Raw genomic sequence first — 144,179 nt, 5'->3', positions numbered from 1 at the left:
AGCTGGGGAGTGCAGGGCTGCTATTGGACTCCCTGCACTAGTCATAGGACTTCAAATAGAATCTCTTCCAAGGCAAGGAGTGCATGTCATTCCCATTGTACCCATTGTCCTGCCCCACCTCAGAGCCTAGCATGGAGTCTGATTCACAGTTTGCTGAATGAAATGAATAGAAACATTAGCTGTTGTTGTTTCGACCACTGGAATACGGCATCATATTGCATCATACTCCCTGGAATATGCCAGGGAGTATGTGTTTGGTCCAGATCCACAAGAAGCAAATCTCTATCCAAAGCATCTGTATTTGGCACCAGTTATTTTCAACAAGTAGAGCCTCAGTGGAGGATGTACAACTAATCCTCAGAGTCAGCTGGGGATGCTGAAATACATCACTGGGGAGGGAAGGGGACACCAGGACAACACAGATACTTAGAAGAAGAAAACCAGAAATAAGACTTAAAATCTGATCTCAATCAGATTCATCGAGGTGGATAGGCTTGATATGCTATTTCTTCTCTAGAGGCATGTGATGGAAGAAATTTGCCATCAGAGCTGAGCTCTCTGGAGTCCATCAGCATGAAGACACGGTACCAAAATCTGGCTTGAGGTTTAACTGAATCCATCACTTTTACTAGAAAGTGTTCAAGTACCACAACATAGAATATTCATAAGGAGTGCTTAAATGGGTTTTAATTGATCCTAAGACAGAACATTCAATTTGTTCTCTGGAAGATGTACTCTTAACAGATGAGGATGTAGTGTGTGTGTGTGTGTGTGTGTGTGTGTTACTTTTTCTTCCTTCATTCTCCTACCAAATTCCATAAATTGTCAGCAAAGAGCCTCAAAAATCGAGAGATACATCCAAGCTCACACTACATGTGGCTGGGTGGGTGGTGTCTCTTCTGTCTGAACTTGGTTTAAATGACTTGCTATGTTCCGAGGGATAACTGTTCTAAAAAACCTGACAGTTGAAGATGAAGGTCAGCTCCCAGCAGCTATCTGTGCTGCATGAGATAACATCAGAACATGCGAGAAGTGCTGAGGGAAAATGTGAGAACCCACTTGCAACAGAGACCAAACGTGAAGCCTCCTCACAGTGGCAGAGATATCTGGCCAGACTAGGGTTGAGTACCTACTATGCGCAGATACCATAAACTAATGAAATCCTGTTAGCAATACGAATGTGATTCTTTTACAGTTAAATGATCTGAGGATCAGAGAAAACAAGTGACTAGCCTCGGGTCAAAACAAACACTACTCATGTTGAAGCCATATTTGTCCTTCGGGGAGCCTCTCCATTTCATTTCACTTCACCAAAACACTAGGTGCTCCCTGACCTTGAGTGACCTCACTCTCCTGTGATGCATTGACTTCAAGGTATTTGCTGAAAAGTCTCTGATGAGAGGAGCGCCCTGTGCATGATGGGGCGCCCGGGCCAAGCTCACACCCTTGCTGTGGACAAACTTGCCTTTCCCCAAAATAACTATCAGTCAGCGTGACAGACTTATATAACTAAAAGTGATCTCTCTTCCCCTGTGATACCTCTTCTACCATCTATGTTTGTGAAAATCCTACCTGTAGGTTGCACTGAGCTCAAGTGACTTCATTAAGGTTTATCTTCAGTTTAGGCTGGACATCATCCTATCTTTGAATGCTTCATAGTACATTGATGGCTCTTTGCAAAGCACTTATAATTTTCATGCTACTAAAAGTATTTATTTACACTCACTTCTTTGTAAGTGGCTTTTAATTTGGTTTACACAACTTGTCTGTACTTTCATCAGGCCAAGTGTTGGGACTTAAATAGGATAAAGGCTATATACATTTTGTGTAAAAATATTTTTTAAACCTTTTGAATGATTGCATATTCTGCTTTTAGCTTAATAACCACATTTCAAAGAATCCAATGCACCCGATATTTATTTTCTGGTGATTCAACAATGGTATATAGCTTTTTATCATAGAAAATTTATATTTTATATTTATTGGAAAAGTTACTTCAGACATTTGAGGTACTGCTTTTAATCTTATGCCATTTATGCAAACTTGAAAAAGAAAATATAAGTAAAGTTAATTGATTAAGGGATACTAAAATTATTTCCTACTCAGAATCACTAATCTGAAATAATCTTCAACTACTTACTGATGTCTTTTTTTTTTTTTTCTCACACAAACAATATCATCCTCTGTGCTAACAGGAACTTTTTGCTATTATTTCAAGACTTATATCCAAGCCACTTACATGAATTCTGCAACTTCTAATCCTGGTAGATATTTGGTATTACCAAAAAGTGTCAAGAAGAATTATTCAGACAATCACCAGGAATCACATTCATTCTTCAAATAGTCTTTAAATGGCTGTTGGCTGAAACATCAAAGAGTTGCCATTGTCCTGTCATGTTATCAGAATATTAACCAACTTTTGCCAGTGCGAATATAACGATATGGGTCTGGGCAACTGCAGTTCTAAGATGCTTCGAAACTTTATTGGTGTCAGGATGGATGGATATATAACCAAAAGTGCATCTCAGAATTAATAGGAAATAGATACTGCAAGATATCATTTCAAATGTTAGTGTTTAGGCTCTTTCTAGTAAGACAACAACAAAATAATCTAAATTCACATTTTGTTTTTAAACAATTGATGAGGAAGAAGAGTGGAGAATGGCTATCCAGAAGTTATGGCACAATGTGATAAAGGTCAGAAGGTACTGATGGCGAATTGCTTTGTCTTTAGGTGCTATTTCTAGGGTCAGAGCTAAATCAGAAGAAAAGCTGTAAGAGAGGAATCCAAAGGGTCAGGAAAGCCTCTGGTGAGTGTCAGTCAGTGTCCAATGATTTCAAGAAACGTACCAAATGTGGCACATTAACAGGTGTTTAACTAAATCTGCATTGCAGCTAAAATATATTTTTCATTTTTTAACAAAAAAGTGTTAGTTTGCTTCTAACTAAACTGAAAATATTTTTAAAAACACAGAGAGGTTATACTTTATTGACTTGATATTTAATTCTTTGTCTTCCAGATTATATTTATAGAATCCCCTTGCACTTGATGTTGAAATTGAAAGTGATTATGAATTTGATTTCACAAATTTGGAGAAGCACATTGTTTTTTGAAAAATATTTCATCTCTCGAGATATGGTTTTTATTAAATGGAAGTTAACACGTGTAAAACACTGATTTCCTCAGACAGGAAATGTTAACACTATTCTCTTTACCCATTAACTGCATTTATATAATAAGTATTTTGTCAGAAAATGGTGCCTCAAAATAAGAAATCCTGTTTATGACTTGGTCATTTTCCAATAAGATACTATATTTCAAACTATTTGAGGGTCCTTATTTATAATTATATACACACATATATACACATATATGTATATATATAATATTCATATATGTTATATGAATTCATATATTAATTAAATATATATTATATGAATATATATATGTATATGAATTCATTTGTTTATTTGAGAGAAAGAAAGAAAGAGTGGGAGGAGGGGCAGAAGGAGAGGGAGAAGCAGACTCCTCACTCAGCAGAGTATCAGATTCGAGGTTCCATCCCAAGACCTTGGGATCATTACCTAGGCCAAAGGCAGATGCTTAATCCACTGAGTCACTCAGGTTCTCCACATGTGGCACATATATTGATTGCATGAACTTCTAATTTATTTTAAGATTTATTTATTTATTTGAGAAAGAGAGTTGAGAGAAGGAAAGAGAGAGAGAGAGAGTACGTGCATGTAAGTGGGGGAAGGGGCAAAGAGAGTATCTCAAGCAGACTCCACACCTAGCACAGAGCTCGATGAGGATTCAATCTCATGACCCTATGATCATGACCTGAGCCAAGATCAAGAGTTGGATGCTCAACCAGCTAAATGACCTAGGCACCCCATCAACTACTTTTTAAATGATTTTTCCATAATTCCACTATAACTTTTTATTTACCACATTCTCAGTATTTTTTCTTTTACCTTTCAGGGAATTTCAGAATTGTATCTAATTTTTAAATTATTAACTTAAGATGGCTAGTATTTCCTATAAATCTTCCAGAGATCTCTATCATGTTGATAAAGTATTAGGAGGTGCAGGAACAGTGGAAATCAGAGAAAGGACTAACGAGGCTGTCAGGAATTGTACATTTTATTTTTTTATTTTATTTTTTTTTCAGGAATTGTACATTTTAAATACAGCCCTGCAGAAGCGTCCCATGTCTCTGAGCTGGTGGACCACCCAAATCTCTCTCTGAAACTCCTCCAACTTGGATGATATGCCTTTCAGTACAGCAGCTCTTACATGGATCTATCAGGTGGCTCAGTCTCTCAGATCTACAAAGAAATTGGCCTCTGTTCTCATAGCTGAGCCCCAGACAAAGAAGGAAGACACAGTCTGAAATTCACGTTAGCATAATAAACATTAAAACTTACTCAATTAGAGAATATTGGAGAGGAGATTGAATCAACATGCTGAACTAAGTACACATACCACTTGTCCTTTTGTCCCAGATCCCTAAGAAGGACAGGAAAAAAAAATAAAAATAAATAAAATCATAGCTGTACTAGAAATCAAAGAGTGCCATGAGCTAAACAAAAATCCTTGAAATACAAGTCTCTGTGGTCAGACAGGGATTCTCAAACAAGATAAATGGAGAAATAAGAATAAACTAACATTTTAGGAAAGTAAATAAAAGATGCCAAACTCGAAATGAGGAAGTCACAGCCCCAAAATGAGAATTCACATAGGAAAAGAAAGAGGATAGTAAAAATTAATAGTTTCAAATAAACAGGAGTCAAAAAAAAAATCAGCCTTTTAAGAAAAAGATTCATTTGGGGCACCTAGCTGACCCAGCTGAAGAGCAGGCTACTCTTGGAGTTGTGAATTTGAGCTCCTCATTGGGTGTAGAGATTACTCAAATACATAAAAAATTTTAAAAAGATTCCTTTGTGGTCTTGGACATAAAAGTGTAATCTTGAAACAAAAATTGGTAGGTCTTCATAGCAGACAGCAGACTCCTTATGAGAAAATTAGCACCAGAGTGCAGCCCAAAGGGACTAAAAAGACATGAAATAGTTTTAAAAAGTTTAGAAACATAAAGGATGCACCCAGGAAATCCATCATCCTTCTAACAGGCATTCTAAGCACATCAAACATCATAGAAAGAACAAGCAAGAGATAAAGAATTTTCCCAGAGACTCCAGAATTAAAGAAACAAGGGAAAATGCCATATAAGATGAAAGGGCATGGACACACTTGCAAGTAATCCCACGTGGTGTGACTTCAGTAGAGATGCAAGAGCTAGAGAGAAAATCCAGGTTACTAACAAATGATGGTGGGTTTCACAGAAAGATTATCCCCGCCATCCAGGTTGAGGAAAAGTGATGGACACTGATGTTTCCCATTCTGAGAATATCAGTGATGCATTTAGAATTTTATTCCCAATAAGTCCACCCAGCATTCCCACATAAATGCAAAATAAAGGTGCTCTCTACAGCTAAGGCTTCAGACCATGTAGCACACACAGGTGGTTTCTGGAAGTTTCATTCAAATTTGGACTCTAGAAAAATAAAAATGTAATCCAAGAAGGGATACTCTGCAGTGATGGGACAAACCAAAGTTCAAGAAAAATGAGGCCATCCCGTACAAACATAAGGCTGCAGGAGCTGGGGAGGGGCTCGTGCCAGCTGTGAGTAGGAGCCCCCATGCCCTGCTGATAGAGAGGAAGACCGATGGAGCCATCCTAGAAAACAGCCTGGCAGGACCATCAAATCCTACATGGCATCCCTTACACCCCTCCCTCTCGGAGGCAGAAATTCTCACACACAGGTCTGTATTGGGACAGGTTCTGCACAAGACTCATCACAGGATTGTGGCGGTGTCAGGGGCTTGAGGAAAATCTGTGTGTGTACATGTGGGAGGTGGTTAGGTAAAATCTGCAGGGGTCCACTATGGATACACAGAACTGGGGGCTGGGGGATACACAGAAACATGGGTGGATACGTGAACTGAACATCATACTTAGTAAAAGAACAGAGGACACAATGATCAGTATTTGAAAAAAATGCCACCTCCGTACATGGAGATACGAGAGCACAAAACAACAATAGACGTTTTAGAAAACACAAGTAAACAAAAGGATGCCAATCAAACTGTGAGAATAATAGTAGCTGGTGGAAGGAGCATGAGTTTGGGAATGGGGATAAAAGGGAGAAATTGCATAAAATAAGATAAGATAAAATAAGATAAAATGCCTTGTGCTGACCTGTAACAGTGGGGGCTGTGAATTGGATTAACTCAAACCTCTTCTGTCGACAAAAAATAAATACTAAGGAGAACACATGCTTAAATGCATAGATCAAATAAAAAGCCATGTTGGGAGTTTGGACACAAAGATCTATCAATGTGTACCGCACCACCTGTCAAAAATCTATTAGATACAGAGAGAGTTAGTGTGTTGGGGAAATGTAGTAACCTCAAATGAGTGCACTAATAACGCAGAAAAAAGAGGGAAAGAATGAACCATTAAAAAGCTATGTTACCAAAAAGCTAGAAAAATAATGACACTTAATCCAAATCGTGTATAAGAATGGAGAAACTAAGTATTTAAATAGAAAGTCATCCTCAACTGCTGAAAGATACAGGAGTGAGGATTCATAATGGCAAATTTGGTTCTCTGAGGAGATCAAGAGGAGAAAAGTTTATAAGGAGTATAGTTAAATAAATGAAAGATGAGGCACAAATAAACAGCATCCGGCATGAAAAGAGTCACATTGCCACAGACAGAAGATAAACAATGCAAATAAAATAAACGATAAATACATTATTTTCAAATGATTTTGACAACACAGTGTTTCAGAAAACAATTAACCAACCACAACTTACACAAAAAGGAAAACAGAGTTTTAGAAATTTGCTAAAGAAATTAAAGAAAGCAAAAGAAAGATGTTTTTAAATAGTAAAGGCCTCAGAATATGTAGTAATCACAATTTCACACAGTTTTATATGGATTTTGAGTCCAGAAAAACACAAATCAAATCCAAGATATATATATATAATTGTCATAAATGTCATAGTTGTAATTTATATTTATGGAGTTCATTCTGACATCAGGATTAGTTCCATGAAACATCATTTCCAATATTATCCAAATTGATCTATAGAATAGAAAAATAAAGAATCACTCACTGTGTTAGTGTGGCTGTAATCCTATCAGAATAATCAGAGAAATATTGCATAACAAAGGAAAATCTCACTCTTTAAATAAAAGCAAAAACATGGAGTGAGTCATCATAACAAGTAATTTGATTAAAGTCATAGATATGTATAAAATGAAATGTTTTTTTTTCAGCCATTAAAAATAAGTTAGATCTATATGTTTTGAGAGTTAGCTCTTCATAAAAAGATAAGTGAAAAAAGCAAGAGGAGGAGAGATGTTTATAACATAATTCCAATTTGGTGAGAGCCACAATGAAAGTAACAACAAAATAAATCCCAATAAAAGCATAAATAAATATGTGGACACACTTGTATTTAAACAGACACACTCACAGGCTTGTTTGTCTATGATTATATGAGCATGGAGGATAAACACCTAGTTTCTAACACTGCTTGGTGCAAAGATGAGGATAAATGGGGAAGAAAGGAGAAAAAGCAATATTTTGAAGCAGTATATATATAATCTTTAATATAAAATAATAGATGTGCTGTATGGGAGTGCTGAGAGAAAAAAACATGTATCCACCAAAGTATTATGATAGTTATCAGAGGAAGGTAGGATTTTAGCTGTTTTACTTTTTTCTCTATATAATTTATTTGTTTTTGGTTATTAGGGACATAAAATTATCATGGATTAGATTTTTAACTTGCCAGGGGAAAATAAAAAACATACACCAGATGCATTAGTTAACCAGGGCTGCTGTAATAAGGTCCCAAGACCCAGGAGGCAGGGGAGGGGTCTGTAGGTTGGTGGGTGGAGGTGGAGGGCAGGACTTGGGGATGGCTCTTAAGCAACAGAAATTAACTCTTAAAGTTCTGGAGGCTGGAAGTTGAGATCCAGGTGTCAGCAGGTTTGTTTCCCCACTAAGGTCTCTCTCCCTGGCTTGGTGATGGCCACCTCTTCCCTGTCTCCATGAGGTTCTTCCTTCTTTGTGAGTCTGTGTCTTAATCTCCTTATTCTATGAGGACATGAGTCAGTGGATTAGGCCCCACTCATGCAACCTCATTTTACATTAACTGTCTCTTTAAAGACCTTATCACTGGATATAGGCCATTTTGAGATACTGGAGCTTGGGACTACAACGTTTGTATTTGTGGGTCAACATAATTCATAGGGGTAGATAAGTAGGTAATAATATTGATTTGAAACAAAACAGAATGCAGAAGGAAAAAAGAAACTCTTTAAAACCCACTGGGCATTTACATATAGGCTCTTTTCTCAGTTCATTTCCAGATAATTAACCAAAAAAAAAGGTGAGGAGAGACATCACCAGTGCCATGAGCATTGAGGGTCTAAAGGGATGTGTGTGAGAGCCAAAGACAGGGAACCAAGGAAGAGGCTGAGGTTGAGAAGAATGCATGATTGAGGGTGTCTGGAAGGTTCTGATCAGATCTTGGCCAGGAGAAGGATCATGGACATTGAATTCATTAGGACACTAAAAACTCAGGTTGTGACCCAAATCCAGCCTTCTGTTTTTGAAGAATTATGTCCCCTGTCTGCACTGCCTGACATCATAGCACTCACTCTGAGCAGGCCATCTTTCCTGTGAAAGGGAATATTTCTAGAAGAACCATTTGATGTTACTTTTCCCACTTTGGGTCTAGGAGTTGAACATCCATAACACACATCTTGACAAGATTCTCCCTCTGTGTTTCTACTGGGTATTCACAGACTAACTGAAATTGCCAAAGAGCAGATGTTAACTGAATCCAATGTCTCACCATCTAATCTAGCTTGCCTAGGAAAAAAATAACAATAAAAACGTGAACACATGGATCCATTCATGAAACACTTACTGATTATTTTCTGTGAGGCAGACACCATGCTGGGTTTGGGAATACATAGATAAGATAATGGACTGGATTCCCAAAGCCCACAGTTCTGTCCTTATCTCTTACCATCACAGCAATTTGTGTTTTTCTCCTTGAGTAGTAGAACCAGCTTGTCAATTTCTAGAAAAATCCTGACTAGATTTTTATCAAGACTGTGCAGAGGATACAGCCTACCTTGGTTTAATATACTTTGTAATATTGAGTCTTCCAGTAGATGGACATGGTATATTGTTCCATTCATTTAAATCTTCCTTACCAAAAAAATAAATAAATAAATAAAAAATAAAAATAAAAAAATAAATCTTCCTCACCTTCTCTTGGCAACGTTTTGTCATTTTCAGGGTATAAGAATTACATATCTTTTACCAGATTTGTCCCCAAAATTCCATATTTTTGATGGTATTATAAACCCATCACACATTTTGAGTGATTCAAAAATGAAACTTGGCTTTAGTACAGATGATTTACTGAGGTATAAAGTCCTAAAGGCATAGATAACACAGACAAAATTATTCCAGATAAAGATACACCTTTTTCTATCATGACTATGAGGTGTTCTTTTAGTTTTGCTTTTCAAGTAATTTTCTTGCAGTTAGACCATCTGCACATTTATAAATTCTCTGCAGGACCTACTGAGCAAGTGACACAGAACAGGCACTCCATGGACTTGTTGAATGAACATTACAGAAAACAGAAAAACCTTCCTTCCTTCCCATTCCAAAATATTTGGCATATTAAAATGCTATAGGGAGACAAGCTCCAATTTCCCTCAGTGTCTCATTTGCAGAAAAAGGGATGGTAACAACCCAGTATGGTTTTTGTAAGGTTTAAGTGGCAAATGTATGAATCAGTTGTATATAGGACTTCATTTTTTATAAAGATTCTATTTATTTGTTTGTTTGTTTATTTATTTATTTATTCAGAAAAAAAGGCAAGGGGAGAAGCAGAGGAGAGGGAGAGAGAGAATCTCAAACAGATTCCAAGGGGCTCCATCTCATGATCCCAAGACCATGACCTGAGCTGTAAAGGGTCAGTGACTCAACTGACTGAGCTACCCAGGTGCCCCTTGTATGTAGCATCATCGTTTCAGATGATGAGTTACGGAGAATTTTGTTTCTTTGCTTAGACGCTATGGAATCTTCTTTTAATGACATTGCAGTGCATGTGGGGGTGGTGGTGGTGGTGGTGGTGGTGGTGGTAGTAAACGTCCAATGCCCTGTATAGGTTCGCTGTCTACACAGAGGAAGTTGGGCAATATTAAGTCAATATCAAGAACTAACAGGAATAGGGAGCTTATATTCTTGCTTTTGTCCTATGAAGTCTAACATGTCAGTGAATCTATTGATAGGCCGTTCTTGACATAAAGTTTAGATTTGCCTCTAAAGCTTGGCCCTTTCTCCATCAAATCAGCAGAGTAGTCTTAAGAAAACAAACAAAAAACAAAAAACCAGTTCATTCATTAAAACCACAGAGGTTTAGAGCAGAAAAGGAACCTAGAAAACATCTGATCACACACTTCCACTGTGAATTTCACCCACGGTTTCCTTGTCTGGATTACCAAGCATCTCCCGTTGATCTGGTGATAAGGGATTTATAGGACAGATCATTTCATCTTGGATTACTGAGTCATCATCCCAGTAAGCTGAACTCTCCCTGTTTGAATCGCCTGCCTAGTGAAGCTCACCCAGAGTGAGTCAACAGTTGTTCTCCCTTGACAGCTTCCTCACACATGCAAGCAGAAGTCAGGTCTCTGCTGAGTTTTCTTTCTTCAGCTAAATACTTCTTTATCTCTCAAGGTTTTTATCTCATTAAATGTGGTTTTGTGGCCTCACAATACTTCATATACGAGTTGCTCTTCTCTGGACAAACTTCTATTTGTCAATCTTGCTTTTATACTTCTTTGCTCAGGGCCGGGTAGGATGTACTTGGTATAGGTCATGGAGCATACTAAGGCAGGAAGCAGCTGAGTTCACCTCCAGTGACTGTGTCACATGGTCTCACTCTGTATGCTGTAATCACTCCTGGCATGAGGTCAAGAAGGCCAAGATCAGCTCCAGGGCTTTTCCGTGGGGTAAAGAACAACGGTGTTATTGCAGCTGACACTCTCTCTCCTTCCCTCTGTCTCCCCTCCTTCCCCCTACCCCTCCCTGCTTCTTTTTTTTCCCTGCTTCTCCTTCTTCTCTCCTTCCCTCCCATTCTCCCGTCTTCCCTTTCCTGTTCTTCTTCCTTTTCTTAAAAAAATTTTATTTATGTACTGAAGAGAGAGAGAGAGAGCACACAAGCAGGGGAGGGACAGAGGGAGAAGGAGAAGCAGACTGCCTGCTGAGCAGGACTCCATCCCAGGACTCTGGGACCATGACCTGAGCCAAAGGCAGCCTCTTAACAGACTGAGCCACCCAGACAACCCCTCTTCCTCTTCTTCATCTTTGTCTTCATCTTATCTCTTTCTCTTTTAGACCTCTTTGTCTTCAGTTATATTTTGTATATAATTGGCTTTGCTGGAAGTTGGCCCTCTGAATAATAGAAGTCATTAAATATGAATTCTAAATAATATATTATACATATACTTGGAAAGAGCTTTCCTAAAAGTAGACTTACCATTAAAATTCCTTGGTTCTAACCATGCTCATTGATGATACGTTTGATCCCCTGCATCATACTGTGTCTAGTGGAGGTTAGACTATTAATGTAACGCTGTATGTAATCATGAGAAGAAGTATTTTACAACTGAGTCAAGCTGTGTACCTCCAGTCCGCAAGTAAGCTTTTATAAAGAAACTCTACTCGAACATTCATCAGTGTGTGCCTGGGATGTGCCTGTCACTCTATATCTTCAGGTCCAAGGAGAAAGCTGGTTTTATTTCCAGCTCCTAATGAAGTTTTAATTTAGAGAGGGTGTGTTCTTCCTCAAGGTGAGTACCTGCAATATTTGCCTTCCAGGGAAATGTTCAGCTAATTAAGAGAAGATGAAGAGAATTTACTATTTCCTGTGCTTCTTAACTCCATGTGTGTTTCCAACCCCATATGTCATGAGGCCATGCGGAGACTCTGGCATCACCTATGATGACATAGTAGGAGGGCTCTGAGGAGAACAAATATCCCTGCCAGGAATTAAATGGCAGCACAAGGAAAGCAGCTTTGGTTTTGCAAAGCCATCTTCCTTCATTACACGGGACCTCTTTTAGGAAAGACTTCCAAAAGCTTAGAATACATAAACAACACCTAAACAAAGGCCCACTGATCCCTGAGCTTGATTCACCCTCAAGATAACTGTTCACAGCCAAGTCCTTGCTTTGACAGAGAGGAGGGTCAGTATGACTATGGACCAACCAAATTGGTCTCTGACTGCACTTTCTGACAGGAAAAAAAAAAAAAAAATCCACCTTGGAACTTACTCTGAAGATTTCCTAGTCTCCCTGAAATGAGGAAAGAATCCACCCCACAGGCTCAAGCTACATGCTTGGCTCAGCTTCCCACAAAACCAACGGCTGCTTGCCTTAGAGGCTTTCCTTTCATTGGAATAGCTTAAGGATATGTCATCATTGACTCATATCTCATAAACATGATTTACAAAAAAAGACTTGGTGTCAGCTGGGTTTTATTAAACTGTAAATTTAAAAAGACCTGCATCCAGAATATCCACAGCTCAACACCCGCAAATTCACTGGCTCCCCTCTTCATGCCTCTTTTGGTGGCTGATAACCCTAAGAGAAGGTGCACCTCCTCAACTCTCATCAACTGCGGTCTGCACTGGTGGAGAAAGCTTCACATTCACAGAATTCCTCAGCACAGATACTCGTGTGAGCGTGTGTGTGCATGCACACCACCAGCACGAGCAAAAAATGAGGATTTATATAGGGATTCCAAAGAAAATAAACTGCTACATTTATACATGACAAATGAGAGAGAAAGTCATGTGTCAAGCTAGAAATACACATTTTAAAAGCCAGACTTGTTACTTAAAAAAAGAAAAATGCTTCAGTTGAACTTGCCAGGGAGAAGCAGTGAAACACAAAAGAAAATAGGATGCCTGGTCAGTACAATAATCAAATTAAAAGGCATTGTCCTGACTCCGGCAAGCATTCATCTGCTTGCAAATATTATATAAAAGTCTGTTCTCATTGGTTTCTTGGGTTCATGGAAATCTTCATGTCATTTTATTGGATTGTCTTGCATTTTAAATGATTATTATATAGGGCTCCCGGGAAGATGGAGAGGCATTGAAAACTCTAGAGACCTCTTCTCTTTACTTTATATAATAATGCTTATGAAATCATTCAGAAGAAAACAAAAGGTGCGGGTTCCTCAGCAGAACCTGAAATAAGTGACCAAAATTATGCTCTTCAGATTCTGAAAGGTATTTACAACGGCCTTCCACCAAAAGGCTGGATTTGAACAAAGATGATAACAAATGACTTAGAATTCATGAAGAGACTCGTTTAAGTTACTGTGTTGACGGTGTAGTTTGTTAGAGTAGCGCTACATGTCACAAACAAGTGAAAAAAATGCATGAGTAGCAACGTGATGGAAATCTATTTTTTTGCTCACATACATCCCAAAATTTATGTCCTCATTAGTAGCATAGACTTTCTGGGACCTGATATGTTTCCATGCTGTGGCACTGCTATCTTCAATACGTGCTTTCCAAAACAATGAGCAGATCCATCTGTATGAAGCTGGAAAAAAAAAAAAAAGGAAAGAGCACAGGAAAGCATATGCAGTAGTCCTCCATGGACCAGGATGGAAGTGGCCCTTAGCACCTCTGCACATAACCCGCTGGCTGGAATTCAGTCACATAGCCTTACCTAACTTCAAGGAAAGTTGGAAAAGTCTCCTTGCTGTGTGTTCAGGGAAAATAAGAAATGGGTTTGGTACATAGCCAGCCAGTCTCTGCTACCCCAAAGGAAAGAAGATAATCCTTAATTTTGATGTCTCTCCTCTTCCAATCAAAAAGCATGGCAAGCACCATAGTTCATACACATTCAGCTTGCATTGCATTTAGGTTAAATTTTCAGCAATGATCCCAGGAACTGAACTATCAGACCCTCATCAGGGAGTCCCTTATCTAGAGACTAGTGAATATCAAAAATGGGACTTTCATCCAGAGTACCATGGGCTGGGCGAGGGTTCAGGTATTATGAATAATAATGATTGGCCTTTGGCTAAAATAGCATTGGAAGTCAACTTTATCTGAGTTGCCCCACCAGGCAATGTCTTTCTATGATTTTTTTTTTTTTTTTTACTTTCAAATCTTTGTGTATCCCACCATGTAGAAATTCACTCATTTATCTTTCTACTTCTTTCATGAAGTAAGTTGAAGCAGCCTATAAGCTACACAAAATCCAGTAAGAGAATAACAAAGCCAGGAACTTGAAAAGGTAACACTCTTGATAGCAAAATTAAAGGGAGCTAGAAGTGCAGGTACTGTATTTAATATACACATGTGTGTCTCTAAAAAGGTGAAGTGGAGGGGTCTACGTGGGCTCATATAATGGTGGCCAAACTAAGGAAGGGAGCCTCCAACATTGTGCACAGTCACCTAATGGTTGTACATAATCCTTTAGTCCTGGTGCTGCCGAGGGCTGCCCGGGACCGCTGCTCTCTGACTGTGTGTATTTTATTTTTTAATCTAAAGAACAATATTGGGCAGGAGGAAGAAGTTTGGGATCTGGGTGTTGGGGTTTTTCCCCACCCATGGCATTCTCTTGCTAGCTTTGCAGCCTGTGGCCTGGGTGGGGTGCTGGGGACACGTGCCCTGATGAGATAAGCAAAAGGGCTCCAGTTCCCACCCCCACCAGAACCCGTGTAGTGTCCCAGTGTTGGGTCATACAGGGGAGGGCTGGAGGGAGGGGGAGTGAGAGAAAGCAGGCTTTGCTCTGGGAAGGTAAGGCCGTAGGTTCCCGGGGGCCCCAGGCCCAGAGTCTGCTGGAGACCGCCCTCCTCCTCCCCTGCTAACACAGAGAGGCCTGACTATTTTGCTTAACTTCTATGTTTAGGGTGAAGGAAACTGCCAAACTTCCTATAAGTGAAAACTTCTTTTCCAACTGCCCAGAAAGGGGGGTAGGGACAAGGCCAGAGCTCCACCTGCCTCCTCCCCCCTTACGGAGCATTCTGGTCTGATGTTCTGTTTCCTGACAGAGGCTCCCAAGTGTCTTCAAACTCATTAATAACAAGGTTTGAATAGAAGGGACACTCCTGAAGAGAATACTTATGTGAGGGATTAAATCAAGTACTGAATTTAAAGAGAAAGGGATGAGCTGGGAAATTATTACGGCAAGGAGAGAAAAAAGCATACTGAGGGAGAGAGACGGAAACCTCTGGCAACCTAGCTCATTTCCTTGTTGGAAAAAAAACAAAACACAAGCAGCAAGTTGGGTTTGGTTTCTTTTTTTTTAAGGAGACTGTCAGACCCCCCAGACTAAACCAGGGCAGAATGAGAAAGGAGAAGGTGAAGGAAGACAGCCAACGTGCACAAAACTCCATAAAAGGGGAGACCGGTGCTGGTGTGCTTGAGTAGATGGATATAAATAGAAGATCACAGTATTTGGAATGTTCGTGGAATGTCTTAAGATAACCATGAGCATCCTATTAAAAGTGGGGTTCTTACCTTCCAAAAGCTATCCAACTATAAGAGAAAATAAACAAGAGCCAAAGGACCGAAAGGCATAGTAAAAATGGAATGAATTATTATGTGTATTGACATGAATGTTTTATCACAGAATGGGGATTTAACTAAGAAAACAACAGAAATGGTTCAATAATTTATGGCACATTCCCTGAATAAAATATTATGTAGCTATTAAAACGAACATTGTGGAAACACCATAGCAACAAGTAAAATTGTTTATTATGCAGTAATAATGAAAAAAAGCCAGGGTCAAATGATATATCACCATAGTACATATATTACGATTACAACTGTGTGAAAAACAATTGTAAGAAAAGGGTGGAGGGAAATAGGGCAAAAAAAAATATGTTGTATATTCAGGGTGATGGGAGCACAGAGTTTTTCATTTAGTTTAACTGTTACATTATCATTGCAGTAAGAATGGATAGAGACAGAGGAGCAAAATTAAAAACTCTCCCTGACTTTTCTCAATGTTTGACTTAAAAAAAAAAAAAAGTCTCCTGCAGGTGTTGCAAGGAGTGCTTTCTGGAGTATCATGGTGGATAAGCACTCCGGGTGGCCTGAACTGGGATGAGCACCCACAGAGCTGGCCAGGGCCAGGCCTGCTTGCATGCCAGCTGGTGCCCTGACCCAGCCACCTCCAGCTGCACACAGCTGATGTGGGGTCCTCTCAGCAGAGCCAGGAGCACCAGGTGCCCTGTGCTCAGCCTTGGCTCCTGTGGTCATTCCTTGGGCGTCTGCCTCAGATCTTCTCATGCCGGTATGGGTGAGAGAGGAAACTATGACCTCTGGGCCTCAGTTTTCTCCCAGGTCGACCTCATAGGCTCAGGGTGAGGATTCAGTGGAGCACAGATAGATACAAATAGGGGTTGATACTGATACTTGTGCCAACACTTTTAAGATGCCTTAAAAAGGCCTCCACTTTCTCATATTTTCATGCCCCTTCTTCTCCCCTTCCTCCCTGTTATCTCTCTTTGTCAGTCTCTGTCTCTCTCAATCTCTGTCTCAGTCTCTCTCCATCTTTGTTTTTTTTGTGTGTGTGTGTGTGGGGGGGGGTGTGGGGAGGAACGCAGGGCAAGGGGGAGAGAGAGAGAGAATCCCAAGCAGACTCCCCGCTTAGTGCAGAGCCTGACGTGGGGCTCAGTCCCATGACCCTGAGATCATGACCTGAGCTGAAACCAAGAGTTGGACACTCAACCGACTGAGCCCTCAGGCACCTCTCACTCCATCTCTGTTCTTTTCTTTCTTTCCCCCTCCCACCTCTCCCACAGCCCTCTGTCTACCGCTGTCTTCTATCAGTCACGTGTGTCCACACACATACACGCACACGCAGAGGCATTGAAACACACTCACACATGCTTTCTGCCCTAGATATGCTCACCTCTGCCGGTGATGAATACGCCTTGCTCTCTTGCCTAAAGAGGCACCTGCTCTTCCTCTGCTTGCCTACCTCATCTTTCCAGTCTCCTTGGCTTCCACTGAACACTTTCTTTGTTTGCTCATCTAATGGACACCTGGAATGAATGTTTCTTGTCATCAATGATAGGACAGTAACATTACACTGTGGTAGGATTCTGAGTCCTGTGTCTCAGATATCCCAATATAGGAAATCCTGGCACCAAGGCGCCGACATTAGTATAAACTATGTGAAACACTCTCAGGGTTTCAAGGCACTTCACTGATATTTATTTTATTCTTCAGATCTAAAAAATTTAGTTCTTATTTATTATTAACAACATCACAACTCAAGGAGTCAAATAGAGCAGATCGTATCACTGCCACCGTTTTACGAATGAGCAATGTGAGATGTTACCAAGGTAATGTCACTAAGGTAAGTCTCTAATCAAAGTTACTAAGAAATGTTACTGAGGTAAGTATCTAATCAGTGGAAAAACTGGGGATGGAATCTATGGTTGCCTGGACCCCACTCCTGAACTCCCCAATCCTGAACTCCTGAAGGACTCTTATCTCACACTGACAACTATGGTCCCACAGAGTAGGGAGGCAGTATTTGCACCCGGAGTTGTGCAATCATTACAGGGTTGGGTCCCACCCCAGGATTTCTGTTGAGTTTCTGACTCAGCAGATTGGTGGCAGGGCCCAGAAACTTTCATTTCCAACAGATTTTCCAGGCAGTGCTGCTGCCCTGACCTGGAGACTACATCGTGAGAGCCACTCATCTCCCCAAGTGCTCTGAGATTCTCAGTGTAAACCACTGACCGATCATCTATCAGATCACCAGTTCCTTGGGCACAAATGACATTTCGGAAATCACCTTCATGCAGAATTGTAATGCTGCTGTGCTTATCCTGGGCAGGTTTTCTACGTTATGAAATACCTTCGGAAATTGTGCTTAATGGAGTGCGTGGTGGGGAAGGAGTTGCCAAAAGCACGGGGCTTTGGCCCTCATTTATATTTAGAGCTTCCTGAACCTTGGGGAAAGCAGGGCTCAACGGCCAGGCAGCCGGACGTGCCCAAACAAACAGACCTATTCAGGCAGCCAGGAACCAGCTAACATGCATGTTAAATGTTAACTCCCCTTAAAAATAAAAATAGCGCAAAAAGGCAATCTTCACTGAGGAAATAGATCACTCTAGATTAGGCAAAAGTTGTTGTTTCAGGTGGCTAACCTTATTGCTCCCAACCTGAGCTGGGAGTTAAAAAACAAAACCACAAACCAGAGGGCCAGTCCACTGTGCAGTAGTCTGAAGGCCGCACTTTAATGGTGACTTCATACCATGGATTGGGGGAGTTTGCTCTGTGGCCCGTTTTGCTGCTCAGGAGGATGATTTAAAATCAAAGAGAGCTGCCCAGTGAGCACGAGCAGTTCACTTGTCTTCCATCAGGGGTCTGGGAGGAGGTATTACTTCACAGGTTGTGTCCTGGAGGAGTCTTTCCTGGGACAGGACTACAACTGTGTCGGGGTGCACATGGATGGAGGAAAGGGAAAAGGCCCCAGCACAGAAGTTTGGACAATTGCATTTGGCAACAGTTGTGCATAATTCAATCCTTTTGGAATTTGGCTTCACTAATATAACCTCAATCACGTGAAATATTAACCCAGGGTGGACAGTGGACTTCGACGACAGAGCTTCTCTGTGCTGTTGGGCTGGTGACATGAACGCTGTCACAGTTGATGTGTTGCTGTGCTGAGAAAGTCATGGCCACCATACCAAGTGAGACCAAGGACCTCAGCTCTGAGAAACCCAACCAAGTCCTCAGTGATGTGAACAGGGAATAGTCCCCGGGGGAGAGGAGAGAGGTGCATCCCAGTGATGTAGTTTGGTGGTCTAAATGAGAAACATATGACAAAACCTGGTCATAACTGCTGCTCTCCCAGGCTTAACCAGCCAGCCATCTACACTGGTTGTCTCCAGAGGACTTTAACCCCAGAAACCTTCAGTAGAATGCCAAACCATGCATCTGTCATCATGTTCCTTGTGTTCTATGAATAAGCCACGCACGCATCTGCCCATTGAATAGACCCGACATTTATGGAGTAAGTTTTGTGTACCAGGCACAGTAAACTGGTAAAATTTCATAGTATCATTTCATCTATATCAAGACCTTTTTGGTAGACGTTATAGAATCAGCTCACAAATAAGAAAAGTAGATAATGAGTCAATAATACTCTCAAGGTGAAATAGAGAGTAAGAAGTGAGAAACTAGAACCAAAACTGGTTCTGATTCCAACTAAAACACCTTGGTTGATATTTTAGGTATTGTTCTCTCTGCCTATAATTTTTTGTCCTATTCCTTTCTGCCCAAGCAACCTTCTCTCATTTTTCACCATCCTGGTCCAATGCATCTCCTCTGTATGGCTTTCCTGAAACCTGTCCTTTGACCAGCCAGAGCCATTTATACTTCTTTCCTCTGTGTGGTCATAGCCTTTTGTTGCACATAGAGTATTTGTCACATGCTGTTATAAAATTTTTTACATTTATCTTCTTAATCACATATATATTGTTCTTTTGAGGACAGAAACCCGGACTTATTTATTTTTATGCAGGCAGTGTCTGGTGCTCAGTGAATATTTGTTGAATCAAACTAAATCATTCCTGTAATTTAACACAAATCAGATGGTTGGCTTCTAATGATATCTAATAAAGTAGTCTTTCGGTTAAGGCTTAAGTCTAATTGTGAACTAGGGAATAAGGCACACCCCAAGGTGGTATCACATAGAAGTCCCCTTTAAGGCACTGAATTTCACTGAATATGGCCCAAATGGAAAGCAGGAATCTAGAAGTTAGGGACAAGCTGAGTGATGATTGCTTACGGACACACTGGTTGAGAGTTGCCATCATCCTAACAATACCCGGCCTAGGCAATGCACATAGTGTTTCCAAGTATTCTTGTAGTGTCCTGTGTGATCCTCATCACAGCATCAGGATGCTGATTATAATACTTCTCTTTTACAAATGGGAAACTGAAGTTCAGTGATGATAAATAAAACGCCCAATGTCGCCCAGCAAATATATAGCAAGACCATGACTTTAATCCAGGTTTCTACAAACCATAACCCTTTCAGACAGTGTTGTCTTGAATAAAGTGTGAGGCAAAGACAACAGGATCCAATGCTTTTTTATGTTTTTTTTTTTTTTCCTTTAGAAAAAAAGAAGCAAAAAACATAGCAGGATCTAATCAAGAGCACTAGAAAGTCCAGACAGCTGGCTTCTCATCTGGTCTCTCTTAGGTATTAGCAGTGCAGCACTTCCCCAAACAGTGGAAGCCTGGAAATCTCCATTTTCTTTTGAAAAGTCTATTAAACAGAAATAATCATAGGGGCCCCTCTTCCTTTAGAGGAATATGTGAAACTAATGCATATGAAACCTCCCAGGGAACTGTCAAACACTCTATTGGTACGAGAAGCCAATAGAGGTGTTCTTACCTTTGAGGGAATGGTGAGATTGATTGGGGCAGGTAATCATTGAATTACAAATAAAAAAATAACTTACAGAAATCTCTTCAAGGGAAATACTTCAACTTCTTTGCAGAGTTTCTTCTGTATCAAGTATACAAAATGAATAATCAGTCTTTATATGTCTTTGCTAAATTTGAGTGAGGAGAAAGTTCTGGATATTTTGTATGAAATTAGGACTACATACATTCTAGAAGAAGGAGGAGCAATGTGTTGGCAAAATGTGTGCTATGATAGAACGTGATAGGAGTGACTCAGTGATTCTGAGCACTGTTTTTCCTCAAGTGGTCCTTGTGGAAAGGACCTGTGGTCCTTGTGTGGTCCTTTGTGGTCCTGACCAGCCATTGCTCCTTGTTCCCTTGCACGATGGCTCTCTGCCTCTATGCTTTCTGGACTAACTAGACCCAAGTAAACAGGCTAGGCATCTCAGCCCAAGGTCAGAAAGCCACACCCACCTTATTCACTGGGTTTCCTTCACAATGGCTCTTGAGTTATCACTTTGTTTTTTTTTCTTTTTTTTAATTTTTTTTTTAATTTTTATTTTATTTATTTATGATAGGCACACAGTGAGAGAGAGAGAGAGAGGCAGAGACACAGGCAGAGGGAGAAGCAGGCTCTATGCACCGGGAGCCCGACGTGGGATTCGATCCCGGGTCTCCAGGATCGCGCCCTGGGCCAAAGGCAGGCGCCAAACCGCTGCGCCACCCAGGGATCCCCGAGTTATCACTTTGGTCTCTTCAGACCGTAGGCCCCAGAGACCCATCACAATTTGTGGTTTGTTTATTGCTTAACCTGGGAAGTCGTTAGCTAGAAATTTCTTTTGAAAAGTTATCCCAAAAATTGTGTGCAGGGTATCTTGAACAAAAAAAACCCTGAGGAGAAAATGATTTTGTGATGCATTACATTTTTGAAAAGAGAGGGAGAAATTCATGATGACTCCAAATGTGTAGTGTGGAAGAGTTAGTGACCCAACCAGGATATGGAGAAGGAGGGTTAGGTTATGGGAGGTCCTGAGAGGATTTTTAGTTACATTGAGTTTGAGGACCTGTGGTATCTACAATATAAATGTCCATCAGACAGTTAGATACATGCAGGTATAGGGTTCAGGCAAAAGGCTATATAGGTGGTTAAGACACACACACACACACACACACACACACACACTTGACTCACACATACACTCACACATACACCTGAAAGCAATCCACACACTAGGAAAGCATGAAAATAAAGCCTGAAACACAATGGATATCACAAAGAGAACAAGAGTATTACATTGGCTCTCCTGGGTCTAATAATAGTCTTAAATGATTATATATTGTTTTGCTAATGTTAATCATGTTTGCTAAACAAAATGTAAACTTTTCACAAACTGATTATCATTGAGACAGAGCCAAATGTTCAAACTTCATGTCCAAGTTGGTAAAGACCACAACTCATTATTTCCTAAACTAGGTAGGAGGTTTGTAAGTATTTATTTCATTATGATCATTTAACAAGTATCATCCCTTAAATCGTACAGAAACATTACATATACTCTTTTATATATGTTAAATTTAAAAATAATAAAAATCCCATAAACGTAGTATCAGAACTGAGAAGAAGTTTATCCAAATCTAATATTAGGGACACCTGGGTGGCTCATTTGGTTAAATGTCTGCCTTTGGCTCAGGTCATGATCCTGGGGTCCTGGGGTCCTTCTCCCTCTCCTTCTCTCTGCCTGCCTTTCTGCCTACTTGTGCTCTCTCTCTCTCTCTGTATGTGTCAAATAAATAAATAAAATATTTAATTTTAAAAAACTTCATTTTATTAGGCAGGTCAAGAGGTGATGATCCATGATTCTAACCATGAATTTCATGAGGATTGGCAAACTCTAGATGTCAGATCTGTTACAATTGTGATACTGAGAATTTGAGTAAGTTGGATAAAACTGTTACACATTTGGATTGTACAACAGAAATACACATGCAGGTAATAACTTCTCAATTGCAGTCATTCATCCACTAATTTATTCAATTAATACTTTCTGAGCGACTGCTCTTTTCCAGGTACTATACTGGCTCCCCGGGGCTCAGAAATTCGTAATACAGAGCAATTCCCTCACAGAGTTGGAGTCTAGGAGTGTACTATTAGCTAAAATTCCACCTGATAGATGCTTATACAAGACATCAGAGAGCACAGGAGCAGGATATGTGCCATATAATGAATGTTTCTTTGAGATAATATTTGAGCTGAGTATTGCAGATAAGAAATTAATGGGGTAGGTATGGATAGGAACAGCATTTTAGGAAGAGGGACCTGAGTATGCAAAAAAATAAAATTTTTGAAGCATCTATGTTAGGATTGGCACTCAGCCCTAAATAAAAATATCAGCATAAGAAAATACTCTACTACAAAAATCAGTTCTTAGCCCAGAAACACAATGATCATTGTCTCTCTGAGTGTGGGGACCATCCCCAAGGAGGGCCCGCCCCCATTGTTCTGCTTCCCTCTGGTCCTCTGCCTCTTCTCAAGCTCTTCCAACAACCTATGTGATTCTCATTAAACGTCATGTTGAAGAAACTCACGTGCAATAACTCATTATCCAGGTGACTGAAATAAGTGTGTTGGGAGTTTACCTAGAAAGGGAAAAAGAAAGCAGGAATGCATCCCTTCCCCAGGGGCCTTCTCAAAGCCCTGATGAAGTGCCGCTTTTTCTGGTTTGCAAATTCAGAACCTCTGACAATCCATAGATGATTCCATGAGAACGCCTCAGTGCATGGTTTGCTGAATCTGTGTTTAGTATGTGGCAACACATGGCTCGGAATTTTAAAATATTTCAGTGCTGCTGTGATTGAGCAACCCAAAGTGGTTCCACATGGCTGGTGAAAGTCTCATCCGGCAAAGAGATCTGGACTATTTCTCCTACTCTAGATTCTTATAATCTGCAGACTGTTTTTTGTATTATGGAATGTAACTAGCAGCTTGGAGGTGTATCCTCAAAGGGAAGGAACACAGTATCTGATTTCACTCCAATCCTAGTCTAGTGACGTGGTTTTTAGGCCAAGAGAGGGACAGCTAACTCCAACCTTAACCCCCCCTCCTAACTGTTTTTCTGAAAAAGACATCAGGAATTTTATCTGCTTTTGGCAGGTCAGAGTTCTCAAGAGATCTGGAAATTATATTCAGATTCCATTTTAATTTAAGAAAAGGAATAGAAACAATTGTGAAAGTTGCTCCCTCTTATTCTGTGCAGGCTGCTATAATAAAGTATCATAAACCGGATGGCTTGTTAACAGCATAAATTTATTTCTCCCAGTTGTAGAGGCTGGAGGTCTGAGATCAGGCTGTTCAGGGTTCTGGGGAGGCAGGTTCTCTACCCTGTTTCAGCTGCTGACTTCTCTTTATGTCCTCATATGGCACGAGGAGGGTGAAAAAGCTCTCTGATGTTCCTTTTATAAGGGCACTCACCTCATTCATAAGTACTCCAACCCAACCTCATGACCTAATAACCCCCTGAAGGCCCCACCTCCAAATGCCCTGACACCGAGGGTTAGAATTTCGACATATACATTTTGAGGGGACACAGACATTTAGTCCCTCACATGTTATTATTTTAAGTTTGAATTTACAGAGCATGTTCTATTAAATAAGCCCAACATATTTTTTTTTACAAGGAGATAATAAATGAATGGAAAAGAAATGCACAAACCTAGGCATAGTAATGGGCTACAGAAGATCACTCTGCTCCTTGTGAGGGCTTCTTTCCCATCAGAATCTGCTACAGATTGTATTTACAAGAGTAAGAAGCTCCGTGATATAACACAGGTCCTTGGTTGTGAAGAGAAATAAAGAGGCAACCCTGGATTACTCATAGACCAAATCTGAGATTACCCACAGAATGAAAAAAGCTGGAGGAGAGCCCAGAGTCCTGGTGGGCCTCTACACATCCTGCCTAATGGTACCAAGAAAAGAACATGGTATTGAAAGGCTCACATGAAGTAAATCCCAGCAGAGATTTTCTTCTAACACATCTGGGCGAGGTATCCTGGTCCACCAAGAAACACGAATGGAGAGATGGCACAGAGTCAGTGCTCATCCAGAGGTCTTAGATGGGGGTAGAAATGACACGGGGTTTGTAGTCAGGCAACACTCAATGGAACACTCAGCTCTCCCACTAATTAGCCCTTTAACTCTGGCAAGTTCTTCCCTTAAGTCCTTGAAGTATCTTCTCACCGTTTGGGACTTGCAGAACTTTTATAAGCATTAAATGAGCAGATGTATGGAATTAGTACCGTGATGGGCTCATGGCTGGCACTTCAGAGTTGGAGAAGTCAACAGTTGTCTCTTCAAAAAAGTTCTGAATCAATGGAGAGACAGTCACAGGAGCTGGGGAGGTGACAATTCAGATATATTGAGAAAGGCCACATTGGAGAATATGACTTAGGTTTGGGCAACCGTGGGCTTCTGTCCTAGAACTGGACAGACTTACTCACCCAATCACTGCCAGTGAACGGTAGCTTCGTGCGAGGACACAGCTGACTCCTACGAGCCCATCCTGTGTGCAGGTAGGCAGATCTGAAAAGAAAGGAGAGAGGAGGAGGCCATTCTCAGCTCCTGCTAAAATGACCAGCAGAGAAGCTGCTTGTGCTGGGGGCTGTATGGAGACTGCAGGGCCAGTGGAGGAAGAAACAGTGGGACTTCTTCCCTACTTGGACAGTTCACAGCCTGGAGGGATAAGACTGCTGCTAGACTTGAGTGAATAATTATCCTGAAAAAAATGTTAACGCATCTATTTTATTTTATTATTTTATTTTTAAGATTTATTTATTTGTTAGAGACAGAGCACAAATGAAGGGAAGGGGCAGAAGGAGAGGGAGAGAGAGAATCTCAAACGGACTCCCCGCTGAGCACAGAGCCCAAGACTTGGGGCTCGATCCCATGACCCTGAGATCATGACTAAGCCCAAATCAAGAGTTGGTGGTTTAACCAACTCAGCCACCCAGGTGTCCGTCCCTAAAGATGCTGATGACATTTTAATGCACTTACAAATGCTTCATGAGATATAAAGGACACTGATCAAATATCAATAAATTTAGTATGGAAAGAAAGCCTCCAGCTCACCTTCCTCAGAGCCCAGGCCCAGGGCAGGGGGAAGGTGTTTCTGTAAGTGTATACCTGACCTTCTGCATAGCAGCCTTTTCCTTTTCTGCAACATGCATTTTATCCGATGTCTGCTGTTTCTGCAGAACACATTTCAGACTTTTGCATTTCAAAGGTGTGAATTAGAGATAAAAAATGGCATCAGGTCTGAAAGGGGGAATTTTGAATTTTGGCATTGGATTCAAGGTGTCCTAATCCACTTTGACAAGGACACTTTCTTCTTCCACCATGTGCATGTAAAAGAACTCATCAACTTCCTTCTCAACGTTCAAAGGGTTTATAGCTACATTCTCACATCTCCTAGGTTGCAAGCAATTTTAATACCTTGAAATAAATGTGATATAAAGTACCTTAAAGGACAGTTGACATTGGTTCCACTAGGGTGATGGAAGTAGCAGTAGGTGGCAATAGGCAGCAAGGTTGATATTTTTGTCGCCGGATCCTAATACACATAACCAAAGGACGGCCTTGCTTCCCCTGTCTCTTAAGTGTTGGTCTTTCCAATAAGGGGGGGGGGGGAGAAACAAAAAAAAAAAAAAAAAAGAAGGAAATATTGCTCCTGTTTTAGGCATTGCCCTCAAACTATGCGGTTGTAGCAGCAAAGTGAAAAAACACAGATCAGAGATAGAGTAGGTCAAAGATACGGTTAATTTTAGCTGAGTGCGTGGACATTGAAGACAGTGGAATGATGCAATCTATTTTCCCTTCCAGAATGTTAGGTCAACATGTCCACTCGGTAGGACAACTATATGGGCTGCCATGTTGCATCGCTCAATGCCATCTTTAAAATGCTTGTGAAGTAGATTCACTTTGAAACTGCTGCTCTGACAGACTCTGTAGCAAGGATGGGAATTCTTGAGTGATTGTTCATAGCTCCATCCTCTCATTTCTGGAGACTCACTGTTACGCTGTAATTGAGCATGTGAGAGTATTTTGGTTTGGAGCACAGCAAGGAAAGAAATAACTTTAAACAAAACTAAAATAGTATGATATTTTCAACATTCATATTTTAAAAGATCTTGGGGTTCATCAGCTTCACCATGAGCATAAGTGTGAGACATGCACTACACGGGCCCCTGTGACATGAGACCATCTTAGAACGGTGACAAGGTCTCAGACCTTAACTCCAGTGCACCTGGGCTTGGTTCCTTCTCCAACAATGACAGGTGTGACTTGGGCAAGTTACTTAACTTCTGTGATCTTCACTCTTCGACTGTAAAATGGGTTCAGCATGACCAAAATGAAAACATGAACCACCCACACAGGGCTGAACTCATGTTTGGAAGTGCTGGAAATAGCATTTATCAGCAACAGAATATTCAACAAATCTCCATCCGTCAGTTATCAGGTTGAAAAAAATGCACACTTCCATGTGTATTTGTGTTTGTGTATATGTGTGTGTGTGTGTGAGAGAGAGAGAGCATCCTGGTGAAGAATACATGGAAACTTTTCTAATTGAAAGACCAAATAGCAGCTGAATGGCATTGTCCCAAGTCTCTGATTCGTCATCTAGCTGTGAGCATTGTTTTTCTCAAGAAATAAAGGCAAATCTGGAATATGATTAATACTTAGTAGAAAAACACAGAAGAAGAAGGGGAGAAGGAGAAAGGAAAAGGAAGGAGATGGAGAAGGAGGATGGGGGAGAGGAGGAACAGGAAGAGGAGGAAGAAAGAGAAGAGTGCTCTAAGCCACTAAGTTTACTTCATTCCAAAAAAAAAAAAAAAGCAGTGAAAAGCCTATAAAATACATGGTGTAACCAATCCCTCTTGAAAATACATGATTGAAAAGACAGATACTTCACTCCTCAGCTTCATAGAGGCCTGTATCTAAAGTAATGAAAACAAGCACTTTTTTAGGGGGAAAAAAAAAAAGCCCTGAGTATTGTAGGTGTATGTCTCATTCCTTAAAACCTGCCAGTACTTTGTCACTGAAGAAATTAAAAATGCCAGCACTGGCAATGGGAAGTGTGCTGATATAAAAGTGAGTTGCTTGGCAACAGATTAACTTATTTAAAACTTTTACCGCTGCTTTGACAAACAGGCTGAAAAAAGAAATATGAAGGCAACAGTAAAATCCTCCGGATCAGAACTCCCAGGTGACCCTCCGAAGTAGAAGACTCACTGGCCTACATGCTGAAGCTGTGAGTTTGCAAACTGCATTTGCCAAGCACCCTGGCCAGTGGGTTTCCTATTAGATTCAGACAGTGAGAGGTGCTGGCTGCAGACTGCCCGGCAGGGGAGAGAAACAGGAGGTCTGTGCCTCTGACAGTGGTGAAGCTGCTGGATAGAGCTGGGCATATCATCAGGGGATTGCAGATTCCAGGGGCTGGAGTAGAAGCAGACTCTTTTGTAGCTTCAGCCATGGCCCACACGGTGCCCTGGGGAGAGACTCAGGATTGGCTGCTAGAAGTGTCTCTAAAAGCTCAGTAACAGAGGTAGACCTGAGGACTTCAGTTCCATGGTGTCAGTGTGTCCTGCTCTCCAGGTAAAATCATCCTTCCTTTCCCCCCTCCACATCCTGTGTTTTCTCTTCTGTTCTCCCTGCCCTTGTAATACCCCCTTCCCTGCTTTAAACTCTTTCTCTTGAAACACCTGAAGTGGTTTCTTACTGGACACTGACTAACAGAATCTTAAAGGAGTTTAAAGCCTCTCTCAGTAGACCCAAACTGTAGAGCAATAGGATATGGGCAAAAGTAGAAATAAGCATTATAAACCAAACTGGGAAGGGTATGGTGATGGGTAATTTAAATGTCTCAAAAGATAGAAATCGCTATAGGCAGAGATACAAATTATAGAAATGATGCAGGTGGGAATAGTCTATTGGCTCTGTTTCCCTGGAGAACCCTGACTCCTGCAGGTGCCATGACTAGCACGTGAGGTGATGCTGTTTGTTGGTGGCTGAGGCTAGACTGTGAAGGGCTCTGATATCAGCTGAAGGCTTTGGGACTCTATTCAAACGTTCATCAGAAGCTTGGCTTTTAAGGGAGAGGAGTGAAATGGTCCTATTTTATTTTCTTGAAAACCACCCTGGTTGTAGGACTGTGGAGCATGAATCTCCAAGGAACCTAGATTTAGGAGAGTGTGACCCTCAAGGGAACAACTCCTCGGAGCATTCAGCTAAACCTCCACATATCTGGGAGTCACGTGTTCTACCTTCCAACCATCAGACCCTCTTATTCGTCAGAGCCCAACTCAGTCCTCCCTACTGACATCTGATGATCTTATAGTCAGTTTGGGCCCCTGTGGGGGCCATGGTTTTTCCAAGTCTCTCTGCTTTTGATCAGACCACAGTGTTCAGGAACTGTAGGTGAGGGCAGATGGATTGGTGGTGTGAAACTCTTATTCTTGACCCAGAACCATTTGAATGAGTAAAGCTGTAAGTAGACAGTATGGATGCCAAAAAGCACATGGACTCAAAGATGACATCTATGTCCAGACCTTCTAGGCTTCATGGTCACAAGAGATCTTCATAGAAAGATCTAGATATCCAGTAATGGTTTGGGGCTTAGTATGTGGTCCTGTTATCCCTTTCAGGGCTTTCCAGAGGGAAGTAAATCAGACTGTTATTCTACAAAGTCTCCAAACATGGACCCAAGGGTGTGTTTTCTGCACATTTAGTGAAACTTAAGCCCTAGAGCCCTGATGTGGATGGGCCCCTCCCAAAATCCAGGGCCCTCAGAGGGGCCATTACAGTGTTGTTTAGAGTCATATGGTTTTATAAAATTTGTAAAAGTGAGATACTTTAATCACAATCAACTAAAACTGCTGTCTTTCCCTTCTATCTTCTCTGCCAAACTTACCCTTGTGTTGGGTGGTGTTACAGTGGCCATGGGCATTCTGAGGATCTCACTGGGAAGAATGTGAGTTGGGGTTAGTTTGGGTTTATTGAAATGAATGCATATGTCTCAGTCACTTCCAGAGCAGTTGAGTTCTTGTAATCATTCGGGTGTGGAAATGAATTCTAGAAATATTCCCGCCACCCACTGTGTTGACTCACTCAGTGCCTGACACAAAAGTGCAGGACCAGAGGCTGGTCCACAACATAAACTTACTCCACAGCCACAGAAGTGTGCAAGGCACAGTGGAGAAACAGGTCTCAAGATGAACATAGCCAGAAGCTAATCTGTGGAAATCCTTTCAATCATCAAACATGTAAAATTATAAGCAGATAATTTGAAACAGAAGTTCTATCCTTCCCAAGAATATATTTGATAGCACAGCATATACAATCAAAGTACCCTATATTTTTTCTTTTTAGAAGAGAATAGAATGAACCAGAATTATTAAAATAACTTTAAATTCTTGTCAATGTGACTAAAAATACCAACACCATCAAAAATAACAAACTCACAATACACCTTTGTGACCAAAGCAGCATGACCAGCTGGTTAATGAATGTTGTCTCTGAATTCAAAGTTTTTAAAAGAAACTTGAAAAACTTGAAAAGACCTGAAATCTTAGAGCTTTTAGATAAAGGAAATGTGATGGTGGTTTTGCCAAATTTGACCACAGTAACTATTTCCATGGCATTGCTGATAAAAAGTCATGATGCTGAAAGTTTGTCTGAACTATTAATAACTAAAAGAAATCAATTAACTTTGCAAGAAAAGAGGCTGAATTATTTTTCTCTGCTTTGGAGAAAAGATGACAAAGTTATCAAAGATTATACCATTTGCCATACTATTTTGTAAACAAAGGCTCATTGATTCATAGCTATGGAATGTAAACTCTTTCCTTAAAGATGTAAACTGATCTGAGAGCCTAGAGGATATTGAAGCTCAGGGAATATGTGAATTTAATACCTAGAAAATACATTTATTTTCATATATTAAAATTAATAAATTTTGTATATAGTATATACTTTTCTCTATATTAATTTAACGCATACAATAAATGAATTTAATATCTAGAGATATGTATAATCAGGAAAATACTGTTATTCTTTCGTATGAATACTAGCCAACATTTACTGAGTGATAACTGTATGCAAGGTATTGGTCTAAGCACCTTATGCATATTATTTTTCAAAACACATACATGCATTTACCACATAAGGTGATTCAATTAACTCACTCAGGGACGACAGAGTCACTAATTCCAAATTAGAACTGTTTTGTCATAGGTAATTTAGGTAGTTGTTGGACAGTTTCCGAAGTTCAGAAAAATAAGTTCTCACAGTATGTTGAATTGCTTTTATTTTGTTCTAAAAGTTCAGCATTTGATGGAAGGAGCAGGGTTGAGGAAAATAGCTTTGGACCCACAAAGATCTGAGACTCAATGCACGTTCTGTTATTTACCAGATGATCTTACAAAGCTGCATACCTCTCCTCATTCTGCCTCGACTGGATAGTGAAAATGTCAGTGAGGACACATCCGTAGGAACCAAAGTTTAATTTCTTTATTTCAGGGGGCCATTTCCTCAAACCTGAAGTTCAGAAGAGGGAAGGCTGTGTTTTACCCGGGACTTCCTTGGCCACTGCTGGTGGAAAAAAACATTATGCCTCCCATCCAAGTACTAACCAGGTCTGACCCTGCTTAGATTCTGAGATTAGACAAGATAGGGAGAGTTCAGGGTGGTTTGGCCATAGACTGTTAACCCTAGGAAACAAACTGAAGGTCTCTGTAGGGGAGGTGGGCGGGACGGGGTAACTGGGTGACTGATGGGCATTAAAGAGGGCACTTGATGGAATGAGCGGTGGGTGTTGTATGCAACTGATGAATCACCGACCTCTGTCTTTGAAAATAATGATACACTCACTATATGTGAATTAGTTGAATTTAAATTAAATTAGAAAAAAACATTCTGCCTTTCATTTGTCATGGCTTAAAGACTTTCTCAGAAAGAATGTGGGTTCAGAGAGCCCAGGAACTGGCCCAGCTCTTCTGGGGGCAGCTGGCTGCCTGTGCCAGGAGATCCACTGACCACATCCTACCTGATGCCACCTGCATGGCCCTCCCTCTCATCACCTAGAAGCAGGGGCTGTAAACACACCAGCACCTGCCTTTCCTCAGACACACCTCGCTTCCCACATCTCCTCAGGCCACACATACCACTCATCTCGCTGGGACTCTCTGCCTTCCCTGGTCCATCTGTGAGCTCCTGGCTCCCCTTCAAGATCTGGCTCACATGGCCTCTGCTCAAAGCATTCACATTCCTGGTTCCTCTTCTTATAAGGACATGGGCCCTATCGGATCAGAACTCCATCCTTGTGACTTCTCTTAGCCTTCATTACTTCCTTAAAGGTCCCTTCTCTAAATACAATCATACGAATTTGTAGGGTGACACAATTCAGTCCCTAACAGGAGGGAAACAGCTCAACTATATGTTGAAGGAAGAGGGCTGGAAGCCATCCAGCCACTGAACCACAGCAACTCTGCCAGAAATGCTTGTCCTGGGGCTTCCGGGGAGCTCCCAGGTGGTGGCACTGACATGTTGCCTGATAGAGGGTGACGCAGATGAGCCACCCAGGGGATGAAAAGCCATGTCCATAGCTCTCTGAAGCTGCCTCGGTCACCTGCTTTGGCCACAGCACAGGCTCCAGGAGAAGGCGAGGGTGAGGCTGGGGAGTCAGGGAATAAATAGCAGGGGAGGGTGGCATTGAGTAGGGAGTCTGTCCCCCTAAGGCCAGGATGGCCCAGAGGCATGGTTGTCACTTTTGAATCTTTGCTTCCTAGTTGAGATCAGGACACAGAGTCAGTGTTCAGTCATTAGTCAGTGAATTCCAGGTGGTTGTGTGCATGAGTGTGTGGTGAGCTCCCCGTAACTGCAGACCCTTCCTGCAGAGGCTGCATCCATCCCAGAAGCTGTGGAAGGTGGTGATGTTTTGGATAACACCTTCACAGTTCCTGTCCTGGACTAGTATTATGACTCCTTGTTCACCTAATAAAGTGAACCAGAGAAACAAAAAACAAACAAAAAGCAAAAAGCAACCTTCCCATCTCTTTTCATGCCCAAGTACATTTTTAGTTTACACCATAATCCTAAGAACCATACTATTATTTTACTTCTGAGTTTGCTTCATTTTTCAGAGACATTTTAAGAGGAAGACAGCTTGCAAGCTTCCTTCATTAGGCACGTCGTACATCAAAAAAAGGTTCATGGCTCTTTGCCATTTTGTCGTACATATATAAGAAGCATTAATAATATCTCATTAAAGCCTCTCCCTTCTTTCAACAGAGGCCATAGGTTGAACTTGCCCTATGATCCAAGCTCCATGCTGGTTTGTAGTTGCCCTGCCTGCTGAGGTATAGGGCCAAGTCCTGACCACAGGCTCTAGCTCTTTCTAAGAGGCGTGCAGATGTACACTGTTCACCTCAAGAATTAGACTAGACAAAGTGGGCCCAAACATAATAAGATAGCCCATTAGAAACATTTTCTGTGCTTACATCTTACTGACTTTTATCATAAATTAGAGATTTTGAAGAGAATGAGTCATAGAAAAAGGAAAAATAATAACGTGGTTCAGCAATCAGCATATGATATCTCCTCGATGACTCATAACATCAGACTCAAGTCAGGACAAACAGAGTTCCTGTCAGAAAGGAGTGCAGTTAAAAATAAAAGCAAAATAGGAAGGTGGGGGGAGCACTATAACTGTACCTAGAACTCTTTCCACCCTGGATTCCCTAATAAGAGGTTCGAGGGACAAATGAGCTGAAAAGCTTGTGTCACAAGTCAGGAGGAAGCAGCCCCAAGGAGCCAAGACAAATGGATTTCTGAAAAAACAGTCCTCCAGGAAAAGAGGATGTGAGCTCTGAAGGATGCATTACCCTCCATGTGGGTCAGGGAGGCTAAAGGGAGGAGGGGTCTTCCCAGCAGAATCACGGTAGGATGGAAGGAGCTCAGGTTTTGGAGGCAAGCAAACTTGCATCTTAATTCAGCCTCCACCAGAATTTGCTGTGCAGCCACAGAAGCCTGGGAGTTACTTACCTTCTCTGGTCCTTAATTTTCACACCTGTTCACAAGGACAACAGGAGGCATCCCTGAGCCATTGTGAGGATGAACTGATGTTGAATGTGTGAAGCCCTTAGCTTGGGGTATCAATTTATCTATGAATCATTAAATCATTCTTTGCCTTAAAACAATGGATGAAAACAAATCTTGACAGAGGTTTCTAAACCTCTCTAGTTTACAAACTCGAAGGAGTGTCTGCAGGCATGATGCACAGTCTGAGCCCCCATGAGGATGGTGTAAAGCTCTGTTCACTATTGCTATGATCCCCTTCACATTTATTACAGTGCAAGGATTCCAGGGATCTCAGCTGGCCCAGTAGTCTCTGGGCAACCAGAGACCTTCTTCCTCAATCTCTTCCCAACCAGTATAGCCCATCTCTCAATTCACATTTGGAGATCTCTGAATTGCTTTAGATCAGAATCACTTTGGCATAAGTCTTGACTCTTCCATTTGCTATTTATGTGATGTTGGCAAGATGATTAACCTTTTGAGACAGCTTCCCTGCCTATGAAATGTATAGATAGCTACTACCTTAAATCGATGCTGTGAAATTTTATTTTTTATTTTTTATTTTATTTTATTTTATTTTATTTTATTATTTTATTTTATTTTATTTTATTTTATTTTATTTTATTTTATTTTATTTAAGGAGATGCTGTGAAATGTTAAGTAAGGAACTCGAAGCACCTAGCACAGGTAAGGGGCACTAAAGTAAGTGGTAAACTATTTTTATTGCTCTTTAGTGACTAATCTGCATCTTTCTGAGTGTAAATCAGCTAACCAACAGCAGAAAGTACCTCCCCACCCTCCCAACCGCCATCCCCCCACCCCCCCCACCCCCATCCCCACCCCCATTTAAAAGAGCATGGTTGGATAGGAGTTAGCTGGATCCACCGGTCACCAGGTTATCATTGTTGCTTGACTATCCTAGCCACCCACCATCCTGCATGGTGATTCTTTGCTGCAGGACCCAAGATTTTGCTCTTTGCACTTCCTTTGAGAGCAGACACCTCTCATGATTTCCTTCCAGAAAGGAACAGTTTCCTTCCATCTCTAGGAACAGTTGCAGCATGAATCTGTCTACAACTAACAATACAACTAACACTCTTCCTCATTAATCCTAAAGTCAAGTCCCAGGGTGATGGCAATACACAAGGTGAGTGGCAAAGTTTTAGCAACTTGCAAAGTCTTTACAGCTATAATTCCTGCCCTGGAGTTCCTAACTCCCTTCTGAGAGGGTCCTGAGCTCATCTTTGCGTTTGAGGGATAAGGCTCAGCATACCACCAACATTCTCACTTTCAATCTGCTTATGCCACAGTGTTCTTCTTCTAGAAATGTTGAATAATAGGTTGGACTCGGTGTGGCAGATTATACTCTCTAAAAAATGGTCACACCAATTCTTCTGTCTCTCTAGAACCTTGTCAGGAGGCAGAGCATATGTATGCTCACCTCAAGTCTTGGTAAGCTTGATGGCTGGCCCAGTAAGGGCAAGGTGTCAAGAGGGATGAATGTGACTTCTGAAGCTTGATGTGCAAAGGTGGTATAGACTCTTCCTTTCTCTGTCTCTGTGTCTCCCAGAAAACTCACTTTGGAGCCCTGATCCATCACATAAGAAATGCAGCTGTTCTGAAGCCTCCATGCCTCTCCCCAACACCATAGATGGGAAATTCTCCAAAGAAGGAAAAACTGTGAGTCCTTAGCAATTCACCCCGTACACTTCAGAGAAGGGTAGAGTAGAAACAGATCACAACTAATTGTTTCCACTAAACAGCAACAACAAAACAAGATAAAAACTTGATGGGATTTGGTCATCTCCTGAGACGGGGAATAATCTAGAAGGAAATAGAAAAAGAAACTTTCTATGGTCTTTTTTTCTGTAATGCTTGTTTAAACAATGAATTCCACTCATTGCCCCTCCTCTGGCTGGGGAGGGAGAGAAACAACAGTAAAGGAGAGCCCAAGGGAATGGTGGCATCAAACTGTTGTGTTTGTCAGGCCATCCATATTGGGAGAGCAATCCAACACAAACACACTTTCTCTGCCTACATAAGAAGGTTACACCCTGGACTAGTCAGCATAAAATCTTTTATAATAACACAACTATATAAAATTGTAAGAAAACATTCACCAATCAAAACAGTCATGACTGCATGTGAAGCTCCTTAAGAAAACAGAAGCATCCGCCAAGGGACACCAGGAGTCACCAGTCCACAAAGTGAAGCTCAAGGGAAAAATAAAAAAAACTTCCACGAAGACAGGCAGGTAATCAAGAATTTGTATATGCTATACTGGGGCAAAGACAAGTATCTAGTAATGTTGCCAGTATTAAAGATCAGTAAAGTAAAAAATAAATAAATAAATAGTAATAAATAAATAAATAAATATCCTGCTACTTTCAAAAATCACAGAAGAGAAAAATAAGTACAAAGAAGAAAGATAGTGTATGAAATTTTAAAAATTTCTTCTAGAAAAAGGGCATACACTAAGTCATAGAATAAATATTCTTATAAAATATTTTCTCAAAAGAACTTATTAAAAAGCCCTTCAGAATTTGGATGAACAGGGTGATGTAAATAAAAATTAAAACCTAAAACATAAGACACCACTATCTGAAAGATTGAATTTGAAAAAAGAAAACCACACACTCAAGGGAACAAAAAAATCTATCAAGACCAAGTGACGGTGAGGAAGTGAACAACTCTTGTTGGTAGTAAGGTGAATGTACACAATCAATTTAGAAAAGTTTTTGGTAATATCACCTAAAGCTAAGCATTTGCATATAGCCCATGATCCAACCATTTCAACATTAGAGATGTGCCCCACAGAAATACACACACAATACATACAAAGATAGGCACAGAAACATTCCTAGAAACATATTTCATAAAAGCTCCAAGATGGAAACAATACAATTATCAATTGGTCAATTGTTCCAAATGTACACAATCCACAGTTATGCTGCCATGGCCAACTTTTAACTATTGCCACAAGAAACATCAGGATTGACTAGAACAGACATAATATTGAGTGCAAGAATATGAATACAAATCAGCACAAAAAGTATGATTTAATTTCATCAAGCTCCACAAACAAGCAAAACCTACCTAATGATTGAAGTAAGAATAGAGGTTAGTTGTTAGTTTGGGGGAGCGAGCATAATAACTGGAATAGAACAAGAGGATGGCCACTGGGGTCCTGGCAAGGTCCCATGTCCTAATTTCCGTGGTCCACACGGACTTGTCTCCTTAGTAAAATTCACCAAGCAACATCCCTGTGAATTTTATACCTTTACTGTATTTGTTATGCTTCAACGAATATGTACAATGTGTACAAATCCCTATTTTGCCTAAGCTGTTGTGTGGCTACCGTAGTCGTAGGTGACCCAAAGATTTCAAATAACGTGTGTGAGGCTCAAGGCCAGATATGGATCTTCTGACTCGAAGTTGTGTGTTCCTCTCACTACCCTCTTGTTGCTTAAAGCTTCACAGTTTTGCAGATGCCTGGGTTTTGATAGGAGGCTGTCGTGATCTGCAACCATGGGACTCGAGATGATAGTTGTACACACTTGGGATCCTCGGATGGCACAGCCATTCCCTCAAGCCACAGGCTGGCAAGAAAGTATCAGTGCTAGAAGAGTTAAAGTGTAAGACGGCTTGAGATGTGGTAGTTCAAAGCCCTTGCCAATAACTCTTTGTTATGGGCAGCATTTTCAAAGCAAAATTACAACATGTTAGAAAGTGAATGAGGCAAATTACTGATGATGTCATCAAAGTAATAACTGCTAATGAGCATTTTACTCCTGGGGATTGCTTGATGCCACGCTGACAGGAACAACTGATTTGCTTTCTGCGAATCTATTTGGATTATTTACAAGGCATCCTGAACGTTGTAAAAGCATAATGTAAGAAAAATGATAGATCAAAGTTTGAATACAATGCTGGGATGACAGAAGGGAAAATGTACTCTCTCTTGTGTAATGGGTATTTTGACAAGGGTTTGAAGGACTTTCCTAAGGGGTGACAATGAGCACATATTTAAATGATTAGATTTCCACCAAAATTAAAAAGAAGCATAAATAAAATTTAAAACATGTTTTTATTTCCCCAAAGGGCTTTGGAAGAGAATGGTCATTACCCAGGAACTTCATTTTGATGTGACATCCTCTGTTCTGGATACAGGCACACGATGGGCACTGGTCCTTCGGCAGTTTATTATTTGACAACTGGTGATAATCCAAGACTCAGACTTCTGCTGGTGCTCTCCCCCACTGCCCATCTGTCTGCATTCCAATGTCCATTACCATCATCCCCAGAGGGTGAGAAGCACACAAAGAAAGAAATTGAGATTCTCGTTAGTCATGTGGATATTTGTAAGAATTGGCATAGTAGGAAAGAGAGAGGAAAGAGTTGCATTAGTGGCTGGGAAGGAAGAGAAGAAAGTCAATAAATTAAAGAATTTCTAAATGTTGCTGGGCTCTTGTGCATGCATTAACAGTGAGCTATAAAGTTCCATTTGTGAGTCCTCTGCCCATGCATATCCTGGTCAGGTGATGGTCCTGGGGGACTGTCTGAAATCCTTGAATGACTACCCAAAAAAGCTGGATAAAATGTAATCAACATGTTGCTGCAGAACATGACCAAGGAAGATCTAGAAATGCATCATATATGTAACTTCAGGTCAGAGACACAAATAGGAAGGAAAGCAAGTCATGGTGGACCTTGAAAGTCCAGATAGAGCCCCTAAGGCCCATATTTGAAAGGACCCAGGCTTTGTTTAATGCTTTCCTGGACTTGCCATTTTGAAATTCTGAAAAAAATTGATTTTTGTACCTATGCTCCCTAAGTGAAATCATATGCAATGATGGAGCGTGTTTGAGAGCAGATTTGCACAATGTGTGTCCACCTTTCCCCATGACTTCATTTGCAAATATGTTTGGGACGCCCCATAGGCACAGAGTTCCAATGGACCCGCCCTGCACGGGAGCTCAATGAGTCCCCAAGTACCTACAAGAGATCCTGTTATGTCTACTGCTGAGTGAGCAGCAGTGAAAAGCCACACTTTCAAACCAGGACATGCATCGAATGCAGAAAAAAGGCAGTGGTGGTCTAAGAAATTATGTCTTCTCATGGCCACATTACTTCCCTGTATTAGCCAATCACATATGAGGCCTAATGATGACAAGGAAAGAAAGGGTGAGGTAAGGCAACCCCCTGCTGCCCCCCACCCCTGCCCCGTCCTTCCAGTCTGCCCTTCTCATCAGTAAGTCAAAGGGGGAAGGACACCAGGCCCGCTGAGTCAGTGGAGCATGTAACTGTTGATTTCTGGGTTGTGAGTTCAAGTCCTGTGTTGCATGGAGATTACTTAAAAAAATAAAAACAATAATAATTTTTTAAAAAGGTGGAGCAGGATAGAATGTGCATATATCAAGAAGTGGGATTTAAAAAATTGAGTTTATTTCATGCCATCTTTCCACTGTTCCATAAAAATGAAATAGACATGCATGTGGGAGCCAGCGATTGTACATAGATGCTGAATGTGTCTCACGTGTTACCTAATGCTATACTGCATAGTGCAAATTCAAGTTTTCCTTACTTAGAATGGCATCAAATGACAAATAAAGAACACCCTCACAAGTACAGAAACCACAGAAGAAAGAAAAAGAATACACGTTTATTTGTAATTGTAATGATACTCTTATTCCTGCTTTTTAAACCAGAGGTCCCATATTTTTTTTTTTTTTTTTTTTTTTTGCAGTCAGCCCAGAAAATTGTGCAACCAGCCTTGGTGAGGAACAAAGTCGGGGTGGCTAAGATGAGTCCTTCCAAAGGCAGTTGATGGCCTACGAGGAGCTTTGTCAGCATCCACAGAGGCATTGACCCAAAGTAGACATAATGATTTCTCCAAAATGCACACATTGTGGGTGCCAATGAGCCAGTGTTATTCTTACTTCTCTTTTGATGGAAATATTAATCAAAGATTTAACAAATGTTAAATAAAATTTCACAAAGGGAAAGCATAGTACTCTATTTTAACATGACAATTTCTTTTATTCCAAGGCAGACTTGGCTTCAATCACTCTTTAACCTCTGGCTTCTATGCTTTCCCTGCTACAGCTCAGGATGTGACTCTCAGCATGATCCCTGCCATCAACCCACTGCACCTCCCCACGCATAACAGGACTGTTCTGTTGCTCGCTCAATAGCTCAGTAACAGTTGTGTGCTAGAAGGTTCCCTCTCCAACCCCTGGGCCTGGGTAAGCAGTGCTAAATCATTCTTTCTGAGTGTCCAGGGACAGCTTTGTGAGGCCAGCTTTCTGCGGGTCCCAGCCTTGTGGGGGTCTCAGCCTTGTGAAGGTCTCAGTTTTCTGAGGGTCCCAGTCCATAAATGCCCCTTTTTACACTCACAGCACCTAGAAAGCCACAAGCATAAGGGCCTTCTTTTTTTTTTTTTAATGTCAATTTTCTCAAATTACTTTCTATTGAAAGCATCCCATATGTGATGTTCTTGTCGAAGTGGAAAGGAATGAGTGGAATGAATGGAAAGTAGATTTGTAAATCACTTAATAGATGTTGATTTTTATGCAATAAATCATATTCAGTTTGGCTTCTCAGCAGAGGAGAGTAGAAGGGTTCAGATGATATTGAAACTCACAGGCTGTGGAGGGAGGCTCCAAATACGATGAAAGAATGCAACAGGGAACTTCTCATCTCTCCAGAGTGCAAGGTTCTGAAAAGTGGCAATTCAAAATTAATCAACATTTTAAAGCTCCCTGATGAGACTCACCCCATCTGAAATTCATGAAAGAGGAAGAAATTTTTGCCCGTCATCCCACCACGCTTTGAGGGGGGAAGAGTACACGTGTGGATTATCGGGCTTTGGCCAATTTTCCGGGCCCTGATTTTCCCCATCTGTTAAGTAAGCATATAAACACAGATTCTAATTTCTTCACCAGGACTTTGAACTATTAAAGACAGATGTCTATAAAATCACCTGGTGAATTCTAAAATCCATATAGAGTGAAGAAAAAGGAGACTCCTTGACTATCTAATTGTTGAGCCCCTTCTATGTGCCAGGCTCTAGGGTTGGCACCTTAAATACATGATTTCTCTTAATTTTCATCATGATTGTGAGGAGTTCAGATTGTTATTTCTTGTTGGGGAAGAGAAGTAGGTTCACAAGGAAGGCAAATCAGGTAATGTTACACATCAAACAACACCAGGTCCCTTACACATAGAAGCAAACCGGAAGAGGACCCAGGCCCTGCAGAAACTGCCTCTTGCCCATTTGTGTTCAACACACCTACTCTCCTCCTCTGAGAATGTCCTGCTGTCTCTCACAGTCTCCTTGTGCCCTCCAAGATGTAGAGCGATTGGGGTTGAGACATGCTGTGGCCTAGCTTAGGTGGCTCGTTTGGGGAGAGCAAGGCTCTCACCCTACACAGGAGAGACCAGAAGAGACATATAAAGGAATTTGGGGAGCTAGACAATAGAGGTGCTGGAATTCACAGGCAAATCCATCTGCCTGCAAAACAAGGATTTCCTTATTTCCCAGAAGCAGATCTCTTCCTCCAACAGTCAGATCTGCTGGGGGCTGGTTGCCAACAGCAGGTGATGAAGAACACTTTTCGGTGAATTGCAAGGACTGGGGCATGAGGGCACTGGTGGGTTTACAGCAGAAGGCATACGCTGAGCTAATCTTCGGTAATTCCTTAAAATAAGAGTGATAATAATAAAATCCTTCTAGGCTTACACCAGGGGACGATTTTACACTGGGCAACAGCTCAGGGGGCTCCGCTGAGAATTTTTGCAAATTTCTGTCCAAGTTATCAGACTATTACAGAGAAGGCTTTCGCAGCTGTGCACAGGAAGCCCCATGACAAACGCAGCTACCCTCTTCCTGCTAAAAAACTCTTTCCATAGCTTAGAGATAGTCAAGGAGCAGGTAACTGAAACCAGATCTGGTTCCAGGTGATAGCAGTATCTGGAAAAGATGTTCCCAGGGGGTGGGAAGAGGGCAACAGAACCAGTGACCTTGCTTACCAGCGGGAGCTAATTTGGGCTCAGAGAGCAGCAAATCAATAAGTTAGTGTATTTTGACACAGTGCCGAAATGCACCACCATGCGCTGCCTTGTTCCATATGCATGTCCTTGTCGTTACCTCCTGTGGAGTCCTCAGAACACTGTACTGTCAGAGGCTCTGGGACAGCTCAGACCTAATAGTTGGTCATGACAAATTGCCTCACAGTCCAGCGAGTGTCTTCACTTCCTAAATATCTTATAATATTACCAAAAAAGGGAAGAGACAAAAATATAGTTACTGCTGCCTAGTTATTATGACAGAAATAAGTGTAGCCAGTTGAAGTAGTGTCACCTTGATCACATGCATGATGTAGCAGGGAAACCAGCTGAGTTTGGAAGACAGCCAGGACTGAGTTCAAATCCTACCTCTGCTTGTCATCCAAGGTTCTCACGATCAGTGTTCTCATCTATATGTGGTGGGAAACCATGATACTGATTCACTTGGTTGTGGAGATGGACATACATTCTTGCCTTAACCATTCCATTCATCTCACCTCTACAGGGGGACCTACTGCAAACCACTAATAGGTGGCTCACCTACCAGCTCAAATATCTTCAAGGAGCCCATGCCCTCTGTTACTCTCCATAGACTGTTGTCAATACTCCTTACAAAACAATGGGAGGCAGTATGATAGCACCTTTTATTTCTAACCTCGCCTAATAAATTCTCATAATGGACTACACATGGATTTCTACATGGGGGAAATCATTTGAAGACCTTCAAAGTTGGCTTGGAATTCTCTTATCCACTCAACTTCTGTATCATCCACAGAATTTATTCAACAAGCATCCAGTGAGTGGGTCTCAGCTCAGAGGGCCTTTTCTTCTTGAAGCTTTCCTTGGGTGCTTTTTTGCTGAGCTCTCACTCTAATTGAGATATTATTTAATTATAGCACATATTGAACAATATTAATGCCAAGTGTGTTTTTGTCTGTCTCCCCTACTGGATTTGATGCATGTATCTTGGAATCACTGCCACCTGGCATAGTATTTAACAGTTCGGAGACAACCAGTTTCCATCGAGTGGATCATTTTGAAACTATTCTGTCATGTTCTGAAAAACTAAGGGATGCCTGGGTGGCTCAGCAGTTGAGTGTCTGTCTTTGGCTCAGGGCATGATCCTTGGGTCCCAGGATCAAATCCCGCATCAGGCTCCCTGCATGGAACCCGTTTCTCCCTCTGCCTGTGTTTCTGCCTCTCTCTGTGTCTCTCATGAATAAATAAATAAATCTTAAAAAAATAAATAGATTAAAAACTAAAAAATATATAATAGCTTCCATATTCCCTACTTATATCTAAGGATAATCATTTTCAGTAATTATTCTTGGATTTATTAGGACTTTTTAATAGCAGGGTAAAGCTGGTCCTTCAGGAGATGGAAGGAATCCTAATTTCCTCCCCACATCTTCCTTAGGCAGAGTCAAGGCATGGTAGCCAAAGAGATGTGGTACTCGTATCCCTCCTGAGCTAAAGGAGTCAGTCCTCCAGCTCTTGGTAGAGCTGTTGGAAGATTACCCTCAGCCATTATTTTGTTCAAGGACTGCCTCAGCCACAGACAGCCACCTTACCCAAGGTCATGCTCTTCCAAGAATGACTTACATCCAATGACTTAATCCATGCCAATCAAAGGGAGGGGCATAAAGACCCAACCATTTCAGTCCAATTCAGGGCAATTCTGATGGACCATTTTAGTTCCTGAGTTCTGCTGGAACTAAACTAAAGTTCTGATGGAACTGGCTGAGACTGCACCTGCATGCTAGCTCAACTTTCCATTTTCTCCAATCCTACTTTTTATGCTTCCCTTCCATGGAGATTGATTACCAGCTTACTCTAATAAACTTGCTGAACATTAAACTTTATTTTGGTGTCTGTACCCTGGTGAATCCAAAGAGTTGATTAACGTAGGCAGGACTAAGTTGGGATTTGGTAGCTGTATTACTCACCACCCAGGTGATAATTAGGATGCAGTCATTTGTTGTTGGTGATGCACATATAGTCCCGGCACCAGATAGTAGCCACTTGTTGAAACATTCCCTGGAGGTGAGATGGGATGCATACCAACAGAAGGGACTGTATTAGCTGGCATAGTTCATCAGGCACCTGAAAGGGATGGAGAAAATAAAGTATATAAGGGCAGTGATACTATATTGCTATCATTAGATGCTGTTTAAGATCTGGAAAAACATAATAATGAAATTAAGATTGATTAAGAAGCCAAGTGTGAAAGCCACAGTGTCTGTGGTAGTAAATAAAAGGGCTCTAATCTCTTGCAGCAGAACAGCAGAGAAAGCTGGAGAGCCACCCATAAATGAATCATCATGGTAGCTGAGCTACAAAGAAGGTCAAACTCATAACCAAGGACTGTTTATGCCTAGGTGAAGGGTCTGATTGGGGAAAAACGGGACTTAGATACATGGAGTCAGAAACATGTGGGTTGAAGTCCCTGAAAATTTAAATATTTTAAAATATCAGAGTCCCTAAATCTCTGAGCCTCCAGAAATGGCCTTTCCCTCTCTCTTAACCCACTCAGAAGTCTCTCCCCTGCAAGACAGCAGGTGCCCCCTCAGGATCTGGCCCTATCTTCCTTCCTGGCCATTAAGCCAATAACTAATGTAAATGGCAGCTTAATCCAGCCAGGAATACGCTGAACCTTGTAAGGAAAGAAAAAGAGTATATCCCAAAGAAGTTTTAAGACCTGCTAACATGGACCAGCTGAGGCCAGGTGACTAGTGGGGAATTGGATTATGAAGGTGCTTGATCGAGGAGGCTGAAGTACAACAGTGGATAACGTTGGCTTTAGTTGTTTGGGACCACTCTCCCAACTTGCAGCATATAACACTTAGCAAAACCTGGTGACAGAAAAACTGGTTCTGGAAATCATGCAGACCAATTCTTAGAAGCATGGAAAAAAATCATACCTAGGAAGTGAGGTCTAAATACCAGAATTTTGGGACGCCTGGGTGGCTCAGCGGTTAAGCGTCTGCCTTTGGCTCAGGGCGTGATCCTGGAGACCCGGGATCGAGTCCCACATCAGGCTCCCAACATAGAGCCTGCTTCTCCCTCTGCCTGTGTCTCTGCCTCTCTCTCTCTCTCTATGTCTATCATGAATAAATAAATCTTCTAAATACCAGAATTTCTATGTCTAATGGGATTAAAAGTCTCAAGAAGAGGACATGCTGAAGGAGATCTACAATGTATGAAAAACTCACAGTACAGTTATATTCCACAATAAATTCCAGAAGAAATAAGGAATGTGCTGATGATGGGCCAACATCAGCAAGAAATTAAATGGTGGCTCCCTTTTGTAGGCAGGGTTGACAGTGGGAGAGGACATCACAGAAATAGACTCACTCATGGCAATGAGGATGATAGGATCCCCAATGAGTCCAGGTTGTAGCACTTCATTGTTAAAATACAGATAAAACACAACTATTATAACAAGTGCCAAGATTGTGGTAACAAGCAAGAAGGCCTTACCCACAGAGAGTTATAATGATAATCAAGAAAACAGGGTCCTTAGAGTCAAAACAGATGGAAAGCCAATAAGTAGAATACTCAGCTTGTCTCATCAGAAGAAATCAAGGATGAATTACCTGGAGCCTGAAAACAGTTGGCTCCACATATGCATGTGTGTGTGTATGTGTGTGTGCATGTGTATGTATGTGTATGTATATATGGGTGTGTGTATAGACACACACACACACACACACACACACACACACACACACACACCCTGCATAGCTTCTGGACCTGAGCCAGTTTTAGAACTAAGAACTCCTTTACTTTTTTACAAAAACCCAAATTAACATTGATATTAGAGACCCAAAAAGTCATCATAGCCCCCATGTTGGAATGGGTCCAAATAAATAAGCCAAATCCTGACCAATGTCCAATAAATGTCCAATCAATGTGGGTGTACAAAATCTCCCTTTTCCAGACCCTTCTGAAACTGATCCTCCCGCCAACTGCAGATAGTAAATAAAAAGCAGTATCACAGTCCAGGTGTCTAGCAAAAATTAGTTTCATTCTCAAGTCACTAAATGATGCTTAGGGAGTAGTCCTCATCAAATCCTCAATTAATTCATCAGTCTTTCGCAGAAACCAGCTGAATCTTGGATAAAGATAACGTACCACCATAAAATCTCAGATTCCCCAAATCTCTGAGCCTCCAGAAATGGCCTTTCCATATTCACCATATTCATCCCAACTGAAATTGCAGTTTTTGTTGCAGATTAAATATCTTTGATACCATGGGTGAACATGGTCTTAATGTAGGATTTGTGGCCATTGATTATGGTTATTCTTTTCTATCCTCATCAGAAAAGAAGACCAAACATAGTTCGTATTACACTGAATAGGTACAACTATAGGTTCATACTTGTCCCCCCAAGGTGATGTGTTAACTCCTTCATTCCTCCATCTTGTCAATACTGTAGTCTGTAGGGATCCTAGGCCACCTGACATCCCATAGATCATCACATTGAATCACAACATTGATAAAACATGCTTATCAAACCAGATGAGCAAAAATGACTGCCTTGTTTAAGCCTTAATAAAATGCATCTACGTTTGAGGGGAGAGATAAACTCTACAAAGACTGATGGGATACCGTATGAGTAAAATATTCTGGTTTGGGGACAAATGAGGATTCCATATGTATTGGTATTGTGTGGCTGCTATAGTGAATTACCATAAAACGAATAATTTAAAACAGCAGAAATTTATTTTCTCAGTTCAAGTCCAAGTCCAAATTTATAGGGTTGATATGGCCATACTTCTTCCAAAGGTTTTAAGGGAAATTTCATTTCTTACCTGTTCCTGCTTCTGGCCCCAGGCATTGTTTGAGTTGTGACTGCATTACTCCAATCTCTGCCTCCATGATCCGATTGCCTCCATCTCCTGTGTCTGCAAAATCCCCCATGCGTCTCTTGTAAGAACACTTGTCATTGGATATGGGGCATACCAAGACAATCCAGGGTGATCTCTTTATCTCTAGGTCCTAAACTTAATTACATCTGCAAGGATCCTTTTTCAAAAAAGATAACCTTCATAAATTATGAGGATTAAGAAATAGATGTATCTTTCGGAGAGCCATCATTCAACCTACTACCCTATCCAAATTAAAAGACAAATTATTCCATAATATTCTTCTTAGTACACAAAAAAAGAAGCATGCCATCTAGTAGGCCTCTTCACATTCTCGAGGCAGCATAATTGCCACCTAAGAATACTACTGTGGTCTATGTAATGGATAACATGAGATGCCATCAGCTTTGAGTGAGGTTCAGAACAGGAAAGTTCTCTGTAACAAGTAGATTATAGTTGTGGAAGGGAAGAGCCCTTCCACCTGGGCCACATGACAAGCAGACCCTAAGATATTAAATACACCAGTTCTGGGAAAAGATGCCTTGAAAAGCCAAAGACAAGACCAAGTAAAAGAATCACAGAGCAAGCTTTGAGATTCTGGAGCAAAAAACCCAGTGGACATAAGCAGCATACATGCAGTGGAGAAATAAACACCTTTTGAAAAATGATTTCTGGCTTGTTCTTCACCCTGGTAGGATAATAGAACACTTGTCCATGGGATTGCTTGTTACTCTAGGCACTGAACTGTCTGCAATGAGCTGGATTCTGTCAAAACACTCCATGTCATAAAATTGTACATGACCAACTACAATACACTGTAAGAAGGAAGTGGTATGTGAGAAAGCACAATAAGCTTCATGAGCACGTACCGCTGATAACCATGTCATCCACCACTGATGCATCAGTGGGTGCACACATTGACACCATGGCCATGTGGGGAGATCCCTATTCCAGCTGACGAAGCAGGAAAAATCCTTCATAGAAGAGTTCTTTCACAGAATGAGTCTGAATATGAGTCCAAGTCAGAAATAATAGTCTCATTTAGAGGCAGCCTTGAAAGACAATAGTGAAGAAAAATCCACCCTTCTCATTGGGTACTGCTTTGGGAAGAGCAGTAGTGATGTTTTCGTTGTGCCAAGAAAAGTGCCCTACAGTTAGAATGTACAGATTCCTATACCGGCAGGAGTGAATAGTCTGACCAATCTTAAAGAACTAATTTTGGAAGAAGATGGGACAAGGAGGTATGGGGTAGAGGTATATGGATGGATATTTGGAAGTGGTAATGATGTATGAAGATTTGGGTATCACATGTTGATACTTGTTAGAGAACATGTACTACAGAAAAGGCACAAAAGAACCAAGTAGACACATGACTGAGACCATCCATGTCAGCCATTGTCATAGACCAGCTGAGTGTGGGCCTTTGTCATAGACCAGCTCACTTTGGCCAACCAAAGTGGCCATGGTGACTGAGATGGGGAGCCTGCAGATGGATCCAACAGCAGGATCTCCCACTTACCAAGGCTAAACTAACTAGCCTTACCATTGAATCTCCATGTCAAAAATAGAGACCAACCCTGATTCTCTGATGCAGCATCTGTCGTTCCTTCAGCAGACCCAGCAGGTCACTGAGTGGCAGTTGACCAACTGAGCCTTTCCCATACTGCAAGGGCTAGCAATTTCTTCTAAGAGGAATTTATGGATATTTCAGGTATGGATTATGTTTTCTGGCCTACAGGGTCCTGGGCAGCACCACTTGTGGAGTGTGGCATCCACTGGCATGGGATCTTACATAAAAGTGCAAAAACCCACTGGTGACCAGGGCTGGTGGGAGCATGGACCGATGACCATAGAACTGTTCATAACAAATATACATGGCCCAGAGACTGCTGGCTTGAAAGAGCTTTGGAACAGCAAGAACTACAGCTAAAGCACCAGCTCAGAGACTGGTGAAAGATAGAGCACCAACTCCAGGAAGCAGTACATGTAGGGAAGCAGCGTCTCTATATGATGCTGTGTTCCCAGTATGAAGGAAACATGGGGTCAGAAACATGAGGTAGAAACAGAAATGGCATCTCCTTGAAAATTCTGAGAAAATAATTTCTAACCAGTATTCTATACCTTCCTTACGATCAATGATGCATGATTATAACATAATCATTTGACATTTACAGCCTCACAAAAATTATCTTCAAATACTCTTTTCTAGATAGCTACTCGAGGACACATTTTACCAATAAAGGAGAAGATACCAATTCATTAAATTAGGAATTCTATACCAGAGAGCCAAGCGGGATCTCTGGGGTGAGAAGGGCAGGAGATCCCAGGATGCTGTAAAACAGGCTCGGCAAGATGCCAGTCTGGACAGGGCCTCTGGGAGAAATGTCTTCAAGCAGATGAGGTTTTTGTATTACTCTATTAACAAGTGGATTTTATTTCTGGGGAAGATTTGGGGCTTGAATCAGTAATAATTAACAGACAAAAAAGGAGTAAGGCAATGTTAGGGAAAACAAAAAGGTGCAAGGAAGTTCATTAGAGTGTAGTGTGTCTCTTGATTGTGAATAAGTTTTTACAGTCATAAGGTAAACACTAAATTTTATCCAAATAAAATTATAATAAAGATAGGTTGGAGGGTGGTGGGCCGGGAAGCGTGCCTGAATAGGGCAGGGAAGGGATATGAAAGAGAGGTAAATTCTCACCTTCAAGGACCTAATTTTTATTAAAGTGTGATTTGGCAGAAAGTTATCAGCCCACCTGCTGGAACCTTATCAGAAAGGCCTCCACCGTATTTGCTTTAGAGAAACGTTTGAAGATTAATTTCCTCTTATGCTCACGTCAGCTTTATGAACAACTGTAGGTAAATTCCCCTCTGGTCATTTTACCAAGAAATGTTCTATTTCCCTTGAGAAAAACCTTTTTTGTTGTTGTTGTTTTTACATTTTCCTGGCAAACACAATGAATCTTACACTAATCAGTTCTCAGTCTTTCACTCGGTATGCTAATAAATGCAGAGGTTGCTCCGCACTCCATTTTTATCATGTGCACAGAATATGATGACACTCATCTTGCATGCTAACTGTGCTGCTTGTTGTATTTTGTGAACTTCCTTTTGCTTTTCTCCATAATGTCTTCATTTGCAGATTCTTACAATGGCTGTATTTCTTCAAATTGCCTTAAATTATTTTGTTTTGGAAGGAGGCAAGGTTAAAAACAAGTAAACATATAAATAAACAGAACTCGGGGCACGTTAATAAATTTTGGATGCGCTTTTCGTAATCACTCTGCTTGTTTATACTGTGCTGTCACATGTCTTCCCACTGGAGCATAAATTTACAAACATCATGCAAATGCATTATTTGTAATAAAACTGACTAATGAGCATTAAAAGCCAATTATTTCTATACATCTGCTGGCTATGGCTGGCAATAATCGTGCATCATTCAGATTTGTGGCTATGTGTTTGCCTTAGTAAGATTTTAATCACTCATTAATTTATGGATTACAATATGCATCATGGGCGCCAGCACTCCCCAAACTGCCTCAGACTTATAAATCAAATAGCGAGAAAACTTGGAATCGTGACAAGATAGGGTTCTCTTCTGAGTTGCATCTTCATGACGATGTTGACGGAAGAGTCATAGATGAGATAAGACAACCTCCCCCCCCCCCATAAAACACCCAGAGTGCAACTGATCTGCTAGTCCATTGAGGAAATATGTCTCCTTTTTTGCAATATCATACTATGTATTTCTGTGTTATTTTTTGTCAGTGGATAAGTTCTTGATAGTCTAACCCCTGGAGGTAAGATATATGGTACAAGGAGTGTGTTTTCAGTAGGTAGAAGCGGGCTTCAATCTTGTTTCCATTCCTTAGGCACGTCACTTAGCATTCCCAGATCCATTCCTCTAAACACATTTTTAGTAGAAAAAGATGCACTGTAGTTAGATATGAAGATTTTGATGAATGGCACACCAGTCTTGGAAGGGATTTTTCTCAACCTCCGCTGGAATACACTTAACTGGGGAAGGGGGTCATTGAGTGACTCCGACCTTGACCTGTGAACCAAAAAGAGGAGAGGCTGGAGGATACAGCCATTTCCATGATCTATCCCTCCCTCACAAAGAACTTATGGGCCCACCGCAAGTGATCCTCCCCTACCAGGTGAGACCAGGCGTGTTTCCTTCCCTCCTACCCCACCCCACTTCCCATGTATGCTCATCACCTCTGACCTCAGTGAGTCCAGCTATGGAGAGTGCATCACAATGAAGAACATTGTCCACAGCAAATCCATGAAGGGAAGCAGAGAATTAGAAGTACTATATTTTCATATAGTCCCATATTTTCACATGCCCCCCACTTACAAAATCAACAAAAAATGCAGATTCTTTCAAATATGCAAGAGGTAGGCTGGGAGGATAGTCGGAAAGCCATATTGAAGGGATCAGGGCAAAGAATCCCACCTTACAGCAAAGCAACCCATGCTAACGGCCTACCAGATACTAAACACGTGGCGAGGGACCGTGCTTATAGCACAGTTTAAGAAGTTCAGGGAATATCAAGACGGCACCCAGGTGGACAATAAAAAAAGATCAAAGTTGATACATACTCATGTCTGTTGGCAAACTGCAGACACACACAGATCTCACCTCATAGAGGAAAAACTACAGACAGCAACAGAAAAACATCGTGGGCCATACAAAAAGATTCTAACACATAAGAAGGTAAGACACAGCTATAAAGATTCAGAGTAAAAGCATAGTTACAAAGATAATTCAATACAAATGGCAGAAAAAAATCAGGATGTGTCTGCTTTGTGTTCTCAGCATATAAGAAAATATTAGTGCATGAAGTTAGATGGAAAATATGATCTTCTGGTGGCAGATGAAGTTGTCAAGACCCAGGAGGGGAAAATATGGTTAAACCAAAAATGCAATGTCGAAAATTAAACTATATGTTGGAGGTATTTCAAAGCTGAATCAACACTTGTAGAACCAATGATCTAATAATACAGGGGTCAGCAAATAATGGGCTAAATTTGACCCATCCCTTGGTTTGTATTGTCCTTGAGCTAAGAATGATTTCTATACTTTTAAACAGTTAAGGAAAAAATATCCAAGAAGAATAAAATTTTGTGGTGTATGAAACACTGGAATTTCTAATTTTGATGTAATGTATAAAGTTTTATTGGCACACTGGCATCCTTCCCCATCATTTACATATGATCTGTGGCTGCGTTCCTGATACGGAGGCAGAGTATTTGTGCAGAGATCCTGTAGTGCGCAAAGCCTAAAATATTTACTTTCTGTCCCTTTACAGAGAAGATTTGCCAACATCTGACAGAGAGGACTATTAATGAGAGAAACCTGCATCTTCAGAGGAAAAGAAAAAATCATTAAAATTACAGGAAAGAGGAGAATAGCTATTACAGGTAGAATGCAAAAATTGGGACACTTTTGACAATCTTTTCACACAGTGGTGATGCAAATGTTGTCATTGGAGAGTAATAGGAGAAGATTTGCCCTCCTCAAATACAAATAAATAAATAAACTGTGAGTACAGAACAAGAGTACACCATGTCCCAGGAAAGCATGAATGAAAAGAGAACTATTCCTTTGTGCGAGTTGAAACATAAAAGAAAAGAAAAAAGAAGAGAAAATTCTTTGGGCACTGAGGCAAGAGAAGGTTGGAGGGGAAGGTTACTTGTAAAGAAACACAATCAGACTAATCTCAGGATTGCTTTTTACATCATTAACTCCAAAAGAGAAGAGATTGTCTACATAATTTGTAAGCTGCCAAATAATCACTTGCAAAGGCAAAGACTTTCTCAGATGCTTAAGGACCCATTATTGCCTCTCACGTTCGTCTCCAGAAGAACTTCGCTGTCTTCAGGGTGACCAAGACATCGAATAGAAAGTAAACAATCAAAAATGCAGAAGTCAGAAAACTAAACACTAGATGATTTCACATTATATCCATTAAATGTGGAAAGTTACAGAGAAACAAGTGCTGTCGAAACAGATATAAAATCAAACTCAAGAAATAAAAGAGATTAAAGAAAAATAGAATAAAACACACAGTGGCAGTTAGAATCATACTAATCTCTGATCATGGATTAAAAAAAATCCAAAAATTGAGAAATATACGAACAAGTGAAAATGTTAAATATCCCATTTGATTATTCTTTCCCTGATACTCTAATTAATTTAATTATTTTGAACACGTGAGATATTAACATAGTCCTAAATGCCAGAACTGTATAAGAAGTATACTCCAGAGAATGTCACTTTTCTTTTATTTTCCCTATCTACTCCCATATCTCCATCCCTCCCACGCTTTTCGGAAGGTGGAGAAAGGGGCCTCATTTATAGCCAGAGTTGCCATTTTGAATTTGATGGCCAGGGGTGTCCAAGTGGTGCAATCAGTTGGGCGTCTGACTCTTGGTTTCAGCTGGAGTTATGATCTCAAGGTCATGAGATCAAGCCCCATACTGGGCTCTGGGCTCAGTCAGGAGTCTGCTTGAGATTCTCTCTCCCTCTGCCCCTCCTCCTGCTCACACTGTCCCTATCTATCAAATAAATACATCTTTAAAAAAATAAAATAAATTTGACTATTAGAGAGAACCTTGGGAGAGGAAATTTGAGTGATGATGTATAGTTGGTAAGAGAATGATTGATGTGAATATCTTGGGAGGAAGATTCCAAGCAGAGGGAACAGCAAAGGCTCTACAGCATGAGCATCCCTAGTGTGTCTGACAGTAGCAAGGAAGCTGTAACTCCTGGAGATGAGCAGGGGAAGAGGATAGTAGCAGGAGAGAGGAACAGAGAACTAACAGGAGCCAACGCATGTAGAAAACCTTTTAAGAAACTGAAATGACTCTGAGTGAAGTGGAAGACTGAGCAGTGGGTGGTGGGATGGGGCTACCCTGCTGAGAATCGTCTGTAGGATGAAAGCATGTGGGCATAGAGACCAGTTGGAAACTCTTGCAATATTGCAATAACCTGTGTGAGAGATGATGTTAGCTTGAGCAGGGTTGGTGTGGGGGTGGAGGTGATAGTTTGAATATATTTTGAAGTTATAGCACAGTGGTTTCACGACAAGGAAGAGTCTGAGAAAAGCTGAGCAAGATTTTTAACCTGAACAATTGAAATAGGAATTATTCTCTACTGAGCAACCAGCCTTTGGATCTTAACTCTTTCCCAGCTAGAATTTAGATCAATGCTTCTTAGCCCTCAGCTGTACACTAGCACCACATAGGAGGCTTTAAAAACATAGCCTAATAAAAAAGAAGAAGAAGTCTGTTGCTTGGGATCCACCACCAGATATCCTGACTTAATTGGTTAGGGGAACGGGCCTGAGTATTGCCTTGAAGCTCCATACGTGATCATGGGAACAACCACGTAGGACAGCTGCTGTGGTCTCCTATAGGGAAGTTGCAGGGAAATCTAATTAGCGCTACTGGTGGAGAGGAGAGACAGAAGCAGAAATATACTAAGAATGCAGTTGAGAGTTTTCTAGAAGGATTAGATTAGCACACTGACTGATACATACTTGGTGTTCAGCTCATGTTACTGAATGGACAACAAATACCAGGGTAGACTGTGATTTAGGAGATGGTTTTTCACGAATGCACAGCCTTCTCTCACAATGGTCAGAGGAGGATGAGGGCAGGTACTGCAGAGACTATGACCCCCTTTTTTTAAGATTTACTATTTTTGAGGTGAGGGAGGGGCAGAGGGAGAGGGACAATCTTGAGCAGACTCCCCACTGAGTGCAGAGCCTGACCCAGGGCTCGACTGTGACCTGGGTCGAAATCAAGAGTCTGATGCTTATTCAACTGAGCTACCCAGGTGCCCCGAGAGGGTGACCTTTTAATATTCACAGCACCCATTTAGTTTCTTACATGTGTTTAGTGCTCAGTAATGGATATGACTGCATTCTGCTCTCCTAGAAGCACAGACGGTCTGAAGTCCTCTTCCAAGCTCAGTGGCTGGTGTCAGAATTCAGTTCCTGTGGTTGAGGGACTGAGACACCTGGCTCTTAGAGGTCACCCACCATTCCCTGCTATGTCACTCCTTCCACCACAAGGTAGTTTGCTTCTTCAAGACTGATAGGAGAGTGAAGAGAAAGCTTGCTGCTGCTTCTAGACAGTTTTAAAGGGCTCACCTGATTAGGCCAGGCCCACCAAGGATAATTCTTCTCTAGGTCACCTCAAAGACAATGGGGACCTAATTACATCTTCAGACTCTTCACCTTTACCATAAATGTGATCTAATTACAGGTTTGACACCCTTCACACACACAGGTCTTTTCCACACTCAGGAGATAGAGGTTATACAGAGAATGGTCGTTGGGAGTCATCTTAGAATTCTGACTACCGCATGGGTGGACGTAGGGATTGCACTGTGTGTGACCATTCCAGGACAGGAGCCCATCTGGTCAGCTTTGTGACCTCAAGCAAATCGCGTCATGTACATTTGTTTCTCCTATTGGGAGATAATTCTCCACTGAGTTCTCACATTTCAGTATGTGTTGCAAGCAGAAGCACTAACAGTTTTGTTCGGAACTGTCTTTTCGACAGCCTTGGAGATAGTATCACCCTGTGGAGCAGAGAACAGGTTTGCTTACTATTGAGTAAAATAAAGATACTATCACCCTCCAGAGTCAAAGTTGTGAAATTTGCTTGGGGCCCAATAGAAAACATGCTCTTTTCTTGAACTTGGGGCTCTGCATCTGTGATGCAAACCTACTGTGGATGCAGTCCCCCCCCCCCCCCCCCCCGGGGCCATCTGTACTCCCCCATGAGAATAAGGGCAGAGGGGAAGCTGCAGAACTGGGAGCTTCCTGTCGCTTCCTGTGTGTCGTAAGTAACAAAACCCTTTGTCTCCAGCCTGGGAGTCACGTTTCTTCTGCCAGCATCCATGAAACTGGGGCAGCTACCTTGTTAGCTTGCAAAGAGGATAAAGTCTCAGACTCTTCATGGTTCTTAACATTTCCCCACAGTGCCATATGCTGTTTCTGCCTTTGTAGTGAGTGATTCTCCCCACTGAATTTCCTTAGCAGCTCAACCTCTGGCTTTTCCAAATCTCTCTGGGGCATTACTTCTTTTCCTTGGAAGATTTCTTAACACATCTACTCTCTTCCCTAGAAAAAGTCAATCACGCTTTTCCTCCACACATCACCTTTTAATTTATGCTCATTGACCACAAAGGCCAGACTAAAAGGCAAAATATCTTCCAAAACAACATTCTTTTGCAAACAGGGAGTTGTGCTATATCCAATTCCATACAAAGTCTGTTATAGGGGATTCCCCCCAATATTTTATTTTTCAAATAAAATATTTTTTATTTTATTTGGAGAAGAGACATTAGCACAAAGCAATCTCAATAAATGTTGGTATCGGCTCCCCATAGAAGTCACCTAAATGGAATTATTAACAAAGGGGGCAAAGAAATTTTAATTTAGGTGTAATTCCTCCAGACTGGGGATAGGCTCTGACCTCTGAAGTCCATTTCTGCCATGTTGTCGCAAACAAGGCTTTAAAAGGTCACCTTAAGAAAAGCAAGAGGGTCACCTGGGTGGCTTAGTTGGTTAAGCGTCTGACAAATGACTTCAGCTCAGGGCATGATCTCAGGCTTGTGAGACTGAGCACTGAGTCAGGCTCCCCACTCAGCCTGGAATCTGCTTGAGATTCTTTCCCCCAGTCCCTCTGCCCCTCCCCCCGCTCACCTACATGTTTGTGCGCGAGCTCTCTCTCAAATAAGTAAGATCTTAAGGGACAAATAAAAAATAAATAAAAAATTTTAAAAAGCAAGAAAGAGATTTATGTTGGGCAGGTCATGAATACTGAATGGTAGCTGTGGCTTGAGATAGCTTCCAGTGACAAAATCTTATAAAGATTCAAGGAGAGCTGTCCAACAGATGGACGTGAAGGTGTCACATGTTCACTGAACATGTGCTCATGATGAGGGGATGTTGACACCAAGGGGCCACGGGAAGAGTCTGAATAAACTTGCATCATGGAATGAGAGCAGAAAGACTTAACATAGTTTATAAACTATGCAAATGTAAATGTGCATACCTAATTTGAAATTTATATACTTTATGGAGTATTTGGCCCACTTAGCTGCTCGTACACAGAATGTGCATGTGTGTGTGTGGGGAGTCACACACGTGTGCAACCCTAATTTGGGCTTTCTAATTGGGAACCTAGGGCTCTCATTACATCCCTAGCTATTTTGCCTTCAGCCCTCTGCTGCGAACATTCCCAGGACCATGCACCTGACTGGTAGGGTCCGGAACTAGCGGAAGTTAGGGATCATTGCATCCTCAACATCTTGCATAGTGTCTGACACATGGTGGATATAAAAATTCATGCTGCAAACTAAAATCCTCACCTGAGGGGTCTGCCTCCTTCTCCTTGAGACCAGGTGATCTGATCCCCATCCCCATCGCCACTGGTCCTCTGGGCTCGCACATTGCAAGAGCCTGTCACCAGCAGCTGCCAGGGTCGCATGCATGTAGGAACTGCCTATACATTCCAGGGGAAGACTCAGTTCAAGTCTCCCCTCAAAGGCCTAACCAGGAAGCTTTGCCCGTGTTGAATGGCGCCTTTGTGACCACCCCCTCCCCCTTGCGGTGGGGCCAGGCTCTGTGAGAAGAGGGGAAGCACTGGCTTTATGGCATGTTTTGCTAATGTGAGAATCAAAGGCTTTCCAGGTGTTAATGGTGGCAGCGGTGCAGAAAGCCCAGAGTGACCTAACCTGGTCCTGGTCTGGGTTGGTGTGATTGCCTCTCTTGGCTCAGCTAACTCTTCGTTTCCTTTCACCTCCTGGTTGGAATGAACCTGGTGAGCTGAGGTAAAGTTTCCCAGGGCTTAGGACGTGAACCTGATCTTCCTGCACCCCAGATCCCAAGGCTGGGAGTCAGCTGGCTGAGGAAGGGGAGGGAGGGAGCTGGGGCCTGTTCACTCCGTGGGAGCCTCAGCTCTCTGCATTTTCTAGAGATGCCAGACAAGAAAACAAGCTTCAGAGAGGCCCCTTCATTAAGAACCAGAGCCCATCCTTCCTTTTCCCCATTAATTAACACTGTTGCCTCCTTCTGCACGTGCAGAAGTTAAACGTCTTACTCTGCCTTGTTCGTGAAATTCTGAATTTGGAGAGCTCAACCTGGCGGCCCACGGTGCCTGGCGGCATGGGGACAGCCCTTCCCAATTATCACCTCCAGAATAAACCTAGTCAGCTCTCTGCAAAAACAGATTACATCACCAACAATAACCTTGCAATCGCGTGCCATTTACTTCTTTCTGAGCATTTCTGCCTGCAACGGGGTCCCTCTAATTCCAAAGAGTCCATGGAGGCGAGCCACCAAGGCATTGCTGTTCACCCTGGCCCACTGGGAACAATGAAACCCCACAGAGATGAAGCAGCTTCCTCTGGATGACCAAGGTCCTGGCTCTCAGACTGGGGAGAAAGAGGACCTTAAGACAACCACCTCCTGCAGGGTCACCCCAAAACAGAGCTTTCTCCCAAGGCTGTGGGGCTGATGTGTGAAAAAGAGCAAGGTATTTAGGGTGGGTTAACACTGGGTTCAGACCGTCGTTCCATAGTTTCCTCCCGATGTGACTTAACATCTCTAGAACTCAGTTAATTTATTTATAAAAGGATAATGATGACGCTCTTCTCATGGGACTTCCGAAAGATACAAATGCTAACATGCCAGTAAAATATTTCCATGTAAGCCACATTCCCAACAAACATGAATTTCTTTCTCCTTTTCTTTAAGAGATAGATCCCCTCACGGTTGGGAAGGTGACTTGCAGACTGCCCGAATGGCAGGGCTATACACAGAGAGCTGAGAAAAAGAAGAGATTAAAATCTGAGGCCAAGCATCATGCCAGGGTTTCATGGTCGAGAGCATTCAAAAATTTGGAATTTTCAGCCCCACCTCCCCACAGTTGGGTGACCCCTGTGTGGGGCTCCCCTTTGGCTGCCGGTCCTATTGTTGGCTCTTGTAAGTCTGACTCATCTGAGAACAGGACCACAGACACAAGTCAGCTCACCAGCGATTGTTTTCGAGCTCTTGAAACAGAATGGTGCACCAGAGAACCGCAGCACATTTCTGTTCTTATATGTACCCAGAAAGCCAGAGCTCTGACTCCCAGAAACTTCCTCTGCGCTAAGGGGCCCTCCTGTCCCCACCGCCAGACTTGTCATTCCCTCAGTCTCTGAGCAGAATACCTGCCCTGGTTAATAATGCTCCCTGGGCTCATATAGTTACAAAGCGACAGTGTTGAAGGCCTGGTTTATTTTGAAGCAAACCTATCCAGCTGAGGTTCAAGAAGCTTACTCCCTCCATAGATGAAAAGAACTCGGGGAAGGCGTTCAGAATCTAAGACTGGAGACATGGGGGAGGAACAGCGCAACTTCTCTGTAGCAAAGGTGTTGTTTTTTTTAAGTATTTGCTGGTCAACTGAACTTCAAACGTATTTACACAGATCTCGCTTTCATCTCCTTTTTTTTTTTTTCACACGTGTTTCTGACTCAGTCACACTTAGTTCATCAACATGTTTTGTCTAAATAATTTAATACTGAAAACACCCTCCAGTATCATGGGTCTTTTTTTGAAGGAGAAAGAGACACAGGACCAACTACGTATTTTGCAAGGCCCAGTGCCAATGAGCAGCCTTTATTCAGAAACTGTTAAGAATTTCAAGAGGGTGACAAAAGACCATTATATCATACATGGGGGCCATTCTAAGGGAAGGATCTTATGTGATGACACAGGACACAGGCCCATGAAACCCCCCTCAAGAGACATTTCAAATGTCATTGTTAAAGACCTTCAGGACTGGGCATCTTCCCCAGATTCTTTAAAATATGCATTTAAAACTGATGAAACAGAGATCTCTAAATGCAGCAGAGTCAGCAGCTGGGGGAAGGCTCTCACACGTTCATCCATTCACACCTCACACCATCCAGTGAGGCCCTACTGGGTACCACACCCACTGCACGATGCCAGGAATGCACAGATCTGCCAAGATACGTATTTGCTTCTCATTTCTATCTCCCCAGCAAGGCAGAGAGTCTTCTATGTCATAGACATTTTGTAGAAGGTCATTTAACTAAATCTGTGGCCTGGTTGAGGAACTTCCAGGGATAGACAGACAGTAGATGGTACATAGTCCAGGGTGGCAGCTGCTCTGGTCTAGGCATCTGTGGAAGAAAAGTTATCCTTGTTTGATTATATGATGATGGCTATACGGTTGCGTCAGCTGTTCCCGTGACTTTCATTGCCCTCCAGCTGTTCATTTCACAGGCCCAGGACTTCCCAGACTCTGACTTCAACACCTACACGGTGATATAAAGATGGCATAAGCAATGACGCCCCAAGAGTCCAGTGGAAGGAGGAGGCTCACAGCCACTGATGTGCACAGTGCTCAACTCACAGCAGGCAGAACCATCGCCATCCTGAGGAGACAGAGGTCACCATAAGCCAATTCTTTGCTAGATATATCCCAATCCTTTATCCCAACAAGTAAGATCCCATATATTGTAGCCTAAGCCAGGGGTGGTGGAAGAGGGGTTGACTGATTTACAATTAACAATATAGTGCATGGAAAAGGAGCGAACGAGACTGGCTTCCAAACCAGCTCCTGGTGTGGACTGGTGACAATCCCCATGTGAGTTGGGCACGTTTCTGAGCATCTTCTATGTGCAAGCAGCGATGCTAGCATGGTACTTTGGTTCTGTGAGGTCAATACCTCTCTGGTGAATTTACTAATGAAGAAACTGAAGCCAAGAGAAATCAAATACCCTTCCCAAGTGCTTCCCAAGTGGGCACTCGGCCTGAAATACCCACGCTCCAACTCTCCTCCTGCATGTGGCCGGGGTCTCTGCATCTGTCTGTAAAGTGAAAAGCAAACTCTCTGCTAATACTGTCAAAGGTTGTCGAAGGTCACATATGGAGGTAGATTTAAAACCACCTCAAAGCTGTGAAACACTGCAATGAATATGTAGATGACATTATTATTTTTCAGCAAATGGAAATACACATTTTATACAAAAAAGCATTGATAAGAAAATGATATATGTATTGTTTTATATTCTTCACCAAGTCTTAGGGCAATCATCATTTTGTTTTTTACTATTTGATCATATGATCTAATTATAAGAAATCATATTTGATTTTTATGGAAAATACAGATAATACAAATAAAAAATAAGCAAACATATACCTATAGTCCTAAACCCTAATGGTAAATATCTTATATCCTGTGTTTTCTATGTCTGGGGGTTTGTAAAACATATTGTTGAGAGAAGATGATAGAATGCATGCATACACATACTATTCACATCCTGCTCTTGAAACTTAACATGCATTCGCTCATTCGATGTGGCTGGGTTTCTACGCTTTCAGGCACATGCTAGGTCCTGGGAGAATAAAAATGAGCAATGCAAGAGGTGAAACCTACCTAGCAAGGCAGGAAGATACAGACAAAGCAATTACAAAAATGAAACTAATCAAATCTCGGGCACTGGAAGGAAGAATGCATGAAAAGAAACTAGAGGGAAAATAGGAGTTATTAGGATATAGGGCAGATGGGTCTGGAGGGGAGCAGCCTATGTGTAGGGACAAGAAAGGGCATAGAGCACAGTATGTATAGGAGCAAATCAAGCTCATTATGGCCAGGACTAAAACACAAATAATACACAAGTGATAGGAGGTGTAGTAACTGGAATTTCCCAAGTCATTTAAACTTCATGGAGATCATCATTTTGAATATCTGTTGCAGGTCTTAGTGGCAATATGAGGGTGCAGGTGGTAGACCGTATTACCTCTAGGCTTGTAAGCTGGGAAGCTTTCTCTCCTTGTAGAGAGATTTGGAGCAAGCTCCTAAGGACCTTTGTTGTTGTCATCAGCCTTCTGTCCCAGAGAAATCAGAAAATGTTGCCTGAAACTATTGTCTGAATATATCAATGGTTACATTATATTCTGTGACACATCTGCGTGTATCTCTGGCTCTTTCACATCTTTTCTCCAGACTCCTTCAAATCTCGTTCTCTAAGATCCGTCTTTCCACAGGATGTGGAGCTTTGGATCCACGCAGCCTGTAAATCCAGGACTGGCCTGAGAGGAAGACCACAACTCACCACCTCCTCTATCTAGAAGATTCTTTTAAAGGAAGACAAGATGGCATTCAGTACACAAGGGTTTAAGAACTTCCCCGACACTTAGTAAGCGGTTGGGGCATCACTTAATCTCTGAGTCTCAGTTTTTCGTGGATAGAAGAGGATGAGTGGAGGTGGGGGGATTAATATTAGATGGGTGAGGAAGTGTGTATGCCTGGCGCTGGGAAGGTGTCCAATAAAAGGGAGTTGTTCTAACTAACCCCCAGACTTGCAGTCTGCAGTGAAAGGTCTCAGGGGAGGAAATGGCAGGGCCCACTCTGTAGATGGGCATTTCCTGACAGAACTGGGTCTAACAAATGCTGGATTGATAGGCAGTCTCTTTTTTTCACATCTGTCTAGTAAGTTATGTTTGGATCCGGTTATCAAGATAATAGGTGTTTTCATGCTGTGTATTCACCTTAACACGATTCCCCATCTTATAGGCATGTTTCCAATAAATGATAATTAAAAACTCCATAATATGTGACTTTTAAAAATCCATTTATTATTCAACAAGGAAAGCCAAGACGTTCATGCTTTGTAGATCACGGCACATTTAGAATCAATTCATATATTTTATCAATTCTTGAAGCAGCCCTTTTCTTCACCAACCCACAGCATGCCTAAACTTTGGTGGGTACTGAGGATAAGGCAAAGGGGTGAGGGAAGGAACCACCTCTGGGGAGCGCTTACTAAATGGCAAATGCTATTTCATTAACATTCTCCTCACCACCATTTAAGACAGGTGCTATTGCCTCCAACTTATAGAAAATGAAATTGGAGATCAGATTTCTAGATGTATCCACAAGATACATGACCAGGAAATATTGGTGCTGGGACTTAAAGCCAGGTACATTTGGTTCCAAAATCTCTGCTCTCTTAACTCACTCCTATGCTCTCTCCAAAGCTGAGTGAACTGTCCTTGTCCTTGATGGCATCACTTACGCTACATGTAAGAGGATTTAATCTGAGGGGAGGCTATAGCCACTCCAAGCTCTCTTTTTGGTTCTTGTGCTCAAAGACAGATGTGGATGGCATGGGCTTGGTAGACTCCTGGATGGTTCCACTCTTTTCACAGCAAACCAGTATGAGCAAAAGGAACATGGGTGCCCAGGAGAGTCTGCATCGCTTCTCTCTAAAACAGATGTTGATATGGAGACGTGGGCAGATTCCAAAAGTTCAGTCAACCCAACTCCCCTCAACAAGGTACTTACAATGGGTTAACAGATCCAAAGTCCAATTCTAAGTCTTTTTTTTTTTTTTAGATTTTATTTATTTATTCATGAGAGACACACAGAGAGAGGCAGAGACACAGGCAGAGGGAGAAGCAGGGAGCCCGACGTGGGACTTGATCCCAGAACCCCAGGATCATGCCCTGGGCCCAAGGCGGCGCTAAACCGCTGAGCCACCCAGGCTTCCCCAATTCTAAGTTTTGAAGATGAATTTCAACTATTCATTTAGAGAAATGTCTATTCAATCTTTTGTCCATTTTCAGATCAAGTTCTTCTCCTCCTCCTCCTCCTCCTCCTCCTCCTCCTCCTTCTTCTTCTTCTTCTTCTTTTCTTCTTTTCTCCTTCTCCTTCTCCTTCTTCTTCTTCTTTCTTCTTGCTACTGAGTTGTAGAAGTTCTTTATATATTTTGCATTTTAACTCCTTATTCTATCTATGATTTGCAAATGTAGTGTTCCATTCCGTAGGTTGCTTGTTCACTCAGGCAATTGTTTTTCTTTACTGTGCAGAAGATTTTAGTTTATTATAGACTCACTCATCTTTTCATTTGTTGCTTATGTGTTTGGTGTCATTACAGAGACTAATGTCATGAAACTGTTCCCCAATTTTCTTCTAGGAGCATTTTCAGATTTTATGTTTAAATCTTTAATCTATTTTTGTGGGTGGTGTAAAATAACAGTCAAATTTCAGAAGACACTCAAAAGACTATGAAAATGTATATGAAAACATGCTCAACATCCCTAATCATCAGAGAAATGCAAATCAAAACCACAATGAGAGTCACATCTGTTAGGATAGCTATTATTCTTGGTGGCAAGAATGTGGAGAAATTGTTCATTGTTGGTGAGAATATAAAATGATACAACCTTAAAAGAAAACAGTACAAAAGTTCTGAAAAAAATTTAAAAATAGGGGATCCCTGGGTGGCTCAGCGGTTTGGCGCCTGCCTTTGGCCCAGGGCGTGATCCTGGAGTCACGGGATCGAGTCCCGCATCAGGCTCCTGGCCTGGAGCCTGCTTCTCCCTCTGCTTGTATCTCTGCCCCTCTCTTATATATATCTATTATGAATAAATAAATAAAATCTGAAAAAAAATAAAAATAGAACTATCATATGATCCAGCTATTTCACTTCTGGATATATATCCTAAAGAATTGAAATCAGGGCCTCAAAAAGATATCTGTACCCTCATGTTCTCTGCAGCACTATTCATAATAGTCAAGAGATGGGAACAAGTTATTGAATGAATGGATAAAGAAAATGTGGTTTATACACACAGTGGAATATTATTCATCCTTAAAAAGGAAGGAAATACTGCCATATGTCACAACATACATCAACCTGGAGGTCATAAGACAAAATTAAAGAATCAGTCCTCAAAAAACAAATACTGCATGATTCCACTATATGAGGTATCTAATACAGTCAAACATATTGAAGTAGAGTCTAGAATGGTGGTTGCCAGCTGCTGGGGTGGAGAGAATGGGGAGCTGCTGTTCAATGAGCATAAAGTTTCCGTTGTGCAAGATGCGTAAAAGCAGAGATCTGCTGTGCAATATTGTGTTTACAGTAAACAGTAATGTACTGTGCTCTTACAAATATAAGGGACCAGGCAGCCTGGGTGGCTCAGGGGTTTAGCGCCGCCTTCAGCCCAGGGCCTGATCCTAGGGACCCGGGATTGAGTCTCATGTTGAACTTCCTGCATGGAGCCTGCTTATCCCTCTGCCTGTGTCTCTGCCTCTCTCTCTCTCTCTCTCTTTCTCTCTCTCTGTCTCTCATGGATAAATAAATTAAAATTTTAAAAAAGTAAAAAAAATATAAGGTACCTATCTCATGTAAACTCTTCTGACTACAATGAACTATAAATGATCCTCAACTCCTACAAAGAGGTAGGCGAGTCCACCATCATCATTAAATTGAAGCTGCCATCAGTGGTGCTCTCCTTGGCCTGACTTGGAGAAATTTAAACAAATACTGATGCTTGCATTTCACCCCAAAGGGTCTGTTTCATGGCCTGGGATGTATCTTAGGCATTATAATTTTCTTTTTAATCTCTACAAATCAATTTAACTGGCAGGCAAGTTTGAAAATCAATGATTTAGAAAATTCTCTTATCTTCCATGGAACTCATTTGCCTAGGCATGATTTAAAAGACGAATTACAGAAAAAAATAAAATAATAAATATAACTTAAAAAGTCAAGGATGAATTACATGTTGTGATCTTTCTCTTTATCTCTCTCAATTTTAGTGACCTCTCCTACTTACCACTCGGTGTACCTTCACTCAACCTCTCATCCCTTGCTAATGGAGATACTAATTCAATCCAGGGCACTAACTCCTTGGATTTTTCTACTCAAAGATCATTTCTATTTAAAAGGGGGACATCAATGCCTTAAAAGCAACAACTGCAACAAAAATCACAAGAGATATGAGGAACATTTTGAAGGCTTCTAAAGGAGCCTGCTTGGGAAACTCCATGCCTCTGCTGTGTATCTGACCACCCTACCTAGGATACCAACATTCCTTAGAAAATAGTCACCTGATTCTAAGGTAAAGCCCATTCCTGAGCCCCTGAATTAGTTTATCTTTGGATTTAAGAAAGGATTTATTTCTCTTTAATGGAAGACAACTTCATAAATCCTAGTGGACCACAACATTCCCAAAGTTGCAAAGGGACTCTCCAGCAGGTGAGCCAGTTAATCCTGGACTCCTGGGATTATGTTGTGTAGCTCAGCACACATGACCAAACATCTGTCCTGTGCCACCCTGTGGGCCCCTACCCTCAGAGAGCTGCCTTCCAGGTTGGAGGGAATACAGGACCACAGTTCCAGGACAGGGAGACTAGTGCTTGAGAAACAGAGGATGGATCCATCACCAATCACAACAGGTTTGTGGATCAGGGAAGTCTTCTCGAGAGGATAAAGGCTGAACTGAGGTATTAGGGCACATCACAGTCCCAGGGGAAAGGCATTGCTGGAAGAATGACCAGGAGAGATAAACAGAGGACTTGGCTTTGCTGGGAGGATCACTGAACTGGACCCACGAGCCTTGGATAATTCTCACCCTAACATAGTTCGAAGTTCTCTGTGCGCATTATGTAGATGGAGCCTCCTTCTCTGAGCCCCGCTCTCCAGCTATAAAATAAAGCAGGAATGGATCCTCTCTCTCCACAGTTTCCCATGATTCTAAGTTAAGGAAGACTTCCCAGCTACTGTCCTACACAAAGCAAATAGTTATATCTGCTCAGTGATTTTCAATCCTCCTTTTGGTGATGTGCCAAATGAAAGTGCTCTTTTTACCCACCACTGCACCAGGCAGCAAAAGAGGCCAAAGGAAATGAAAGTAAGTCTTGTATAACAAACCAAGGAGCACAAGTGCTGCCGCTCATGGTGTGGCGTGGCGCCTCCATCTGGCCTCGAGGGCTATCCTGGGACACACGCTTGACTGCATTGGTACAAGCAAGTGACAGCCAAACAACAGCCACTGCCTCCTGTCAAGGCAGAGGCACCGAGGCCTGGGCAGGGGGTAGAGACTAGACATCCACTCAGCTGTGGTTAGCAGGCTTTGGCTTAAGGTTCCCCAAGAGTGGGCGGAAGGGTCTTCAGAAATATTTTGCTTTGATTTCCTGACTCTTCATTCTTCTGGAAAAAAAAAGTTAAACAAAATTTGCTCAGAATCCGAAGACAACAGTGTCTGTGGCTGGTATAACGCAGGTCTCCCTCCCCAGGCAGCCCTGTAATTCATTGCATGACTCTATTATATATATATATATATATATATATATATATATATATATATATATAGCCAATGGTAGGCTCTAGAAGGCCTTGGCCACTACTCTACCCTAGGCCACCATTTTGTCACTACTTTGTGCCCAGCCACCTGGCTTGGAGAGGAAAGGCAGGAGGCTTACTGAGTGCCTACTGGCACCAGTCTTTTCAGATGAAGCAAACATTCTCATCCATCATGTGATAAAAGCATTATTACTACTATTCTCATATCCTCATTCTCATTTACAGATGGAACCCACAGCTCCACCTTCACTGTTGGCTTAAACTGCCTTACTTCAGGGCTTGTCGGAGATGGAAATGGTGTCCTGAACATCTGTGTGCCTGAATGGTCCTGCAGTCAAGGGGAGGATCTTTGAAACAAGGGTAGACCCAGCCTCACACTCAGCAACAAGAACAACCAGGAAAATGAAATAGCATCCAGTGTCTTTGCGTATTTCAAAGGTCTTTCTTCTTTACTTTTTTAGATAAACGTCTACCAGACTACAGAGAAAGCAAATGAAACAACCCTCTGTCCATAGTAGACAGAGGTCTAAATCATTGAGGCAGTAACCTCCCTCTGGTGTCACAGGCGCCACCAAAGTCCTCTTGCCCTGTAAGAACCAGGGCAAATGCTTCTCTCCCTGGAGCCTTCTCTGGCTCCCTGGTTATGGATTGGATCATGTTTCCCAACTTGCTGGGCCCTAACCCAGAATGTGAGTGTATTTGGAGACAGGGCCTTTAAAGAGATAATTAAGATAAACTGAGAGTATATGAGTAGGCCCTAATCCAGCATGACAGCTGTCCCTATAAGAGGATATTAGAACATGCAGAGACATACAGAAGAAAGACCATGTGAAGACAGGAAGGAAGCCATCTACAAGCCCAGAAAGAGAGGCCTCAGGACAACCTCACCCTGCTGACACACTGATCTGAGATTTCTAGCCTCCAGATCTGTGAGGAAAGAAATCTCCATGTTTCAGCTGCCCAGTCTGTGGTAGGGCAACCTGAGCAGACTACCACCCCCAAGCCAGACCCTCCCCATCCCAAGTAAAGGCAATTTTCACTCCAAATATGCTCACATTATCACACTCACAACTCTTTCTCTTGTCTTTTCCTACAAGGAAAATATTGCAATATACACAGACCCAAGTGAGGGTGAGGGTAAGGGCTTTCAGATACGTAAAATTTTATGCCTCACTTCAACAGACCCAAAAATATCTTTTCCCTTTTGTTTTCATTTTTGTTTGTTTCTTTATGAGGTTTTCTCTAGCTAAGTGAACTTCACTGAAGTTTTCTCATTTGGAATTGGAGATGATTACCAGTCATTAAGACCTGTCATAAGTCTTAAAATGTGATAGAGTATACAAAGCCCCTCACAGAGCACTAGGTGCTCACATAGAGGCTCAGTTAATGCTGACTTATTTCCCATTTTTATTGTCTTCTCTGAGAGTCTCTGAGCAAAGGGAGTCTTACACACCATCAAACGTATTATAAAAGTTTTTAGGGTTGCTCTAGCAAAGCACCAGCAACTGGGGGGACTTAAAGTACAAAAATGCATTGTCTCACACTTCTGAAGGCTGGAAGTCCAAGATCAAGGTGTCAGCAGAGTTGGTTTCTCTGAGGGCAAAGAGGAAGAAGCTGTTCCTTGCATGTGATGGTTAATTTTGTGTCAACTTCACTGGGCTATGAGGTGCTCAGATTAAACATCATTTCTGGGTGTGTGTGTGTGTGTGTGTGTGTGTGTGTGAGGGTGTTTAGGTCAGGGTCACATTGAACCTAGTGGTCTCAATAAAGCAGGTTCCCCTCACTGGTGTGGGTGGGCCTGAATAGAAGAAAAGGTGGAACAAGGAGAAATTCACCCTCCTCTTTTTTGTTTTGCCTCACTGTTGAGCTGGGACATCTCATTTCACTTCTTTTCTCATCTTCAGACTGGGATTTATATCCTTGGCTCCCTTGAGTCTCAGACCTTCAGACTCAGACTGAATTATACCACTGGCTTTTCCTGACTCTCCAGCCTGTAGGTGACAGATTGTGGGACTTTTCAGCCTCCACGGTAGCATGATCCAATTGCTTATAATAAATCTCCTTTTATATACACACATATGTACCTGCTTGTGTATGTACACGTGTATATGCATGGGATATATATCCCATATATATATCTCCTGTACAGATATCTTATTGATTGTATTTCTCTGCTGAACCCTGACTAACAGAATGCCTTCCTCCTGGTTTCTGGTGGTTTGGTGGCAATCTTTGGCTTGTAGAGGCATCTCCCCAATCTCTGTCTTCATCTTTACATAGTGTTCTTCCCTTGTGCATGCCTCTTTGTCCAAATTTCCCCTTTTCCATAAAGACACCAGGCATACTGGATTAGAGCTCACTCTAATGACCCCATCTTACCTAATTATATCTACCAAAAACCTGTCTTCAAATAAAATCATATTCTGAAGTGCTCGTGGTTAGGATTTCAGTTCATGAATGGGCAGGGTTACAATTCAATCTGTAACACTTATTTTCCAGTTGTTGCTAGAATTCCATTTATAATCTCTCTGTGCCTATGTTTGGTTTAAGTGATGAAACTTGACTACTTTCCCAGGCAATCTTTCTGTCTATGGATGCCTTGAAACATCATTATTTTTTTCCTATAATTCTAGCTCTCATGGACAAAGAACATATCATTTTTTTTCCCTTCTGATTCACTGAAAGAATTTGAAGAAAAATGTTCTTTGCTGCAAAGCCTAGGCTCCTTGGAGTCCTATATCACTGACATGTTCCACCTTGGCTGGCCGTGAGAATCACCTGGACAGCTTTAAATAAAACCTAGTACCCAGGACCCATTCAAACCAATCACATCAGAATTCCCAAGGGAGGAGCCAAAGCCTCAGTTTGACATTCAAAGCTTTCTAGGTGATTCCAACTATAGCCAAGGCTCAGATGACTGATCTGTTAAGATCCTGGAGGTTTATCTCATCTCTGCAGATAAGAAAACTGAGTGCTAGAGGCATATTTTGGGGTCTTTGGAGTCTACTAAATACAACACACTGGCACTTATAACCATTAAAAGATTGGGAAAGGGAGGTGGGCGGGGTTTGGGGTGACTGGGTGATGGGCACTGAGGGGGGCACTTGACGGGATGAGCACTGGGTGATATGCTATATGTTGGCAAATTGAACTCCAATAAAATATAAAAATAACAATAATAACAATAGTAATAATAATAATAAAAAGATTGGGAAATTCAGCATGAGCTTGTGTCAACTATCTCTTCCTGATTTCAAGCACGTATATTTAAGAGGCAACACGAATCATCTGTTTGTAATTCAGTGACACTTAAGTCCTCACTGGAATACTATTTTCTAAAAAGCTTGCTGATGCCTCAGGACTCCATTTGAAAAGACCTGGTTGCTCAATCTGAAAACTGAGTGGCCTGCGTTGGGCAGGCAGACAGAATTGAAAGCCTTAAAGACCTAGCCAGTGTTCCAACATGTACTCCATGAGTAGAAAAGCCCAGAATAGCTAATTTCTTTATTTTTAGGACTGGGGATAATTTAGATGGTTGTACGTTTGAAGGATATGGGGGGAACTGTGAATCTCAAGTGTCCCTTTGTCTTTGTCGCATTAGTATCTCCTGGAAGTTTTGGGATCATGTCCTCCATCATTCCCTCTCTCTCTCTCCTCTCCTCTCCTCTTCTCTTTCTCTCTCATCATAAAGTCTTTAATCCATTTATCAAAACTAAACTGATTTGTGCCAGGCTCAATCTTACAGAAAGCAGACAAAAATGACTAGTTATGATAAAATCTGAGCTGGACACAGCTCAGTTACAGAACAAAATAAATGCTTCAAGGTAAGAAAGAAGTTCTGGGAACACAAATAGCTCTGAGGGAAACACACAATGATGGAGATCATCATAATATTTTGTAACTCGTATGTGAGAGAACATCTAATCCAGTTCTTTCACTTTATAGATGAGCGACGGTGGCCAAGAGAATGAGACATAACAACTTACTCAAGATCACACAGAACGTTGTTTACACATCCAGGACAGAAGCGAGGTCTCCTGCCTCCCAGACTAGGGTTTTCCAAAATATCCTGCTGGGAGATGCCCAGATAGAAATCAAAATTAAATAGGAGTGTGATTTGTTCTCTTTTGCTCCAGTAGCCTTGGCCTGTAGCACCACTAGCATTTGGTATGAAAAAGGGTAGTTTTGCTGGTAATCAGGAGAGGCAGGGGAGAGCAGAGGCTGATCAAGGCAGAAGCCAGGAAATGTTGGAACGGCCAAGGGTGAGGACCCTGGGTGGCATCTGCTTCAAGGTCAGGCTGGAGTGCAGGAGAGCTGCTCTGTACCCAGCCCCAGCTATGCATCACAATGACCCAGCAAGTTGTTTCAACAACACTGGTCCCCAGACTCTGTCCTTCCCTCAATAATTCTAGCTGATCAAAAATGAGGCCCCCAAATTGCCATAATTTTACAGCTTCCGTGGTGAGTGGGTATGCACTAATTGTGAGGGCGAGAAGCGGGAGGGGGGTACAGGCATGGTGACAGTGGGGACATGCAGCACAAGAGGCTGTAGGCAGAGACAAGCAAGGGAAGCCAGAGGAACTGTGTGATTAGCTGGATAGGGGTGAGGGAAGGGGAGCTTCTGGCTCTGTAGGCTTAGCAGATGATGCATCTACTCATTAGGCATTAGGCAGTAGAGAACGCTTCCGAAGCTGCTTCCTTACCAGGGAGCTGCTGATACACTCACATTTAGACCTGTTGGGTTTGAGATGCCCGTGAAACATCGGGGTAGAGTCTGCAGCCACTGGCTGTGTGAAGAAGCCAGGAAAACATTGGAGATCACTCTACGTTAATATTTATGAGCTCAGATCCTTACTCCAAGCCAGAAATGAAGTTTCTGGCCAGGAGAAGGGCAGCCACCCAGGCCCTGTGAGCTCTGGAAACATGAGTATGTTCACAGATGCTTTTATCCTGCCCTCTGCCAAATGACGGTTCCAGGACATGGCATTCCCCACTCCAGGCATCTTGCCACCCCAGGACTCAGTTTCACCAGACTTAGCTGTGATGTGGGACATGTCAGGTTCCTAGGAACGTCAGTGAGGGCCTGTCCTATCCTAGAAACCTCAGTGTGTAGGGAGGGGAGGGGGGAGAGGAGGGGGACATCCGGGATGTGGGACAGCCAGGGAGTAGGCAGTGGGAAGGGAGTGTGGGGACTCTCTGTGAAAGCATTCCATTGTATGTAGGTAGCTTTGAAGGGAGGAAGAAACAGATATCAATCAATAACACAAACGTCAGGGACTGGAAAAAGATACAAGGAGAGCCCCAGATACTGTTCTCACCAAAAGTTAAGCAAACAACTCAGTCTTACATCATGCCCTAGATATCACCAAGCACGGCTGAGGCCAGACCACCAATGAAGGCCGTCCCCAAGACTCTGGTCACCCTCCTGTGCTCTGTGGCCAAAGGTGTCCTGCTTTGTTTGGGGGTATGGGGCTCTGGACAAGAACAGGGAAGCCAGCTCAGCGAACATCTCCTAAGCCCCTCAAGTAGAAGAGGTGTAACTTACCAGGGAGGCACAAACATTTGCAATTCAATTTCCCTGTGCATGGCTGCAAGAGACAAATGTCCCTAATGGCATCTGACCTTCACACAGTCCAAGCTGAAGTTCACAAAAAGAAGAATGGAGGCCCTCTGACAGCTCCACCTGACCTCAAGTTCAGCCCTTACAGTATACAGGCACCATGCAAGGCACCTCACATTCCATTTCATATTTAATCCCCATAAAAACTTCGCCAGGGTTTTCTTGTCTATTTTTACTAGTGTGACCTAAGCCATGACTGGAGAATAAGAGATGGGACGTAGGTCTGTCGAGATTACTCCTGTCTACTACCAGCTGTTGTGCATTTTTCCCCCACTTCTGTAAATATATGGACACATCTACAGCCTGAGATGTTTCCTGGACGGCCCTGCTTCAAGCATTAGCCTGGACTTACCAAGGGATGTTTGTCGGCTTGTCACAGGATGTAAAAAGTAGGGATCCCTGGGTGGCGCAGCGGTTTGGCGCCTGCCTTTGGCCCAGGGCGCGATCCTGGAGACCCGGGATCGAATCCCACATCGGGCTCCCGGTGCATGGAGCCTGCTTCTCCCTCTGCCTGTGTCTCTGCCTCTCTCTCTCTCTCTCTGTGACTATCATAAATAAATAAAAATTGAAAAAAAAAAAAAAAAGGATGTAAAAAGTAATATACCAAATGCTGGGAACCCCAAGTTTAAGTTTGAGCTTTACTGTTCACTAGCCTGATAATTACAAAGTATGTACTTCTCCTTTCAAATAGTAATTTTCTCTTCTAAATAGTAGAGAACATAATTTTTTTTTTTTTTAAGATTAAACATCAAAACTTTTCCCAATATGTTAAATCTGCTAGTTTGGTCTCACTGTCTTTAATATTAACTAGGGAATAAAGAAACCACCTGAATATCGGATTCCAGCCCCCACAAAAGAATATGCAGTATCCTTATGTTGCTTTTGAGGAGATACACTTGGGGATTTTATTTTCGGATATCTTTAAATGTTAACAACCTAATTCAATGGTAGTTAATTCCACTGTCATGATGTAATAGCACCATTGACTAGTGAAATGCAAATATAAGATTAACCATTTAAAATTGAGCCTCAATAATGATTTGGCCTGCTTGCCCATGCATGCCTTCGGAGCTGAGATAAGCAAAAACTGCCAAACAATGAACCCAGTAGGGTGTATTGGTGAGAGCTACAGGCTTTGGCAAGGCAGGTAAAAAGCACCCTATCATTCCAATTTGGATGAAAATTCGTTTCTTCTTCTTAGGTCTAAAGAAAGCTGGGAAAGCCAGTGGTTCAGTGGTCTCTACTCTCACCTACTTTGTGTCTCCTACTGAGGGCCCAGCAGCTTGCTTTATAATCTCATTTTTGTTAGACTTCCGGATTTCGTCAAAATCTGCCTCGATATTTTGTGTTAATAATTATAGTTAGGGATAGAGCCAGCCCTGCTTTTGACTTCAAAGGTGCACAATTTTTCAAACCAGACATTTGTGAATCTGGGTCAGGAAAGGCAGAGCAAAGCTGATCTGGAGCTCTGGTCGGCTTCCCCTTGCCTCACAGTGTGGGCACTCTCAAAGTGCAATAAACAGTCCGCTCCAAAGAACAATGCCCTCATTGTAGGAATCTCCGGGTTCCAGAGCCTGAGCCTTCCCTACACCCGGCTAAGTGTGCCCCGGTGAGCAGGCCAAAGAGCCTCTGGAGAGGAGACTCTGAGAGCCAGTGTTTTCGGCAGCTCCTCTCCCAGCCTGTCTGAAGGAGTCTAATTGGATGCAGCTGGATTATCCCAGCACTCTGAACTTGAATTTGCTTGCAGAAGGTGGGGAAAAGCAGTTCCTGTTACATTTTGAGCCCCCAGGCCATGGGAGACTTCTGGGGTAATGACTGGGAATCTCTCTGAAGTCACTGTGTGCATCTACCCAACTGACAGGACTCAGCCATGTGACAGTAAAGTCACGCTTCGAGAATGCCTGCAGATTACATTTATCTCCAGCTGGAAACACTGGGAATAAAAATTACTAAGAAGAATAGTAGTAAAAATTGGTAGCATCACTTCTCAAAATACTTCCTCTTTTCCTCTTGTATTATCCATTGATTAACTCTATTAACTCTATTCTGAAAATGAGATGTTTTTAGACTGGAGTTCACACAAAAGAGGGGTAGCATGGCAGGAAGCACATGATTAGGTTCAAAATTAAGCTCAATTTAGGTTCAAAATTAAGTGAGTTACCAATAGTTAGAACTTGGGCAAGTTACGTAAGACCTCTCAGCCTCTGTTTCATCTGGTTACAAATGAGCAAATAGAAAAGCACTCCACAAATTGAAACAAGGGATTAAAAAAGATGTGATCAGATAGTCATAAAATTAGACTTTTTCTTTTCTTTACTTTCTTTGGTTTTGGTAGACCAGAAGTTACATGTCTATGTGACTCTATTTCCTTCCAAGAGGTTCCTTCAAGAAGGAAGAAAGCTTATTCCTATGGTATAGCAATCCTCAGGCCACTTTTGACTTCAAAACTGGGAATTGATGGGATGACTGGCTTATGAACCACTCGACTTTGTATGATGTGATTTGATAGTCACATTCTTTTGTGTATATTTATTTGTATCCCCATTGGTAAGTCACTCTATTTGTCTGCTTGCCTTGCCTTTGGATGATTTTTGGCTCTTTACAAAAATCAAATCTATTCTCAATGTTCAAAGATTCAGCATCAGTGAAGAATGGATAAAGAAGATGTGGTTTATGTATACAATGGAATATTACTCAGCTATTAGAAATGACAAATACCCACTATTTGCTTCAACGTGGATGGAACTGGAGGGTATTATGCTGAGTGAAGTAAGTCAGTCGGAGAAGGACAAACATTATATGTTCTCATTCATTTGGGGAATATAAATAATAGTGAAAGGGCATATAAGGGAAGGGAGAAGAAATGTGTGGGAAATATCCGAAAGGGAGACAGAACGTAAAGACTGCTAACTCTGGGAAACGAACTAGGGGTGGTAGAAGGGGAGGAGGGCGGGGGGTGGGAGTGAATGGGTGACGGGCACTGGGGGTTATTCTGTATGTTAGTAAATTGAACACCAATAAAAAATAAATTAAAAAAAAAAAAAGAAATTGTAAAGTCTGTTCCTCCATATCTTAAATCAGTCCCTTACACATTCTGAGCAATAACTATGAAAAGATTCTATCTTTCCGAGTGAGCTGCTCTATAGGACAGAGAATTATGTTAATTAGATGTTTAATCTAGGCCGTGTTCTATGTTAGGTGTATAACACACATAGCTGATTTTATCACCATAATAATACTGGAGATAGGTAATGTAATGTCTAGTCTAAAAATGAGGATGCTGAAACCTGAATATTTTAACTTCTCTCACCCACCAGATCAATAGGGAGCTGGAATTAGACTCTAATTCTCCCTATGTTCAAAGTCTGCATTCTTCTTCCACCAGACTTCTCCATCCGTGTGGATATATAACGGGCCTCATCATTTTATAGTCAGACCTCCTTTATTTGTTCATTAAACCACATTTATTGGCCCTTTCTGTGAATGTGATCCCAAAGGTGGTCTATGAGACACGCTGACTTCTCTGGCTCCTTATCTCCAAAGTGTCCCATTTCCCCAGGGCCTCAAACTAAGTACCATGACAGGGTCACGTGTTTAATGATTGTTGGAACTGAATCTGATACAAAATTAATTCCTTGCATGCCACAAATCAATAGTGCATTGTCCTCAGAACAACCATAGTGATACTTCAACTGGACTCAGGTAAGACCAAAAGGTCTAGCTCAGAACTTACCACTTTGTTAACTGTCATCCTGGATGCATACATATGCATGTAATGTTGGAAAGTTGTGCCAAAAGCAGCTATATCTCAAATTTTATATGCCCTTGGGCTTTCATTAATATTGGAGATATAATTCTGTGGATCAAAAGTAACATAATTTGTCGCCCACTTTGAGCCAAGGTGAAATAACAAGACTACATTTACCCTCCCACTTGAAAAAAATAAAAGTCAAACTAACAAAATACAGGAGAAGATAATTTTCAAGTGTACATTAGGCAACACAAGACAGGGATCAGTGAGAGACAGAAAACAAATGACTTTAATACTTATTATAAAGATGCAGTTATCGAGACAGCATGGTATTAGTGCAAGTATAGGAAGACAGATCGATAGAACAGAACAGAGTCCAGAAATTGACCCACACGTATTTGGATAAAGGATTTTCAACAAAGATGCAAAAGTAAATCAGAGGGAAAAGGATAGTTTTTCCAATAAGTGATGTTGCAGCAATTTGATGCCCACATGCAAAAATAAAATAAGGATAGATCTGTGTCTTGCAGCATACACAAAAATAACTCAAAGTAGATTATTGACTTAAATTCAAAAGCTAAAATTAAAAAGTTCAAGAAGAAAACCTTTGTGTGCTTGAGTTAGGCAAAGCTATGACATTAAAAACAGGATCTATAAAATAACAAATTGATAGATTAGACTTCATCAAAATTTAAAACCTCAAACTCTTTAAAAGACCTTGTTAAGAAAACACAAAGAAAAACCCAGGAATGGAGAAGAAAATTTATGAAGCATGTATCTAACAAATAACTTGTATCCAGAATACATAACAAACCTTTAAAACTCAATAAGAGGGATCCCTGGGTGGTGCAGCGGTTTAGCGCCTGCCTTTGGCCCGGGGCGTGATCCTGGAGACCCGGGATCGAAACCCACGTCGGGCTCCCAGTGCATGGAGCCTGCTTCTCCCTCCGTCTATGTCTCTGCCTCTCTCTCTCTCTCTCTCTCTCTCTGTGACTATCATAAATAAAAAAATAAATAAAAAAAAATAAAAAACTCAATAAGAGAAAATAGAAAACCCAAAAAACCTGAGCAGAGTATTTGAATAGCACTCTGGTGAAGGAGATAAAAGCACATGGAAAATAAGCTCTATATCATTAAACATTAAGGAAATGCAAATTGAAAGCACAGTGAGGCACTGCTACACACCTATTAAAACTGCTGAAATTAGAAAGAATGACCATACCAGGTGTCGGTGAAGACATGAATCTTTGCACTGCTGGTATGAGATCAAATGGCAAACCACTTTAGGAGGTAGTTTGGGAGGTATATCAACTATATGACCTATTGTTCTTCTCCTTACTTCCTCAAGAGAAGAGAAAGCATATGTCCATACAAAGATTTGTTCAAAAATTTTCATGGCAGCTTTAATTGCAATAGACCGAAACAGGAAATAATCCCAATGCCAATAATGGGTGAATGGATAAACAAATAGTGGTACATTCATACTATGGAATAAAAAGAACAAAGTACTGCTATGCTATGGATGAATCTGAAAATAATGATGCCATTTGAAAGCAGGTAGAGGAAGAGGAGCATGCTGTGCGATTCCATTTAGATACTGTTCTGAGAAACATGAATGAATGTACGGTGAGAGGCAGCGTGCCACGGTAGGGGTGCTCAGAGAAGCAAGCAAAGAGCAATGACAAAGGGGACACAGGAACCTTTCGGAGGTGATGGGTATGGTCATTATTTTGACCATGATGATAGTTTCCTGAGCATATACATCTGCCAGAACTTATCAAATTCTTTAAATACATTTGTTCAGCTAATTGTAAATAAAAATAATTAGTACGGTTTTTAAGAACAGCTCTACTTAAAAGTGCAATCAATCTTTTAAAAATCACATTTCCAAAAGACTAAGAAAAAACATTTTCTGATGAAATATTGATTAAATTGTCCAAAATAAGCTGCAGGATATGACTGTTAAGCAGCTATGCTTGTTCTGGTTGGCATCACAGCTAGACAGCCTGAAGGAAAAACAGTGACAGCTTACTGAACAGAACTCAGCGGAGCGAAAAGTCCCTCCAAACCCAAGTGTGTCCCTCATAACTATTTTACAGTGGGAGGAGAGGCAGCTCTTTCTAGTTCCTTGGTGTGCATTTCTTAGCACTTGGAAGGGCCTGCTGACTTCCAGAAAGGCACAGGTGAAACTGCCCTGATGGTAGGTGGGCAGAGCAAGAAGCTACAGAAACATAAAAGCCATAATAAATCCAACTATCAACTCAAAATAGAAGAAGAACTGGAAGTGTCTTGCCTCCTTCAGCCACATGATTCAGTGGTCCCCACTGGAGGTACAGAAGGGCTTCAAGTTCTGATAATGGGTTGGGGCACTTAACTCAGAAAGGCCAGGGGGACACCTGGGTGCTCAGTGGTTGAGCATCTGCCTTTGGCTCAGGTTATGATCCTGGGGTCCTGGGATGGAGTCCCACATTGGGCTCCCCACAGGGAGACTGTTTCTCCCTCTGCCTATGTCTCTGCTTCTCAGTGTGCATCTCTCATGAATAAATAAATAAAATCAAAGAAAGAAAGAAAATAAATAAAGAAAGAAAAAAAAAAAAAAAGGTGGAAAGCCAACCTCATGCTCAGGGCAGAAGTAAAACCGAACCCTGGTACTTGCTTCTTTCCTGTGTCTCTGGACATTCATCCAATGCTAAGAGACAGCACAAAGCCTTAGGTCACCCAAGGTGGGCCTCAGAAAACCTGGGTCCTGTTCTCCCTCTTTCACTATTTCCAACCTTCTCCTTTCTGTCTCTTGACTGTCCTGGTTTTCTCGTCCTCCATCTTCCTTTTCCCTGTCTCCTTCCTTTCTTACCTCCTTTGCCTTCCTTCCAGTCAACTTTCAAAGGTCTTTGAGCAAAGCAGGAAATACATAAATTAAATATAGGAAATTGCTTTGTCAGCAAGAATTTACTAGGTGGTTCCCAATGTACTCAGTCAGGAGCTGTGATAGGCACTGGGGTGAGCAAGGGAAGAAAGAACAAGGCCCTTGGAAAAAAAAAACAAAAAAACGTAGTGTAAATCAAAGGGATGAGGATGAGCCAATGCACTGCAAAATGATCTATATATGCTGAAAGCGAATATATAAAAATCAGTGACGGCAGAAGCCCAGCAGAGAGGGCCCACAGCTTTGCCCCTCAAATCATCAGGGAAGAAGATTGCATTTCAGCTGGACTTTGAAAAAAGAGCAGAAGTTCATCAGTCCAACAAGAATAGGATGCTTAGAAAAATGGGGGCATTTCATGGAGCAATGGGAGCGCAAAAGCAGAGAGTGGTAAGTGGAAGTTTCTGTAATTCACAGTAAGAAATATAGCTGGCTGGAAGGGGGTGCGAGAATGGATTTGTGGCTGGAGCAGCCCTGAGGATGCCAATTAAATGCCTACTTGATCTGGGGTTTGGGCAAGCTGTTAGCTCAGGGGACCTAATTTATTTTTCTCCAGGAAAGGGGGGGTTTGACTAACTTACCTCTAAGCTTGGCTCTAACTCTAGGATCCATGACACTGCATGTGTCAGCAATAGAATCTCTGGTCTTTCTTGGTACATGTGTGCACCCATCAGCCCGGCAAACTCATTGTATCTTTTAAGAGTATGAATGATAAACCATCTCTCTCTCACATAAACAGAATCTGTAAGCAAATTTCTCCCCAGAAGCCAAAGCAGGGTTTTGGCTGGCCTGGCCTTTTGATGTAGTCAAGGATAAAGAGAGGTGATCTAAAAGTGAACGTTTTCAACAAGCAGTGCAGTGAAAGGAAATAGATCTGACACCCACACACCTCCGCCAGCACCGTTAAATGCTACCCTCAATGCGACAGGCATACAACATAGGTGACCATTCACCCCGCACGTCCTCCCTTGTCCTTGTTCTCCGGAAGGGTAACACGATAGTAGGAGATTCAGGACAAGACCTACAGAGAACTCCAAGCTGGTCAAGAGCATTATCTCTGGGTTGTGCCTACTTCCAACGCCCCATCCTGTGGTCTCAGGTACTCACCCTGCCCTGCTGGGATGTGTACTGGCACACGATACAACTGGGAGTTCCAAAGTTTTCCTTTTGTAGAAGAGGAGCCTTCTTAGGAGGCTCAAGGGATGGATTCCAGACTGAGTCCTGAAGACAACCGAAGCCTCTTAGTGTCATGGTGGCTTCTAGGAATTGGCCTGAGAGAGATAGAAGGGGTCATGGAATCCCTGGGGGCTAGCATGAAATTCCTGCTCTGCTCTTTCCAGGCTGAACAATGCTTAGCGGGATGCTTGCCTTCTCTGCATCCCCTTGTCAAATGGGAATAAAAATATCTAGTTCAAAGGATGGCCAGAGGACTGGAGGTAGTGCATGTGAGGGGCTTGGCATAGTGCCTGGTACCTATTCAGCCCTCACTTAGCAAGTCCAGGATGACATATCCGTTGCATGAGGCCTACCTGTGGTTCTCTGGTGACATATAATAAAGGCATATATTATGTGACGGTACGATTAGGAAGTGAATATAGATAGAAAGTGACATACAGCCAAACTGCCCTTGAAAATCATGTAGGGAGGTACCATAGCAGGGACATATTCCTTAATAACTCCAACACAACCAACATAACCTGTTTTGTTTTGTTTTGTTTCTAATCCAACAATGTGACACCTTACCCCTTTATTTGGTTGACCACCAGATAAAGTAACTGGTTTATGTTTTAAGACAATACTCCACCCAGTTTTGTTTTGTTTTTTTTTTAAGAGGCATGTAATTAAGACACCTGACAGAAAGAAGAGCAGATTCTTTGTTTCCTCATCTGCCAAAAAATAACAATGCCGTACTAGGTGCCTGGCTTCCTTACAACTTTATGGTGAGGGTCAAATAAGAAAATTCGAGGAAAAAAAATTTTTAGATTGTAAGACACCTGTAAATTGAAAATATTTAAATAGATCTCTTGATGTGGTTGATGGAAAGCACCCCCAGAAATTCCTGATTGCATAAAGAAGATTGAAATGAAGAAGATTCGAAATAGTTAGCAGTCACCTCTAGTGGTGGCCCAAGTTCAGGTCTATAAACAAAGGCTAAGAAGATTTAGACATTTCCCATCTAATCACTGACATCGAAATGTGATTTTACCTAAGGAAAGTGTCACTGAACTGTTTGTATTGATCTTTTCCATGTGGGCAGAGAGTCATCTGCCTATGGGTTGGACTCAAAGAGAATCCCAGAGCAAGGTCAAGTTAATGTAACACAAATGATCTCTAGCTGATTAAAAAATAGTAATAAAGAACAGTTCTTATCTTGAAGCTACCATTTTTCTATCAGGTCTAATCTGTAGGGCTTTGTTTCTTAACATATAATAAACCCACATGCATCTTAAGTGACAGAGTCTTAAAATTACTGTCAGCAAGGCAGTGTTAACGTAGTTGTCATAGTTGTCGCTGAATGAACATTCATGAACATGGACTTAACTATTCACATTGTTTTCGCTTCTGTATCTAAAACACTATACAGTAGAATTACCATATGCCCAGTAATTCCACTACTGGGTATTTACCCAAAGAACACAAAAACACTAAATTGAAAAGTTACACGTACCCTATGTTTTTGTAGCATTATTCGCAATAGCTGAGATGTGGAAGCAACCCAAGTGTCCGTCCACAGATGAATGGATAAAGAACATGTGGTATGTATATCTACACGATGAAATCTTGTCATTTGCAATAGCATAGATGGTTCTAGAGGATATAATGATAAATGAAATAAGTCAGTCAGTAAAAAACAAATACTATATGATTTTGCTCATGTGTGGAATTTAAGGAACACACGAGCAAATAAAAAAGAGACAAACAAAAAAGCAGACTCTTAACTATATAGGACAAACTGGTGGTTGACAGAGGGCAAGAGGGGGACGGGTGAACTAGATGAAGGGGATTAAGAGCACAATTATGGTGATGAGCACTGAGTGATATACAGAATTATTGAATCATGATATTGGACGCCTGAGACTAATACAACACTATGTTAACTATACTGGAATTTTATTTATTTATTTATTTTTATACTGGAATTTTAAAATGAAGAAATAAACATTTCAAAATATAGCTCTTTCAGTAAGTCTAAAACAAAAACTTGAAGTGATAAAGAAGCATTGCATTATGATGTAATAACGGCATCTCCCCATCCCCTTCCTCCTCCCCCTGATTCTTGGTGGTTCATGAGATGATGGTGTTTCTTGTACGTGGTGTGTCTTAGGTAATAGGACTTGCCTTAGGTAATGCTACAGAGGGCAGGCAGCTGAACTACACTGAGTTTTAAGATTCTTCAATATCCTCCTCAGCCCGGCTCTAGACTCATGGAACAGTTTCTGATTATAATTTAGCTTCCCCCAATACCTGTCGCTAAGAGGGGAGACTAGATGAACAGTAGACATGGGTGCCCGAGGCAGGGTGTTTCTCATCCCATACCAGTAACAAGGGAGCCTGATACCTCGTCGCACAGAGCTTTGATCAGACCCTGAGTCTGATCACTCAAGGGTGCTTTGGCAAAATGCAACATCTCAACTGGAAAAATCTGTGCAAAGGATGCCAAACCACGGTGATCTCATCTCATTTCCGTCTCGATGCAAGTCTGTGCCTGGGCAGCCAGCCTGGCTCCTACAGGAGGACACTGTTGTCCTCTCTCCTTCTCTTTCTCTCTCCCTCTCTGCCAGCATTAGTATGGCCTCCTCGCATCAACTCTCCCTTTCTTGTCAGTCTTGGGCTTTGCTTACAGACCTGGTCCTTGTCCTGCCCACACCCTGCTCTGTGTGGCAGGACGGCTGACCCTATCTTCATTTCCCAGGTCCTCATGCAGCTGCTTCAGCTTGGGTCCAGCCAACGTGAGGAGGTGATAAGAGATAGGAGGCTGAGAAAGGTAAAGCTGTAACATTTCTTTCCTTCTCTCTGCCTCAAAAGCTGTCCCTAGAAGCAGCATCCTCGGAGTCTGCTCTGTGTCTCTGTGTCCCCCAGGGAAGCTCCAGCTGGAGCTTGTGCAGGGTGAACCCAGGTGACCCCAGTCCCCAGCTTCTGGTTGCACCACCTTCTTCCTTTGTCTTTCCAATGGAGGGGCGAGAGTAGTTTACTGCCATCCCAATTCTTATGTTGCTTCTCTGGGACCCAGTAGGTTTCTCAGCCTTTGTCCCTGTACAACCAATTTCCTGTGACACACGGCTCTGAACCCTGATGTGATTATGAACTGCTGGAAGTCAAGAACCCCACCCCATATCTTTGTGCACGTACATTTGGGTGGGTACTTGGCAAATTATTATCCAACTGAATTGAAAATTCCTTGAAATTGAAACTTTACGTGACCTCTAAGATGACAAAACTAATTGCCCTGAGAAGTCATTCTTTTACTTTCTTAGCATTGCTTCCTTTTTTACTTTTCTCACTCTTTTTTTTTTTTTTAAGATTTTATTTATTTACTTGAGAGAGAGAGAGACAGAGCTCATGAGTGGGGGTGCAGCAGGGAACCTGGTGCAGGGCTTAATCGCAGGGCCCCAAGATCATGACCGGAGCTGAAGGCAGCCACTTAACCAACTGAGCCGCCCAAGTACCCCTATTTTTCTCATTCTTAATTGCAATAAAAGACACGTATTATAACATTTACCATCCTAAGCATTTAAGTGAGGAGTCATCCACTTTAAATGGAGACATTTGCTTCTATGTTTAAACCAAGACTTGATTTAAGAAAACTTCATGGTCATGCCATTCCCAGGAGAACAGGTGCCTGCAATTTCCTTTGAAACAATCACTGAACCCTACTTGAGCACCTAGTAGGCATCTTAAAGAGAGGACTTATATTCCTCACCACTAATCTCCACTATGCACAGTACCAGTCTCACTTTACATATGAGGGAATCAAGGTTCAGAGATGATGGCTAACTACTCCAGGGTCCCACACCTAGTGTATAACTTAGTAAAATGTAAACCAGTAAGTCTATAACTTGAAAAACTGTAAGAATTAAGTCTTTGTTACAAACGGAAAGCTCAAGGCCCATAGCAAGAGAATCTAATTTATCAGGTCGGAAGTTTGTTCACACCCTCAGTTTCTGACACAGGCAATTCCTCAGTCATGCACTGAGAGCTACTGCACTAGACCATAAGGAAAATGTATCTGTGCTAAGTGATTTCTTGATCTATCCCCAGGCCCTAGCCAAGGCCCTGGTACTTAGCCAATGACCAATAAATAATTGTAGAATTGATAAGTGAATGAATGAGTGAACGTTAACCATTTCGTTTTGAATTTAAATCTTAAACATTTTCTATTCCAATTAACTAGCTCTCATTTTAGACACCATGCCAAAGCTTATTCATTTCTTAACTCATCCAATGAGTATTTGATGAACTCTTACCATATGTGATGTGTCAATGCTAGATACAGGGGAATGTCTAGATATTCATCAAATATTCTAGACATAGACCCTATCCTTCAGAGACTATAAATTATTTCAATAGAAGAGACCAAGCAAGTAAGGACAACAGAGATCTATAATAACGTGTTAAACGGATATTATCATAGATCTCTGTGCTGCAGATGAATTAGGACCACAAAGAGGGGAGCGACCAATTTTACCTCGAAGGAATGAGATTAGAGAATGATCCTACGTAAGAGGTAATGCCCACAATAAATCTCAACAGATTGATGTCTGTCAGTCACATGTAGGGTTGGTGACAGCCTTGCCACATGTAGGTGGAAGTGCAATTGGCTCTGCAGAGCTTGGGGCTCCTTGTGGGAATCTCCCACACCAGCAGGTACGTAAAGCCATCTGATGCAAAATCATTCAAATAGTAAAAATAGCAAAAGGATTGCCCAATCGGGTTTGGTTGGGAGGAAAGAGAATTCCTCTGTTGTAAACTTTCGCTTTCCTCTCCCTGCCCCAAAGACTTACAGGAGTCTCCCCTTATCCAGTCTTCTGCTTTTCTTGGTTTCGGTTACCCACAAGTAAATGACTCTTTCTGGCTCTGGTCCGAAAGTCAGTAGTAGCCTAACATTATGTCACAACACCTCTGTTCACTTCATCTCATCACGAAGGCATTTTATTATCTCACGTCATCACAAGAAGGGTGAGTGCAGGGCAATAAGATATTTTGAGAGAGAGAGACAGACCACTTTCACATAACTTTTTTTTTTTTATTTTTTTATTTTTTTTTTCACATAACTTTTATTACAGTATATTGACAATCTATTTTACTATTAGTTTTTTAAAATATTTTATTTATTTATTCATGAGAGACACAGAGAGAGAGGCAGAGACATAGGCAGAGGGAGAAGCAGGCTCCTTGTGGGGAGCCCAATGCAGGACTTGATCCCAAGGTCCCAGGATCACCAACTGAACCAAAGGCAGATGCTCAATCACTGAGCCACCTAGGTGCCCCCCCCCCTTTTTTTTTACTATTAGTGTTGTAGATTTCTAACTAATTTTTAAACTAAAACTTCATCATATGTATATATGTATGGGAAAAAGACACATTTATATATGGGGTTCAATACTACCCTGCTGAGGCTTCCCCTGGGAGTCTTGGAACGCACTCTCCAAGGGTAGCAAGGGGCTACTGTACAAACCTGAGGGGATGAAAGGGTCTTTTGGTTAACTAAACGTTCAATAAGTAAATACTTAAAATTGGAATTCCAGGTCAGGGATAGCTAAGCCCAAAGGCTAGGCTCTTATCACAACATTCACTCAATCTTCTAAGACACTGGAGAGTAAGGGCCAGAGGAAAACAAGGCTCTCCATCCAGCTTTTCCAGTATGTGGTCCCTGGGCTCTGCTTTAATGCAAATCCAAACATTTATCGAGTGAAAGTCACGTGGATGACCCTACGTTAGATGTTTTTATCCTCATGGCCTCATTTTGTCCTCAGCATGTTCTCGAAATTTGTGGGATTTCCTTCATTCAGTAGGTGGGGTACCTGAAGCTCAGGAGTAAAATGGCTTGCCCAGGACCACACAGCTGGTAAGCAGCTCACCTCCACCTACGGCAGAACTTGAACCACTTGTCATTCTTTTGTCCTGTTGCTGAGTATGATGATGTCAGGAATATCTAGATAACAACATGAATTCATACACTGGTAGACCACCTATAGCTATAAAGCAGTTTAGCTACATCTCATTTCCCTCCACAACAGTGTGTATTATCCCCATCTTATAACAAAGGTTATTGAAAGTTAAATGTGTCAGTAGTTGGCAAACCACACAGCCATGAAACAGCTGGGCTTCTTAACTTAACTCACCTCTTACTTTAGCCTGATATTTCGTTTCCATATTTGAAAGAAATCCATTTGTTTCTGGATTGTCTTTATTTCCCCAGAGTCATTATTCAAGTATAGCCATTTAATATGGAAAACTATTTTTGTTCATTTTGGAGTTAAAAAAAGGGAGGGGTGGTGGTGACATTTGATGGATTAAATATTAGTTGAGCCATAATCTGTGGCCCTGTTTTTATTCTCTTAATTTGCAAGCAGACCACCAAACCATGACAAGTTTGACTTCTGTTGAGGAACAAAAATATTTAAAATGGCCACAACATTAAACTTTCAAAATATTTGCAGCAACATTTTTCTATAAGCTTTAGTCTTACTCTTTAGTATTATCACATTTGACATAATTACACCCTGTAAATACCTCAAACTTGTAATGACATCCTTTCAAGAATTATTACTAATTATTATACTTGACGTGACAAATTAAACATGTTGTTTGACGTAATTATACTAAATAATTCAAAATGCTAATTATGCTTAGAAATAGCAATTAGCATAATTAAGTTAAAAAAATAAGCTACTGTAAATTTTGCTACTGATTCAGTATCATAAACTTGAATTTTCTAGATTTTAGTAATGATTGACTGATATGACTTATAAAATTATATCTGTAATCAAAAATAATGAGACATTTTCAATGGCTTCAGAAGGCCTGGAAGAGATGATAAGAAAATGAAATTTTGGTGGCTAGGGACTGTGCAAAAGGCCAAGTGTCTAGAGGTAGCCAGACTTAAGTGTGAGTCCCTACCTGGCCACCACTAACTGGGTAACTCCAGTCTAGAGATATAGCCCTTTGAAATATTTTTTTTCTTCTACAAATGGGCATCATATTTGCCTCTAGGCCTGATATAAACATCAGGATCTTGAAGAAATTGTAGGATCCTCATGTTGATTGCAGCACTATTTCCAACAACCAAGAAATGGAAATGACCTCAGTGTCTATCAAAAGACAAACAGGTAAAGAAAATGTGGTATATTCATACAATGGAATATAATTCAGCCATAAAAAAGAAGGAAATTTTGCCACATGACAACATGCATGAACCTTGAGAACATTGTGCCAAGGGAAATAGGTCAGTCACAGAAAGACAAATATCATGAAATTCCCCCTATATGAGGTATCTAAGATAATCAAATGCATAGAGTCTACGAATGGAATGGTGGTTGCCAGAAGCTAGGGGGAGGGGGAAATGGAGACTCACCAATAAACAGGCATAAAGTTTCAGTTCAGATAACATGTAACATGAGACTATAGTCAATGATAATATATTGTACTCTTAATTTCTAAGAGGGTAGATCTCATGTTAAGTGTTCTAACCATATATTTTTTTTAATGAACAAACTAAGGATGTAAATAGAGATATAAATTGCTGGACACAATTATAGCCTAGGAAGGGCTCAATAAATTCAGGTCTCCTGAATCTTATTCATTAAAGGTAGGCATATATTGATTGTAAAATTCCTAGGCCCCCTGGAGACAAAAGAAGAAAGATATAAGGTGAATATACATAAATATTTTAAGAATCAATGGTCCGAGGGGCACCTAGGTGACTCAGTCGTTAAGCATCCAACTCTTGATTTCAGCTCAGGTAATGATCTCAGGGTCATGTATTCAAGCCTTACATTGGGCTCCATGATCAGCACAGAGTCTGCTTGAGATTTTTTCTCTCCCTCTCCCTCTAAAATCACCCCCTAAAATAAATAAATAAATGAATGAATGAATAAATAAATAAATAAATCTTTAAAAATAAAACAACAAAAAAAAATCCAATGATCTGAAATGGAAAGGCAACGTTCTCTAATTTGTGAGGACACGGAGAGGTGGTATTTGTAAACGTTTAACTCTTAGAGCATCTGGGACATAGTCAGCTCTACATAAATGATAGTTTCTTTTCTCTTTTAAATAGATTTTTAAAAGAAGCTTCATTAACAGCCCAGGGTTATGAATAATTGATTCAGGATTTGAACCCAAGTCCAAGACTGTCTCATTGCATTATGCTGTTCTGCCTGAAGAGGGCTTCATGTCAGTGCCCGCCCCCCCTCCCCCGCATCAAGGCCACCCTTCATCTCGCTCTTCTGGGTGTGTTCCATCATCCTGTGTCCTGGCTCCAGCTGTCTGTGAAGCTGCACTTCAGAGACAATGCAGGGAACATATTTGAGCTACGACCTCTTTGGGAAGGTGATCCACACCTACATTCCTAATGCCAAACCAGCACCGGCACTCCCTGGGATGTCAAAGCTAGAGAGCTAGACACCACTTTTATTTGAATCTTGACAACCTTCTCCTTATTTGTAAAACACTGTGATAAAGTAACTTTTTGTCTAGGTGAGACAGCTTATCAGACATTTCATCAGGGAAGAACAACTGTCAAAGGCACTCAATTTTTGTTTCAAGATAAAAAGACACAGAGACAGAATCTTGTTCTGATGTAAATGAGCCGACTGGCAGGAACTCCCTCCCTGCAGAGGTTGGAGAAGGTCCTATCAACTCAGGAGGTGGAGGCAATAGGTGCGTCTTGCCTTCTACTCCAGGTCACCCAGCGAGCCAGGGATGAAAGGCTGGACCACTCAAAGGAAGGGAAGGTTTCTTAACTTCTGAGTCTGAAGTTACTCAACTATAAAATGAATGAGGGTCAGAGGAATGATGTCTACATCACAGAGTTGTTAGCATCAACCTGAGACCTTGACCTCCATGATGCAGGTGGGTTTCTGCAGCCAAAGTGAGAGAAGACTAAAACAACATGGGCACACATTTTTAAAGTCCAACGATGTGCAAGTTGACTTTGCTCAGCATGATATTCGGGAGAGGAGAGAGATGAGGTTGTTATACTGTTGAAAAGACACATTTCTTACAAGGTCATCCCAGGGACACAGCATGAAGAACATGATATACAATAAGAATTGGGAGAAATGATTTAAATCCTAAGAAAGAGCTATGGTGATATAATCTATTAATTATTAAATGAATCCACTAGATACATTTTACTCAGTAGTAAAGAGGTGCAAAGGAGTGTGTGTGTGTGTGTGTGTGTGTGTGTGTGTGTGACAGTTCCCAGCTTTTAAGAAGATGATAGACTGGGAAGGAACCAATTCTGGAGACAGATGGGATGGGACACCCGCTTTTTTCACCTCTGCTGGGTGACCTTGGGAAGGTTTCTTAACTTCTGAGTCTGAAGTTACTCAACTATAAAATGAATGAGGGTCAGAGGAATGGTGTCTACATCACAGAGTTGTTAGCATCAACTATGAAGGCCCACTTCTTGCTGCTCCTCAGAAATCCTCCATAAGCTCATGCTAGATGCCTTTTTGGGCTCATTTCGGCTCCATTTCCTCTTAAGCTCTATCATTTATGGGGCAGCCTGAATGAATATACTTAGTGTCTATTTTTTGCTCATTTCAAATGTAGAAGATGCCCACCTTTGCTGGTGTATGTGCATAACTACATGAAACATCTCAATTACAGAAACGTTAAGTGTAGAATAGAATCTGGAGGCAGAAAAGTCGAATTTGAGTCTGGCTTTGTCAATTACATGGCAGGTGGCCATAAGAACGTCACCTAAACTTCCCTGAGTTTGAGTCCATCATTTGTAGAATGTCGGTCTTAGCACACAGTAGGAGGGAAGGAGCCTGGGCACGAAGGAACTAGACAGGAGAGACCATGATTGTGTGTTGGGGGGGGGGGGAGCCTTTATTGGTAAATAGATTACAATGAAATAGAATGATGGTTTGTTGGGGAACAAAACTCAGACAGGATCTGCGTGTCTTCACCCCAGCTCTAGCTTTCAGCCTGTACCTTCTTACTGGCCAGTTGGCACAATGAGGCCTTGGTGTGCATGGCTGGCCTCCTTGGGCCCTTGGGAGCCTCTTTCTTCCTGGCTCGGGGTTCTGCACTATCTTAGACCTGCCATCCCTAGGAGGAACAGCGGCCTTGGCTCTGGGCCCCTTCTTGGCTGCATGGGCAAAGACCTCCTTAAGGACATGGTTTTCTTTCTGTGTGGTTCGAGAAGCAGCACCATTCTTGCCCTTGGGGACCCTGGATTTTGAACTCTGACTCCCAGCTTTTGTTTTCCTGTGGGCCTTGCCATCTTGGCTGTTTCTTCTGCTTTGTCCTTTGACTTGCCACTGGGAAGGGCCCACAGCCTTGTCTGGCCGTTGGGAGATATCTCTAGCTGAGACCAGCAGAAGCAGAGTGGACTGGAGGGAAGATGGCACAGCAGGGAAGGATTCTAAAAGAAGATGAAGCAACAGTCCTGTGACCCCTGCAGGGGCCTGGGCAGTAGCAGAGGTCAAGTTTGGTTGGCAGGTCCGCGTGAACAGAAACAGTAGGGAGAGAAAGGCCAATGGGAGAAAGTAGGGACTGTTTGGGGACAGACATTGGGTTTGATGTTGCATGTGCTGAGTCACGATATAGCAGGTGCTCCATGGATGTGAATCTCCCAGCTTGGTTCAGTATTAGGGATGTAAGTGAGGATCATTTTCCTGCAGTGGTGATCGCCTGCATGAGTTCTCCACAGAAGAGATGGAGTAAAGAGGGGGACACAGAGTTCTGGCACCTGATGTCATGGGATGAAGGCCAAATGGAGTGAATGAAGAGTGCAGAGAAGCAGGATCTCAGGATCAGAGAAGCAGAAGGTGACCAGAGCAGTGCGTTGCCACCAAAGCCTTGAGATCAAAGCAGGAAAGCAGAAGATGGCAAATACAGAGGAAAGATGGATGGCAAGAGAACTTGTGTTAAAAGCAGTAGAGATCTGGAGGAGATGAGACAGAGGAATGGTGCCCACCAGCGTGGACCATGGGGAGACTCTAGCCCTTGGTCTCACACCAGTGCCAGAAGAACAGCCCCTGCAGGGGCTTTATGTACTTTGTTGTCTATAGGCTTTTATTCTCAAAAGGGATCCATTTGCCTGATGATAATAATTTTAAAAAAAGGTAGACTTCAGGCAACTACTCAGTATCTACTACCCTAACCAAAATTCCCTTATAAATGTGTCATTTGCTTCCTCCCAGCCACTCTCTCCTTGTTTCCCAGGCCAGTGTGGATGGCACCTCCAGCTTCTTCCAATTCTGATTCCCTCAGATCTGCCTCCTGACTTTTTGTATCTCGGCTCTTAGTAGCTCTGGGGCAACAAAACTCCAGATGATTGCCCCTTCTCGGTCTGAGCTGGGAAGGTAGCAGATACACACCACGACATCTTCGGTTCAGTGAAGAATACACGTACAAGAGGTTTGGGGGTAAGTGTGAGATGATATCCAGAGGATATTATTAGCCTTGCCGTGCTTGAGACAAAATGGCAAGGAGAAAAAGCAGGACGTAGGAGTGGCAAGATTAAGGGAAATGTGGGTTTGTTTTGACTGGTCTTTTCTCGATCAAAGTGAACATGAGCAGGGTATACGTTTGGGAAAAGATGTCAGAGGAAACCAAGAACTTAAGTGTGTTAGAGAGCTGGAGAGAGAGTGAGCAAGTGGGATGCTGGAGAGAACATCAGCAGGGAGAGAGATCTGGGAGGAGGGAAGCCCATCTGGTAGAAGGTAGTAGGCCTCATTATCACTTCGAGGCTGCTGAAGGAAGGAGAGGAGGATGGGGATCGGAGGGAATTATCTGAGTGTGGGAAGAAGTTAGATTCCTTTGCTCTCAGCCTGGGAATCTGGGTTATATCAAATACAACAGAAGGGAGGAAGAGTGGATGGGAGGGAAGAGGTGGGAAATTTATTGAACGCTTTCCACACTTATATCCATCAGCCTATTTAATTACCACAGCCTTAACCCATATATGTTGACATGAGAAGTTAAAAAAAACTCTCCTCAAAGACAAATTATAGTTTGTGGTCCAGCCAGGATTTGGATCTGGGTCTATCCCACTCCACAGATTACATTTTTCCATTTATTTTTCTCTCCCCCAATCTAGCCACACTCCTTTCTCCTACTGTCAACAAGTTTTTGGTTAGTGAATTTACACAGGGACAGGTGTTCTGTGGTCTCGCAAACCACCAGCCAAGAAGTGTTTTTACATTTGTTCACATTTACAAATATAGGAGAAAGTGATTTTATCTCTTGGGATCAAAAGAAATCAAAGAGTCTCTTTCTCTTAGGTTTCCTTCTTCGGCTGCATGCATGTTGCCAGTAGATGCCAGTTCAAAGTCTGAGTTGTCCTGGACTCTTCCCTCTACCGCTTGAATACATCCCACGATGTTGCTGCCTAAATGTGTCTTATATCCAGCCCCTCTCTCTTCTCTTGCTTTGGGTCCCTATCTTCACTTACTCAGAAGACTTGAACCTATTTCTCCAGCTTTTCGACTTGCCAATCCTCATCTCCAGTACCTCACACCATTATCCTACAGCACTTTAGACATTAGGATCTGTTTCACATTCCCAAAATTCTTCAGTAGCCTCATGTCTGTGCTACCACTAGTCTTTTTTTTGGAGCAAACATCTAGCTCTTTCTTCCGGCCGGGTGCTCCTGGCAAATATCTATTTGGCCTACAATCCTTTCCTGAACCTATCATCCATACCCTCATCCCCCCAAGAATTACATTCTACTCCCTGTGCAGAATTGCACCAGAGAACCCATGACATACCTTTGTATCTACCTTGATGATGCATCTCCCACCTTCCCTGACCTGGGAGCACCTTGAGCTCAGCAGCATGCCAATTCATTCTCATAGCCCAGGGCCCAGTACTGTGTGCCAAGTGGTTGCATCAATGAGTCAACCAGGATTGATCTTTGGCTGAACAACCACATATTTTTTTTTTTCTGGTCTACATTGGAATTTGTCACAGTATCTATTGGAATTAAAGCCTTTATAAATAAATATAAGCCTAAAATAAAACCTCACAAAACTTTTTTTTTTTTTTTTTTTTTTGTTTGTCTTCTTGGATGCTTTGTTCTGCCAATCAGTTTAGGTTGGAAGCTGGAGTGGGCAATTAGCATGACAGCCCCAGTGATTACTCCCATAATCTGCAACCCCTAAGTGGTAGGGAATAGAAGCCTTGGGTAGACTTCGAGTATATTTCCTTATTAGGAAATCACAGTGATTTCATGAAAGTCACAAAGGAAATGTTTTTACTGAGAAATCACATGCTGTAACTAATGAGGAAAGGAAAAAATATATGTATTTTTAAATCCCACATATTAACACTATGTCTAACAATGAAATTATGTATTCAGGAAATTCTAAGCTTATACTTGGCCTAGTTGAACAGAGAGATGTTAATTCGTCTGAACCCCCTGTGCATAAATACATATCTGAAATGATAATGGCTTGGAGCACTGTGCCTCTTGTCAGTACCATGAGGCACTTTCTCATATAATCCTCACAATGGATATGTAGCTTTCACCTATTGAACAGAAATGGAAACTGAGGCTCCAATGTGTTAAGCTACTTGTCTGAGAGTTTGTAGTGTCCAAGAGTGAGACAAATTGTGAGCCCAGGTCTATCTGATTCCCACCACTCCAGAGTTGTACCTCTTGATAATATATGGACATGAGTTATAATCCAGATAAATCTGGATTTATATGGATTTATATTCATATATAATATGAAATAATTTCCATAATTACTGAAAAACATGATAGAAGCTCCTTGACTATCTTTGAGACTCTCTTCAATAAGTCCTTCAAAAGAGTATTTTTACATGAAGGATAAAAAGGAATGAAATAAAACTTAAAACTCAAGTTACTCTGGTTCTAGTCCTGGCTTTGATGACAAACTCACTGTTTGACCTTGAAGGAATCTTTTTTTTTCATACCTAATCCCAGTCAAATGAGGTGTTTGGGCTTGCTAATTTCAAAAGTACACCCATCTCTGTCTTATGTTATGGGAAAATAAATGACAAAACTAAAAAAAAATAATAATAACAATTTAAAAAAAAGATTTAGGATATCCTCTTAATGACCAATTCTTAGACTAGGAAGGGTCCTCAGGCAAAGTTGCTAGCAGCTGAGCAACACCCAGAACCCAACAATATTCATTTTTGAATGAGGTAATGAATTAATGAATCAGTTATCTATTCTTATTTTTTTTCTTGGATTTGATTTTTCAAGAAATTTGTCTTCTCCTGTATGTTCTGTATATATCTGGTGTGTCTTAGCTTCTACCAATGCATGGGCAATATAAATTGTTGGTATCAGGATAACAATAGAACAAAGTACGAGAAGTTGTGCAAAAGGAAATGGAATTAACAGCACATATCAGTGAGTAACATCATAACTCAGCAGAATGATGAGTGTCAGCAAGGCTCTTATGAATCACTGACTTCACAAGAGTTGATATCTTTTCATTAAATATTTTGTCTATAATCAAATCTCTTCTTCCTTTAAAAGCCAGAAAATTGTGAATGTTGTCTTTCTGCAAAGACAAATGCAAAGGAGATGTGAATCCACAGGGTCCAGGACTTCAGTGGTCAGGATTCTCTCCTTACTACTATACACCATAATTTCTATTTATTGGGAGAGGCAAGCTCTGCCCATTTCTGTAATGCATACCTTTCTCATCCTAGTTACATACTCAACGGCTCTCTCTGATCCTAGGTTTTGATCATAATTTTTTCAATCCTTATTAATTCAATGAATTCATATTCAAGCATGATTTGTGGGTCAAGAGCTTGATTCAGTGCATTCAGACAGCATGTTCCCAATGCCAGGCTATTCTGGGCACTGGAGATATAGTGGTGAACAAACACAATCTCTTGCCCTTGAGGGTTTTTCCAGCTAATAGGGAAGCCAACTATGTAAAAAGTAAATGTTATTTAATGTGATACATGCTATAAGAAAAAGAGAGTGCATGGCACAGTGAGCCCTAGGAGGAGTGCTACCTAATTCAGAATAAGAGAAAGTCGAGTCAGCATAGACTATGATATGTGACGATAATAGACAACCCTAAAATCTTAGCAACTTACAATACATCTGAGTTTCTTACTCATTTCCCATGACAATCGTAGACTGATTTAGGGTTGGCTCCACACCATCTCTATTCCAGAATCCAGGCTGAAGCTGTATCCGCTGCCTGGAACATGTGGATCTCTGGCCACAGGACATGCGGTAGAATGGCATGATGGGTCAGAAGTGCCATTTGTCACTTCCTGCTACCTTTTAAAGCAAGTCACATGGCCAAGACTGACATCCAGGTTTAGGTTTGTTTAATGCTGCACGTGGAAGAGACCAATAAAGAATGGCATTGAGTATTTTGAAAACTAATACCATCTACCACTGGGGGAAATGCCTGCTATTTATGATGACTAGACCCGAAGGTAAGATGGAGGGCTTGTGAGTAATGCGACTTGATATTCAAGCAGAAAATAGATAATAAGGGATTTTGTAGTACAAAGAAGCTTAGATCAGGAACGATTATAAAGGTGGTAAGTCTTCTCTTGGAAGTGAAAGAAAGGAGTAGTATAGCCAAATCCTGTCTGTGTTATGGAAAATGGTTCGTAGGCAGCACAGTGCTGGCAGGAGCAGAGAAGGAGACTGCCTCTGAAGACGTGATGAGAGTTTGAGCTCAGGAGGTGAGATGGGGATGCAAAGGAAAGAGAGACATGAGAGCTTAAGAAAGTGCTTTGACTACACTGTGCATGGACCAGACCCATGGAGAGAACAGAATTTTTTTTTCTTTTTCCATGAAATGATACATTGCTACTAATAAAATGTTGGCTTAAAAAAAAAAAATAAATAAATAAAATGTTGGCTTTGTTTGCAAACTACAACAGAGGAGAGACAATAAGCACCTCATGCTGGGCTCTGTGCAGCCACAGATGATCTGAAGAGTCTGATCCAGTGAAGCTCTCACAGGTGTAGTATTGACAGGGAGAGAAACAAAAGCCAGATTGGCCCTGTGGTCCAAGCCTTGCCAAAAGATTGGCCTGCTTGTTTGCACAGCACCTCACAACTCACAGAGCGGGGTTGGGGAAGCTGCAGAGGCTCTGGAGGGAGAGACAGACCTGAAATTCAGTCCCGGTTGGACTGTCACAAGCCAGTAGACCTCGGGAAATTTTCTTCATCTCCTTGAGCCAATCTCCTCATCTAAAAGGAAAGAAGGACAGGGGGAGGGAAGGAGGCAAATCAAGAAGAAAGGAGGGTGTAGTAGTCAGGGATCCCCAGGGAAACAGACCAGCAGGAGAGAAAGATCTGTTTTTAAGGAATTGGATCCTGTGATTATGGACTCTTGGCAAGTCGAAACTGTGAGGGAGAAGGCCTGCAGGACACGCAGGCGAGAGTTGCAGTTGAGCTTCAAAGGCAATCTGCTGACAGAACTCTTTCTTGTTCAAGGGAGGCCACTCTTTTCCTCCATTCATGCCTTCCACCGATGGGCCATGGCCAGTCGACCTGATGGACGACGATCGACATCAATCCAAGTTCAACCATCTAAGTGTTAATCTCACCCACAAAAACACCTTCACAGAAACATCCAGAGCAACATTTGACCAAATCTCTGGACTCTACGGTCCAGCCAAGTTGACCACATCAAGTTAACCTTCACAGAAGGGAAAAGAGAAGAAAGAAAGAAAGAAAGAAAGAGAAGAGAAAGAAGAAAAAAAAAAAAGTGATATTCTTTGGAAGGCCCAGCTGCCATTTGGTAGCAGCTCACCAAAAGGACGCTTATTTTTTATTTTTTATTATCATCACATCATTTTTTGTTTTTCCAGTTTGTCCATCCTTTTTTACAGATGATGAAACTGAGATGTTACATGCAGGCTCCCTACTTTCTCTGTCTTGTTGAGGTCGTGCCCTTGCTGGGTACGCGTGGCCACTTATCAGACAGCGGCTAATTCTGAGACGGACAAAATACCCAGGTTTTGTGTGGAACGGACACAGTTCCCTGTGCACCAAGACCAATCAGAATGATCAATTGAGAGTACAATTGAATTCATTTGTGAACAACAGAAACAAAAACTGACCTAGTTTCTGTCGTCGAGTGGGGCTTCAGCGTGTCCATCTACGCTTAGGGGGAGCTGAGACGGCCAAGGGGCTTTGTTCCCTGTGGACATCACCAACTCATTTGCTGATTTAACAGGACATTATAAACATATTACATCGTGGCTGCCCAGTGCAGCACAAGGCTTTGAAGGGACCCAGAGAACATGTGCAGAATTCTTACATTGCTGCTATCTGATTTATGCATGTGACCTCCTTTTACCCTCGTTGTATTTGAAGCTGGATGAACCTTCGGGACATAGTAGTCTCCCTGGTTTTTCTTTGTCTGTTTTAAATGATGAACAGGTCATAAGAAGACAGGGTGCTGCAGTGCTGCCTCATGGTTACACGGACGAGAAGCTGGAACATCACAGAAGGGTGGACTCGCTATCTTGGACACGTGTGCAGGAGGAGGTGCAGCTAGGTTGGATGACCCAGCACCCAGTGGGGAGAAGGTGGCTGGAGGCAGCATCCTAAAGATCCATAAAGACAGACCGATGACCACAAGCCCCTCTGCTTGGGCCCAGGGGTCCCGAGCAAGCCCGAGTCACAGAGCTCACCAGTAGCAAAGCCACATCAGAACCCCTGCAGACACGGGTGTGATGTGCTGCCCCGACTTCCGCCCTAGCACCCCCTCCTCCAGGTGCAGCCCTGCCCTGGAGCTGAACTCTGAAGACTGCAGGGCAGTCCTGGGTCATGAGAATAAGCTTTGAGTCAGTAAGGAAAGGAAGAAAGGCCTTGGGTGCCAACCCTGCCATGCATTGATTGTATGCTCTTAGGTATGTGGCCTGTCCAGCCCCTGGAATGAGAATAGGACTGCTATGAAGGGTGTCAGCCCAAGCACATGGTAGGTTCTCCAGATGGGGTGCTTATGCTTAGTACTTTCTCACCCCCATCATGCACAGACCACTTAAGGGGGTTGTGGGAAACGGAACTTCCGCTTCACCAAGAATTCAGCTCTTATCTTTCTATCTGGACACAGCCATGCTCTTTTGATCCGAGATCGACAAAGAGGCTATTCTGAGTACTAATTATGGAACACATCCGGTGAGGGCTCCTCTCCCACCCACACACAGTTATTGGAGCTGTCATTGTCACATGCAGGCAGCCTGGCCATGTGGCCTCAAACCTCTGGTACCTGTTGGCAGCAGTTGCCCCTAGCAACAGTGGGGGGGAGGGGAGCTGTGAAGAAGGAAGTTGCTAATGGTGTCTGTGTTTGGTGTTGTCTGTGAAGTCTTCGTCTTCATGTGTATGTATGTGTGAGGGAGGGTGTAGTCAGAAGTGAGAGGAGTCATGGGGAGATAGTTGGAGAGGTACTTCCTGTCTGTGTTGATTGTGATGTATAATTTTTTTTTTTTTTTTTTAAGGTCTAGCTGGGGAAGCTGCTTAGGGCCATTTATTTGCAAATACATATATAAGAAGTGGAGACCCTGCTTCATCTCACTCCCAGGTAACTCCCAAAGTTATTTGACTCCCTTTGGGGTGGGGTGGGGGGGATGGTGGTTCCGGCTTCTCTGGGGCTTCTGCAAGGTGAAGTTGGAGATTAGCAAGGCTGAAGCACACAACAGAACAGGCTGTGGGAACGCACAGAAACTTCCACCACAGGGAGACAAAAACAATCAAAATCAAGCAGGCCCAAGGCTGCTTGCAGTGGGGGGTTGGGATGGTCCAGGTTTTGCCATCCCTGCATAAGGGAGCTAACAATGAGGTGCTCTGTGTCATCAGACCCCCATTCCTCTGAACCTGGGGATTTACCAGGAACTTCTCTCGGTGGCGTGACTTTGGGCACATCACCAGCCTGCGGGTGTCTCAAGTTGGAACTTTTATCCATCTGCTGAGAATAGCTTTTATCCTGCCAGGTTGCCCTAAGTGTAGAAAGTTCCCAGCACAATGCCTGACTTCCTTTGGCACTCGACAAGTGCACGTTGTGTCCCTTTGAGGGAGCACACCGTGGTGGAGCAGGTACAGGTGAGCTGAGGGCAGAGAACATTTCCTGCCCACCCTTCCTGCCTGCTTACATGAGTGGTTCCCACCAACTACATCCAAGATTTTGCCACTCCCCGGCTACATGAAGACCTAGGTGAGTCCTGGCACCTTCCGAGCTGCTCCTTCTTGGTTTGTAAGCGGAGCTAAGGTGGCCCGCTCCTGCAGGCTGGCGCTTCCTGAGTACTGGGTGTGATGCCACGCAAAGCTCACTGCCCAGCATCGGGATGGTGAGGTTTGGCCCCCTTGTCAGGACCCAGGCTTCTGAAGAGCACGGCCTGATATAACAAGGAATAGAGGTTTGGGATTTTGTGACTATGGGGAGGAGGTCTTTTGAATGTTATCGTTTTTCAACCTAAAAAAAGTATCATATGAAGGGAAAGATGGGTTGAGGTGGGAGACACAGCCACTCTGAGGGACATATTTTGATAGTGGGGGAATTTAGGGGAAGGGGAATCTGAGAGGAGAGAGAATCGAAATAATATTTTTCCTAGAAGTTTTCATTTTCTCCAGTACTTCATCTGTGCCTCATTTTCTTTTTGGTTTATCATTTTTAATAAAGGTATTCTCTTTCTTACCCATCAGTTAATGTGTGTTTGGTTTATTTTTTAAATTAGAAAATAGAAGGGTGCCTGGGTGGCTCAGTTGGTTAAATGTCTGACTCTTGATCTCAGGGTCATGAGTTTGAGCCCCACCTTGGGCTCTAAAAAAAGAAAGTAAAATAAAAAGAAGATATTAAAACCACGTACAATGTCACCATCTGAATATTTATCTTTGCCGTATGTATATTTTCAAGTTTGTATTTCAAATATATTTCCAAACATTAAATATTATTCAATAACTGTCAATGTATTGATTTTTAATGTCGCTTAACATCTTTTTAACTAGCTTACAGATTCTTCGAATTTTCTGTGAAATCCCTCCTGATAATCTTTCATTTGATCCTTGTTGTTTGGATATCTTTTCCCATTGGCTTTTTCAATTTGAATTTTAAAGTTTTAGGATATGCAAAATATTTTAATTTGTATATATTTCTATCTGTTTTCTTTGTGATTTTTTCCCCCCATTGCTATGGAAACTCTTCCCAGTCCAGTAACAATTAAATACTCAATTAAGTTATAAGTGTGCTGTGAATTAATTCTTAAATCCAACAGGAGTATATTTTAGTATATGACCTGCCTGAGATAAGAATTAATTGTGATTTTAAAAACATTCTTCACCAAATTTATAAGTATATTTTATTTTTTTTAATAATCTGTTGTTTTTTTTTATGATTTTATCCACCTATTCATGAGAGACACAAAGAGAGAGAGAGAGAGAGAGGCAGAGACACAGGCAGAGGGAGAAGCAGGCTCCATGCAGGGGGCCCGAGGTGGGACTCGATCCCGGGTCTCCAGGATCTCGCCCTGGGCTGAAGGCGGCGCTAAACCACTGAGCCACCGGGTTGCCCTATAAGCATATTTTGATGAAAAACTTGCCCTTCCTCTTTTATTGTATGTTCTTGATTACATATTGGATTCTTATCTGCAGTAGAAGTCTTTTTTCTGTGTTTTTTTGTGCCATACTTTCTATTGCCAATTTTGGCAATAGATGCTCTTTTAATTTTGTGGCTGTGTAAGAAATTATTACATATGATCAATTCAAGTCCTACATCTTGCTTTTGTTTTTCAATTTCTTACCTACTCCTATTTGTTGGTTCTCAATAAGAAATTTAGAAATGTTGCCTCTTAAAAACTCTAGAGTATGATATAAAATGTGTTAAATCTGAAAATTAACTTGGAAAAGGATGATATTTTGCAGCACAGCTTACTTAGTACTGTATCGTATTATCTCAATCATATTATCAGATCTCCTGTCTCCTGCAATGAGCAGTATTCGTTGCCGATATTTCTTCCCAAATCAGTGCTCAGGGCCTAACCCAAGGGCTTACACACTGTAAGAATTCATTACCTGTGAGATAACACAGAGCTCCAGGAATAATGTGTTGATTTTTTTGATTTGGGGTTTTTTGGCAGTGGTTCTGCTAGAATCCATATATTCTAGGATCTTCTGACCTCAATCCATGACAATTTCTAATGTATTTTTTCTTTTTTTTTTTAAGATTTTATTTATTTATTCATGAGAAACACACAAACACACACAGAGAGAGAGAGAGAGAGAGAGGGGCAAAGACACAGGCAGAGGGAGAAGCAGGCTCCATGCAGGGAGCCCGATGTGGGACTCGATCCCCGCTCTCCAGGCTCCCGCCCTGGGCTGAAGGCGGCGCCAAACTGCTGAGTCACCCGGGCTGCCTGTACTCATTTTTTCAATGTGAGTTGATCCAGTTGTATTTATCCTAAGGAAGGAATGTGAGCATATCAAATTTTTTAGAAAATTACCACTTTCAGGAAGCATCATTCTGCCCCCAGAAAGTCTGAACAAACAGCACATAGCATATTGCAACATTACATCTATGAAATTTTTCAGTGTTTCATATATATATAAATTAATCCACTCACATATACATATGTATATGAGTTAATTAATAGTGAATATGAAAATAATTTGGAATGAAAGCTAATACACATACATTATACTTTTCTGAGCCCAAAGATTCAGGAACTGGCACGGGGAGTTCTTATTCCAGCATTCCAGATGCCAAAAATGTCTAACTAACACTTTAGGTGACCAAGCACATAGCATGGTCTTGAGCAAGAGTTGGACTCTGCATCTGCCTCCCTTTGGGCCTCAGTTTCCTTAACAGAAACTGTTGAGATTGGAACCGAAGATCACTAAGCGAGGGGGATGCCTGGGTGGCTCAGTGGTTGAGTGTCTGCTTTTGGCTCAGGTCATGATCCCAGGGTCCCAGGATCGAGTCCCACATCGGGCTCCCCACAGGGAGCCTGCTTCTCCCTCTGCCTGTGTCTCTGCCTCTCTCTGTGTGTGTCTCATAAATAAATAAATAAAAATCAAAGATCACTGAGGGACCTCGGGCCAGTTAGTTCTCTGGAGCTCTGTGTTCACCTGTAAAATGAAGTTAATCTCTACTGGCATGGATGAGATGACATTCCAAAGTGGGTGGAGCCCTTCGGGCATCTGCCCCCCTGTCCTGATGGTGGCTAACAGTGGAGTCAAAGAGAACCACTGAGCTTACTAAACCCAACCCACCACAATCTGCACAAGTCATGCCACTTTTGAGGGCCACCAAGCAAAACCCAAAACAATTTGAAATCATTTTTTTTCCCCTAAAGCTCTGAGCACACTCTTGACATTGTATTTTCCTTTTAAAACAACAACAACAACTAAATAAAGATGTGTTACAGGGAAATGAAATAAATGACAACAGCTAAATGTTTGATGACTGTCAAGAAAATGAAGATGGAGCCAGGCACCTGCTGTGGCATCCTCCTGCCTGTCCTGATCTTCTGGAAGCCTATCCTTGGCCTCCAACTCCTGTCAACTGACCTCTTCTGAACCCATTCCTGGGGCTTAGACCCAGGCCCCAGGACCTCTACTCATTGTCTCCCATCTCCTCTCTTTTGTTCAAGCCCGACCTCTGCCGCAAGTACATTAAAGGGAGAGCCCATATCAAGTTTCTGTAACACCAAGCGCCTTGATGTCTTCATATGTCTTCATGTCTTCGATGTTTTCCCATAGTAGACTATGAAAAACACGTTTTGAACTGGGAGAAAATGCTTTATCATTGAATATTTAGTGACTACATTTCCTCCAAATTAGGAAAGAAAATAAAACATTTCCAGCAAAGAAATCGAATGGGAAACTGGAAAGAACAGGGGAATTTGGAAGATCCGGGTGTGAATTCTGACTTCACTGGGTAGCTGCAATGATTCACTTAAGCTCTATGAATGTCCCTTTCCTAAAGAAGAAACCAGGCCGCTGGTAATCCCCATCTCAGAGGTGGCTGTGGATCACACATACATGACAGTAAAGGGCCCAGCAGCGGTGGCCGGCAGGGAGGGGACTCCGAGACAGACCCTTTCCCCACTTTCACTCCATAGTGCTCAAGGATGGTGTTTTGGTGCAGAGAATGCATTTGAAGAACTCAGCTGGTGCTCAACATTTGTAACAGCCCCCCCAGGAATAGAGGCCACCTGTGGGGTATGGACTGCTTTCGCTTGCTTCTCTACCACCAGCAGGTCGATAGCAAACCCACTGGAATAGACAATCTGTAGGATTGTCATCCTGGAATTTGGTCAACAACTGTGAACAAAGCAGCGATTCTTTGGTCCAAGGATGCACTTGCCCTGTGGACTCTCAGCTTTCCTGCAGACCCTGAAATATGCTGGTCACCCCTCTGTTCCCATACCTGGCCACCTTTCACTTCAGGGACCTGGTGGTATTGTCTTTGGTCTAAACTCTCCACGCGGACAAAGGAGGTGAACACACCGTACGCCCCTCTGCCCCCTTTTCCTTTGCCCCCTCTTTCCCTCTGCCCCCTCTTTCAGCTTCAAGCACATACTGAGTGCCTTCTGTGCACAGGCCCTGAGGAGACAATGTGGAAACAGAGGCGAACTAGCCCCCGTCCTGGACCTCAAAGCAGACTGGTCACTGAGATATAAGGATTTGAAGTATGTGATGATGAAGACACACAATTCAAAGTGATGATCAGCTCTTTGGGAACAGAGCTAGAGTGATTACCTATACCTGGAAGTTTTTAGGAAAGATAACGATGAATTTACCAGAAGGCAGGGGTACCGGGAGAAAGGTCATGTCAGGCAGAGCGGATGATATGTATAAGTGCACAGAAAACTTTCCCGTAAAGAGGCAATTACGGTCAAAGCATGTCGAAAAAGATTTTCATTCTCAGAACAGGATCAAGTTATCTTGGTAATGACCAAATAGCTGTACAATCATAGTACCTATTAAATTATCATCATCCTTATATGCATTTAAATTGAGTCTTACACTTTATTCAAAATAGTCTAGCATATGAATCCTAATGCTGCATCATTGGGAAAAAAAAAAAAAAACCCAAACAGTGCCTAGGAAGGAGCTTCTCCCCTTACCACCCCTGTGATCATTGCCAGCGTACCTCTCCGTCTCCAGTTGTTGACCAGCAACGTAGGAATAATGCCATGGCCTCCCTTGGTGGGGAGGGCTCTGTCAAGGTCACAGGTGGTGTGCAGGAAAAATAAAGCAGGTGGCCCACATGGAGGCAACCCCGACCTTTTCTGTGCTGGGCAGTCATGCAGCACCAACAGGACAATGCACCAACACCAGAGTGGGGAACACACAAGGTTAGGGTTGAAAGTTCTCCATCCAAATACTGCCTGAGCTCGGCCCCTTATTTTAGGACAGCCAACTACACCGCCTCCTACAGCAGCACTGTTTTTCTGAGATTACTCTTCAGTTTATTTCACAGTCCTCCCTAGTATATAATCCCTCTGGCCATGACTGCTGCAGGATCTTATAAAGACATTCGTTACTGCCGCCAAAGGAAGTCATATCATGTATATCCAAAGATGGAATATGCCCCGTTTGGAGCGGTTAAAACACAGATCCCCTAGAATAAACCTATAATCAGCATGAACTATAGATTTTTTAATTGCCTGGGAAGGTGAGAGGCATTCTTGAGAATGAAGCACTAGACAGCAGTGATCATCCATAGAAGCACAGAAAAGTGTGTGCTGATCATTTAGGACTGTAAACACCGGAGCTTATGGCTAAAGCTTCTTTTCCTTCTTTTTTAGGTTCCTCTTGTTTTTCAATATATTTTTGTAATTGTCCTAGTCTTTCGTAGGAGTACAGACACTGGGAAATATACACGTGTGTGTACCTGTGTGTATACATCTATAAGTGTGTCTGTGTATTTACATATATGGAATATATATAAATTTATGTATACTCATAGGGAGAGAGAATATTTGAGATGGCCCAGGGTGGAGTGAGGGCCATGATGAGAAGGAGCTGTTCCCAAATAGAATTTGGGTTTGTGACTCAGACAAGCAGATGTTAGATTACAATAGTAGGTCTATTTGTTAAGGAGAGACCAGCACTTAGGATTTAATTATTGATTATTACTATTATTGATTTTATTATATGATTATTGATTATACATTTTCTTAAAAGTTTTTAAAGATTTTATTTATTTATTTGAGAGAGAGCACAGAGAAAGGGAAAGCATGAGCAGGGATAGGGCAGAGGGAAGAGAAGTAGACTCCCCGCTGAGCATGGAACCCCATTCAGGGCTCTATCTCAGGACCCAGGATCATGACCTGACCTGAAGGCAAACGCTTAACCAAGTGAGCCACCCAGGTGCTCCTGATTATATATTTCAGTTGTGTTTTTCTAAATTTCATTGCTTAACCCTCCTCCTTCTCAACATCTGTATTGTGAACACCCAAAGGGCAGACACTGTGCCTTACTTTCATTTCTCAACATGCAGCATAGGCCTACTACATAGTGGCCCTCAATTAATGTTGGATTTCTTTATATTAAAAATAGACACATTTATTAAAACCACACTTGCTCTGTGTCAGACACACATCCTAGGAGTTCAAGTTTCTGGTCCTCCAGGAAGTCCTAGAGGGGGCAGATATATGCATGAGCACACTGGAAATAGAAAGAAGGCCCTAACTACGGTTGCCAAATGGATAGGGCAGGCTGCCCAGAGGGGGAAATGCTTGACGGGGTCATTGAATACTGATTTGGAGCTCGCCACCTAGGCAAGTGAGGAAAAGACAAATGACACAGAGTGTCTTTAATGGCAAATAAGTGAATAATTGCAGGGATGGTCTTTCTACTTCCCTAATTCTGGAAATTCTGAAAATGGAACCATCTTGCAAGAAGACTCCCACATACCAGGATATCGGGCGATTAGAAATCATTTGGATCCCAACAAAAAAATCACTTAGTTCAATGCCTAATGAGGCACCAATGGCCCCAAGAGCAGCACTGGAGGAGAAAGTTTGGAAGGCTCACAGAGTAGGGCTTGCTCTCTCCTGGCAGGCATGTGATAAGATGAATCTATTCCAACTCGCCTGGGAAACCGAGGGCAGGTGTCCGATTATTACCTGCACAGTCTCTACCTGTGTCAGCTGGATGCTGCAGAAGCCCACTCTGAAAGGGAGTTAGAGGTACCAGAAGTATATAGGGGAAAGCTCAAGAGGAATAAGAGTGGGGGGGATGCTGGGTTGGCCCCTTGAAGCCTTCGGAGCCTGATGCAGACTTGCCACCCTTGAACAGCTGTAGATCTGACCACTTTGGGCTACCCGATGAGGAACTCCAGAGCAAGGATCGTCTCTAGATGCATTCTGTGTGGAGAAGAATGAGCCGACCCTGCTACACAGCCCTGCTCAGTGATTGTTTGGGGCTGCTTGGGAAGAGCACAACCCTGACTTGGAAAGTGAGGCAGATCTTGAAAGGTGACTTGAAGCAGACCAGCCATTTTTTTGTGACAGGAGATCCTGGTGGTGCACCCCCCGCTCCCCCGCCCTTGGCTGCCACCCTACGCAGCACTACTCCCACCTCCTCAGGAGCTTCTACACCTGAATTAGAATGATCTAGTCCTCAACCCTAGCTCGGGGCAGCTTACGCTTTCTGGCCTTTGATGGACCTCCCGTAACCACTACCTGGATCCACTGGTGCTGATTCCGTCTGGCAGCTTGCCCCATCTATGCACATACCCTCATCCTAATAAATGGACTTCACCTTTGCTCCAGGGTTCAAGCTACCACATTTCTCCAGTTCCTGTAGCATGGCCCCCATCCTGCTGACCTCTATGCTCAGGCCAGGATACGACCATGAACTTGCATATTGCAAGGCAATCTGTTTTCTCCCTGAGTCCTGGGGAGGAGAAATTTGGCAGCAGCTCTGAGCGGACATCATCACCCAGAGGAGGAAACAGACGTGATGAGTGCTGACCAGGACGCACCGCTTCCCAAGGCCACTCCCTGGGAAAAATGTTCATGAACATCTCCTCACGTTTGCATTTTCTTATTTTGTCTCTTACTCTCCAGTAGAACAAAAGCTTCAGGAGAGTTGTTGGGGACGGGAGCTCTGCTTGTTTCTCTGCTGAGTCCTCGCAGTTCATATAACAGGGCCTGCCAGAGAGTTAGCATTCAAGAGATAATCACTGAGTAAATAAATGGATCCCTCTCAGCAACTCGCAGGAGGAAAGCAATGTTTTGTAGGAGGGGTATTTGAGGATGGAAGAGAAGCAGTCACTTGGAGAAAACTACCCTGACAACGACGGCTGCCCCAAATTCAAGGTCTGACTCCCCTTTTGGTGTTCTGACTCCAGATTTTACAGAGTTGCAACCCAAATGCTACAGTTAGAGAATATTTGAGTGTCAGCTGTGTCCTCACAGCTAGCCAATGAAGCAGATATTGATTTTGTCCCCATTTACCGATAAAGAAATAGAAGTTGAGCCAGGGCACCTGGCTGGCTCAGTGGGTTAAGCAGCTGACTCTTGACTTCAGCTCAAGTAGTGATCTCAGGGATGAGTCTGCCATCAGGCTCCATGCTCAGCAAGGAGCCGGCTTGAGATCTTCTCTCTCTGCCCCTCTCCCCTCCCTGCTCGCTTGCCCTCTCTCTCTCTCTCTCTCAAGTAAATAAATAAATAAGTAAATCTTGAATTTAAAGCTCTGAGAAAAACAAATGAACAAACAAACAACAAAAGCAAACTCATAAATACAAACTAGAGGCTGCCAAAGACCAGGGAGGAGAGGATTGTGAAGATCGGTAAAACAGGTGAAGGCAATTTATCTTCCAGTTATAAAACAAATAAACCATGGAGATAAAAAATAAGGAAATATAGTCAATAATACTGTAACAATGGTGACAACCCCCAGGGATGCATGGGTGGCTCAGTGGTTGAGTGTCTGCCTTTGGCTCAGAGCATGATCCGAGGTCCAGAGATCAAGTCCCGCATTGGGCTGCCTGCAAGGAGCCTGCTTCTCCCTCTGCCTGTGTCTCTGCCTCTCTGTGTGTCTCTCATGCATAAATAAATAAAATCTTAAAAAAAAAAAAAACATATGGTGATGGGAGTCTTTCGTAAAGTATAGAATCGTCGTATCACTATGTTGTGAATCTGAAACTAATATAACATTGTATGACACTTACATCTTAATAATAAAACTTTTTTTTTTTTTTTTTTTAAGAAAGAAGGAAATCCAAGCTCTGAGAGTTATGGTCAGCCGGCAAGTGGAATACACAATCCTCAGTCTGTCTGGCTTCAAATCTTTGCATTTCTTGTCCTGGGTGTGCACCTGACCTCCGAGGTGGAGGGCCTAGAGCTCTGGAGCACCCCACTGAAGTAGTCCCAGTCTATCAAGTTATCTTCCCCTTCTCCCAGTACAGGAGATCATCTTACTTACCTAAGGGTTTGTCTGCCCTCACTGGGATCAAATCTCTGTTCAGATGAGGACTCTGTCTCATTCGTTGCTCCATCCCTGGCATCTAGACGGTGCTGGATATATAATCAGGGTTTGATAAATACCCGCAGACTCACCTCTTTCCACTCCATGCAATTTCTTTTCTTCCTGGCGCAAGTTTGTGTCTCCTGGGCAGCAAGTCCACATCTAGGGTTGTGGAGGGAAAGCCTCTGCTACTCAGACACGGAGGGAAATTGCTGTGATTTTCACATCCTCCGAAGAGGAGAATTACAACCTTGCTCAGGAGCTGGCTTCATCGTCCAACCACCCCGCCGGGAAATTTTTCTACAGATCTGACCTAAATTTGTCCAGCTGTGGCAGAAACAGACTTGATCCTGGGTGGTCCTCAGAGGGGGCAGCTGGTGAAAGAGCTCTTTGTGTCAAATGACACAGCATCCCACGCTGACCTCTCCGTGAGAGGAAAGACAGGGCTTGGCGCACGGCTGTGGCCTCGCTGACCCAGCCGGTTCCAGGGAGGCAGCCAGAGTGCAGTGGACAAAGCTCCAGAGAGAATCGGGAAGGTCTGGCCTTACGTCCATCTCTACCTGCCTGCTGGGTGGCCTGAGCTAGGTCAGCTAAGTGCAGGAGCCCCATTTCATCACCAGCAGTGTGCCTAATGATGTCTGTGTTACAGGTATGCAACGTGATGGCGGGGCTCCGTGGTCTGTGTCTTTCTTCATTTATTTTTTTTTAAATGTTACTAACTTATAAGGATTATGAGCCCAGAAGAGAAAAATAATCAGCCCAAGCTCAAACTCATGGTGGAGTTCAGAACATCTCTTTCTTCAAAGTCACAGTGTTGCCTTTATGATTCTTTCTTATCCCTCACACAGGTTTAAAGCTCCCTCTCGTCAAAACTGGACAAAGGGTTTTGTTAAACAAAGAGAGAGCCCCAAAGTAAAATCATTTTTGAATCATGGGATATGTTCCCAAGAAAAGACTGTAGGCCTCAAGCGACCTGGCTGACACGAGCCAGGCTTATGACCTCTCCCAATGGCCACACCTTCTACCAGCTGAACTTGCCTAAAGCCCTGTGGTCCCCTGCACCCCACGGAGACTGACAGGTGGGAACTGGTGATGTGCAGATGCCCACATGGCCAAGGCTTCAGACCTGAGCCATCTTGGCATTGGTCGTGGGTATATGCAATCATGTCCGACATCTTCCTGCAAAGCCAACCCAGCTGTGACTGGTATTGTCACTGTTTCCACCTAAAATGAGCACTTAAAAAATAAATCACTTACAGGTATCAGACACAGAAGAAGGCCTTAGTGCCAGAAGATGCTTAAGCACCTTCTGTGTCGTACAGATAGAGCAGCTAAAAGGCAGAACAAAGGAGTGTCCAATTTTATGACATGGCAGGGCTAGAATCCAGGGCCTATGCCCAGCCCTGTTTCCTTCCCACAGTACCCCACTCAGGCTATTAGGTGAATCTGACTCAGAAAATCCCACAGGCATGTAGAATTTCCTATTCTCCCTTAGTTTGAAATCACAAAGTTCTTGAAACACTGGATTCTATGAGTGGGTGTGGCCCAGCCATTTTTCCTATAGTCTAATACTACATGTTTCTGATACCATTGTAATCCAGAACAAAGGCTCTGGAGGCCAATTCACAGGGTTTGTAACCTGGACAAAACACTCATCAGCTGTGGGTCCTTAGGTAAACCCCTTCATCTTTTCTGTCTCCATTCCCCTATCTATGAAATAGTGATAGTGACCTCATCAAGTTGATGGATTAAAAAAGTTGCTAGACATTCACTGCTTAGAATGACTGACATTTAGTAAGCACTGAGTAAATGCAACAATCATTTCATTATTTCTATTTAATAGATAAGGAAACTGAGATGCTCAGATGCAATGTCAGAGGGTAAATTAATGGAAATGTAGAAATCTGCCTCAAGCTTTCTAGGCTCTGGGCGCAATGCTCTTTCTTCCATGTCAGTCAAATTAATAGAATCACAATGATTCAAGGTCAGAGAGGTCTTTCTTCTCCCTTTTGCCCAGTGGCTCTATTGTACAGGAAAGTGAAGGCCCAGAAAGCAAAACCCCTGGCTGTGTACTGATCAGCTGGAAGATGATAGGAAATGATGACTGGCTCCTACTCTGAACCTATGGAATTTCCAGAAGTGGCATCCTGGCTTAGATGGAATACTTGGTTGACCGGATTAATATTTCTAGACTAATAAACTATAAATGACTACATTTTACATCTCTTTAACCTACATTTATTTGTTTATAAATCATATGCTCAGACTACTGCACACAAAATATTATATTCATTATTGAACAAACCAAAAAAAAAAAAAAGTAAAGATTTTATGGGACACCTGGATGGCTCAGTGGTTGAGCGTCTGCCTTCAGCTCAGGGTGTGATTCCGGATCCGGGATCAAGTACCACATCAGGCTCCCTGCAAGGAGCCTGCTTCTCCCTCTGTCTGTGTCTCTGCCTCTCTCTCTGTCTCTCATGAATAAATAAAATCTTTTAAAAAATGTCAAAATTTTAAACAGGAGAGAGTGTAAGATAAGAATTAGTAGAATTCCAATATTGTCCTTCCATTACAATGGGTCATCCTGAGCTAGCACACTGCCTGAGTGAGCGAGTGCACCCCGTCTTCAAGACCATAGCTCCAGAGACCAAGATATTATTTGTTGCAAGGAACCAAGGGGCACATAATCAAACCTCTGCATCCCAGTCTCCTATCCTGTTCTGTCACTTATGGCACAGTTGTGAGGGAGAGGCTGGTGCACCGTCCCTGATAGTATTAACCTTTCCCAGGACTGAAGGAATTTCTGCACTGGTCTTTGGGATCCAGCATGTGTTGGGGAAACTCCCCAGTATGCCCCCTTCTTGTCCCTATTCCAAGGAGTGGGTGGTACTAATCTAATTGCTCATGCATTGAGTCAGCTCTACTAGTGGGTGGGTCACTGTGTGTAGTAAGAGTATAACATGGGTGTGGCTCTTGCTGCTTTGTCCACATCTGGCTGGAGTGGTAGCCTGACCTCAGACAGACCAGTTTCCTTCTCCCTTTCTTCTCTAACTCCAGATATGTAGATTTGGGTAAAGGGACTTGAAGATACATGTGTGTTAGGCCACATGCTTACTCAAGCTCTCACTAGACACCACACTTTGTTGACAACACTTTACTTTGATCCTCATGCCCTCACAGGAAGGAGGAGTGGTTGGGTCACAGGCCCAGACATGGCCCACTCAGACCCATCATCAGTCCCCCTTTGCATCATCCAGATGGTCTCTGCTACTGCATATTCTGTACTCACCACAGATCACTTTGATTCCAGTCACATTAGCTGAATATGCTTTTTAACAGGCAACTTTAGTTCCATACTCGAGGAGCATAAATTCTGCTGGCTTTGAGGCAGTTCATGTGGGTTTCATCACTGATGCTAGGGTCTATGTTCTCATCTGTAAAATAGAGATACTAATAACCCTGCCTACCTCATTTGACTGGTATGAGATGAAATTTGTAAATGCTTTCCATAAACTTAAAAAACCCCATTCAAATGAAAAGGATACGGAGCCACCAATGGAAAAAATAAATAAATAAAACTTTTGTTTTTAATGCAGTGCAATCCAAAACTCAGTGATCTTTCTCTCTTTAAACAAAATTCTCATTGGAATGAGCATGTTAAGAAAATTTGGTGAAGACCTTGATAAATAGAGAAACTGTACATAGGTAGTAATCATTTATTCTTTATTCCATGGAAACACGTACTGAACCCCTATTTTGTGTCAGACACACTTTGCCAAGTACTAGAGAAAGAAGGTAAGACTGGTTGTGGCCTTCAACGAATTCACAATCTGATGAGAGACAGAGAGAGTGGGATGAGCACCCATGTCATGACAGTGCACTGTGCTAAGGTCTGTGACGGCGATGAGAACTCAGAGTGGGAGAGTGAGCAGGAGGGTCCCCCCACCTCACCAGGGACCAGGGAGACATTACCTGAAATAAACGCTGAACTATGCAGAAGACTAAATAAAGCTAAAGGTGGGAGGATCCATTCCAAATGGAGGTGAGGGAAAATATAAAGATTTTGAGGCAAGAGAAGGCTTTGTACCTTCAGAGCAATGCATGGCTAGAGTACACTCTGCACCTGGGGTGTCAAGGGGAAGGCTGAGAGGGAAGTGGGACAAGGAACCTTGAACCTGAGAAGAGACAAGCATTTGATCTTTGTCTTAGAAAGATCATTCTGGAGACTTCTTCAATTAATTATGCACTGTTAAAAGTTCAAGGCAGGGTTTCCCAAATTTGGCAGAACTATTGGAATCATTCAGGGAGTTTGTACTAAATTCAGATTCCTGGACTCCGTGTCCTTTATACCTGAATCCAGACATATGTCTTGAACGTGCTCCCAAGTAACTCTGAAAAAGTCATATAACTGAAGTGGGCCTAATGGTCTCCCCCCCCGCCCCAAAATGATATATCCATGTCCTGAACCCCCCTGACCTGTGAACGGTACTTTATTTGGAGAAAGAATCATTGCAGGTTATCCTAGATTATGTGGGTAGGCCCTACATGAGAGTACACATACCCTGAAAGACAAGAGGTGAGGAGGAGACTTTTTTTTTAAGATTTTATTTATTCATGAGAGACACAGAGAGAGAGAGGCAGAGACACAGGCAGAGGAAGAAGCAGGCTCCATGCAGGGAGCCCGATGTGGGACTCGATCCCGGGACTCCAGGATCACACCCTGGGCCAAAGGCAGGTGCTCAACCGCTGAGCCACCCGGGGATCCCAGGAGGAGACAGTTTGACTGTGAAAGTAGACATCGGAGTGATGTGACCACAAGCCAAGGAACATCTGGGGACCACCAGAACCAGGCAGAGACAAGGAACCAACTCCCCTAGAGCCTCCAGATCACATGAGGTCCCACTTGCTCCATAATTTGATGCCTCTGGCCTGCAGCCCTGGGAAGGAGTACATTTCTGGTGTTGTGAACTACCTTTTTCCATTTGTTATGGCAGCCCTAGGAAACTGAAACACCAGCCAACAACAATTTTGTCTTTCATTTGTTTGCTTCCATGAGGTAGGAGAAATGGTGGCAGAGGCTAACAAAACCTAATCAACTGTTAGAAGGAGTTTGTTGAGAAAGAGCACAGCAAACTGTACAGCCATAAAGAAAATTTCCAAGCCGAGCTGGAGTCCAGCCTTGACTTAGGCTGAGCTCTGAACAGAGTACCTTCTTCCTCCCCTGCATACCCTCTGCACATGCTTCCAGGGTGCCCTGCTTTTGCTCTCTGGTGCTAGAAGTGGCCATGTGGATCGACAGTCTTACACATAAACACACCTACTTCTTTCTCATGGGAGCCTCCATCACTGGCTCTCCAGGGAAATCTCCCAGTTACTGATCACCCCCCAAAAGCACATATCTCCTTGGATGCAGTGGGTTGGTGATGTAGGTTCATTAGTGCTGCAGCCCTGTTCCCATCACAGGTGCCATGCTGGTCAGAAAGCCTGTCCTTGAGTCATCTGGGACCACCGGACAGACATCAGGGACTTTCTATACTCCTTTGTAAGGCTATAAACAGAAAGTTTCCTTAATGGGCCATGCTCAAATGCAAGTGTGTATTTGGATATGTTTGTCTTTGGGTGTGTGTCTGTGTGTATGTCTGTGTGTGTTTCTGTTTCTGTGTGTGTGTCTTTGTGTGTGTGCGTGTTTTCAGCTCCTTCCTAGGAACCATCTATTTCAGAAGGACCTTTCATGATGCTAAAGAAATTTCCTGAGCATCTAATGTAACTCAGGCCCTACGGGGAACACAGAAGTAAATTAGATTCAGTATCTGCCCTGAAAAATGTTCACAGCCTAGTGGAGAGAGATGCAGTATAATGCAGAAGTTGAGGAAAATGACTTTGGGTTCAGACAAACCTTCATTCAAATTCAGGCTCTGCCTTTCATTAGCTAAGTGATTATTAGCAAGCTTCCTAAGCCTGTGAGGCTTTAGATCTGTAAAATGAAAATAATATATTTTCTCAAGGTCATTGAAAGGCTTTCTTGAGTCAATAGATACAGAACCTTTGATGCAGTGTCTGTTATATCCTAGGCACTCAGTAAAAGAGAACTACCATTATTTTATTTGTGTTATAATAGAAATGGGCAGGCAATTCAGTCACCACAACAGAAAAGAAGGATCTAAGTCAGCTCAGCAGAGTCGGGAAAAGCTTTCCAGAACCAATAGGGGGCAAGAAGAAGCAGCTAAAATCTCTGAAGTATAGAGCTCAAGCAGAAAGAGGGGTTGAGTCTGGGGAGGTAGAGTCGTCAAGAATTCTGGTTGCTGCGTTAATCTTGACCATCTTACCTTTAGCTGGATTCCATTTTAACTCTGACCATGTGTTAATGAGGAAAAGAAAAACCTACGTGATTTTGTAATTGATGTTCATTGAGAATTAACAGTATGTTCTTCTAATTTCACACTCATGATACGGAAACCGTTTATTCCACTAAAGCAGTGTTTGGCCTCACAAAATCATAGTGGACACCAACCATTCAATTGAACAATTGAGGTTTCAGTCCTCAGTTGGAGAAGAGCCATTATACCTAAAAAAAATGTATTAAAAAACTTATTTTTATCTTGTTTAGGGCTAAGGCATAAATAACGAACTAAATGAAAGGCATTCTAAGAAATCAAATTTTAAAAACTCAACTTTTACAAAATAGTCCCTCATGCATTCCACATGTCTCTCTTTTTGGTTAAAAAAATGCCATATTATCACATTTTCTGAATAGCACAGAGACATTATCACACACATGAATTACTTAGTAGTGGCAGTAATTGGAGGACCCCGTCTCAGCCATTCACCCACCATGAAGTGTCCCTGGTGGAACACCTCTTACACTGGTCACATTTGCTCTTGTTTTACTCATGAATGTCCTCCCTCAGCTCCTCCCTGTGTGCTCTTATCAAACCTAATGGCTCAAAAACTGCCTTCTCACACTTGATCTTGTCTAATCTTAATCCTCACCATAGTATTGGGAGGTAACATTGTCCTTATTTTAAAGAAGAGGAATCGAGTCTATGAGCTTGAAGGAACTCACCAAGTACATCCAGCTAAGTCATGGCAGATCAAAGCTGAATCTATTTGACTCATAGCCTAATTTTTTCACACCAAAGTCTCTTCTATTTATATTCATTAATGTATTAAGTAAGTATTCATTGGGTCCAATTGTGTGTGACCTTCATGCCAGATGTTGATGTTTACCCTGTGTGGTCTTCTTGCATCTTTCATCTATTTTTGTCCTCGTTTTCTCCCATGAGATTTAGCAGGTTGGCTACTCTTTCAGATTCCTGAACTTGGATATTGGACAACCACCAACATACTCTTCAAGGATATCTTCTGTAACCTGGTCCAGTTACTACCCAATCCTGATCTTTTTTTTTCTCTGAACATGCTCCACTCATCAATGTCCCTACAGAAGTGCAGAACTCAGCTCCATATATAATTATCCAACATTTCACTGACCAATGCAGAGCTCAGCCAGCTGTTGCTGCCTTGTTCTGGAGGGTTCTCTCTAGTTCAGGCCAACAGGACTCCAGGAAGATGAACTTTTAGTCTAAAGTAGTTCCTTCCCATCTTCACAAGTATCTCCCTTACACTCACTAGGCCCCAAAGACAGAATGAAGATAAGGCACACAAATACAGAGAGGAATAGTCAGATGTGAAAATTATCCCAAGCCTCGGAACCCACAGACATCTGAATGCTTTTTTCCATCCGCTCAATTCCTTGAGCTGAAGATTCCACAGTTTACTGTTTTATTAGAATTTCCTCCAAACACTTCAATAAATCTCACTGGAGTCCTCTTCTGAAAAGCCCAATTGCTCATGGAAGAGATGTTTAATCATGGCTCCATGTTTTTAAATAAGAGGAGGCAAGTGAAAGCAAGTATTCCATAATTCATGGTGTGCATTCTCTCAGAAAACATTTTATTAAGGATTCTATTAATTGTCTAATCATTGCACACACAGGTGACTCAGGAGCTAGAAGATGCATAACCATTTCAGGAAAAAGCTCAGAATTCTTTTTTTTTTTTTTTTTTAATTTTTTTTTTTATTTATTTATGATAGTCACAGAGAGAGAAAGAGAGGCAGAGACACAGGCAGAGAGAGAAGAAGGCTCCATGCACCGGGAGCCTGACGTGGGAATCGATCCCGGGTCTCCAGGATCGCGCCCTGTGCCAAAGGCAGGCACCAAACCGCTGCGCCACCCAGGGATCCCAAGCTCAGAATTCTTTAAGAGGCCTTTCCCCCATTTAGGATGAATGGGGTTCTGGAAATCAGAATAAAAAGGCAGACAGCGAACCCTTATTTGTACACCTGAAGGTATTCAGGGAGGAATGCTCTTCGATGGACCTAAAGTAACTGATTATTGGATCTGTTCCATGAGTTACTTCCCTAAGTGAGAGAGACAGCCTGGTCCACCACAGACAGTAGGCAGTCCGGCCAGGGATTGACTCTAGGCTCTGCCACTCATAGACTGTGACTATGCAAGGGACTGGGCCTCTCTGAGCATCAGTTTCTAGTTTGACAATTGTGAAGATTTAGTCGAGCAATGAGTGCAAAATTCCAGCTTCCCAGAGTTGCTTAATAAATGGGAGCCGCTTTCGAGTTCAACATTAACCAAGTTATCTAGGTAAAAATCACTTTCTACTTTTAAAGAAAATTAGGCAACTAGATTTTTGGTAAATTCTGGGCTTGGAGACCACTGACACTTGTGGAGTGCTATCATGACCTGCCAGACACTAGGCTCACATATTTTATCCTCACACACTCTGCAGTTGGTTAAATGATGGGTCTTAAATATACACACTCACATCCAAATCCCCAGGACCTGTGAATGTTACCTTAATTGGAAGAGGAATCTTTGCAGAAGTAACTCAGCTGGGGACCTTGAGGAGATCTTCCTAGATCTTCTGATGGGTCCTTTTTTTTTTTAATTTTTATTTATTTATGATAGTTACAGAGAGAGAGAGAGAGAGGCAGAGACACAGGCAGAGGGAGAAGCAGGCTCCATGCACTGGGAGCCCAATGTGGGATTCGATCCCGGGTCTCCAGGATCGCGCCCTGGGCCAAAGGCAGGCGCCAAACCGCTGCGCCACCCAGGGATCCCTTCTGATGGGTCCTAAAGCCAATGAAATGTCCTCATAATAAACACACAGAAACAGACATAGAATGAAAAAGGCATTGTGAAGATGGAGATAGAGATTAGAGGGTGGTGACCACAAGCCCAGGAACACCAGCAAAGCCACCAGAAGCTGAAGTATGCAAGAAATAGATTATCCTCTAGAGCTCCAAGAGGGAGAACATTCTCCACTGAATTTCAGGCTTCTGCCCTCCAAAAATGTGATAGAATAAATTTTTCCTGTTTTCACCCACCATATTGGTGATGATTTCTCACAGCAGATTAAGGAAACCTTAACAATCGGGAAGATATTCATTTCCTAGATACCAATTTGCCCTCTATGATGAGCAGGTTATTCCTATATGAACAGCCTGTGACATTTGACATCATTTTGCAGTTTATGAGGTGCTTTCATACACATAATCATTGATGTCCGCCCTGTGAGGTAGGCAGGTGTCACAGACAATTGACAGAAGGAAAGCAGGTCAGAGCCCATGAGCCTAGTCCAAGGTGGCACTGCTAACAGATGTCAGAGCCAGGAGTGAACTCAGGCCCTCCTGGAGAGAAAGCCTCTCTTTTTTTCCATAGTATTCAGTGCTCACTGATGTCTTATGAACCTAAAATAACATAATAATGTTAGCCACTTTTTAAAAAAGATTTTATTAATTTATCCATGAGAGATAGAGGCAGGGACATAGGCAGAGGGAGAAGCAGGTTCCCTGGAGGGAGTCCTATGTGGGATCATTACCTGAGCCACTCAGCCACCCAGGTACCCCTCAGCCACTTCTTGATTTCAGTTAGAGAAGTGGCTCTCAAGCTAGCTGTCACTGCCTCTCATCTCCTAATTGAAGATCACTATCTTTGAAAGCAATAGCTTTATTTTATTTTCCCTGGCACCTAAAACATGGGTGACACTCCAGAGAAACATAATGAATAAATAAACAAATGAGAGACTAAATTAATTCATTAATTTGGAAATTGAAGTCCAGAGAGAGAAAGCAACTTGACCAGAATCACCCTGTCAATAGAGCCAGAACAGAATTTATTTCTAGATGTCTGGAGAGGGCAACTGTGAAAGATATATATATATATCCTAATCTATTTAGGATTTTCTTCAAGGATGGCTCAGTTGGTTGGGCGTCTGCCTTCTGCTCAGGTCATGATCTCAGGGTCCTGGGATGGAGTCCTGAGTTGAGTTCCCTGCTCAGTGGGGAGTATGCTTCTCCTTCTCCCACCTCCCCTGCTCATGCTCTCCCCTGCTCATGCTCTTTCTCAAATAAATAATAAATAAAATATTTGAAAAACATTTTCTTCAGTTATGTAAAATGGTGAGGAACTTATCTCATCCAAGGGACAATTTAAAATTCTAATATTTTATAATATAAATTAAAGATATGTGGCAGAAGTCCAAAATCACTGCATTTGTATTCTTGGAGTAAGATGATGAGGTACCACAGGAGAACATATTTGGATATGCTGGAAATTTTCCTAAAAAAAAAATGTACTTGTGCTATGTCCTGGATGCTGGATCCACAGTGTGACATGTGTATCATCCCTCAGTTGTGCGCACTACTTCTCCATCCCAGGGTCTAGGTCCCTCTCCTTATGTTTTCATTCCCTTCACCATCACTTGTCCGGTTATGTAATTGTGCCTTGACCAGGAGACTTCAGAGGTCACTCACTATAGCACGATGTCAGGACAGGGGCATCCCGTGCAAATCGGGCAGAAGCAAAGAGCAGGCATGAGCCACCCCTTCCACCTGACTCTTGGGCGCAGCTGCCTCTCATCCCAGCTCAGGAGGCTGGCGTTGAGGATTTTAAGCACATGGGGAAAATAAAATATGTCCTTGTAGCAGTGATGGCAGAAAGGTTGCTTGCTCTCTGCATCCCACTGAGGAATATCAAAATGGGGGAGGAGTGTGCCCTTTTTGGTGACACTCCAGATCACCTTGAAGGTGGCTGAAATACTTGGGACCTGGGGAAAGAGGAAATGAAGTTTATGGAATTCACCAGCCTGACCCCTCTGGTCCAGAAACAATGAGAGCATTCCAGAAATTAATAGATCCCAAGGGACCAGTTTAATACCTTCATTTCCATTGCCAAGAGAGGAGAAAGGAAATACCAAAGGTCACCCAGAAAATTTGTGGCAGAGGTCAGTCTAGTCCCATTTGCCCAGAATGTCCAAGACTGTTTTAAATCTGCCCAACTGTACCAAATAACAAGGCATCAGAACCAGAGAATCAAGTGTTTAATGCTCTCTAGAATCATGCCCTTTGTTCTCTGCCACCATCAACAAATTTGGCAAACTGTAGGCACAAAATACGTAGACTTATACCTGCAACGTCTATCTTGTGGATTCAAGAGAAATTGAAAGGAGGATCCCAGTACACACAAGCTTTTCAAAGTCTTCATACCTGTTTTCCTGCTCTCATCCATGCCAGCTTCTACCTCTTCACCCTGAACTCATTTTCCCAAGATGCATCCCTCAACTGGCTTTTCCAGTTTCACACTGCTGCCCCATGTCTCTGATGTGGACCTTGAAACCTTTACCACCTCCAACCCCTTGAGATCTCATTTCTTTATTGTCCAGATCCCAGAGGTCCCAGGACTTACTCACTGAGAGGAGTCAGTAACCAGGATATGGGCATGACTGCATTAAATTGGAATCATTTCCAAACTACTTTACTGATTCAAAGAGTCATAAAAGGGAAAGGAAATCCAGGTTCTAGTGCTATGGAAGCCAGAACTCAAAAAAACTTTGAGTTCTGGCTTCCATATTGACTGAGTTTATGAAATAGGGAGATCAGACGGGTAAGAGAACGTTTTTTCTGAATTAATGATGTCTCTCATCAAATTCATCATGAAGAAATTTCACTCCTTGGAGAATTATTCATCTAAGTAAATGCTATGCAAACATGATAAATGGCTTTGATTTTCTTAATGTCACAAGCTGTAAACTAATTTATTTTTTTAAAGGAAAAATGAATTGTCCTAGTCCCCTGGGAGGCATTTCTCTTATGATATTTCCTCCTTCCTCTGAATGGAGCATCTCAGACTGGAATATTCAGATCTTTTGAAGAAGCTAGAGTCTGCCAGTAGAAGAACAGATGATGTAGAACACCGTTCTAGTGTCTCCATCTCATCTAGTGCCTACTTTACCCAACTTCAGCCTTTCCCTGGGTTATCTTCCACGGTTCATGCATCCTCCATCTCCCAGAGGAAGAGACAGTATTTTTTTTGTCTTAGATTAACCCAACTTCTTAACTCTGGATCCCACCCAACCATTAACAACCCACCTCCCTTTCTAATTCTTCCAATATCTGCCTCTTAATTGAATCTTCTGGAATTCCCTGCCCCCAACATTGTAAGAAATCCTAGATAATCTCCTCAACATGCAATAGACTCACTCTCTCCTTTGTCTATTTACAAACACCTATAAGAAACAGGCCCCCTTCTTCAGAAACAGAAACCTCCCATCCCCTTTTATCACTTACCTGAATTCTGCATAATCTCTGATTCATGACTCAGCCCTCAGATCTGCTCTTGTCCACTCTCTGTCTTCACAACACAGACTGCGGGATGTGGTTTTCTTGGGTCACTCCCTGCCTCTGTCTTTCGTCATTGTCTCCAAAAGCCCATACTTCTTAGAGTCTGTCATATGATCTGACACTGCTGTGCTTGAATGCATGCATGCCTTTGTTAATTCATACCTTCCTTCCCTTACTTTAGGAAGGAAATGTCTGGGCAAATTTTATTAGCATTCCTCATGTGGCATAATTAAAAATGAGCACCCTAAGCCCACCTTTCACGAGTTTCTATTCCCATGAACTAGGAATGTCCATGGAGTCCTCAGGAGACCACAACCAACTCCAGAAGACCTCTCCAGCTAGCCTCCCTCCATTTCCAACCATCTATCAAAAATGTCATCCCAAGGCTTTGTGATGGTATCTGTACTTTGAATTCTTTATCATTCTTAATGTTTACTCTCCATAACCCCTGTCTTTAATGTTACTTTTATCACTGCTAGTAGTAATTATAGAAAAACCTATAATTAATGTTTGCATTGTACAATTTTATCACATTCAGACACTGGATTTTCCAAATTAAACTTTTAATCTGAAATATTTTTTAAATATTTTATTTATTTATTTGATAGAAAGTGAGAGACCACAAGCAGGGGGAGAAGCAGAGGGAGAATCAGGTTCTTCACTGAGTAGGGAGCCCAATGTGGGGCTCAATTCCAGGACCCTGGGATTATGACCAGAGCTGAAGGCAGACACTTAACTGACTGAGCCCCCCAGGTACCCCTGAAATAATTTTTTAAAACATTTTATTTATTTATTTATTTATTTATTTATTTATTTATTTGAGAGAGGGAGAGAGACAGAGTGCCTGAGTTGGGGGAGAAGCAGAGGGAGAGAGAGAATCTCAAGCAGATTCTCTGTTGAGCATGGAGCCCGACATGGGGCTTGATCCCACGACCCTGAGATCATGACCTGAGCTGAAATCAAGAGCTGGACAATTAGCTAACTGAGCCACCCAGACACCCTTATTTTAAGATAATTTTGACTCACATGCAATTATAGGAAATGATTCTGAGATCTCATCTCATATACCTTTACCCACTATTCCCCAAGACTTTACAATTTTGCAATGACATTGCAAAACAATGGTACAATACCACAACCAGGATATTGACGTTGATACAGTCAAGATACAAACATTTCCATCACCATGAAAATTCTTCATGATGCCCCTTTATAGCCACACCACGCCCCATCCAATCCCCTTTTAACCCCTGGTCCACTCATCTGTTCTAAATATTACTTCAAGAATCTTATATGAATGGAAATATATAGTACACGACCTTTCGGAATTGGCTTTTTTCATTTCACATAATTCCCTATAGATTCATCTGAGTTGTGATATGTGTCAACAGTTTTTTTTTGTTTTATTGTTGGTGCATATATGATGGCTATGATGGCATGTGTGAACAAGAGTTTGTATAATCATCTCCTTATTTAAGGACATCTGAGTTATTTTCAGTTTTGCATTACCACTAACAATGTATGCTTATCCAATTTCTCCACATCCTCACCAGCATTTGGTGTTGGGTGCTTACAGGCACATTTGTTGTAAGGGGGTCCTAGAAGGTCTATTCTCTGCAATATGATAAAAAAAAATACTTGCACACAAATTGGAAAATCATAAAAGGAAACTCCCTATATTTGCAGATGAAATTATTTTCTACATAGAAAGTCCCAAGGAATCTACAAAAAAAAAAAAAAAAAAAAAAAGAATTAATAAGTGATTCCAGCAAGGTCACAAGATACAAAATCAACAGAAAGAAAATCATATTTATACGTACTAACAATGAAAATGTGGGAACCAAATACACAATATTATTTACAATTGGCCCAAAGGAAATAAAATATTTAAACATGCACTTAAGCACAGAACTTGCATGCTGGAAATTGTAAATTGTTAGTGGAAAAAAAAAAAAACACAAAGAAGACCTGAATAAATGGATTACAAGACTCAATGTAAATGGATTGGAAGTCTCAGTAAAAATGTCAGTCTTCCAAAAGTTGATCTATAAATTTAATTCAATCTCTATCAAAATTCCAGCAAGCTTTTTGTAGACTTAGACAAAATTACTCTAAAATGTAAACGGAAAGGCATAAGCCCTGGAACAGGTAAAGCAATCTTGAACAAGACAAATAAAGTGGGAGGAACCACTCCTCCCTATGATCAGGATTACCAACGAGCTACAGTATTTAAAGCAGTACATTACTAGTGAGGGGATAAATTTGTAGATTACTGGAATGGAACAGAGAACCCTGTAATGACCTGCACAAAGAGAGTCAGTTGATTTTTGACAGAGATGCAAAAGCAAATCAATAGAGGAGAGAGAGACTTTTCAATAATTTCTGAAGCAATTAGACACCCAGAGGCAACAAGTGAATGAACAAACTAAAGAACAAATGAACAAATTAAAAAAAATGAATGAATGAGTGAAACTTTATCTAATCCAGCTTAAGACACTGAGCTTCTTGAAGACAGAAATCATTTCTGATCCATCTCTGGAATCTAGCACAGTGGCGGGAACATGCACACACTCTGTGAAAAGCAAATAAATGAATTATTTGTGAATGCGTGTGTTAAGTAACACATAAGTGACCCAAACATGCACTTGAGATTCTCTTGAGAAAAAAGCCTCCAGCCTGAAGTTTCAGAGCCGCATGGGAGGTTTGTCTTGGAAAAGACGAAGTCTTATCAATGGAAAGAATGCTAACATCAGATAACTCTGGAGAAAGATGAGATCTGAGTTTGAGCCCCAGCTCAGCAAGGCATATGCCTCTTTACTCTGAAATGATGAAATACACTGCACCTCAAATTTTTCATCTAGACAGTGGGAAAGAAAATATTTACCTAAAGAGTTTACAAGGATTCGTGTTTATACAAAGTACCAACAGTGTCCGGCATGTAAATAGATGCTCAATAAAAGATGGGTCTTATTCATTCAACGGTCTTAAAAGATGTTAAATCAGAATCTGTCTTTATAAAACAGTGTGAAATATTGGAAAATTTAGTAGTGAGTTTAAGAAGTTTTATGTTTGATTTTATTTAAATGACTTTTTCTGGTCTTGCTCAAAAATGCCCCAGGTAAGCTCTCAATTCACAGCCAAAGCTATGTCCATCACCACTTGGATTTCTCTAAATAATCTGTACTCAAGGAACCTCAGCCAATAGCCAGTAGCTATTGATGAGTGGCAATAGGTGGATGAGTGGCATTGTTCACTTCTTTCAGGCCAACTCTGTTTTGAACTATTTAAATGAAAACATCTTCTTTTAAAAATAAGTCTTCTCAGTTGGCTGCTTAAGAGTAAAATATCTTTATGAAAAGTTTTAAGTTGTCAGCTCCAGGGGGGCTGGAGATAATTTCTCAACATGGCTGCTATCTATTTGGTTTCAACTGAATGTTTTTTTTCTGAGCTTGAGTTTCAAATCTGTGCCCTGTCTAGACCACAGAATACTACTCCAGAAAGGGATCCTAGACACGATGAAAGATGGAGGGGAAAATCAGAAAAGATCTCAAAGCAAGAGGCCCAATATTATACCCCCACTGCACCAAATCAACAGCTGGTTGACAAAAGGTCCCCAGGCTGAGAATTAGAAATCCTGTGTGAGCCTGGACATCTTTCCATCTAGTGGGGTCTCAGCAACCTACTTTTAAAAGATGAGGCTGCACAAGTGAATCTCTGAAATTGTTTCAAGATCCGCATTTCTCTGAATTTTTAACTACTGGGTCATTTTCATTTCTCTCTTCCCTTCCAGCTCATGTCGTTAGGCACCAACTCTCCAGCATTAAGGAAAGGCCACATAGTTTCACAGAAAGCCTGGTGAATCCAAATGTTCAGAGATGAGAGGAAGAAAATGAGGATTGTGTTCCGTTGTCATTAAAATTCCTTCCTAGACTGCTGAGTTCCTGTGCAGTTGAATGAATTATCTAAGAATCAGTGTTAGTGCTTAATTGGGAGACAGAGAAAACTGCAAAGAATCTGACAAGAGAAGGCAGATGAAATAGAAAAGTCTCCAGGCATTGAAAAGTTTGACAAGCAGAAGAGCTTGTGATTTGAAAGACAGCTAATGGAGAACATGAGTCAGCATGAGGTAACTAAAAAAAGTTAAATAATTAAGCTTACATAATAGGTATCTGATTGAATATTTAGATTTGGATTTAATTAACATTTCTAACCTCTCTTTGTCAGTAACTATACATTATTCAATTTAAAAGTGGAGAACTTCCATTATTAAAAAAAAATCATTCATCTACAGCCCGTCTGTGAATTTATTTCCAAATTTAGGGGAAAAGCTATTGTCCTTTCAACTCCCTCCTCTTTCGGACACACAAAAAAACCTTACAATTAGATTTCTAGGAGAAAAAGATGGAAGACATGGATACCCCATCATTATTTTCTATAGGTCAACTGGAACGTAAATGATATCGTAAACTTAATTCATTAGCATATGTGCTGGATGGCAGGCCCTTCCTAAGCAAATGGTGGAGGGTGTTGCTGAGCTTCATCAGAACTAGTCACTGCCACCCTTGAGGAGCTTCTAGGCAATGGGAATAATAGATCATTGAATAAATGCCATTCAGCTCTTTTCCTTCATGGCTGCTTGAAGCCATGGCCACCATCATGAGTGACACAGTAACCATCTGGACCAGGAAGTTCATGACCAACCAACTACTTCAATTGAAACAAGTGGTCATTGGTGTCCTTCACCCTGGGAAGGTAACAGTACTTAAGACAGAAATCCAGGAAAAACTAGCCAAAATGGAGAAGATGACAATCCTTGTATTTGCATTCAAAACCCATTTTGGTGGTGATAAGACAACTGGCAACCAGTACACAGTGGAAGTATGATTCAAATGGCAGCTCTTTCTAGTACAACACACTGACTCACAGGGCTGCCTTTGGGAGGTGCTTTGGAAACAAAAAAAGTTAAATCACATTAAATTCCTCACCTCCCAGGAAATGACAGTCAACTGGGACAGGCAAACATATATAAATCCATCCCAAATTGGAACAATATACCAAAACTCACATAACCCTTTAGAAATCAATTCAAATATCCAATTCCCTGAGAGCCTTTCTATAACGATTCTTATCAGAGGACCATTATGGGTCTTATGTTAAACCGTTGTGTGTCTCCACTCAGATTGGACTGTATCTTTCAACATTTTAATGTTAAATGTAGCATACTGGTAGAAAGCAGTGTTGAATATAACATTAACATGCTAGGTTCTCATTCACTATATATTTATGCAAGGAATAGTCACTGAGTGTGAATTAGGATCTAGTTTCCTCCTTAGCTGTTGAGAATATAAATGCAAATACGATGTGAGTCCTGACCTACAGGGACTTAGAGTTGGTTTAATGACTTTCTAAGAGCGGGTTGCACAATTCTAACCAGATGTAATCTTGTTTGTGGGGACTGTGGGCTACACTTCTTCACCAGCTCATATAGCAATTCTTATTTTGCCAGGACACAGAGGGTGTACAGATAATTCTTGCCCATCCAGACTATCATTCTGCTGCTGGGTTGGATCAGCAGCCACACAGTGAAAAGCAAGGGGAATCACCCTGTTATCTGGAACATAACCACCAGGAGGACTTTTCTTGGTATATATTTGGGTATGAAATATTTAGCACAGGAATGGAATGATAAATTTCATGTGCTCTACCCAAACTCTTGCAGAATGAAGCCTTGCCCTGTGGCACCCTCCCACTGTTCCCTAGGGATTTTTCTGGCTTATGTGTTGGATTGTAACACAATTTTGAAGCTTCTCCAGCTCTTCCATCTCAGCAAGCATACATATGTATTCATGAACACTAGCAAGAGAAAAGACAAAAAAGAACCACATTTTAATGGAAAACTGAGAACCCTTGCTTCCCTTTGCCACCAAGAATAGAGTTCTGAGGTGAAGGGAGTTTCCTATTATTCTGAAAGCAGGAAAATTGAGACCTTGTGCATTGCCTCATGTGCCTTAGGGGAAGGCCCTTGCCATGTAACACCGCAGAGAAGCTGTCTTCCCAACACCCCTGGTTGCAGGGGGTACGTGCCAGCTCCAGGGGCCTCCCTGGATCTAGCCACAGAGGTACATGATGTGACAGATCTTGGTTGGAGGGACCCCAGCTACTTTCCCAGTCTTGGTGGTGACATCTTCAGGAGAAGCCAAGCGCCTGCTGTGACAATCCAGGAAGAGTCATCGTATACCTCATTTTGCATGGCCTACCCTGCTTCTGAATTGAGTCATGAGCTTCCTGGAGTGGGATATACCTCATCAAGGGAATATCTACCCCAGAGCAAGTCAACATGTCTTCTCCAGAAAAGAAAAAGCAAAAACTATAAAGGCCAGAGACATGACGTTCCTCTTGTCCTCAGCCTCTGAAACAGTGGAGACAACTTATTCCCAACACCCTTTGTATTCTATGTGGGCTGCTGGAGCTGGGGCCATGGAAGCTGAAAAGTACTGGTAACATTCCCCAGCAAACTTTTCAAAAGTCTCTCACACATCTTCCTCCCCCGCACAGCCTTGAAAGCATTGCATAGGAAGGCAACCTCAGCAAGACCTTTGGAACAGAAAGACAGCCAGGTACCCCACCAGGACAAGGGGCTTGGGGATGGAAAACCTGCATCCCAGCTTTGCTACTAACTAGTGAATCACTTTACATCGGTGAGCTTCACTGTCCCCATCTATGAAATGGGAATGATAGTAATCCTACAGCATTGCTCTAAGAGAATGCCCTTTTTTTATGACCTCTAAAGTATAATGAAAGTGTTCATTATCATTATTAATGATAATAAAACAACAGTCATCGATTTGAATATCATCTTTTCCATTCCAGATTCTTTTTCCCTGCCTACTCCACCCTCCCGCCAGAGGTCTGTTGGATTTGGACAGTGACCCTTGACATTAGGCCTGTCAGAGAATGGCATATGGTCTTAGGTTGCCAAGCACAATCCAGGGAAATTGGTCTTGAGGTTTCAGTTTCTAAATGTAGTAGAAAGGACCTCATCTTGGGGACAATACAATAAACTCACTTTTGGTTTCTCATTCTGGTAAGGGCATGAGTGCTGGTCTAGGTTGTCTACTGCTCTATTCCCAGCATTACCTGGTGCCTGTTGATTAATAAATATGCTGGGGAAACCCTGGAAGAAAACCAAAGCCTTATGTGCTGTGTCCATGAACTTAATATCAAATCCACGTTAAGTGAGACTAATATTCCTTTAAGCGCTCTTTCTTTAGTGAATATCTCAATGACACTTCATTTTCACATAATGGAGGTTGCTACTCTGCCCCCTGCTTTTAAGGGAAACTGTCAAAAAAAAAAAAAAAAAACAGAAACACAAAGCAACAACAAAACCTTAAGTAGTAAAGTGTAGCTAAGAGTGTAGGTCCTATTACTTGATCTGGGCTTAAGTCCTAACTCTGTTAGTGGAGTAACCTTGGGCAAGTTAACTTACCTCTCTGAGCCTTGGTCTCCTTATCTATAAAATAGAAATATGTGAGTACCTGCCCTTTGGAGAGAAATTGAAGATCAAAATGTAAAGTTAATGTCAAGTTCTCAAAACAGTGTCCAGCACATGCCTAATGTTCTACAAACTGTCACTGTGAAAGTAACGCCTGACCATTTAAGACAGGCCTCCTCCACCTTCACACTGTGAGAAGGCACCAGGCCACAGGGCTTTGTAACGACCCTGAAACAGGACCCGGGTCAGGGCAATCTGCTCCTGTGGGATACAGTCATCACACACAGTGATGCTGCTTGTTGAAATGAGCTCCAGACCCTAATCCACAGCTGTCCTTAACTTCCTGGTAGATGCCCCTGGAGAACTTCAAAGTCAACATGTCCAGATTTGAACCCATAATCTTCCAGAGTCCCTACCTTGGTCAGGGACAACATAGGCCACCCATGTCAGAAGTCCAAGATACTTCCTGGTCTCCTGCCTCATGCTCTGAGCAAAGTGATCCTTAGTCCTGCTGAACTGACCTCCTCATGACATCTAGAACCCAACACTGACTCTCCCATCCCTCTGCCAGGTAGGCTTCAGAACCTTCACATTCTTCACATTCTTCACATTCTTCACAAGGCCAGAAGACCTTGTCTCCATTCCTATGGCCTGGTGCTGGCAGAAAACCAGTCCTTCCCCTCTTCATGGCCATGGAAGTGGCCGTTCTAACAAACATGATCACACCCTACTCTTGCTCAAAATCTTCTCTGCCCCTGTCCTGCTCCAGGAAAGAGGTCACACCCTTCATCATGATTTGCAAAGGCTCCATGAGCTCCAGCCTCTGTGTCTTCAGCCTCTTTCCTACCACACCACTCCTCTCATCTTTGGCTCCTGCCACCAGAGGACACCACTGTGTCACTGAGTGTGCATAGCCCTCTGCCTGGAATACCCTTCCTCCCTGGGTCCTCCTGATAAAGTCCCCTTCAATTATCAAGGCTCATTTGACTATCACTTCCTTGTGACTCTTTCTCAGGCCCAAGGCCCTGGCTCTCTCAGCCTCACCTTTGGGTTTTAGGAATATCTCCCATCATTCCCCTTGTTCCCTGAACCATAGACCCCATAATAGAACATGGTCATTGAAGATTTACTTTCTGCCTCCCAGCTAGCTACACTATGTGTCACACAATAATTGCCAGGATGGTACATTGTTCATCCAAAGCCACAGCACCCAGGGCAAGGCTTAGAACAAAGCAGGTAATCATCAAATGCTTAATAAATGAATGAAAATCATTACTTAATTAATTAAGTGTAAAGGTAGGGCTCTTTCCCCAGAGAAATCAATATAAAGCCATTAGAGAACACACTGGGGTCTACTGGACTAGGATGCTATTAACCCAGGGAGCTGTGTGGGCCACTTCCTGACCTCTCAAGTCTTGGCCCAAATGTCACCTTCCTGGTAGGTAGACTGGTCACTGCATTTACAGTACCCTCATCCTATGCTCCACATTCTCCTTTCCAGCTTCATTTCTCTCTGAAGGCACTGTTATTATGTAACATTGTTTTTTTCCCCTCCCTCCCCCTCTCACCCACTTCTTCCTCCCCCCTTTTCTTTCTTTATTTTCTTTCTTTTTCTCTTTCTTTCTTTCTTTCTTTCTTTCTTTCTTTCTTTCTTTCTTTCTTTTCTTCTTTCTTTCTTTCTTTCCCTGACTAAATAAAAGGTATGCCTCATGAAGGCAAGAATTTTGCCTGTCTTGCTCATTGCTGTATCTAGAACAACACCTGTCAAACCTTAGCTATTCCATGTATGTTAGATTGTAGAAGAAGGAATGGATGGATGGATGGATGGATGGATGGATGGATGGATGGGGAGAGGCATTAAGTGCCTGTGTTGTGGCTAGCAGTTTTGTTAGAAAACAGAGCAATCACTTCATCCGAAAGGCTCACACCTCTCTTGAAGTTCAAGGTCCATTAATCCAATTTTAATAGATCCCATTTATAAAAAAAGAAGAAAGAATACCTTTTTTCCCCTGATCATCTTAATTCATTTTTAGTTTCAGAGTGAGCCGATAGAAGGGTCAGATGCTATCAATATAAAATTAAAATATTAAACCAAGTTCTTCTGGAAACAATAATAGCAGCAATGAGTAACCATAGTACGGCTAACACTTGCTTGGCTTTTACTATGTGCTCAGCTCTGTACTAAGCACCAAGTCCTAGTTATCACATATGAACTCATTTAATCACCACACTAACCCTGTGAGTCAGTATTGGTGCCATCCCCTTCCACAAAACTGAACATTGATGTGCATAAAGATTGAGTAATTCCTGCAACGTCACAGAGCTGTGATGGGGGAGCCCAAGGATTCACACTGGATTATAAGAAATAAAATCATTGAGGCAAAGGGATTGGATTCAAAGTTCTGCCTCTCAGTGGAGGAGCTATGTGAGCAAGAAACTTAACCTTCTGAACATCAACTATAAAATGGGGATGATTGTATCCATTCCTATGGTTGTTGAGAGGCTGAGAGGCAATCAACATGTGAAAGTGCAATCAAACTATGAGCTAATGTTACTCATTGGGTAATGTTATCACATTAATGCTTCCATCCCATTCCAGGAAATACATTTAATTCATATAGCCCAGGTACATTTGCCATGAATTGTTTTTGACCGTAACAGAGCAGCCTGTGCACTAAAGCTGAGGTTAGAGTCTTTTTCTGGGAGGTAGAGGTGGTCTTCTCAGACCACAGGCAGGTCAGCTGCAACTACAAAAACTTTCCATCTTTCCATTAGAACAGTGGAAGAGGCTGGCGGTAGGCATGGGAAGGCATGGATCTGAAGGAGACCTCTGACACTTGATAAAGGTCTTCTTTCCATGTTCAAACAAGTCCTTCCTCGAGGTCTTTGTACTTGCTGGTCTCTCTACTTGACATATTCTCCCCTTCCCTCTTTGAACCAGTTAATTCTAAGTGCACCTGCTACTTCCCCAGGCCTCCAGGACTGTCTGAGGTCTCCTGCTCTGTGCTTAGATGTCACCCCATGAATCTCCACTGGCATTGCACAGCTGTGACCAAATCATCATTTGCATAAATAGTTAGTAAATGTCCTTTCCTTTAGGATTAAGTTTGATGAGGGGGCACCTAGGTGGCTCAGGAATTGAGCGTTGGCCTTTGGCGCAGGTTGTGATCCCAGGGTCTGGGTATTGAGTTCTGCATCAGGCTCCCCATAGGGAGCCTACTTCTCCCTCTGCCTATGTCTCTGCTAAAAAAAAAAAGAAAAGAAAAGAAAAAGAAAAATTGATGAGGTCAGGGATAATCTCATCTCTTTTAACATTGGGACCCAGGATCAATTGTGATTATAACACCTTACATGTAGAAGGTGCTTATTAAAAATTTTTGAATGAAAGAAAGCACAAATGAAGTCACCTCGGGGAAACCCTCAGCTCTCTGAGCCTTGCTTTCCTCTGAGCCTTGCTTTCCATAAATAAGGAAGGATCTCCCCAGCCAATTGTACTATTATGGTGAGGACTTGTGGAATCTGAAAGCTCCTTAGATGCAAAACATGAACACACTGTGGGGGACTGAGTGACACAATTTCTAGGCAAAACATTTTAGGAGGTGAAAAATGCATTTGAAGATACAAACAAATTGATGTACATGTCAGGCATTGAGGTAATTTGGAGTCAACGCATCCAGGAGGAAAAAGAAGACACAGATCGTGATGTGAGGGCAGAAGAAATCCCAAGCTCCAATGTATCTTTGGAACTCTTGGAGCCCTTTCAGTGAGCATCCGGTTACACTGGAGATATATTTAAATTTTGCCATCCACTAAGTGGTGTTTCACGTTGGCCATGGAGATGAATTCTAACTTACTGTAAATAGAATGAAAAGAGCCCTGTTGCTAAATTATTTATTGCACATTACATCTGGCCCCAAGCAGTGATGTTTTTAGGTTTCACAAAAGTAGCTGGGTATAGTCTATTGTCATTACATAAAGGAAACCCTGACAATTTACATTATAAAATATAAATTATCCGTTCATCAACCATCAAATAATACAAAAGCTCCCTCAACTGTGGCAGTGTAGGAGACTAGAAATAATTGTGTGTATCTTCTCCCAAACACCACGTCCAGATTTGCGATAAAGATCCACCAGTCAATTCTTTCTCGATTCTGAAGAATATGTGAAAGGCAGACTGTCCTCTCCTCTGATGAATCCCATATAGCTTCCTAATGGCTATGGAGAGTTAGGCTCCAGAAAAATCTTAATGGGGATTGAAATGCAGAATAAACCCTTAGAAAGGTTCATGTTATAAAAGACAGATTGAAAAAGGCTTTCACATCCTTTCCTCTAATTGCAAGAGGTTTGGGGTTAAAGGAGACTCTACATGGAGAAACATCCCATATAACTTAAAAAAAAAAAAAAAAATATATATATATATATATATATATATATATATATAATGATATGTTTCCTTGCTGAGAAGTTATCTCTCATCTCCAAGGGTTTTTTTTTTTAAGATTTTATTTATTTATTTGACAGAGAGAAAGAGAGAAAGCATGGGTAGGGTAGACAGAGGGGGATCATGACCTGAGCTAAATGCAGACACTTAACCCACTGAGTCACCCAGACACCCCTCATCTCCAAATTTTTACTTTTTTTCTTCATTTCTACTTCCTTTGGTCTTTTTTCTATTATCATTTAACTGAAGGGTTTATTCATTTGGTCATTCATTTAGCAAATCAATAATCCCTTCTATAAGCTAAATTTACTGCACCCACAGAAAACCCCACCTCCCTTCTATGAGTGACTCCAGTGACCTAACCAAGTACAAAGGTGAGTGGGAGACTGTAGCAATGCCTGCTGTTCTTACTGAGCACTGCCAGTGTCAGCCGCAGGTACCTAAAAGGGCAATGAAGATTTTGATAGGCAGAGACATGGAAGGCTAAGCCAATAGCATGAGCAAGAGCTCCAAGAGGGAAAATAATAAAAATAATATTTTCAACCTCTAATGATTTGAGATGAAGTGTGATCAACCCAGACATACCTTATAAAGGTTGTCTAGTGCCTCAAGGACAGTAGGTTTAAGAGAGAAATGGACAAATCATAGAATGGGCAGACATGTGGGTGAACAGATTGGCATCTACAGCCCAGGAGCTCAGATATTATTCTGTATCTATAGAGATATGCAGGTTGACCTTGGTCTCTAGTCTTCTCAGCTTCCTGTTCTCCTTCCCCTGGTCAATGAAGTGACCACAACAGGTGCTGCAGAAAGGAAGGTACCCTGAGCAGAGGGTCGAGGGGCTGGATCCCTCTCCTGAGAGCCCTGTCCCTGTACAGATGTTCTTTGGAAAGCTTTTCCCTTTGCTCTCCCTCATTGAAGGCCTTAGTGTCTGTTATTAATCGGCTGCCTCTATCCTGACAATGTGAACAGATGTATAAGGAGAAATACAGATGTGCTCCCCTTGCAGAGAGGATGGCTTCTCAAAAAACGTGCATGAGCTAACACACGTGAATTCAAAGCATGAAGGCACGTTGGTGCTCATCCAGACCATCCCTTCCATGGAAGTGATGTGGGCACATAAGCCACTGGTGTGGCAAGAGCAGCACCAGAAACCCAGTGCTCACCAACTGCATGCATGCAACGGGCATTGCACCTAACCGCAAGAGCATCACCAAGTATGTGAGAAGATGCCACGTGCTATGGGGAAAAGGGAAATCTAATAGATGAAGGAGGATCAGAAATGCCAGGATGTTGGGCAAGTTGTGGGGAAGGAGGTGTGATTTTAAATAGAAGATTTGGAGGGGGCCTCAGTGACAAGGTGACATTTGGACAAAGGCTTAGGGGAGCTGCGAGGTTCATGAGTGGGCATCGGGGGAAGAGGCTACTGGTGCGGCCACGGTGAGGGCTCAGGATCTAGCCTGACCAGTGAACAAAGAGGCCAGAGTGGTTGGAGCACAAGGTGTGGGGGGACAGAGGAAGAGGAAACACATGAGGGCAGTAATGAGAACCAGATGACACAGAGTTCTGAAGGCCTCTGGAAAGACACCAGCTTTCACCCTAACTATAATGGGCGCCACTATGCGACTGCCACCTGGCACAAGATGGAAATCCAACTTACATTTTGCAAAGATGACTTCGGCTGTCATGCTGAGCACAGACCGTGGGTGGTAGGAGTGCAGGTGGGGAGGCCCTGGGCAGGTGATTGTGGGGATCCAAGCAAGAATGATGTATTAACAATGATTAATAATCAAAACACAACTTCTAGGCACATGCCATCAGGCATTCATATAGAAACCATGCAGAGTAAATATTAAGAACCCCCATTCTGTCTTTTAGATGAGAAAATTGAATTCAGAGATGTCAAGGCCTTCCTCAGTGGCACATATTTAGTCAAAGGCAGTGCCAGATTTCAAATGCTGACTCTAAAATGTTGGGCACCTACTGTATGCAGCTCATTGTGAGGCCTGGAGGGATCCCTGCTCTTGAGAACCACAGGCAGGCAGCTGAAGACAGGGAAGGGGCCACGTGCACCACCAACAGATGACAAGAAGAGGCAGCAGGGTGTCCTTCTGTGCCTAAAGCAGATTCCGCACCCACAAAATTTTCCTGAGATGCCCCCGACAAATACACTTCTGGGCGACAGACCCATTAGGTCCTGGGCACAATTTCAAAAGACGTGGAGTCAAACATGGAGAGTCAGAAGAAACTTAAAAAAAAAAAAAATTAATTAAAATAAAAATAGGAAAATACATCAGATTCCAGAATGGAAAAGATCAGAAGGAAGGAGATGTCTCTTCCAACTCAGGCTCTTTTTCTCTATTTCTGTTCTGAAACATTCTCTCTCTTCCTCTTTCATTTTTCACCAAGCTTTACCCAAGGGGGCTCATATAGCCTCACCCCTTGTCCCTTGGCCAGGCAAATAATGCTAATGGAGGGATGCCTGGATGGTTCAGTCTGTTGAGCGCCTGCCTTGGGCTCAGGTCATGGTCCCGGGGTCCTGGAATCGAGCCCCACATTGCATCAGGCTCCCTGCTCATGAGGAGCCTGCTTCTTCTCCCTCTCCCTCTGTACCTCATCTCCACCACCCCTACCCCAGGCTCCTGCTTGCTCTCTCTCTCTTTCTCTCTCTGTGAAATAAATAAATAAAATATTTTTTTAAAAATACCTATTAATGTCAGTGGAAAGCTGCCAGGCCTGTCTGCCCATCCATCTACTCCTGGCCTTTCTTCTACCACCACCTGTGTGGTACCAGGCCGACACTGCCTCTCCACACTCCCATCCCCACTGTTTTGGGCTCCAGCTGGCCAAGAAGGATCTTGAAGAAGAGATGACAATGCTGGAGGAAGGGAAACTAAGTGGTTTTCCCACTCTCTCTACTCTCCAGCCTCAGAGCCACTTGCCAGCCTCGCTGGTGACCAGCCCCTGACCTTGGGTAGCACAGCTCCATCCCTCTGCTGTCCAGCTTGGGATGGCTCCCCTCCTTTTGCTAATCTCTTGGTCGCTTTGTTGTACTTGTAATTTATTCTTGTTGGTTTTGCCTATCTTTCGTCACCAGTGTGGCTAATTCCCTGGATTAAATCCCTCCTGCTTTGAATGCTTGAAGTGGCTTCTGTTTTTCTTGAGTGACACACAAGCATACTTTCAAACCATAAAAAGCCATGCCCTAAAAAATGTGCTGCCTCAAAAACAATATAAGACAAGCACTCACTTCGGAAGCATCTCTACTAAAATTGGAACAATACAGGGAAGATTAGCGTGACCCCCACTCCCCCGCCCCTGCTCAAGGACAGCACTCAAATTTGTGAAGCATCCTGTATTTTTTTAAAAAATGAAAAAAAAAAAACCAAGATTTAAATTTTGAAGTCCCTGCCTTAAAGATGCGTTCCATTATAGATTTATAATTTAACAATAAAAAAATGCATTTTGATCGAAATAGAAGTGTTTACGGTCAGAAAGGTAATTTTGAAAGAATAATCATCAGTTTCTTTAAAAGTTTTTATTATGAAGTAAGACACATTACAATCCACAAAATTTCTAAAAGGTTCATCAATATTTAATTTTCTTCTAAAAGCCACATTAGGATTAACATTACAAAGAAAACAGGCTTTTGTTCCAAGGGAAAAAAAATGTATCTCTGTGATGTGGCTGTTTTATCTGATATCTCTGTTAGCATAATATGGTGGAGGGGAGTATATTTATAATAACAACAGATTCTTTTTCTGAATTTCTGCCCCTTGCTACTTTTACAAACTAAGCATCATTTTACCAGCAGGAAGACAGAGTACATAAAACTTTGCAGCAGCAGGACGTGTTCCCTAATGTTTGGCTAATCTTTGGGTGATCTCAGGGGGAAGGTAATGGAAAAATTTTAATAGTTAGCAGGGGTTACGTGAACTTCTCTTTTGTTACCTGGGCAGCTAATGCTTTGTGAGATGCTATGGAACTAGGGCCTAATGAATCTGTCCAGAATCTCTTCCTTGCTCTATTCAGAACCAATTTGTAGCTAGTTCCTAAGTGCTAAGCTTTAAAAGATATGCTCTTAATAATTAATCCTTTCCTTAAAGTGCTTTGATTTTTCTGATTCATATCGAGTTGAGTATATATTTGGCAACTCTAAGCTTATCAGGGCGAAACAAAATTGTGTTATATTTCTGTCCCCGTGAGATTCTAGTGGAAGAAGCTAGAAAGGTGTGCTCTCCTAACCCTTGAAGAGTATTCTAACCCTTGAATTAGAATACTCATGTGCAAAAATAAAATAAAATAAAATAATTTAAAAAAATTAAAAAAAAAAAAAGAATACTCATGTGCACCAGTCACCATGCATGCTGATCAACATGTGCAGGGTTCCATGAGTGTGTGCCTTTGCTTGTGCTATTTTGCTTTGCTCTTCCTCACTTTACCTTGCAATTCCATACTCCTCTCTGGAGATACAGCCATTGCCTCCTTCAAGGAGCCTTCCTTGTTCCAGAGCCTCCCCCTCAGCTTTCTTTAATCTCCTCTATTTTCTTTTGCATTTGGTTCCAAGGGGATCTCTTTGTGGGTCTGTGGCGCCCGCCTGCAGACTCCCAGCTCCTGCAGAGTGTGGACCGTCTCTATGCGAGCAAGCAGCTGCAACAGCTTCTCCGTACATGTTTCTTGAACACAGCTGAGCTGAGCTGAGCTGAGCAGACCGGCTGATCATTTATGAAGTCGAGGTTTTGCCTCCAGCAAAACTGCAAAAGGCAACAGCTCTTCCAGCCCTGTGCTCCATGACCATTTCAGGACACAGTGAAACATTCATCTCTTTTCTGTAAAGTCGCCTGTGTGGGTTTGCTGCTTGCATTTTTCCTTCTCTTTTTGGCTTTCTTCCTATAAGAATTACACAACCTCCTGTCCTCTTCTTACCTCCTCCTCCTGCACGGCACTGTACCTCCGGCTCTGAAAAGCTATGAATAAAGAAAGACAGCTGGTACTTCAGGATCCTGTTACTAATTCAATACGTGCATACCTTTCCTGTGAGTCCCGCAGAGCTCCATTTTCTTGAGAATGGCAAAGCCAAATAAGCCTTTCACTCTAGCACTACAGAAAAATCCAGATCTCAGAGGCCTGAAAGGGCTTTCGGAGCTTACAATTGCCCCATCCTTTACGGGAGCATGTTGGCTAACACAGTCAGATGTGGCTTCGGTGAGGCTGACCATTTGCTTGCTCTTTGTGACCCCAGGCCAGCCCCTTTGGCTTTCTGCAGTTTGGCCTCTTTGTTTCTAAAATAAGGTCAATGTCACTTATTGCACGGTGTTTGGGGGAGTATTAATTAAATCATGTTCTGCAGAGTCTGGCACCTAATGTTCAAAAATGGGTAGAAATAATAATAAAGAGGATGATAATAATAAAAGTATTGCTCCAGAGACACCTGGGTGGCTCAGTGGTTGAGCATCTGCCTTCAGCTCAGGTTGTGATCCCAGGGTCCTGGGTTCAAGTCCTGTATTGGGCTCCCCACAGGAAGCCTGCTTCTGTGTCTGCCTATACCTGCCTCTCTGTGTGTGTGTCTCATGAATAATTTTTTTAAAAAACATCTTTAAATAAAAGTTTTGTTCCAATAATAATATTTTTCTTCCAAGTTGTTCTGGGTTAAATTCTATCCTCCCCAAATTCATATGTTGAAGTCTAACCCCAGCATGTGACCTTATTTGGCAAGAAGGTCTTTTCAGAGGTAATCAAATTAAGATGAAGTCATTGAGATGGGACCTAATCCAGTATGACTGTGTCCTTATAAAATGGGGAGATTTGACTGTGTTCTTATAAAATGGGGAGACTTGGACACGGACCCATCCACAGGGAGAGTGCCGTGTGAGGTTGAAGGCAGACGTCCCCGTGATGCTTCTCCAAGCCGAGGACCACCAAGCATTGCCAGCAAAGCACAAGCAGCTATGGGGGGTGGGCACAGGTTCCAACTCCCAGCCTCGGAAGGCCCCAACATCACTGACACCTTGACCTTGGACTTCCGGCTTCCAGACCTGTGATGATGAATGTCTGTTGTTGAAGGCCCCAGTCTGTGGCAGTTTACCTTTGACAATACTGAGAACAGGGACATTTGACAAATGCCTGAGGTGACTGAGCAGTGGGGGGGAGGAAGGGCCAGAAGCACACATCCATGGGGAGCACCCTGGCTTCCCCCCACTCTATACCCACACGCACCAACCTGCCACCTCCTCCAGCTCCCGCTCCCAAGGCCCCATCTTCTACACACTCAAAACATGTCCTCTCATCTTCCCAGGTTAGCTTGGTACCTTTCCGTCTCCTACTTTGCACTTCAATTAGGGATTATATCCTTCCCATGAAAGACTCTGATTTAATGGGTCTAAGGAGGGACCCAGTCCTTCAAAAGCTCTCCAGGTGCTTTTCATGAGCAATGGGTGAGGATGTTGTTCACTGGACCACACACCCTTAGAGCAAGGCCATGGCTGCCTTAGCCAGTGTCCACCATCTTTGGTTCAATGGACACTCTGGTGGGTGGGAGTTAGTGAGTTGTGTCCCAGGTAATGGGTCAATCAATACCCAACAGTAATGCTCCAGACCATACTGTACCCATCTGTGGGTTGTGTGAACTTGACCATGAAAGCTGCCTGACTCCCCCCTTCCTCTCTCTCTATCTCCCACATTCTGTGCCCTCCAGGGCAACATGCCTCCTCATAAGAGATCTCACTTCACTCTTCACCATGGGGCTCTGACTCATCACAAATCCATGTTTAAAAATCTTTGAAATTTAAAAAGAAAAAATTCCACAGTTCATTCTCATACCTATCCAGAAGTGAGAGCAAGCACTCTAGTGTGGCTAGAGTATTCTTTCTGAAGTAACAACAACAACAATAATAATCAAACAATCAAGAATCCAAAAAAAACCCCTCCCTGTTTAAAAACAGTTGAGTGTCTCGAGGCACCTGGGGGGCTCCATCGGTTGAAGATCTGACTTTTGGTTTTGGCTCAGATCATGATATCAGGGTTGAGGGATTGAGCCCTGCGTCGAGCTCCATGCTTGGGTGGGGGGTCTGCTTGAAATTCTTTCTCCCTCTGCCCCTCCCCACACTCATGAGCTTTTTTCTCTAAAATAAATAAATATTAAAAAAACAAGTGTCTCTCCATTATATATTTCAGAAAGTTTAAACTTCTTTTGTGACTCATCACACCTATTGCGGTTCTCGCCTTTCTCCTGCCCTCTGCTCTGCAACATGCTGAGATTTGCTGTCCTAAGCCAAAGCTCCTTTTCTGCAGCAGGCTTTCTCCTGCCTCAAGGCTTCACTCCTGCTCTTCCTTTTGCCTCACAGACCAACCAGGATGACTTTCCAACACTTGGTTCAGGAATCTCCTCCCCTAACCTGCCCTCTCATAGACTCTGCCCCACGGGCCTCCCAGGCAGGGTTAAGCCTTGTGGTTCCCATTTGCCCTCTTAGTTTGGTGACTGTGATCATGCATTTATATTACCTGTCCCCCACTCTCTGCAGTCCTGGGAATGTTAACTGTCTTATTCATATCTGTGTGGCATCACTCAACCCAGCATCTGGTACAGATTAGATGCCCAGCAAATATTTACAGAATGAAGGAATAAATCATATTAGTTGATATTTACTCGTGTTTTATAGTTTATAAAGTCTTTCAAATGGCAAATGGGAGGAGGAAAAGGGAAAGAAAGATCTTGTGAATTTAGTGGACATTTCACTGAGACTCCTGGCAGCCTTGACTCAATGTTCAATGAGTTACTGTTCCCCCAGTGGAGATGCAGCCATGAGGGAAATGCGTTGGTTTTTGGACTTGGACAAAGAAGGATGAGTTCACACACCCTGGTGCAGAGTGGAACTGGCTTCACTCCCTTGCAATTTGATTGACCCCTGACCACTCCATACTCCAAGCAAGACACCTGAATGCTGCCACCTACAAGGACAGGTCAGCCTAATAACAAATACGTCAATGGCCACACAAAGTAAGAGGTGGTAGTATTTCCACCTGTCAGCAGAGGCCACATTCTGAAAACAAAGACTGTTTCCTTATGGTTTGTTCAAGCCCAGAATGCCTAGGGAGGCTTCCTTTTCCATTTTTGAGAGCTAAGCCCATTGTCATGACTTCTAGTGAAGCTATTGGGACGTGGTGAGGGACAGGGGATTAGGGTCACACAGAAAGAGGAAGGCTTTGAAGGAGCTCCTGGGGAGGACCTCCCTGCTGGGGACCCCAGAGAAACAAATGGACTGACAGGCAATGGGCATAATCCCAGGCCTGTCTACTGTCCAACTGTTCCAGCTCCTTGAATACACCCCATGTGGCCCCCGAGCATTAGAAGTCACTACTGTCACCCACATTCTCCCTTCGGAATTGTGTCAGGCCGCCTCTGGTCTGTTCACTTCGCTCTTGCTTCCATGCTGCTTTCTTTCCAGGATTCACACCACTCTCTTAGCTTCATCCCCTTTTGGCTCCAATTCTGAGTCAACCTGCATGGACCCACACTTGGTTTCCGGCTAGCTGTCTCAGTGACCACCGCCCGCCCCATCCCACCGCACCACCTGTGCCTCCAGCACATCCAAGGCCAAGTCTGCCTGGCTCTGCTCCCGGCTTCCCCTGCTGAAAGCACAGCCCCACCATGCCCCTGCCTAGTAGGGAGATGAGTCGGACTCTGAAGGTGTTCCTGGCCCCCCAGGTGGCACCAAGCCCAGGCTTACCGCCCAGCTCTAGGCACACCTTCACGTGAATTTACAACCATGTCTATGAAATGAGGCAGGTGTTCCCACTGATGTGTGGGCGATAATCATCATGGATGGCTACAATACCCTTGTTTGCCCCATTTATAGCAACATATATTATAGACGCAGTCCTTACACTAGAAAAATGTTGAGCAGATAGTCTAGAAATCGATGTTACCTTTTTTTCCTCTCTCTGTCCTTAGATAATCTACCACACTAACTTAATCTACCAAGGGAGTCCATGGTGCAAACGGTTGGATTCCTGGGTGGCTCAGCAGTTGAGCATCTGCCTTCAGCTCAGGGCATGATCTGGGGGTCCCGGGGGTTGAGTCCTACATCAATCCATCAATCCCGGTGGGAGCCTGCTTCTCCCTCTGCCTGTGTCTTTGCCTCTCTCTCTCTCTGTGTCTCTCATGAACAAATAGATAAAATCTTTAAAAAAAATAAAAAGGAGAGTACATGGTGCAAACATAAGGAAAAGAAATAGTCTTGAAATGGGAAAACTAATGCCCACTTTGCTAAGACACTTGAGAGCTACAAGAGGCAGAATCTACAGTTTGCAATACACAGTAGGAACTCAATAGTGGCTTCTTCATCTCAGCCTTGAAGTCTTTGCCTGTAGACTGTGCTCCTCTTAAATGTGTTCATTTCTAGTCTATCTAAATCCCATTTATCTTTCCAGGCCAGACTAAGGCAATAATCACTCCAGAAAACTTCCATGTTCTTTTCAACTCATACGGGCCCAGAATTCCTGATTCACATCCATGTTGTCCAAAGCACCCATTTAGAAGATTATAGAAAGTTACTAATATCCTGATATCCAAGAATGGCAGCAGGGTGATGTTTCGACTGTTCTCCCCACAACCCACTACTCCATGGTCATGATAGAGCAGCCCGCGGTTATACTAATTATAAATACTATAATTAGTAGAGGTTTCTTCAGAGGTGGGACCATTCTGCCTTGTAGTCTGAGAGTCTAGCACCGGTCCAGAATCATAGCAGAATCCCGGTGTGTTCATTTCTCAGGGCTGCCGTAACAAGGAACCATGAATCGGATGACTTACAACAGCAGAAGGGTATTCTCTCCCATTCTGGAGGCTAGAGTTCCAAAATCAAGGTGCTGGCCAGGCCATACTCTCTCCAGAGCTAAAAGGGAGGATCTTTCCTTGTCTCTTCCAGCTTTTGGGTGACCCCCAAAACTCCTTGGCTTGAGTCAGCATCACCTCTGCCTTTGTTACCACAAGCACTCCCTCTGTGTGTGCTTCTGTCTGAGTCCTCACCAGAATCGGCCTGCACATCAATATTTCTACCAATAGTCTCTCCAAGGCAATCTGGGCTTTTTCTGGCATGAACCTCAAAATTCTTCCCACTTCTACTCATTCATTACCCAATTCCAAAGGCGCATTCATGTTTTTAGGTATTTGTTACAGAGCACCTCACTCTTGATACCAAAATCTGTGAGTCAGGATTTTCTAGAGAAAAAGAACCAATAATGCGGTCTGGGTGGTGGTAGCCACAGTGGTGGTGGGGAGAAAAAAAAGAACTAATAGGATATGTGTGTATGTGTAAATACACAGATAGATGATAGATACATAGATACATAGATGATAGATAGATAGATGATAGATAGATAGATAGATAGATAGATAGATAGATAGATAGATAAATATCTCGAGGCACTAGTACATGCAGTGATAGGGCTGGCAAGTATGAAATTTGTAGCACAGGTTGGAAGGTTGGAAACAAAGGCAGGATTTCTATGTCACAGTCTGGAAGCAGATTTTCTGCTTCTCCAGGAAGCCTGTTTTCATTCCTAGAGGTCTTCAAGTGACTGGATGAGGCCCACCCACATCTTTGAGGGGTAATTGCTGTACTTAAAGTCAACTGTTAACCACATCTACAAAATATCCTCGCAGCAGTATCTAGACGAGTGTTTGATCAAACAACTGGCACGAAAGCCTAATCAAGCTGACACACAAAATTACCCTCACATAGGGCTAGGAGTCGTGGTTAAGTTTTGCCTTTACCAATAACTGCCTTGGAATCACTACCAACTCATATCGCCT

General features: G+C 42.3%; 4 long non-coding RNA genes and 1 pseudogene across 7 annotated transcripts; 3 read left to right on the top strand and 2 right to left on the bottom strand.

The window, feature by feature from the left end:
• Nucleotides 1-27,667: 27,667 nt before the first annotated feature.
• Nucleotides 27,668-39,641, top strand: LOC140601726 (uncharacterized). 4 transcript variants are annotated; one of them, XR_012004765.1, is made up of 5 exons: nt 27,892-28,217; nt 34,336-34,382; nt 35,266-35,375; nt 37,797-38,002; nt 39,442-39,641. It is a non-coding gene; the product is annotated as an uncharacterized lncRNA (long non-coding RNA). The 4 variants fall into 4 exon arrangements; XR_012004766.1 differs by lacking the exon at nt 39,442-39,641 and adding an exon at nt 35,828-35,949 and having other exon boundaries at nt 37,797-38,154; XR_012004767.1 differs by lacking the exons at nt 27,892-28,217; nt 39,442-39,641 and adding an exon at nt 27,668-27,873 and having other exon boundaries at nt 37,797-38,154.
• LOC140601727 (uncharacterized) lies at nt 37,805-42,965 on the bottom strand. Its single transcript, XR_012004768.1, has 3 exons — nt 41,727-42,965; nt 40,339-40,413; nt 37,805-37,966 (listed from the first exon to the last, which is right to left on the bottom strand). It is a non-coding gene; the product is annotated as an uncharacterized lncRNA (long non-coding RNA).
• Nucleotides 42,966-59,300: 16,335 nt separating this feature from the next.
• LOC140601724 (uncharacterized) lies at nt 59,301-109,270 on the bottom strand. The gene is made up of 4 exons (XR_012004762.1): nt 108,827-109,270; nt 81,780-81,919; nt 80,219-80,382; nt 59,301-60,097 (listed from the first exon to the last, which is right to left on the bottom strand). It is a non-coding gene; the product is annotated as an uncharacterized lncRNA (long non-coding RNA).
• On the top strand, nt 98,322-104,203 carry LOC140601725 (uncharacterized). Its single transcript, XR_012004763.1, has 3 exons — nt 98,322-98,438; nt 98,759-98,841; nt 102,677-104,203. It is a non-coding gene; the product is annotated as an uncharacterized lncRNA (long non-coding RNA).
• A 27,338-nt stretch (nt 109,271-136,608) lies between the features above and the next one.
• LOC140601978 (U6 spliceosomal RNA) lies at nt 136,609-136,729 on the top strand (annotated as a pseudogene).
• Nucleotides 136,730-144,179: the final 7,450 nt, after the last annotated feature.

The sequence above is a fragment of the Canis lupus genome, chromosome 12 (assembly GCF_048164855.1).
Source record: "Canis lupus baileyi chromosome 12, mCanLup2.hap1, whole genome shotgun sequence".
In the NCBI taxonomy this organism is placed as follows: Eukaryota; Metazoa; Chordata; class Mammalia; order Carnivora; family Canidae; genus Canis; species Canis lupus.
The sequence above is the reverse complement of the archived record's forward strand: the minus strand, read 5'-3'. Positions and strand labels throughout refer to the sequence as shown.